General features: G+C 41.3%; 3 protein-coding genes across 7 annotated transcripts; 2 read left to right on the forward strand and 1 right to left on the reverse strand.

Moving 5' to 3' along the window:
- The first annotated feature begins 12865 nt into the window (after positions 1-12865).
- On the forward strand, positions 12866-61011 carry inpp5f (inositol polyphosphate-5-phosphatase F). 2 transcript variants are annotated; one of them, XM_036547093.1, is made up of 20 exons: positions 12866-13243; positions 20558-20638; positions 24424-24560; positions 27290-27418; positions 33742-33914; positions 34864-34928; positions 35855-36040; positions 37706-37885; positions 38504-38571; positions 40102-40226; positions 41318-41395; positions 42179-42299; positions 42644-42772; positions 47144-47261; positions 48610-48808; positions 49839-49910; positions 50161-50234; positions 50775-50903; positions 51406-51493; positions 57619-61009. In XM_036547093.1, exons 1-20 carry the CDS (start codon positions 13147-13149, stop codon positions 58757-58759), a joined length of 3390 nt encoding a protein of 1129 aa, XP_036402986.1. In that variant the 5' UTR covers positions 12866-13146; the 3' UTR covers positions 58760-61009. The 2 variants fall into 2 exon arrangements, with proteins under 2 accessions (XP_036402986.1, XP_036402985.1); XM_036547092.1 differs by lacking the exons at positions 12866-13243; positions 20558-20638; positions 24424-24560; positions 27290-27418 and having other exon boundaries at positions 33841-33909; positions 34858-34915; positions 35851-36040; positions 57619-61011.
- A 1066-nt stretch (positions 61012-62077) lies between these two features.
- tial1 (TIA1 cytotoxic granule-associated RNA binding protein-like 1) lies at positions 62078-83140 on the reverse strand. Of its 4 annotated transcripts, none has more exons than XM_036547100.1 (13): positions 82969-83140; positions 81495-81591; positions 78073-78171; positions 77005-77059; positions 76437-76524; positions 72745-72820; positions 72298-72406; positions 68267-68362; positions 67604-67688; positions 66285-66408; positions 64734-64873; positions 63651-63689; positions 62078-63554 (listed from the first exon to the last, which is right to left on the reverse strand). In XM_036547100.1, exons 1-13 carry the CDS (start codon positions 82995-82997, stop codon positions 63437-63439), a joined length of 1155 nt encoding a protein of 384 aa, XP_036402993.1. In that variant the 5' UTR covers positions 82998-83140; the 3' UTR covers positions 62078-63436. The 4 variants fall into 4 exon arrangements, with proteins under 4 accessions (XP_036402993.1, XP_036402991.1, XP_036402995.1 ...); XM_036547098.1 differs by having other exon boundaries at positions 78073-78222; XM_036547102.1 differs by lacking the exon at positions 63651-63689.
- Positions 83141-115083: 31943 nt separating this feature from the next.
- On the forward strand, positions 115084-130243 carry LOC118789930 (minichromosome maintenance complex binding protein). Its single transcript, XM_036546671.1, has 16 exons — positions 115084-115249; positions 116320-116405; positions 116595-116735; positions 117673-117714; positions 118038-118127; positions 118495-118630; positions 118877-119034; positions 119306-119403; positions 121009-121175; positions 121632-121755; positions 121999-122116; positions 122420-122585; positions 124113-124246; positions 125664-125831; positions 126341-126429; positions 129654-130243. The coding sequence occupies exons 1-16, from the start codon at positions 115192-115194 to the stop codon at positions 129778-129780; spliced, it is 1902 nt and encodes a 633-aa protein (XP_036402564.1). The 5' UTR covers positions 115084-115191; the 3' UTR covers positions 129781-130243.
- Positions 130244-144179: the final 13936 nt, after the last annotated feature.

A 144179-nucleotide genomic window follows, 5' to 3' on the forward strand; every position in this document is an offset into this window, starting at 1 on the left:
ATAAAGTTTATTTTTGTGTCTTATTTGCGGCAAAAAAATAAAAAGTCAGACTGAGGGCATAATGGTTTTGACCGACCCCTAGCTAAGTTTCTCGCCGCAATATTTATTTTGAATGAGCAGAGGCACAATAGAGTTACAGAAAACTTTATTCGCTGTCCAGTATCCTTGTGTAAGTGTACAAACAGAAAAATTACACCCTCTGTTCAAGTCCCAAAGTAGGAACTAGGCGAACGCCGGCTGTCTTGTTTTATTTCCCATCGCCGTCACTGCCGACGGAGCCGCGGTATTTAAAGATGGTCTCACAAAGAGGTGTGTTGAAATAGCACACCTCATTGTAATCCGCATTTCTCTCCGCCCTTCCGTCTCCATAAGTTTCCCCTTGGATCTGTCTTGCATCGCCATACAGCCTATAATAGGCTGTATAAGGGCCCACTACAGGTCCTCGCCCCCTCTGCAATGAGCCATCAGCTCCGCCCCTGCTCTTAGTGCTTCATGTTAGCTAGCTAGCGGAAAAGGTAGCTAGCTATGGTTTTCCATGTGGAAATAACATTAACAAGCCTGACTTCATTTTTAACTGTTCGCTGCTGCTCAACACATATTTAGCCAGCAACATAGTTTGGAGTATGTAAGAGGTAGTATTTAAAATGCGCATATTTATATGCTAAAATATTTTCCAAAATGTTGATTTTGGTCAGCTAATTAAGATTAATTTGGCTAATATTCTTTACTCCAATGTCGCAGTGAAATACAATTGAAAGGAATCACAAGCAGCCTAGGAATTTGTTTTACTGAAGGTAATTTATTCAGGTTATGGCCGTGGTGATCGGTTATCCTTTGCTGTTTTCTGCGGCACATATAGGTTAATGTACATCTGGGCCGAGTAAACATGCACAACATCGGCACTACTGCATTTTGCCGATGCCCTGGTCTTTCAGATGGCAAGCCGCACTAGGCTAGATGACGGTTGACCGATGCCGAGTCTCAACCGAAGGCGCTGAACAGTTCCCGGACTTGGCCCTAGTTCTTGCTAGCTGGGCCCGAGACCCCCCGTATTTCACACCCTGATGATAACATTTCACATAAAAAAAAACATTTAAAGCATTTTATGAAAGTTTTATAAGGACGTGCACCAGTATAATAATTTTTAGAATGTTCACTTAGCATTGTTGTGGCTAACATTTTGACACCCATGTTAAATCTATGGGCATTTCATCGCAGTTTCTTCAGAACTGTAAATGTTAATTCAAAAACTGTAGGCCTACCTTACACGAAAACATGAGTTAGAAAAGGCATGACCTACCCTAAATACATTGTGAGCAAGAAAGGATAGTGTAACTTCTACTTTGGGAAAGGACCAGTCGACAACTTCATGCCCAAAATCAACTTTATCTAGGACTGCCAAAAACCAATCTTACATACAGAGGCTAACGCTGCACCCTGCTGTATAGCGGAGTAGCTCACATACACCCAAGTCCCCGGAAACAACACGGAAATAATACCCCACGACCCTGGACTGAAAACAGCCTCTCTTTACAACCAGCTTCCCCTAACAGGAGTATGGCTATTTTACCCTTATCCTAATTAGTATTACTTATGCCAACAATGCTCACATTACAACAGTAACCCCTATATAGTGCTAGTTTGATCTTTGTGACTGCCTGCTACACAGATGCACCCTCTATTGAAGAATGTAGTTCAGAAGCACTACCATAGGTACACAATGGGCTATGGGGACTCTAGGTATCAAAGGAGGCAGTAAACAGAGAAGCGCACACTTCAGAAAGTTTTTGTTTATAGGTAAAGGTAAATTGAAATCCTCACAAAATACTTACATCAATGCAAAAAACAACAGCAACAGAAAAAACCTCAGACATTGGTTTTACATTACCTCTTTGGATATCAACAAAATAAAAATCAGAATTTCCTTTGGTCAGATGCAATTCTGTTTAACAGGATATCTTTTAGTTCACTAAGTTTGTTTGATTTATTAGATCTAATTTTATTCACAAATTTTATTCACTAATTAAAGGTTTCATTGCGTTAACTCTATTGATCCCTATTTAGTTGGAAAAATACCTGAATGCTATTTTGGAATGATTTTCGTCTAATTGTATTCATTATAAGTTTCAATAATATATTGTTCAATACCTATGTTTCTTGTCTCTACTTTTAGGTGTTAAGTCTACTGCAGTTTTGCTTCCCGGTAAGTACAATGTAAATTTAGAACCAAAATAAAAAACCACAGTTGAATCTTATAACATCTTCAACACATCACAATGTCTAAACAAATTATAAGTCAGTCAGCTGATATTAAGAGTTTGTGCATAACACTCAATCTTTCAGTTTCTTCAAAATCAAGTCCTTCAAATAAAGAAGAAAATTATATGTCCGACCGTGTTAGAATCCTCCATGTTGTGAAGCAGCCCGCCTCACTGTTCATCCTTTCTCTCGGGTAGGCTCGCCATCCGTTTCCTTTGCCACTTCGGTGATATGGTGGTTCCTCCGCAGAAAGTGGGTTAAAATAATACATACAAAAAACTGAACAATTCCCTGTGTAAATCACAGAACCAGTTTGTGTTGATTCAAGTCTGCTAGCTAGCTACCTAGTAGAGCTACAGGTTGTTTATTAATACCAAAAACGCTAAGAATGTAGAGGTCGACCGATTGATCGGCCTGCCGATTAATCAGGCCAATTTTTGGCATTTTTAAAATAATCGGTATCGGCGGATTGTGTTGCATATTAAGCCGATTAATAGGCAGGCGCATCTGCGGGCAGCTAAGCGCTGTTGTTGTGGAACACGTGAGACGCTGCCTCTTGCAACAATCAGATTATCGTTCTACCAGCATACCCCTGTGATGTTCCCCTCTACATGCTAACTTTTTGAAGAGAACTACCTGGTAACTTCCTAAGGAAACGGTAAGACTTAAATTCTTATCTTTCATTCTTAATCTAGCCTTATATATTTTATTGGTTAAATATGACATGTTACTTTTGGAGAGAGAATGCGAATAACATTAGGATACTTTGGAACTGTATTGATAGCGAGCCTTCAACCAGCTGTAGTTTACAGGTAGGCACGGGTACCAAAACCTGGTAACGAGCCCTGCGGCTAAATTATTAAAGTAGCCTGCGTTGTATAGATAAGCTCCGACGTTATCAATTCTGTTTTTGTACCGGAGAATTTCTCTCCCAAGGAGACTGCGTGTGAGGCGGAGAAGCTCTCACACGCTGCAGCAGTGCCTTGTTCAGACACAGAGCTTCTGCTCTTAGTAACGATGGCGGGGAAAACAGACCGCTTCGAAAGCGTGATTACGTTGTAGCCTACTGTATGGAAGCCCGTTTCCGCCACTTAAAAGAAAAAAAAAATCAGATCACAACTCATTATTTAGAGATATCATCTCGTTATTTACAGATAGTATCTCATTATTCAAATGTCGATATCCAAAGCTCACATTTTGGATAAAAAACATCTTAAATTAACATCAAATTAGCATGTCAGGTGTATGTTCTATATCCATATGTTTCAAATTTCAATGTGTCAAGCTCACATAATATATCAAAACATCTTAAATTCACATCAAAGTCATAGAAGACATTACTACGTGTTTATAGCGTGAGATGTCAGACAAATTTGGTGATCACTGGACGCTGTTTTGGAACATTAAGCCACGTTAAGCCTTTTCCTTATAATGGGGGTGAATTGAGAGGAAAATGCTTAATGTAAGATAACGTCCATACTCATAGGATTTCGGTTTTAATTTTTTTGACAGGTGAAGGTGTTTATGACGAGACATGTCCGAGAGAAATTTGGTGTTCATTGATCGCTGTTTTGGAAACATTAAGCAACGTTAAGCCTTTTCACGTTAAGAGTTTTAGAATGTCCCTGTAGTGGCGCTGAATCTTGCACCTTTTACCGACTGAAACGCTGGTACCGTATGAGGCACACACACTTGTCCAACACATTCGTGAGAAAAAAAAAAACTGGCGTTCCCATTTCTCATGGAAATAGTATGCTCACTTTCTTTGTTCATCATAAATCTGGCTATTTTATAAGCGAAACTGGCTTGCTAACACAACCGAACTCCTTGCTTTAGCTCAGTAGCTACCTCAGTAGCTAGCCTACAGCGTAACTGACGTGTTGACAAACTTGACAGTAGCGTAACTTATTTGATTGAGAGCTATTATTTTGTGTTGGAGGGGGGTGGGACATCTGTGTATTTGATTTGATTGAAATCGGAAGAGGTTTCCAGGGTGCATTTATTTGTTGTTGGATTTTTTTGTACATAATCTTTGAACCTTTTGGCGAGCTACTCAGGCAGCGAGCTAGCGGTAGCTTGCAAGCGACGTGTTGGAGACCCCCTGTTCTAGGCTAATTGTTCACTAGTCTCCTCTGCTGTTGACGACTGACCGCCAGAGATCAGAAACATCTCAATTTCGAATTAGCCTACTATCTGTAAATAACGAGATACTATCTGTAAATAATGACATACTATCTCTAAATAACGAGTTGTGGTCTGTTTTTATTTTCTTTTAAGTGGCGGAAACGGGCTTCCACAAGAATTGATGCTGACCATGCTTAACAAGTCATTTGCATGTGAAAGTAGAAACACGTGCAATTTTGTCGAAACTTCTGGCTAAAAAGTGCACCTAACTTTCCTCATTAAATGTGTCTGTGGGTCCTACCTAGCCTCCATGACGTCATCGCTCGTGGCCCGTGTACTCTTAAGTAGATATGAGCAGCAGGCTGTGTAATATGAGTAAACTTTTTTTTTTTTTTTGCTATCACTCTTGCTATAACTGTTGTTTATTTATTTTATTTATGTAAGTTTTTGTGCACTAAAACTTTTTTTCGTCCAAAAGTTTATTTGACAAAGTCTAGATTTTTGATTACCTGTTTTGTGTATTTAATATTTAATGTATATATTATTTTTATTTAAAATATACAAGTGCACTGCAAAGCAGACAGAAAATGCAGATTGGAGAGGCAGACCATGAGTGTTGTTCAATAAATGTTTAATTTAAGCAATTTTCTGTATCACTTCTTATTACTTAACTGTTATATTTTATCAGATGAAGGAAAAAAAAGAAAATCGTCCAAACGTATCGGCCAAAAAAATCGGCATCAGCCCTGATTTCTAAAGATCGGCATCAGCATTGGCCAGAGAAAAACCGATATCGGTCGACCTCTGTAAGAATGTACTTTGTTCTTGAGAAGAACATTCCTGCCAAGCATCCTTGACAAGAACAGTCTTGCAAAATCGCAAGAACGGAGAACGCAGCCTATCAGAGATTGAGATGCTACTTGCATACTTGCTATTGCAGAATACCCTGGGCGCAGCTCATTTAAACAGTGATATGATAACACTGGCATTATCAGCTCAACATTTGATAAACTTTTGTTTTATTGTGTTCTTGTATTACATTTGTGTTTTGCCATATTATAGGCTGCTACCTTTCTTTTCACTTTTCTTATTTCAAGTAAAGGGTACCTGTAAATCAGTGGGTAACGTAACTTGAGGGACGGCTTTTTAACTTTGTAGTTGATCGCACTTTTCAAATGTCATATCAATCATATGAGCCATCCCTCAAGTTTCGTTTTCTGTACCCCATGCTAACTTAGCTAACGTTAACTAGGGTAACCGAAGCCTACTCCCAATGAAAGTCGGAGCAAACTTACAAAGTAGCCGTTTCTTGTATAAATTATGCAAATATTCTGCAACTATACTACCTATTACCAGTCACATTTTTTCAGAGGTTGATTTACAGGTACCGGTTACTTGAAATAAGAAAAGGAAAAACTTACAATTGTGCAGTTTTTTTGCTCGCCTCTCCTGCCATCATTCTTGCAATGATTTTGTGCTGTGTTCCATTTGAACTGGGAAGTTGGAATTTCCGAGTTCCCAGTCGAAAATTTCAACTGGAACATCCCCTGAAGTCAGATTTCCGACTCGGAAAGTTGGAAGGACCTCACCAACCCCGACTTCCAAGATCCAAGATGGCTGCTCCGGGTTTCAATAGTAGTGAAAGCTGTAGTATTATACTGTTTATTAGCACTTGTTTTATTTGTGTCTCATTAAATCACTCGTACACACAGTATTGTCTAACGTCTATCTGTGGACATGTTGCTATGGTGTCTGTATGCGCAAGCTACCGCATAATGCGTTGTTATCAACTGGCATTGTGGCTAACAATGGCGGGTCAGGGGTAGCTAGCTATCTTAACAGTAGTTGTCAAAACAGGTTGCTTGCAGTGTCTGTGGTAAAATTAACTATTTGGTTAGAAGAGATGTGATGAGGCTGTATTAGTTTGATAGCTAACTAGCTATTAGTAATATGACAGTTGAGAAAAGTGTGCGAAAGCCAAATTAGCTAGTTAGTAGGCTACCTAGCTTTCTACATTCATTGTTTTTTTAATTGTAGTTAGCTATGTGTTTGTTTGCAAGGGGATATTTGTATTTGTCAGCAGAATGTGATAGTAGCTAGCTAGTTATGTTCATTGTTTTGTTTGTATTGTAGCTCGCTAGCTAGATTTGTGTTTGTAAGATGGTATTTGTACTTTTCAGCTGAATGTGCACGTAGCTAGCTAATTTGGCTTTCACGCACTTTACTAGCTAGCTATCAAATACAAATTACAGATACAAATTATACAAATACAACTTCATCATGTCTCTTCTAAACAAATGGTTAATTTTAACATTCATATTGACTTCTGATCTTAAGTACAGTTTGCTTACTAGCTTTGCAATTTCATTGTGCTTGCACAATGACAATAAAGTTCTTCTTGATCTTCTTCTTGAGCTAGCAACTTAACGTTAGATAACTAACCAGGCCATACATTCATTAGTGGATATAACTTCTTCTATAATGTTTTTGAGGTGGACCTCATATTTGTTCTGCAGATGTCTATATTCCGAAACAGCAAGCACAACTAAGGTTTTCCTGGAGGCGTCCATTTTGGTTTTCCGACTTGTTGAACGCGGTCAACTCGGGTGTGACATCATTCCCAGCTCAGACGTCCAACTTCCGAGGCAAATGGAATGCAGCATTGGTCACTTCCGTTTTTCGTGTACTTGGGCCATGAAAGATGACGTCAAACGAGTTCACAAGAACACAAGAAAGGACAAAAACACAGACTGATAAACAGCCACACTGTTTATGAATTCTAAGAACGCAAGAACGTACTTGTGTTCTTGAGAAGAATGTTCTTGCCAAGCGTCCTTGCCAAGAACAGTCTTGCAAGATCATGAGGACGGAGAACGCACCTATCAGAGATTGAGATGCTATGTGTACTTGCGTACTTGCTATTGCGCAATACCCTGGGCCCAGCTCATCTAAGCAGTGATATGACAACACTGGCATTATCAGCGCAACATTTGATAAACTTGTTTTATTGTGCTTGTGTATTACATTTGTGTCTTGCAATAGTATAGGCTGCTACTTTGTTCATATAATAAAGTTAAAGACCAACTCAAAATTCATGTTTGTCACTTATGTGGTAGGATGAGTACTAAAATGTTATTTAACATCACAAGTGTTATGATGCTCCTGCCCCAAGCCAAACAGTTGCGTGAATTGCCTTTAAAATGAACAAAGTATCTTGCTAGCTAAGTGGTTGATTGACCAGGGGTGGGTTGGCTGTATAAAGTAAAAGATGAAAAGTAACTTAATGTAAATTGTTTTACTTACGGTTTTGAGGTACACTATATGGACAAAAATATTCGGACACCTGACCATTACATTGTAATGACATTACATTCAAATACGTATACTTTAATACGGAGTTGGTCCCCCTTTTGCAGCTACAACAGCTTCCACTCTTCTTGGAAGGCTTTCCACAAGATTTTGGAGTGTTCTGTGGGAATTTGTGCCCATTCATTCTGTAGAGCATTTATGAGGTCAGGCACTGATGTTGGACGAGAAGGCCTGGCTCGCAAACTCCGATCCAGTTCATCCCAAAGGTGCTCGATGAGGTTGAGGTCAGAGCTCTGTGCCGGCCAGTCAAGTTCTTCCACATTGAACTCATCAAACCATGTCTTTATAGTCCTTGCTTTGTGCACTGGGGCACAGTCATGTTGGAATAGAAAAGGGCCTTCCCCAAACTGTTTTTAGTCAGCCAATCTAAAGAGGAAGCCATCACAGTAACTATAACCAGCCCACAAATCCTTTTAGCTCCGCTTAGAGGTTAATGCATCAAAAATGGAATACCTCTTTGTACTAAATTATGAGAGGACATGATGTTAAGTTTTTATTTTTCTTGTTTCAGGTAAAGGGTAGGCTACCTGTAAATCACCCTCTGAAAAAAAATCTCCTCAGCAGTCCCTGAATAAAATATTTATGTGAAGATGACTGGTAGAAGGCTGTACGGAGACTATAGCCTTATTTACATTCATATGATCGATATGACATTTGAAAAGTGTAAAATAAACTATAAAATGAAATAGTGAAAGTAAACTTTAAAGCTAAAAAAGCCATCCCTCAAGTTATGTTTTCTGTAGCCCATGCTAACTTAGCTAACGTTAACTACCGTCTCCACTGAACTGAATAACGCTAGCTAACCGAAGCATACTCCCCATGAAAGTCTGAGCAAACTTACAAATTAGCCGTTCCTTATATAAAATAACCAAATATTCTGCAACTATACTGCCTATTTCCCGTCACATTTTTTTCAGAGGCTGATTTACAGGTACCGTTTACTTGAAATAAGAAAAGTAAAAACTTACAGGTGAGCGGTTTCTCGTTCGCCTCTCCTACCATCATTCTTGCAATGACTTCTGGGTAGTGATGGGACGTTCGACACCAAGGGTTGGTTGGTGATAGGTTGTCAGAGGGTGCAGTTCCTGTGGTTTGAACAGGTAGCCAATGTAAGGAGATGAAGAGAGGCCTGACTTGACAGTATTTTAGTTGGCTGTAGACCAGTCGAGCAGCTGCATTCTGAATCAGCTGGAGAGGCTTGATGGAGCTTGCAGGAAGACCAGCAAGAAGAAAGCTGCAGTAGTCCAATCTAGAGTACATGAGGGCACTACTGCAGCAGTCCATTATAAAGTACATGATGGCCCGAGTTGTGCTGAGTTGGCAGTAAGAAGAGGACAAATTTTTTGGATGTCATAGAGTGGGAATCTGCAGCTCTGAGACACTGATGCTGTATTGTCTTTGAAGGATAGATTATGATCCAGCACCACACCTGGGTTCCTGGCAGGCCGGGATGCTGACACAGTCACATTGTCCATTATGAAGGATAGGAACTGCAGTGGTAAGGACTTAGCTGGCATATAAAGGGGTTCAGTTTGGAGAAACTGAGTTCTGTTGTTCATCCAATTTGATATTTCATTGAGGCATGCCTTAATGAGAGGGACAACCTCAATGTGAGTGGGTGAAAAGCAGAGATTGTTGTGTATCACAGTGTATAGCAATGGGAGAAGAAACCAATATACAGTATTTTGTATATAGGGGAAGACAGAGGGGACCAAAGACAGATCCCTGGGGTACTCCTGTGGAAAGGCTGTGGACCTTTGAAACAGTGTCATGCTGTATTACCTGGTGCTATAGGAACATTCAGAGAAGCAAGATGAGCCCACTTTTTGACATTGCCAAATATGTCCAATTCAGTTAGGGTCAGTCAGGATTCAGTTAGGAACAGAGGATGTACAGGCAGCTTTAGCACAGTTGAGAGCTTTGGTTATGGAAAGGAGAGGAGTTTCAGTTGAGTGACCAGCTTTGAATCCAGACTGATTAGGATCAAGTAGAACAGGGGTGTCAAACATACGGTCCAAAGATTCAAAACGGCCCGCACATCAACCAGAGGATGTAATACAGGCCCTACTATTTGCGTCAACTCTTTAGCATTACCACAAAACGTAATTCGTCATCCATCCACTAGGTGGCAAAAACCTATTTCAACTGAACAGCTAGTCATCTTTCATGACTAAAGAAAGATCACGAGCTAGCTACTTGCTGGCAAGAAAATGTTGTCAAAGATAAGAAAAGTTGATAAAGAGTGTCTGGCCTTTCAGGAAAAATGGACAAACGCCCACCTCTTTTGGGAGGTTAACAGTAAGTGTATCTGTTTAGTTTGCTCACAGCAAGTAGCTGTTCCAAAGGAGTATAATATTAGATGGCATTACCAGACTACTCACGCTGAGAAGTATGATCGCTACACCGGCCGGTTGCGGGAGGAGAAAGTGAAGGAGTTGGTGGCTACATTACAGAAGCAGCAATCAGTATTCACAAGAGGCCATGAAACAAGTGAGGCTGCTGTAAAGGCCAGCTATCTGATAGCCAATGACATCGCACAGGCATCAAAGCCATATTCTGAGGAAGAGTTTGTAAAAAACTGGTTAAAGTAGCTGAACTCGTGTGTCCAGACAAACGACAGGCTTTCGTCAACATTAGCCTCTCCAGAAACACTGCGGCAGCACGGATTGAGGACATCGCTGGACAGCTGACACAAAAGCTCATTCAAAAAGTTCAGGGATTTGTTGCTTTTTCCGTCGCAATTGACGAAAGTACAGATATAACGGATGTGGCACAGCTGGCGATTTTTATTAGAGGTGTTGACTCCATTTGTAACATCACAGAGGAATTCGTAGAACTGGTACCCATGACTGACACTACTATGGCTAGCGACATCTTCAGTAGTCTCGCTGCATCATTGGATAAATTGGGAGTGGACTGGGCCCGTGCCGTAAGTATGGCGTCAGATTTATGTCAAAAGTCGCGAGCGCAGAAAATATTCTCGCGAGTGCACGAAACATGCTGCGAGCGTATAAAACATTCTTGCGAGCGCAGAAAACATTCTCGCGCACAAAGCAGCCACCACGCGCGAGAGAATTTCTGCTTGGCACTCGCCAAGCGAGCATGTTTCCTGCGCTCGTGACTTTTGACATAAATCTGACGCCATACGTAAGTCTTGCGACTGATGGCGCACCATCAATGATCGGTGTGAAAGCTGGAGTTGTGGCCAGACTTCGAGAGGAAGTGCAGCAGTATGGAGGGGGTGAGTTTTGGAATTTTCATTGTATACTCCACAGAGAGACACTCTGTTGTAAAACACTGAAAATGGACAATGTCATGGCTGTTGTCATCAGAACTGTCAACTTCATTCGAGCCAAAGGGCTCAATCACCGCCAATCTCTAATATTTCTATGTTAAAAGATATGAAACAAAAAAGTTGGAAATGTATTGAAATGGAATCAAATAAAATAAATGGGAAATTAGCCTAGTAATTGTTTTACTGATTCCCAATGAAAAGGTGTTCAAACTGTCTTGAAAAAACGAATCGTACTGCCATGCAGATTTCATGGTTGCCCTTTTTGAATGGATGGTCAACGATTATTTGGCCCTCGATGACCTAGAAATTTAGTGATGTGGCCCTCAGTGAAAAGAAAGCATTAGAAAGAGCCAAGAATAGAAAGAGAGTTAGTGGGTTGGCAGTAAAACCACTTGCAGTGTGACTTGGGGCCTGCACTGACCACTGGGAGCTGTTACAGATGTCTGTTACTTTCGTCTCAAAGTAGGATGTGAAATCGCAAAAACAGTGAAGGTGGAAGGAGGTGGAGGTGGGGAAGGGTTGTGAAAGGGAACAGAGTGTGGAGAATAGCCGAAAAACTATATTGCTCCCTCTCAATGAGAGCTAGAACTACTTTTGCTTTTTCTACACAATTAGTGCAGTCCAACACAAATCAGCTAGAGAGAGACTATTATGATGCAGATTACTAATTAACATAAAACACAGTAAACATTAGCACAGTCCAACACAAACACACTAGATGGAGACTATTACAATGCAAATAACCAATTAACATAAAACACAGTAACTGTAAGTATAATAAATAATTATAGTAATTAATTATAGACAGCAATGAGGATGCTGAGGCAGCTAATATGGAGACACTAAAAGTAAGTAATGCGAGTCAAACTATGATTTTTGTTTTAATTTATTTATGGGTGTTGACTGGGCTAGAGCATTGTAGCTTGTACAGCAACAGCAATTTGTATATTGACATTCAAAAAATTAAGTCACATTATTTAATTTGTTAAAGGACTGTATAAAATACTGAGCGCTTCAGATATGTTTTGTTCCATGTCTGAAGGACATTTCTCAAATTAAAAGAAATACATTGTCTAAAACACAAACTATGTTCCTCTTTTATTTAGTATTCTGCTTTTAAGAAGCACCTGCACTGTACACTAGGTCAGTGTTTCTCAACCCTCTCCTGGAGTACCCCCTGCCCTGCATGTTTTAGATCTCTCCCTGCTCCAACACAGCTGATTCAAATGATCAACTCGTTATGAACTCCTGACGCTGCTTAACAACAAACTGATCATTTGAATCAGCTGTGTTGGAGCAGGGAGAGATCTATAACATGCAGGGCAGGGGGTACTCCAGGAGAGGGTTAAGAAACTGCACTGGGTTATTTCTATTTATTTGAATACCACTACTTTGTGAAAAGGTATGAAATAAAAGTGTAAAATCAACAAAAAAAGAATATTATGCATCCGAATTTATGAAGAGCAATTTAGTTGTTTACTGGAGCCGATGACATTTTTTAACGAGATGAAGGAACAAGGCACTTAATAGATACCCAATGTCAGCAATGTCTTTGCGCCCCCTGTGGATGAATAGTGACAGTGATTGCACTTGTATTAAGCCGCGCAACTAAGCACCATATGCAGCACATATCCGTTTGCTGTTACATCGCCAAGTAAAATTGCTTCTCACATATCCCATACACCCCTCTATCCTTGAGTGTTTCTGGAATCAAATCGGTCAACCCTTGCCTGCGGATAAGCTTGATCCTATGAGTTCACTTTAAGAGACATTTTTCGGATGACGAGTAGAGTCACATGTCATTACGTTGCAGGAAATGGATTCGGTAGATCTATAAGCACGAGCTGACAGGAAGTCAACAGAAAGATGTTTTCAAATGATCGCCCCAGGATTGCCTCTGAAACGGAGTTTTTCTTCGTTTTTTAAAGTCAATGGATGACCACGGTTGTAAATTATAGCCAAAGCAAACAACACCAGCAACCAAAAAAAAAAAAAAAAAAAAAAAACAGCACCTAACACCATACAGCACTATGGACGATTGAGCTGCCTGTCTGGTTCGGAATTTTACTTAGTGTAGCTATTCATCATTAATAGTCGAAATGGAGCTATTTCAAGCCAAAGATCATTACATTCTACAGAGCGGAGAGCACGCACTCTGGTGCAGCAGAAAAGATGGGACAATGGAAGTCAGACCTGGTAAGTTGTCCAGGCAAATAAATAATGCATATTCCGCTTTATTTCTCCTAACATATGTAGCTAGCTTGTTCGCTAACGACATGTTTATTCTGGAGAATCCACCTTCCGGTGGTAATCAAGCACAAGTTCGGCACACAAATAAGGACTGTCCTAAACAAGGTATTTTTGTCATGCGTGGACGGACATTGACGGAAGTTGATAGCCAGCTAGCTATGGAGAGCTTCAGTCGATATATCGCGTTTTCAGTTTGATCCGGCTAAAATTTGCATTCAGTGTCAACGATTTTTCTGTAAATGTATGTCATCAGTCATGCTTACACAATGAAAGTGGCATTGAATGTATGTAAACTGGTCGAACTTTACCGACATTTCCCAATGATGGCTGCTTACGCCATCTAATTCATGCATGCCTCCTGCTGTATCCGTTGTCCTACTTTTCGAGGAAGGTGTGTAGCTAGTTCTCATCAGAGCATGAATACACACGCCGGGCTGTGCCCGAAGAAGCAGTCGGAAAGTGGAAAAACCGAAGGTTTGAGACTGTTGCTGGAGGTGAAGGTGAAATATTGTTTTAATGCTATTTTGAACCCAGAGCGAATTAATGATTGCAGTATTTTCAAACGTTCATAAACCACACGTTTATTTAGTCTAAAAATATCAGCCTATCAAACGCCTTCAAAATATAACGTGAATGTTTGTCTTCCGTTTTATTTAACGTCATCGTTTAAATTACAATTTTAAACAAAGCAGCGATTGATGTGTGGAAAATGAAATAGAATTGTAATGTAACAATACACACGCTGCATTTGAGAGCATTTTTATGATGTAAACATCGAAATCTATTTGAGTATTTGTTTTGGTTATATTTTAATGTAGCAAAGGATGTTGTTTTTATTGCTAGAGAGGCCAAATAAACATTTGCTCCCAGTTTGGCATTTGGTGAAGCTTGCAATGCACTGATGCAAGCTTCTTTAGGGTTTAATTTGTGCTCTAACACGTATAAATGCAACGGGTCAAGCTTATTATCTGAAACTGTGGAGTATCAGTAACCCTATGTGGTCTATGTACACTGTGTCTGTGTATATTCCGTGTAAGAGTTAATAGCTAGAATAAAAAGTAAGGACCCAGGGACAGATTCTAGTGGAACACCATTGTTCACTCTGGAAGCACAGAGGGAGAGTCATTAATCTGAGCACTTGGATAAGTAAGACTTGAACTGTGAGAGTGGCCAGGAGGTCAAGACTCGAGAGTGGTAAATGGTGAAGGTGGTGAAGATGATCTGTGTGAATCTGATTATCAGCACTGTGAAATGCTGAATTTCTAAGAAGTGGCACCAACAGGGAGATGTGTCCATGACTTGAGAAGAATCAGTTTTAAGAATCAAGAATTTTTTTTAGTATGGGTTCCTTAAAGAATCAGTTATATAACCAGGGTTGCCTGAATGATAGTTTGGATCAGTTGCTTAAATAGATTCTGTAGGAACAGGATGTACTGGCAGAATTGAGGATTTGCATGAGATCATGATTATTTATTCATTTGACTTAACAGCTGTAACATAATGTAACAAAAGGTGTAACTGTTGCGATGATCATGATGACCATGGATGAGAAATTGGTGGGTGCACATACTTCATTGTTCATGTGATTCTAATTTTCTTTATGAATAAGACCATACATGTATTGCTAATAACTAGGTGTGGTTGTGATACATTTCTTCAGCCCAGCAACTCTATTAAATGTAATGATGGAGTCATGTATATTTGTATCAATGAAGTAAAGATAAATAGGATATCCTAGCTAAAGAGAGTCTTTTTTGAGGTTGTTGATGGTCTGTCTTTCCAGACATGAAAAACATTTGAAACTTATCTGAGCAAAGAGATGATACTCTTCTTGAGTGAAGTGGGTATCTTTGTTAGCATGTATATTGAACTTAGATTTGGGATACACACCCCCTGTGTCAACTTAGAGCTTAGAGCTGTTCATTATAACCACCAGTTCATTTTAAATTCAATGATTTTCTGAAAATGTGCTTCTTTAAACACCATCAGAGATAACTAGAATTAAATTAATAAGTGAATAATCATAGAGAACTTTTTTATAGGGCTGTCCCTGACCAAAGATTTTCCTAGTTGACTAGCAGTCGTTAGTTCAAGCCATTAGTCGACTAGTCGTCACACGTTTATGATGTTAATTCAATTATTTAAATATATATTTTTGGGGCATCAGAAAATGATTTGAGTTCCAGGGCTGAGGAAGAATGTTATAAGTAACATTGTTACCACTGTGCTACGGTACAGAGAAATACAAAACCGTAATAATGAGCCTTTAAAATATAAATTTTAGAAGCGCATGCTCGAAGTGAGCCGCCTGTTAATGACAATGCTAACGGCAAAAGCGGCAATGATTCTGAATGTGTCGGAACAACCAGCAAGGAGACTGAACATTTTGTTAATTTATTTCAACACAGTATAACATAATACAACTTATGAACATGTAACACCAACACAATAACTTATAAAGGAAATGATAAATAAAAAACAGAACATGAAGTTAAACATGCAGTAAGCGAGGTAATTTAGCTTCCCCAGTCCCCGCGAACACTTGTCATATGCGCTATTAGGCTTATCCAATATATTTATTTAGCTGCATATAGCCTTAACTTTGCAATTCGTTAATGTTAATTAGGCCATTAATTATTTAGCATAATGGAATAACCCTTTCGCGCGTACGGTTACACTGGTGTGATTAGCCATTTAGCGGGTATGCTAAAACGTACGATTAGAACACGAGATTGGAAAAATTCTAGCTAATTTTATCTTTGAGGAAACAGCGATTTAGCATTAAAAAATATAGCAAACGCTAACTGAAAACTATGAGAAGCTTAATAATGCTAATGAAAACATAGTGAACCATGTACAGCACGCTACATTGCATAAAAATAAGTACCCTAAGCGTTAGGGTACTTAGGGGAGAACCGGGATGAAAGTAGCACTTTTCAGATAAACGTCATTTTGTAAGATAACATTACAGACAGAAACTAATTTTTGTTGTGATCAACAACTTGTGTGTGTGTTCTGTCAATACCAGGTGCTATTTTGTACAAATGTGGAATGACTTCGGTATAATAATATAATAAGTATAGTTCTTATTGTAGAGGGATGAAAGAAACAACTGTTACAATCATCCCGACTAGGGCTGCAACTAACGACTATTTTGATAGTCGAATAATCTATCAATTATTGAAACGAATAATCGACTATTCGGATTATAAAGCACGAGATGAAGGAATGTTTTAAATTTAGCTTGAGGTTGGACTAATTCAGTGAGGGCACTTGCTTGCTGGGAAGTACAAGTCTGCTTCCTTTGAAGAAAGCCATCCATGGAGATCCAACAAACCCATAACTCATTCGAATTAAGACCTGATGTCATTGTGTATTTGTGCTTTACAACATAACCTCCACGAAACAATCGGTGGAAAAAATCTCTCTCTCTTCTCTCTCTCTCTGGGATTGAACCAGCAACTGTTTGGTTACAACTCCTGCTCCTTAACCACTATGTTACACTGAATGAATTGGGGCAGGCAGTGAAATTTGGGCGCAGCGATAAAAAGAATGGCTCTCAAGTACGACTCGGATCCCTTCGTTCATACCAAAGAGCCGTTCAAAAGGCTCGGATGGGTCGCGAACGTAACATCACTAATTCGAATGCAACCCACATTGGGCACGCATGCATAGACACGAGTTGTAGAAATCTTTTGCGATTTAGACAGTATCAAATTCTCCGGTGTTCTCTAAACTTGTGCACTCGGCAGCAACACTATCTCCAGCCATAAACGTCACCATGACAATGATGCAACATTTAAACAGAGAATTTCTAAATAGCAGATGGGCTCTGGTTTAACATTGTAAAGTTAGGGCACATTTGGAATGTGAACAGATCGTTGTGAATAAGAGGTTATTATTTGCTACCCTGTATGTTGAACATCATTAATAATTTATTGGTCAAGAAAAAATGTATTTCAAAATAGAAAACATTACAGCTCATAACGTGAAGTAACATGGCTTTTAACATTAACATTGGCTATGCCAACTTAACGAGACGAGTCTTCATCATCCACAGAGCCAATGTGCTCGAGCATAACTGATGTGCTCCTATGCCAGGCAAGGTCAGGTTTGCAAATGTTGCCATTCACAACCTTCTTGGCAGAGTTAACCCTTTCGCGCGTAAGGCTACACCAGTGTGATTAACCGTTTAGCATGTATGCTAAAACCAGTGCGATTAGAAAACTAGATTGGAAAAATTCTAGCTAATTTTAGCTTTGAGGAAACAGCGATTTAACGTTAAAAAATATATCAAATGCTAACTGAAAACTATGAGAAACTTAATAATGCTAATGAAAACATAACAAACTATGTAACATAACGCGCGTGCTACAGAGCATAAAATAAGTTACGTGCGAAAGGGTTAAGAGTGAAATGCTGGCACACTTTTGAGGTCTTTAGTCGTGAAGGTGTTGCCATCTGTATTATTCACTCCAGTAAAAGCAACGCAGCTTAGTCTACATGTCTGAGCATTCAAAGTCAGCAAGAAAAACATGCAATGATGTCACCAACTAACTGACAATTAAATTTGTTGGCAACTAATTTGTTCATCAATTTTAGTCGACTACATAGATTATTTGTTGCACCCCTAGTCCCGACAATGATTCCTGACAGTTAAACCTGACTTGCTTCTAAACTGAGAAACTCTGACATGGCAAACTTCAGGATGTGTTAAAGTACTAATTAATCTGTCAAATGATCATGACTGTGACACATGAAACAATAGGCACAACTAGTCATTCCAAAAAAAATTACCACTTGAGTGAATTTACTTTCTGTGATCAAAAACAGCTTCTCGGGTATAACTCCGCGAAAGTATGATGTATCCACGTGATTTTTCGTGGTTCTGGTGCTGCATGCTGTACATGCTGATGCAGTCAGGCATACTGTATCAGACTTGTATGGGCTCAGAGAAAATCGCCGTGTTACTCCTCTACGTTTCCCCCTACTCTCCCCTACATGTTTCAGATGATAAGTCATGTTTGAGGTGATGGTAATCTTTGCATGCAGAGTTTGCATGTCACCTTCTTGGGGTCATTCTTTACACGCTCGAAATGATCCCATGCTTTGGATGATTTCCTGCCCGACATAGTCTAATAACTTTTTAACAGCGCAGCTCCCAAATGGAGTTTGAGGGGGTTTTTTTCTGCGACTCACCGACCAATGAAAACTTGGTCGACTAATGCTCTTGTCATCAACTAACATTTGGTCAACTATTAGGGGGCAGCCCTACTTTTTTACCAGTGGCATTCTAAACCAGCTAGGTCTTCATATCTGCCCCACAAATTTGGTACAGCTGTACTGGTTAAGTATAATTGTTCAGTTTCTTGTTTGCGGTCCCAATGAGCTGTTAATTACTCTCAATAAAAAAGGAATACTTCTTTATAGTAATAATATGCTTAAAGGATTAATATCAATTTAAATAACTTCCACATATGTCTCATGTGTATACTTCTGTTAGAACAAACACATTTCCAACAACCCACGTTTGTAACAAAGGGCTAAGAGCATATATTTAAGTGAAGATAGAGATTAATACTGATATAACAGCTCAATCAAACTTAATGAATTGAGAGCTGAGCTAGAATGAAAAACAGGCTACACAGTGGGTCTCGAGGACCAGAACTGGGAAGTACTACAGTACACCATTCACAAGAGTAAGCCAATGTGCTGGCAACATGTCAGTGGAAAAACAGGATTCGCCACTTAGCTAGCCTCACCGGTTTTACATGAAACACAGAAGAGTCATTTAACCATTTTAGCAGAGTAATGGTGCACATCCATTGCACTGGAGCAGTGCCATGAACATGAATGCAGAGTATAACCACAATCAGTTAAGCAAACTGTCAAAGTTAGCATTTCTCTTTTTTTGTGTGAATTGTGAATTGTTTTATTCGGGTATTGTACCTCTGTGTCTAGCAGTCAATGTAGGTGGGTAATTTTCAGATGTATTTTATCATAATAGTTTATAACTGGTCTGCAGTGGTGAAGTGGTGGGGTTGCCATGTGTACAGATTCCCCATTTGGTGAAATACATAACCTATTGGACCCTTCAGAAAATACAATTCAAATGATGAATGATCCCTTGAGGACTCTTTCACAATACATGTGTCTTTTTTGAGATGGTGGTATATAGATGTCCATGGGGAGTGCTTCTTGATAAAAGAGGGATGCATTTGACACCTCTTCTGTTCAGGATGAGTCAAGGCTTGAGTCAGACTTAATTTAGCAAGAAAGAAAGAATGAATTTTACAGTTTGATATTGAGTTATGGGATTTACTATATCCATTAGGGCTTCCGGAAGCTTTGATATGTGTTTTATTAGTATGGAGGAGCCCCTTAAGGTGGATTCACACTAAAGATGTCCCAGCTGTGTAAGAATGCTGTTACAGACACATCAGCTGCTCAGCCAATGATTCAGGGACTGAAGCCTACTGTAGGGTTTGTCTCCAAGGCAAAAGGCCCAGAGATTGCAGCATTTTTACATAGATACATTCATATTAGATGCCAGGATAAAGTTAATATTAAAATGTTTGTGTGCTTTTTGTGAAAGTCATTTGCAACTGCATGAATAAGTGTGGTGTTGAACATTATCATTATTGTTTAGTACTACTAAATTTGCTTTGACCTCCGGCTTCTCACTGCTATAGCCTACACCTCTCAGAACTGGTGACTTTTAAAGGCATTTTGGACTCAAAGGAATGAATACCGACCAGACCTGAATGAATTTAGTACTTTGTCAAGACTAGGTAGCAATTCCATACATTTATAATTCGGTTTGGAAAAACTACTACTTAGTGGAAAATTTACCTTTAATTAAATTCCACTTATACCACTTTTTCTGCTGAGAATGCTGGTTTTGAGATAGCCTTTATATTCCACTTTATTAAACCTTTTTTTAATGAAAAAATCTTGGCTACCAGTTTCATTTTGGCTAGACTAAAAAGATTGGTTGCCTTTAGTGTCTCTTTGTGTTGCAGCATTGACTAAGTGAGAGAATATTAGAGAGCGTATAGCAATGAAGGTGTGATATCTCTCTTCTTTGCCGTCTCAAGAGGGTGTTTCCTCTCTTCAGCTGGATGCGGGTCATTCAGTGCATTGCACCACGCCAGCCAAGCTTTATCCTGTGTTAATCCCCAGTGGCTTTTCGGAAATGGAAAATCACCAGATGTTGTCACCTCAAAAGGCAGCAGGACTCTAACTCTGTTTGTGTTTTAGCCACGGACCTGTTGCTGGCATGGAACCCCATCTGCCTAGGACTGGTGGAGGGTATTATAGGGAAGATCCAGCTTCACACTGGTAAGTCCGACACTTGGGTGCTTCCTCATTTACAGCATGATGGAGGGCAGTTGAGTTTACACAGGGATAAATCTGTTTGGTGAAAAGAACAGAGATTAATGTAGCTAATCTCTGTTGTGGGCAGCAGTGTGGCATAGTGATGTGGAGCAGAGCTCATAACTGAAAGATTGCTGGTTCAATTCCCTACTGTGGCACTGCTGTTGTACCCTTGGGCAAAGTACAAAACCCAAAATTGCCTCAGTGAATATCCAGCAGTATAAATGGACAAAATTGTAACTGTAACTTGCTCTAGAAACATGTGCTAAATTGTAATAATGTAATTAGACCATAACCCCTTAGTCTCCCATTCCAAGGCCAATTACAGGGAATTCATACTTTGCTTTGAAAGTCTGTACTAATCAGTACATTAAAGATAAAATGGAGTAATTATTGAACCAGTGATGAAAACTGTGTTCTACAGCCAACTGCCTGTCTTTCATGCATTCACTGATTTGCGGTTCCAGGGCGCAGGTATTTTCAGGTTTCCAGGTACTGTTCCACAGAAGCATTACCTGTTCTCTTCATTTATTTGTATGCAATTTCTATACAAGTTCTTCTACCTAGCAACAGAAAACCATGAGTTGATTGGAGAAACAAGCTGTGTTGGAGTAGGGAGAGATCTAAAACATGCAGGACATGTGGCTCTCCAGGAGAGGGTTGGCCACCCCTGCTCTACAATTTGTCTCTTGATACATACAGAGATATAAATAAAAAGATGTATGGAGAAGTGTGTCCAAAATCGTGGAGATGCCTGGTATACATATTCATATATATGTGCACTGCAGTCACAGCTTTTTAGCTTTAACTTTAATACAGTGCCCAACCACAACCTAGCTACCTAACTAGCTAGCTAGCTAAACTGAACCACAACACTTGCTCACAAATGCAATGTAATTTAGTGCAATTCAAGAGAAACCTAGTTCATGTTCATCAGCTTGGTAGCTAGCTAGCTAGTTGTTCATATTAGGCTAGCAAGAAAACATTCACAATTGCAGAGTTGCTACTGGCAGTCAGCTATGTTTTGTCAGTCATTGTAGCTACCTTACAAACCAGCTTTCCTTGAACTAACTGATGCAAACACTGCTGCTTTGTGTCATTAATAAGTAGGCAACGATACAGGTTGGATTTGTTTTAAGGAACTATGCCCATGTGTTCCTCAAATAAAACAATTTTGGTATACAGTCATGCGGCGCTTAATGTCCACGATACATTCTGTGAAATAGGATGTTATGTGATTTGGACATTGTGCCAACACCATACTATATACTTAGCAAACCTATATGGAATAGGCAGGAGATTGGATGCTGCTGCTTACGAGTCGAAGCATACACTTATACGGTAAACTTTTTAATTGTAAGTATGCAAAGTTCACATTAAAACGATAGAGAGTACAGTACAGTACATAGGCTACATAAGACATTAGCATAGGCGTTTATTATTACTATCAAGACATATGTATTATACAGTATACTATGTACTGTACCATATGCCTGGCAGCGCAATTGCTTTATTTCCATGAGACATGAGATAGACATGTTGGGTGCAGGAAGTGTTGCCTGCGCTCCGTCTGGTTACATCTGCTACGTCTGCTTACGTCCGTTCTGCGATCTGGATTTTTAATCTTTATTATAACCTTATGGGACTACGGACGTATATGCAAACGGTTGTCCGAATGGACGTTAAGATGCGCATGACCATACAAGCCTTCGGCGTTTTCTTTAGTGATTTTCACAATTTCCAGTGACTCTGCATTTGTAAATTTGTGTTCCCTTTAGAGCTTTTTAAACATCTCTCCAAATATGGAAAGCTGCTGTATAGTATTTCATATCTCATTCTTATCGAATCGGATTGAATCGAATCGTTGGCTTGTGAATCGGAATAGAATCAAATCGGGGCATCTGTGCCAATACCCATCCCTAACTTGGACACACATACATTGTCCCTTAGCCAACCAAAATTGTTCCTCTGTTGTGTAAAGTTTCTCTCTGTAGCCTTCTAATTTTGCTAGGTCTGTCTGCCCGAATGGCATAATATGGCATAGTATATTTTATAACATTTTCTACAACTTAATAGAATCTCAGAGTTTGAGCCATATCCCAAGAACCAGATCAGGACATTTTTGGAGCTGGCATATTATCAAGGTTTTATTTGTGGTTTCATAGCACTGTGTGTTACCTTATGATGGACTTCACCAGGAACAAATTAGCTCAGCAACATCTGGCAGACTACAGAAACCTGTATGTCCTATGTGCCAGATTAGTGCTCTCTACTTTATTATACAGACTGATACCTCCAATATGTGCTTGGTAGTACCCTGTGGGCACAAGTGTAGTACCAAAAATGGTAAAAAAAAAGAATGTATAGCAGTCAGAAAAGCTTTGCTATAGGCATCATGACTCATCCTCAGAGAGCACACTCCCCTATAGTGGATATCCTCATCTAAGGAGCCTCATAGCTGGGCCAGGTTTTGAATTTTGTGATGGCAAACTGTGAGCTCTTTCATGAAAAGACTGCTCATTCCACACTTACCTAGCGATTATCAGAAACCAAACTCTGGGCTGATAAATTCTCAGCTGGCTACATGGGAACAGGAAAGCAGCTTCCAGCCTACGAGGAGAGTAGAAACAATGAAAGCCACATTAGAGTGCTTGGCAATGCAGTGCCTGTGGCTGTCCTGCTGTCTGGTCCTAAATGTTCTGTATGAGGGAAACAAACTTTAGGGTGACTTAGGAGCACCTCATTGCTTGAAAGAAGGACCCCCTACCAGAAGGCAAAGAAGCCTTGCCCTCAGTAGTGGTACATTCAGGAAGTGTTCTGAGCAGACGCCAGACTGTTTGGGGCCAGTGAAGTGGGTCCACCCAAGGAAAGCACACGGTGAATAGTTTAAGCACAGGACGTTCAAGTGGTTTGTGTTTCAGTAATGGAGGAGTGAAGAGTGGGATTTTAGGAGAGGTGTGAGTCATTTCTGTTTGAAGGCAGCAGGAAAGCAGGCAGAGAGGAGGGAGGTGTCAGAGATGAAGGAGAACAGATCAATGGAGAAGAGAGAGGATCCAGATGTTCGGGGGTCAGTTTGTGAGGGTTTAGAAAATCACACCTTTCAGACTTTGAGAGAGGAGAAGGAACAGAGGAGCCCAGGTGAGGGGCTGTACAGTGGAGTACAGGATGAGCTGACTGATATACCTCACTGCATGATTCAGTGACAGCAGCTAGAATTGTATTTGTGGTAAGGAAAGGGGCAGAGACAGTGTTAGAAGAATATATTAGGAGAGTGGTTGGGCAGTGAGTGTGGTATATCAGGGTATATTAAGCGAGTGGTGAGGTGGTAAGTGTGGTATGTGAGGATATATTAGGAGAGTGGGGAGAAGTGTTCATGATGTTTAATGCACACTATTAACGGTCTAACCACAGTTTCAGTTCCCTTCTTGCTTCGTCTTGTTCACCTTCCATGTTCTTCAGTAGAGACACCCAGGCTCACCCTCCAGTATCTCACATTAAACTTGAATTCATAGGATTAGAGAAAATGTCCTTTTAATCAGTGTGTGCCAGTTTAATTTTTAGTTCAGCTCAATTTCAGTGTCTCCTGATGCATACGTCTCAGTAAAATATAAACACCATTCAGGCCTTGTTATTAATCATAGATCTGTGTGTGAGTGTTTGCGTCCAGGCAGAAATGCTGGCTATCACACCCCTTTGAATATTTGAAGTAGTGCATCTGTGACATATGCCTGCCTTTCTCTTGTTGACAGATCTTCCTCTAGACCTGATCATGATCAGACAGAAAGCACTGGTTGGCAAGCTGCCAGGCGACCACAGTGTCTACAAGATAACCAAGATAGCAGTCATACCTCTCTCAGAAGATGAACCACAGGAACTGGAGCTGGAGGTAAGTTATGTTAACAAAACCTGCAAGATATCTTGAAACTGTTACTGTCGTTAGAAGTTAGGTGTTTTTAGAGAATGCGTTTTTATGCATTACCCTCCCATTTTTTATTTGAATGTGTATGCAGTTGACATTCTGAAATTAACCAAGGGCAAGTATACAGACATGAAACCCACAAAAACAATTTGGGCAGCCATACCTAGCACAGAGCCCCTGATCTCTTGTGGTCATGGAACCATAAATCAAGTCACAGCACCAATGTTCTGAACAGAAGTCAAGCATAGGATTTTTTGTATATAAATGGAATTCAAAACAGATTATGAGTCTGATCGTGGCATAAGATGTTCTTAAAAGTTGGTGTGTGTATTTGTATGGTACATATTTGCACATTGGCAGCATTTCTGATTCATGAATAGTCATGAATAATTTTTAAGATATGATTGTGTGAGGTAAATATTTCTCATGCATTTTTATACCTACCCAGGCATAGTTTACGATATTGTCATTTTTGATCTACAAGAGATGCAGTCATAATCCTGGTGTCCTATTAAAGCATATGGTGTGCGCTGATATATTTGAGGTTATGATTACTGTAGATTTTTGTAGGATATTCCACAGAATATTGCATGGGCAAATTGATAACAATCCAGTTTAGAATGATTTGCATTTACAATATTAATAAAAATTCCTTGATTAATGGTTTTACAACTGGAAATCACAGTAGTCAGCTGGCCAGCAAAGCTAATAAATTCCAGCATCTTTGGTTCAAGTACATACAGAAGTAGCTTTCTGATAATATAGTAGCTATACAGCTACTAATTTGCAACACAAGCATATTGGATCAGCTACCATATTGCAGCAACATCCTTTCTGTCAAACTATTCTGACTGATGGGACACCTCTCAGTACATTCTAGTTTAGTGACCCTAAATTATCCTGTCTTACCTGAGGATTGTAAATGGCTTCAATGGGGGCAGCCGTACTGTAGCTAGAGACGGGTGAGGCAACAGACAATTCTTTGTTCACTGTTTTGTATTTCCCAGCAACATTTTAATTTTTAGTAATGCATTACTATGAAACTCTTTGGATTTGCTTCAAATGTTAAAATCATTCTAGGTTTGTCCTGTCTTCAGTGTCACTTCCTGCACTACGTGAAATTGATCAGCCATATTAGCTAGCTTGGATCAATGACAGTGCTGCAGCTATAATGTGCTAGGCAGCTATATTCATTGTTTTACTCATAGACACTGTACTAGAACTTTCCACAACAAAATTTGTTGTGCTAGTACATAATAAATCAACAAATACCAAATATTTTAATTTTAAGTTAAGTTCAAGTTTTTCAAAGTTAGTTAGCTACCTAGCCTATGCAGACTTGCTAATGTCTTAGCCATAGACGCAAGCCAGCATTTACCCTGTGTAGATTGTTAACTGTTGACTTTGTCAGGGACTCTTAGTAGCACGTTGATTGTAGATAGAAATTTCTGGGTTATATAGGTTACATGGGAAAATTACACTTTACAAAATTTAGTAAGGATAGAATGGTTCGTGCTTCTATTATAGCAATTTATGAACAATCTTGAGTATATTAGGTGTGGTTTTCTGCTGTTATAAGGTCCAAGAGTCACATTCCTAGCTTTTGCAGTGCAAGGAGAATTACAATATTATAGCTATGTTAGCAATACATTAGTTTGTCAGCTAGGAAGTAACTGTTGTATTATTTTGTATCTTGCAATTCAATTAGCTAGGTATTTAGTTTTAACTGGCTAGGTCAATAGCACATTAAGTATTCTCAGGTATAGTGTAGGTAATTCACAAAAATGCTAGATAGGTAGTTGAATTAAATGGTTAGTTGTGTATCAAAATCACATTTTGCTACATAGCTACATGGTTTAAAAGTTCATTTTCAGCCCAGAGTGGAGTGTTGCAAATGTCCTTTTGATGCAGAAACTCCAAAGCTGCACTTTGGATCTTTACCATCCATGAGATTTAAAATTAGATACATTTTATATCCATTGATGAATTTAAGTTGATCATAAAGAATGTGGTGAATGAGACATGTTGTTGTTTTCCTTAAGAGGCCACTGAGTTTAAATAGCTGTTTTTTGTTGTGGATTTTTGTATATTATGTTGTATATGTCATACTTTATGTTGTATGTGTTATATTTTTAATATGTTGTGAGTTTGTATGGCTGCTATTTTGGCCAGGTTTCTCTTGTAAAATAGATTTTTTTGATCTCAATGGGACTTCCTGGTAAAATAATGGCAAAATAAAATAAAATATTTTAAAAATGAGGCGCTGTTGACTGCTAAATGTGGTAATATTCTATTGCTGCTGTAGGATGGGAATTTTAAGGCCTAAAATGTACCTTGCTAGCTGCTGATATTGATTGTAATTGGTGATTCTGCTTTTGAATTGAAAAATAGAAATTGCATTTTATAAATGTCTTTCCCTGCCCATTCAATGTATATTGCTGTAAAGGCAATATTATTGTATTTTAAGTACTGTGTGTATTTTTTCCAGCTAGCTAGCTAGCCAGCCAGACAACCAAGATGGCCACCTTACAACTTTTAGTGCTTTAATCTGCTAATATCTCAGGAGGTCTTAATGATACTTCAATATCACCCTTTACAATACAAGAGCAAGCCACACCATGTGCATTTTTTATTTTTAAGTAAATGTCACTTTTATGTTCTTCGACTCTGAGCACCTAGACTTGTATCGCTTTCAGCTGTGTAAAAAGCATCACTTTGGGATCAACAAACCCGAGAAGATCTCCCAGTCCCCCGATGAGTCCAAGTTCTTGCTGAAGACTCTCAGCCAGATCAAGTCCAACGTCGCTGTGCCCATGAAGAAAAAGGTAGTTGTTTTCTATTAGGTATTAGCACAATATCTTACACTGCAATCAGATAAAGTCATTTCAAGGTAATAAGTAAATTTCTGTAACTGCTTTGGGATCAGCAGTTAAAGACATATTAGTGTGGTGTCACATTTCAGTGTCTGCGTTGGGATCAGTTATCAAAGTCACTTGGGTCAGGCACCAAATGAAGAAAGTCTCTCTGAAAGAACCTAGGATGCCCCTTGAAGATGTTCCAGTTGTCAGTAAATCGTACATGGTAATTATCTGAAGAGAGGATAAGGCTGAAAACCCCGCAGTCTCTGCTATAAATAGGCAGTAGACAAGATAGCATGTTGCCAGTAACTGTATTACCCTGTAACTCAGCCCTGCCTGATGACTGAAGTGGAGCAAGGCTGGGTGACCCCTTATGAAAACCATGTTGCTGCCTGGAGTGATATTGGAAGGGTGCCCACAAAGAACACACTTGCCTCTGGACCAAGCAGCAAGCCACTGTCCTAGTGCAGTGCTGGGACACTATGCTGTAGGAGATGCTGTAATATAGATGAGACATTAAAAAAGCGATTCCCCTGCTGTCCTAGCCAAATTTTCACTCTGGCTTTATTAGCCTGGCCATAAAATCATTCCTCAGTGTAAGTAACCCCCTCCCCCCACTTTCCACCTGCTGTGCATCACCCAGATGAGTGCTACACTTTGTTAGTGACTGAAATGCCACTGCCCCCCCTACCCCAACACACACACTTGAGATTATTATTGTAATGCTATGGCAATAATGGTCGCAGTGACATTTTAGAGTTTCTGTCAAAAGGAGTGAGAGTGCTGTGTTGTTTTTTCGTATTCGCTGAGTGTTGTGTCATTAATGCATGTGTGGACAATTGTATTTTCAATTGATGGGCGGCATTGAGCACCTTGGCTCCTGTGATATATACTCGGCCTTTGCTGTCAGTAACAGATGGAAGTTTTAAGGGTCGCCAGTTAGCAGTCCCCCGTAAAGCCCTGGCTATGGACAGGCAGTCACAGAGCACCAGAACGTTTCATGAGCCCAGGCTAAGGAGGTGACCCTGCATTGTGGGCGAGGTTACATCCGTCACTTCCACTTACTGACACTCCTTTAGGAGAAGGGAGCAGAGCATGTAATGGAGGGAAGCTCTACTCACAAAATGCAGGCAATTATTAAGTTGTACTCAGCTGTATTGCACATTGTTTGCTTAGCAGACATTCTTATCCAGAGTGACTTACATAGTTTACAGTTTTTTACATGTTATCCGTTTTCCCATCTGGAGACAGTTCTGGTTTAAGCACCCAAGTGTACAACAGCAGTGGCCTACTGAGCCAGCATTTCTGTGTAGTTGGAGATCATGATTCTGGTGGCACTTTAAGGGGCCACCAAAATAAACATGATTCACATGATTCTCACATGATTCACACATTTCATACTTATTATCCATCATACAGCTGTGGTAGAGGTGTGCTATTGGTTCTTTCTTCATTTTTTGAAAAGGAAAGCAGCCCTCAGCAGAGTCCATAACTCTGCATCAGCGCTTTTACAATACTGCAACATTCGGGCATAATCCCCTTGAAAAATTTACAGTGAAAGTCTGGATAAAATTAATCATAAAGTACTTCCTTAAAATTGATACAACATTAATTACAAATATCGCCGCAAGCGGTGATTACGGGGACCAAGCACATCAGCAGAACACTGAATGGGTGATGGCTGCCATTGTTTCTGAGTCATCAACTTGTCCTTGAAGACTTTATCAGGACCTTTGACCAAGATGCAGTATACATTCTAACTTTATCAGGGAATTGGTTTAGGAGATATGGCCATATCTTTGCTGTATTGCCACCCAATCATGGATTTACACCAAACTTGATCACCTTAAGCCTATTGTCCTATAGATATCAGTTCTCATGTAAATGTGACATGTAATGTAAATGTTAAATAGGTCAATATGTTGCCGTTGTGAAATACATGTATTATATGCAAGAATGATTGCTATTAGAAGAAGCCAAATGATTGTTGCCATCTCAGGTCAGTGAAAGTTGACCTGAGTCTAGGTGTCTGGATCAATGAATGTTGATCTGGGTGTAGCCATCTGGAATGTAGTAAAATGTAGTTTCTGACTGGGGGAGTGGTGGAAAGTGAGTTTCCCATGTAATTTTCATACAGATTGCTATTTGACACATCCAAAACAATCATGCAAAGTTTCATGATGATAAGTCATAGTTAAGTGAGTTTATGGGCTCCTGAAATTTGATTTGACGTTTGACATTGACACCCACTCTTACACTCAAACCTATGGGCAATATAGCATGTCCAATTGACATTACCTGAATGTGTTTGGACTGTTGTAGAAAACCAGAATACTCAGAAGAAACCCACATGAACACAGGGACAAGGTACAAACTGAACGCAGACACACCCCAAACTTGAAACCTCCGCATTGTTAGGCAGTAGTGCTACCCATTTGCACCACCGTACTGCCCTCCACTACATAGGGGAGAGCCGGTACAAAAGTAACACGGGACGAAAGTAACACGGCGATTTTCTCCGAGCCCATACAAGTCTGATATGCCTAACTGCGTCAGCATGTACAGCATGCAACACTTACCAGAACCGCAAAAAAATCGTGTGGCTATGTAATACTTTCGCGTAGTTATACCCGAGAAGCTGTTTTCTATCACACAAAGTCAATTCACTCAAGCGGTAAATTTTTTTAAATGACAAGTTGTATCTATTGTTTCATGTGTCATAGTCATGATCATTTGACAGATTAGTTAGTACTTTAACACATCCTGAAGTTTGAAGTCAGAGTTTTTCAGTTTAGAAGCAAGTCAGGTTTAACCTTCAAGAGTCATTGTCGGGACTAGGGCTGCAACGAATAATCTACGTAGTCGACTAAAATTGATGACCAAATTAGTTGCCAACAAATTTAATTGTCGATTAGTTGGTGACATCATCGCGTGTTTTTCTTGCTGACTTGGAATGCTCAGACGTGTAGCCTAAGCTGCGTTGCTTTACTGGAGTGAATAATACAAATGGCAACACCTTCACGACCAAAGACCTCAAAAGTGTGCCAGCATTTCACTCTTAACCCTTTTGCATGTAACTTATTTTATGCTCTGTAGCGTGCATGTTATGTTACATAGTTTGTTATGTTTTCATTAGCGTTATTAAGCTTCTCATAGTTTTCAGCTAGCATTTGCTGTATTTTTTAATGTTAAATCGCTGTTTCCTCAAAGCTGAAATTAGCTAGAATTTTTCCAATCTAGTTTTCTAAAAGCAGATATTGCATCTAATGCAATATCTGCTTTCGTGCCAGAGTAATGAGGTTTTAAATGTTTTCTCGGAACATTGCTGCCAAGTTTCATAATGATAGGACATAGTTAAGTCAGTTTAAGGGCTGCTGAAATTTGATTGGCTGACGGCGGCCATCTTGTTTGAGCTATCAGCTTGTCCTTTTAGACTTTATTAGGACCTTTGACCAAGAGAAAGCATGCAAAATTTCAAGTTTGTCAGACTATTGGTTTTAATGGAGTTATGACCATTTGCTTGCTATAGCGCCACCTATGGACGGATTTACACCAAATTTGGTAGGCTTGAGTCTAATGGCCTGTAGATGATTATACTTAAATTTGGCGATGATTGGACATTGCATTCAGCAGTTATAACTCATTATATCAATAGAGGCCACACCCACAGAATTCATTGGCTTTACTGTGGCCACATCTTTTAATGTAGCAACTTTCTTTATACAATATTTAAAGATCTTGATCTGAAGATGCTGTGTACCAAATTTCATGCAAATCGGACAAACCGTCTAGGAGGAGATTTTAAAGGTTTTACAAAAATTCTAAATGGTGGAAAATCCAATATGACGCATCATTTTGTTCTGTAACACCATGGGTGAGTAATGTTACAGTAGAGAACAAATCAAATCCTAGTATCTTCTGATCTGGCTTGTCTGTGGAGTACGCTGGGCTAGTCACTGGATGAACGCATCTAAAGTAAACACCCACTCTAGGTCCGGTTACGGAGGAATAAGAACTCAATGACAATTTGGTAAGGAAAAACAAAATATTGCCGGCACATTTATTATCAACCACATGCAGCTCAAATGTCCTCACTTTTAAATATTTACAGTTCAATATAAAAAAAAAAAACAAAATATATCTCTCAAGGTAATGGCAAAAGAAACTTTCCAACCAATTTGTTATTCGGTTTGCCTCAAGTATAAAAATAAAATGAGCGCTCTTTTACTCATAAGGTCTTTAACTAAAATCTTACTACTCTGGTACCAGGCTTTAACAATTTTTTAAAAAGAAATTAGGTTGCAACCTTATGGCTTCTAGATATAAAAATAAAGCAAAGCAAAGTCCCGTCTACCGGTAGTTTGATTTGAAAGGAAAAAAAATTAGAGATCTCTTTAAATTTCCTGTTGCTTAGCTGCTCGGTTGATAACCAGTTGCCCCGATCCGTTGGAGGAGTATGGTGGGAGTTTCACAGGACAGGACGATCAACGTGCTCACAGTCCTTCCTCTAGCATAGGCAACGCAGCTCGCTGGACCTTCTCTGGCTCGCCATCTCTGTATCTTGACTCTCGCATATGTGTATACAAAAAAAAAAAAAACTGTAAGAGCTCCATCTCTATCTTTTTTCAGGAAAATAAAGTTCACAGAAAATAAACTGCGTGACATCAACTCTACAGCATTACCAGACACTCACAATGTAATACCTTGAAAACCCGGTTACTTAAATTACAACTGCTAGTACGACTTACTAGCATAGCTGGCTAGTGTAAGTGATAACCGACTAACTTAGTTTTATCATTCACTTCAATACATCAGCTACATATCTAACAGATATGACGCAGAAAAAAAACTATGGAAACCCTTAGACTACCGGGTACAGCGGGCTTAGCATCTCTCATTCACTTCAATACATTACCTACATTGCTAATGGTAGTGACGCAGTTAAAATTGTACAGGGATAAATCTAAAACTCTGAATATTTTCCCCATTTAATACCGGTTAACTGCTTACTCCGATTGGTTTTTAATTCTAGTTTCGCAAGAATAAGTATTCAACACATTTACAAACTTTTTATTAATAACATAAACACTACTAATCATGACGTCTTCAACAGCTACACAGTGCTCGCCATTTTGATATAACTAGCTAGCTAACTAGCAAAGAGAAAACCGCTTACTGGAGTTTAAAAAAAACAGCAGAACTGCACAGGAAAAAAGTCTTCTGGGTTGTGTACTTTTCCAGGGATGTCTCCTGCGTATATGCACTCTAATGGTGACGATTTGGCCTTCAAAGAAGTTATTAAAAGTGAAAGGTTCTCAACTCTCTGTTTATTTTTCTCTGTCTGCATTGATCTTGGTATCCGGGAAAAAAAAAATTTAGAGCGTGCGTGTGCGCCCCCTCTACCGTCTACTACGCATGACCAGGCAGAAATTAACCCTTTCAGTGAGGGTACATTTTATGTGGGTTACAGTTCCAACAGGCTTTTTTGTTCATCTGGAGCCAGGGAATCAGGGGAAAACAGAATTTTGGTTCAAAAGTTATAGCCCAAAAGGCGTTGTGGCTTCCACCATCTGGCCAATCGGGGTATTTTTTTTTACCTGAGTAGTGGGTGACCATAGGAACCTATCTACCAAGTTTGGTAGCTCTAGCATCTATAGTTTTTGCTGTGCAAACACTTTTAGGGCAGAAAAATAAAAATAATAAAAATGGGAACAAACACAATAGGGTTTCGGCACTGCGTGCTTGGACCCCTAATAACTAATAGCAGAAGGCAGTGTTGAAAGAACAGCAATAGGCAGGAGCAACAACAGCCTACAGGAGGAATAGCAGGAGGCAGGAGAAACAGCAGCACAAAAAGTGACATGCAGGAGGAACAGCAGTAGGAACAGTAGCAGGCAGGAAGAAAAGTAGTAGGAACGGCAACAGCAAAGAGGAGCAGCAGCAGGAAATTATTTTTTTGAATTCATTTATTTATTCTAAATTGAGACACTTCTGGCACTGATGGGATGTTGTGTGACTTGCTTGAGTTATAAAAACATGCAACTGTCTTCCTCAGCAGTTTGCTTGTTAATCTGGCCCTTTGTGTATACTGCAGGAAATGTGTGTAAATGTGTTGTACTTTAAATGAACTTATTTCTGCTGGACAACTCAACAAAACGTAAAAGAAGACTGCATGCTTCTTCTACATTATGGCAACTTAAGATTTAGGCAAGGATGTGTGATAGGCAGCTGTTTTTCTGTTATATTTACTGGTTCAGTAGGAGAAAAGTGCACCAGCTCCTGTGTTCTAGGTAAAGGAAAATAAGGAGAAGGAGAGATTGGAGAGGCGACTCCTGGATGAATTGTTCAAGATATTCATGGACTCAGACTCCTTCTACTACAGTATGACGTACGACCTCACGAACACAGTGCAGAGGCAGGGGAACACAGCAAAGACCAACCTGCCACTTTGGCAACGGGTAAGATAGGGAGCAGCTCCAGATCCTACCCTGCTTAATGCATCAGTCATAACACAAGCACACGCCCAACAAACACAATAACATGACCACACACCCAACAAACACAATGACACAAGCACACACCCAACAAACACAATGACACAAGCACACACCCACCAAACACAATAACACAAGCACACGCCCAACAAACACAATAACACGAGCACACGCCCAACAAGCACAATGACACAAGTATACACCAAACAAATGCAACAACACAGCCGCACACCAAACACAATAACACAAGCACACATTTAAACAATAATACAGGGAACTACCTAACAAGCACTACAACAGAAGCATACTCATAACAAACACAGCAATACGAGGACCTGTCTAATAAGGACTATAACAGAAGCACACTCATAACAAACAGAATAATATAAGGACCTACGTAATAAGGACTGTAACAGAAGCATACTTATAGCAAACGCAATAACACAAATACACATTTAACAAGCATTATAACATAAGCACAACCTAAAAACTGCATTACAGGTAAAATGGGAGAGGATTGGACACATCTCACTGGAGTTTGTTGCACTGAATTATAGTACAGAACATTCTAGCATGGCATGGTAATTTTATTATTTATTTCCTTCCTATTATTTAATTGTTCCTCCTGTCATTTTTCCTTACTATACGTGTTTGTGCCCCTTTATTAATAGGTACTGTTTCAAAGAGGATCAAATGTTTGCTTGTTCAAATATGTTGAAATATATATATGAATGAATGGATGTACGGCTGTGTGTGGTAAAAGTGTGTGTTGGGGGGGGGGGGGGGGGGGGGGGGGGGGGGGGGGGGGGGGGCTTCACCATATTGTCTTTGCATTGTTGGTAATATTGGAAATAAAATAACTCATCATAAAAAATGTATTAGCCTCTGAAAATGGGTTTTCTCTCCTACAAGGTGGACGACAAGGTTCTTCTGGAACAAGCACATGATCCAGGAGCTTATTGACCTGCAGGTTGAGCTGTTAGGTTTCATAAGAACTGCAGCCACAAAAACAAGGTGGCTGCGATCTTGAGTGCAGGCTGAGTTCTGTGGCCCTGGTTGAATCCCAGCTGTGTCATCAGCCAGCAACTGACTGGGAATCCACATAGGCATAACAATTTGCTCATTCCATCAGGGGTATGGGTGGGAAGGTCAGCCAGGGCTTCCTTATCCCGCAGTCAGGCACCCTGCAAGTTGTCAGGCACCTATCATTAAACTGGCCTCCACTCCACAGTGGTGCACTGTAGGACATGTAGTGTGAAGAATAGTCATTGGCCGCATATGAGGGTTTTGGAGGCTTGGGTTAGTCTGGCTTCAGAGTTTCTGTGTGACTGTCAAAAGCCTTATGAACATATGAACACCAGACAAGGTCCGGAAAATCGGGTCCGGAACTTCGCCGGAATTGCCCTTTCACACATGTAGCACACAACAGGAGATTGTCCGTGACAGACGCGTTCTCACCTACAGGAAATAATCCGGTTTGGTTTTGGTGAGGGGCGGCGCCTGGGTAGAGCGTGCAGGAGGCAGGACATGACGCAAAAAGTACGCTGCAGAAATCGCAGTGGCTGTATTCGAAACGTATCATTTTGCAGGGGATTTTTCTCTTTCTCTTTAATACTATGTATTATAATATGATCCATGTTCATTATTTTGATATGTCGCTGAGCAAGATGCACATTTTAATTTTTTTTTCTGTGATAAATGGCATATATGGTCAGTAAACATTGTTAATAGAGGAATGATTCTGTCACAGTGCTTTTCATCCACTTGATTCTTCTATGAGTAATTATCATAAGCAGAATATTCAGTGCATTGATTGATTCATTTATTGATTAATGAAATGATTCACTGATTGGTCAATTGATTGATTTGTTGTTTTATTGGTTGGCTGATTGATTGATCCCACAGGCAGACTATTGGGTGATCCCTATCATCCAGGGCTTTGTTCAAGTGGAGGAGTTGGTGGTGAACTATGCTGAAGGCTCGGACGAGGAGAAGAGCAGCCCGGACACGCCCATGCAGGAGCTCACCTGTGTGGATGACATTCACCCTCGCTTCACTGTGGCCCTCATTTCACGGCGGAGCCGGCACCGTGCAGGTAGAGGACAGCCGTCAGGGGTCAGAGGTCAACTGAGGAAGGGTCATTCATACATACAGTATTTCTTTTTAAGCATGACCCATTCTTACTTTACTTTGCATTCATGTAATTATGACTGTCATATTACACTATATTATTTATACTTTGTGAAATATTTGAGTAGTTTAGAGCAGACAAGGATGGAAATATGGAAGCACATCTTTTATTCTGCTTTTTGTACATTTTATTTAGAGTGTGTGATTGTGGAAGACGATAGCTGGCTTGTTTAAAAATAAATAAGGGAATGTTGACAATGAATGTATAAATAAATGTTGACAGTAAATCGTCTACATTTATGTATTTATGTAGTTCTGTGTTCATATATTTATTTATTTATTTATTTTTATATTTATGTATTTCTGTATGTCAGTGTCCAGACACGTTAATGTAGTGGGCCATCCTAACCTGATTCTAAGAAAGCATTGGTTGAGTACGTACGGGTAGGTGTAGCATACAGAAGCAGCCAACATACTGACAAACCCTGCTCCTTGCAGCTTCTATGAATATTCTGAATCTGATGTCCAAAGGTGGTGGCTGACCAACTTGATAACTTGAAGTTACTTTTGTCCTTGTCTCTTAGTTTGGCATAATCACCGGTAATGCTACTAACATCATGCAGCAGCTCTTTAGCTAGATGTGTACTGTATGTGCTTGATGGTGGATGCTTGTGCACAGGTAGTTAGCTAGTTAATCAATATGCGGACAACCCAAATGAGAGTAAGAGCCATTTTTTCCGAAATGTCACAGTAACACAACATTCTAAGAGCTGCTATATATTTTTCACCCAATGAAGAAACCAAGATGCAAGTTGAATACAAAGTCAAATATAAGTTGATTTAAATTTTACGTTAATCACTGATTGTCAGAGTTTGCACAGTTGTGATGAGAAAGGGGATTATTTTAGAATGCCTGTGCATGTTCTGCTTGTAAAATTCCAACAACTCCAGCTAGCCTCCCTCCCATGACCCAGAGAAAGAGGTGCATACTGCTCGTGGTCATTTCAGTGATGCGAAATCAGTAGGCTGTTAGTGTAAAAACAAATTGAATGCCCATGTGCTAATTTACTAGTTGTCTAACTTGCAAGATAGATTATATAGTTGGCAGCCAGTAAGACCAGCTTACCTCATTATATGGAAGACAGAAATACAAAAATAAATAATACAGTACAGATACATACATGTAGCAGCATAGAACTGTAGAAATAAATGAACAACATTTATTCATTCATTCATTCATTCATTCGTCAGCTGTCAGCTGTTGTCCTCCATACATGAATAATATAGTTTAGTAATAGTTTGTTTTGAAAGAAATTCCATTTGTAAATATCATTCAACGTTGTTTCAGAATGCATTTCATTTTTGCACAAGTATGATATGATATTATATATTCTAATTCTGATACAGTGACATCTCCTTAATGAATTTCTAATAGGGTGGTCTAGTGAGCCTGTAGTTATGAGCTCATCCCTGGAGCTTTGTTGGTGTTATACAGGAAGGTCTAGTGCTTGGTTAGCACAGCATCCCTGGAGCCTGGCTGGCATTGTGCAGGAAGGCCTAGCACTCGGTTAGGACAGTGTGCTAGAGGAGGCTGTCTATAGATGCTGACTGGTTGCTTGCTCTGTCAAAGGGATGCGGTACAAGCGCAGAGGGGTGGATAAGAATGGCAACGTGGCAAACTATGTGGAGACAGAGCAGCTGATCCACGTGCACAGCCACACTCTCTCCTTTGTCCAGACACGGGGCTCCATCCCTGTCTTCTGGAGTCAGGCTGGCTACCGCTACAACCCACGCCCCCGCCTTGAGAAAGGTGAGCCCAGGGACCAGAGTAAATCCCACACACTAGCCCATAAGCACTTTGAACTATAAGCACATTGGCCTATAACCCCACTGTCCTGTATGTTCACTGGACTATAGTATACTGTTCAGTGAAAACGCTGTTCAGGAAGCACCCTTAAATAAGCACAAACCATGAGGCACACTTTTGTAAACGTGCTATTCAGGAAGCACACTTAAGTGAATGCTATTCAGGAAACACAGTTAAGTAAACACTTTTCTGGAAGCACTCTGGACTATAAGAACAGGAAATACACGTTCCCATGAATGCTAAAAATGTGCACTGGTTCTGGTTTTTTGTGGACTGGCCAATCATTCTGTGAAACGGGGGTAGAAAATGAGAAGGGTTGAAATGGTTTGGGTTGGAAGGGGGTTGAATGTTACTGATGTTGTAGAATGTAACTGAGGCAACAGTTACATTCTATCTTATTATATGTTTGTAAAGTATCTTTTATACATGCACAGTAAGGCACCACATGCACACGGAAGATCGAAAGGCAAGAGAACCAAACCACTGAACTATTGTTAGATGGTGCTGAGAGATAAAAAAAAAAAATGAAACTGCTGACTAATCTTACCCTTTTGGTCCTAGGGGAGAAAGACACAGTCCCTTATTTTTCTGCGCACTTTGAAGAACAGTTAAAGATATACAAGAAGCAGGTGGGTCACTGGGCTGCTGGAGAAACAAAAGTAAGGGGAGCAGGAAGTTAGTAGTGCAGTAAGTAGGATGAGCAGTAGGTAAGGGGAGCAGTAAGTAAGGAGAGCAGTACTTGTGCCTGCCAGTCCTTTTGGCTTGTGTTCTTAAAAATGTCAGATGGCATCAATCCTCATTAACTCTTTAATGCATTGGGTCAACCATGCACTTTCACTTTGTTTGTTTTTATCTATTTGCCTTTGAAACAGCACCTCTGCTTCAGAAAACTGATTATAAGAAGTCTGCCTCTTTTGCATGGTGCTGGTTACTTCTTTTGGTACACATGTAAGCTCTGTAGAATGAGAAATGACATGATACGACCAGAATCACATGGATCAGAAGTCTTTAAACCAGGGTAATGTTTTTCTAAATGTGGTTTGAGTAAAGGGGGTAACCTACAGGTATATTTTCTGGAGTGTGTGCATAGTTTACTGTGCTGGGACTAATCCCCATTGGAATATGCATAGTTTGCTTTGCTGGGACCAATCCTAATAGAATGTGTACAATGTTTACTGTGTTTGGACTAATCCCAATTAGAGCATGTGTGTGTAGTTTCCTGTGCTGGGGCTAATACCCATTGGGAAGTGTGTATATTTTTTTGTGGCAGCAGATGGAAAGTTGTAGCAACCCAGAAACCCACGAAACACCATTAATTACAAGTGTACTGACAGGCAATCAGGTACATCTGCTCTTCTGGAAGGGATAAATTTATGCTAATATGCCTGTATGTGTCAGAGTAGGAAATGCCTATATCTGCCTTCACTGTTACTTGCATGGAGTTAGGAACACAACAACAGAATATATGGTATGACTTCGATCTGTAAATTTCAACATTTATTAATGGCTGTATTTTTCCATTAGGTAGTGGTAATTTTGTGAGTAATTTTGAGTTATATTTACTGATATAAATTGAATCCTGCCAAGAGTAATTATGCCTAATGAATGAACTTACAATTTACATATTTGTAATTATAACAAAGTTATTTCATAATCATAGCAGTAATTAGTCATATTATCAAGTTTGACCGCAACTTCCTTCCGTAATTCCATCGTGGATATTTACCTGGCTGAATTACTGTAAGGCGTGGCAAACGCAGATGTGCTGAGCGGCAAATTTCATTTTAACCCTTTCGCATGTAACTTATTTGTTATGGTATATAGCGCGCGTATTCGTTATGTTTTCATTTGCGTTAAGTTTCTTATAGATTTCAGTTAGCATTTGCTATATCTTTAGAGTTAAATCGCTGTTTCCTCAAAGCTAAAATTACCTAGCATTTCTCCAATCTAGTGTTCTAATCGCACCAGTTTTAGCATATGCGCTAAACGGCTAATCACACTGGTGTGACCGTACGCTCGAAAGGGTTAAAACGAAATTTGCCGTTTTAGCCCTACAATAATTATAACAGTATCAAAGGCAAGTGTTAAAACCAGTTCTTTTCTGCCTCCTGTATTGATAGGACTTTTCATTTCTGACATTTCCTTTCTGTTATTGACAGGTTATCATTAACTTAGTTGATCAGACTGGGAGAGAGAAGCTGATTGGTGATGCGTATCTCAAACAAGTGCTACTCTTCAACAATCCCAACCTGACCTATGTGTCCTTTGACTTCCATGAGCACTGGTAAGCACACGTATGCATCCACACACCATCAATTCCAACATTTTTGTTAGCATCATAACCCATTTGCAGCGTGTCAAATGACTCGTCTTAATCTAAGAATAACTTCCATAAACTACTGAAGATGAGCTTCATTGTTGTAGGGAGTGAGCATAAGTTACATTGACATGGTAAAGTCATGTGCCAAACTGTGCATGGAGTGCCTATGGCCGAGCAGCGTGGCGAAAAGATCATCCTATTATTCTGTCTTGTATTAATTAAGAAAAAGGGAAAGAAAAAAGAAATCGGCTCTCAGACGGGAGCTCGCTCCCATCGTCCTGTTAGTGTTGGTGTGTAGAAACTGACCCCTGTCAGGAGAAATGTGCCTGCCATCAGGTGAAACCATGCAGTGGAGGCAGTTTTATGAGGTGCTAAAGATTTATAAGGGAGCTATCTACATTGTTAATGGGAGACTGTGTATGTAAAATGTTTTTGTGATTCTTGGATATGATGTGTAGTTAGAGAGGGAGCTAGCTGCTTCCTGCTTCTGATATTGTTAATGAGAGACAGTGTGACAGTGTGGGTAGACACTGGTCAGAGCAAGCAGGGAAAGCTGCTCTATCACTGCACACCTTGCAACAAATTACAGTTATATTGTTAGTACCATCCTAAATCTAGTGTGAGCCTTAAAATGCACACCTTGCTTCAGAGCAGAGTGCACTAACAGTCACACACAGCCCCCCAGAGCACAGTCCTCCCTGGTGAGCTAACCCAGTCATATGCAGCCCCCCAGAGCACAGTAGTCCCAGAGCATACCAGCAACAGGAAAAATCATGTACAGATGTGGACCAATGAAATATATATATCAGTCAGTGATGTAATCAGCAACACAATAATTAAATAATTTCATTGGTCAATCAGTAATTAAATATTTATGCATTCTATTAGTTAATCAATGCATGGGCATTTATTCATTCTATTAGTTGCTCAGTAGTTGTACTTAATGTTTCAGTGCCCATCATAGAATTGATGGAAACAGGTTGTATTGTTACTTTAAGATGATCTTTGTCTTGTGTTTAACGTTGCGTTTCTTCCTGCTGCCCATGTGACCCCAGTCGAGGGATGAAGTTTGAGAATGTACAGACCCTCACTGATGCCATCAGTGACATCATTACAGACATGCGCTGGGGCTGGTGAGTGCAGCTGAGCCTCCTTTCCTCACCTCTCTCTCCGTCTCTGTGATCAAACAGGGCATCACAGGAGCTTTCCTCACATCGCTCTCCGTCTCTGTGATCACACAGGGGATCACAGGAGCTTTTCTATCTCTAATAGATGCAATCAAACAGAATATCAGGTTTTCTAGCCGTCTACTGAAGTGGAGCTGATTTTGGAAGAGCTTTTCTACCAAAATATCAAATTTTTTCTCAGTGCACCGCATGAGCAGATCCCTGGCAACGTAAAGATCTGCTAATCAGTGATCTGCTTGTGAATAGACCTAATCTAATTTCTAATCTCTGAAAATCTACCTCATTACCATTGTTTAGTTTATCATCCTTTAACAAGCGTCAACTATAGACTGATACTTGTTATTTCTGGCTTGCCAGTCTTGCAGTGCAGAATGTGTCAGCATGTGGAGCATTTAGACTGTGCAGAACTAGGGCTTTCTCTGCAGAACAGCAGAGAAAAGCTACAATGTGAAGTCACTACTATCCACTAAAGAATCTTTTAGTGTAGGCACGCTGTAGGCACTGATAGTAACCCAAGCCAATGGAATGGCAGTGTCAATGATTGTAGCCATCTTACAAGATCATTGAAGTTACCAATATAAGATTTAAAAAGTTTTAGGAATAATTTTGTGATGGTCACCATGTGGATATTGCAGTTTTTAGGACTGTAAAAGCTTCACAGGACTAGGCAGGGGTGATCTGCATGGAGGTGTTAATGGTAACATGGTGGTGTGTTTGGTGCCTTTGCAGGGTGGACCAAGCTGGGGTGATCTGCCAACAGGAGGGCATTTTCCGGGTAAACTGCATGGACTGCCTTGACAGAACCAATGTGGTCCAAGCTGCCATCGCCCGTGTTGTCATGGAGCACCAGGTAAGCTGTGCAGAACACCGTGCTAGTGCAGAGTGGCATGTAGACTGTGGTGTTGGTGTAGAGTAGCAGGTAAACTGTAGCAGGTGTAGAGTAGCCACTCATTACCATTATGCCAAGTGTAAAATAACACTGATTTCACACAGACATGGATACATGGATGGATAAACTAGAAAACCGTTGCCCCTACTCTGAGGCAGGTTGGCCAGTCCTGGACTAAACCCTTTGCTAGCTGATCGATAGCAGCTTCATGGCAGTGCTGTAAATATGTCTGTGTGTCTAACAGACAGCAGCTTCAAGGCAACGCTGTAAATGTGTATGTTTTTTCTTCCTGTTTTTGCCCTCAGCTGAAGAAGCTTGGCGTGATGCCACCTGAGCAGCCTCTTCCCCTGAAGTGCTACAGGATATACCAGATCATGTGGGCCAACAACGGAGACACCATCAGCCGCCAGTATGCTGGCACAGCTGCCCTAAAGGTAACCCAGTACCTCCCTGCACCTGATCCTCAGCCACCATGTAACCCAGCCCTGACCCACACCCAAGATGCAGCCAACAGGCCCGCATCCAAATATATGTGTGGTAGATCAATGAATGGAGAAATGTGTTTTTGCGCCTTTGCTCCATCCTTTGATCTTAACATGACTGACACCCCCATTCACAGGACATTTTATGGAGTAGATGTTTAGTACTCTAGATTTACCTGAATTCATCTGATTCGTCCCAAATTCTGGAAGAGAAGTTTTTCAGAACCACTGGTTGTCTTGAGTTACTGCAGGATACCAAGTTGGTAATATTCGGAAACATAGTAACTCATAGTAACATCACTAAGGACTCCGCAGTAACTTGCACACATGTCAAAACAGGGCAAGTTAACCCTTTGATGAACTGGGGAAGTTCTCTGAAAAAAAATAATTCAACAACAAAAACTTTATTTTCTGATTTTGTCAGTCAGGAACACCCCTAATATCTGTCCCCTCTGTACTGTGGCCAATCAGAGATGCAGGGAGTTTGAAACAGAACATTTCTAACGTCAATATTTCAAATGACATTGTCGCATGTAGCTCAGTATTAAACTATTTAAACATCCCCCCTGAGAAAGGTTTATTCTGAGCTTCAGTGCAGCTGTTGTGTGTACTTCCAGACAAGACTGTGGTTAGGGCACCATGCCTTTAGCCTTGCTGGGTAGCCAGTACTCACAGATGGGGAAGTTCTGTTTAATATAGCAGGCTTTGATGAGACCATGTGACATGTGTAGTTGTTCCAACACCTCAGATGTCACCCTGAGAATCTGCTGATAATCTCACCTTTTTTCTCTCCTAATTCATATTTTTCGTATTTCTGATCCTAGGGATCCATTGTGTATGCAGGTTTTTATTGTAGCTGAGCTCTCAGTTAATTTTGTTTGATTGAGCTGTTTTTTTTATTACTTTCAATACTGCTGTAGATTTGATATAACTTAGGCATCAGCTATTAAAACTTTTTTTACAGAACAGTTGTTTGAAAAACTTGTTGTTCAAAACAGAAGGGTATGGGTTTCCGCAAGTCATGTTATTCATCAAAGACTTGCAGTAAAAATCAGTTACACAAATAAATATTCATCTTAATTGATTCCTTGCTCAATGGGGCCTAGAATGAGTACTTGATTGAATAAGTTGTGCTAAAGCCTTCATTGCCGTGTCTTTCATTACTGTCTGATGAGTGGAAACAGGCGTTTTATTATGCAAGCCCTGTTTTTCTAGGGTGCTGCCCACATGTATTTGAAATGTGGTGGATCTGTTGCTACTCATTTGGTCCTTTTAGTGTTTTGCAGTGTTAATGGTCAGTTACATACCTTTTATTGGGGGTCCAAGCACCGAAGGTGCTGGAACCATCTTGTTTTTACTTGGATTATTATTATTATTATTATTATTATTTATTAGTGGTCCAAAGCACCGAAGGTGCCGGAAACCCTCTTGTTTTTTACTTGGATTATTATTATTATTATTATTAGGGGTCCAAGCACCGAAGGTGCTGGAACCCTATTGATTTTACTTGGATTATTATTATTATTAGGGGTCCAAGCACCGAAGGAACTAAATCCCGACTTAAAATTATGAAAAGAAGCTGCTACATCAAAAAACATGGCCGCCACAAGCCAATCAATTTGCCTCATTTCCTAATTAATATGCAAATTAGCCAATATCATTCAACGTTGCATCAATCATTCTGAAATTTCTTCTGCACAATGACAAGGCCTCACTGATAGGACATTCCAAATTTGAAAGCGATCCGTCAAAAAACACAGACTCCACAAGTGCTTGAACACGCCCATTTTTAACCCAATTTTTAATATGTAAAAAATATACTTAAAAATCTTCTTCTCATGAACCGTAAAAAAAAACATGGCCACCACAAGCCAATCAAGTTGCTTAATTTACTAATTGATATGCAAATGAGAATCAAATTCTTCTTAACAGTGACCTGTGAAAATCTTTATCACATACTTTTACTGCATGAAATTCAAGACCCCCAGGCAATTAGCGTATTTGTGCTTGGACCCCGGAATTGCTGCTTGCAGCTATATTTTTAATGGAAGTGTTAATTGACAATTATGTACCTGCACTGAGTTGATTGTCATTATGAGCCAAGGAATAGCACACAGCTGGTGACTATTTAGAGTAGCAAAGAGAACAAATTTTGCACAGAGGAAGGCTTTACAACCAAAATGGTTTTGGTTCTACTGCTCCCATGTTTGATGGAATAAATCAGTTAATGAACTAAAGATTTTTTTCTTTTTTTTAGTGCCACCCAATCATTATTTCTTCAGATCTTTATGGTTATGCGCCAAAAGGTTACAGCACAGTGGTACAAAAACAATCTTAGCATTTGCATGGACAGATATTAATTAAAATATGTTGAACAAATTTTCACATTAGTACAAATTGCTAACAGTCCATTTCTTTACTAATAGTTGACCAGCCCATTTCTTTCACAAACATTTCATGGTTAAAAATATAATGATCAATTAGAACCAGTGTTATGTGAATAGCTCCATTAGACCTCATTATCTGAGATTTCAGCTAGAATGAAACCCAGCATACACAGTGAGAGTCCCAGGTTGACAAACACTGATTTATGGGATACAAAGTTGGCTTCAGCAATAAAAATACATGCCCCGCCCACAAGACCCACCCTCCAAATCTCAAACCTTGCACTTAGTTAGCCCTGGGCTGCATCCCAGCAGTGCTAAATTGTGTCCTACATCCTTGCATCCTCTGTGACCTGCAAGTGGATATCCTTAAGGATGATTCCAGGTCTGTGGGACACATAGGAAGGAAGACACATCTTCTTTTTTCTCCTTCAGGGAGGATGCATCGATGTATCCTGCGATGCAAACTGGCATACACGTGTCATTATACGCATTTTTATATTGTTGTTATAACTTAAACAGTCACTACAGAAATACAGAAAATATGCAACATACAAGCAGCTGGAGTGCAGTGACAAATCACAATATAAATTAAACATACTGACAACAAATGCACCCCTCACAGATTTTTCCACTCAGAATCTAAGTCTACCTTAAAAACTCAGTAAATTGGCATTTTATACAAAATGCTGTTTTATGGATGGAACATTTTGCCAGCAAAATAGTAATTTTAACCATGTAGTAAAAAATGTCAAATAAATAATCTGCCCTGAAGAAGGATTGGATTCCTGCTAAACATCATATGATATTTCAGTTGTGCAAGGGACATTGCATTTGCCTCACTATGTTAGGTATGTCCTTTTTTTTTTTTACTCTCATTTCTTCCTTGTCTCCTCGATGGGTATCACCCAAGGAATCAAGAAAGAGATGTGAAGAAGAGACACAAGGACACAAGTATGGTGATGCAGTCCTGGTCTCTTTTTGGCCCTAAAGTGATGAGTCTTATAATCCAGGTGGTGGCTTTAAGGCCTGTGGCAGGCTGTGATTTCCCATAAGATACTAGCCAGCTAAAGAACATGTAACTAGCTATCTACAAGTGGCACTGAAGTGTACCTACTGTGTACATACTATGTAAACGTGGGCGGCAGTGTAGCATAGTGGTTAAGGAGCAGGACTTGTAACCGAAAGGTTGCCGGTTCAGTCCCCGCTGGGACACTGCTGCTGTACCCTTGGGCAAGGTACTTAACCCACAGTTGCCTCAGTAAATATCCAGCTGTATAAATGGATAACATTGTAAAGAACTGTAACCTATGTAAGTCGCTTTGGATAAAAGCGTCTGCCAAATGAATAAATGTAAATGTTTTCCATGCTATTAGGACTATGACTTGTGCTTGTGTAGTGCTCATCTCCTGCAGTGTAAAACTTAATGCAGTGTCTCACTGCCCTTCCCATTGTAAGGAAAAAAGGACGCAATTCCGATCTTCATGGCAAAGACTTCTTTATTTACAGGAATGGCAGTTGTCAGAAATACATGAAACGCCACTTCTGTGTTCAGCGGAGTCAATTGAACCCAGAGCACTCAGCGAAAGCATTCTTTATACTGATACAGAGCTTTGATCAGGATTGACAATAATTAGCATACAGGTGGTGAAATACAGGAGGTCTGGTAATTAGATTATCTTCCCTAGCAAGAACAGTTCTCAATCACCCATCACCAGTTTCTTTAGAAGTATCAATTGCCGCAATGGCTAGCTGCGGCCAAAGTGACAACTGAAGTCTGTGAGCAGAACTGTAGTTACAATAAGGCCATCTAGACAAATGAATACAGGTATTTGCATACCTTAAGCGAGAGGATCTGTGCTATCTTATGCTGCACTGAGTGAGCTGGTTTAGGGATCTGGACCAAAATCTTACACCGTGTATCTGCTCTATTGTAAAGGGGGATTTCACCAGGACGGGAGAGAGAAAACTAGCGGGTGTGATGAAAGACGGCGTGAACTCAGCCAACCGTTACTATCTGAACCGCTTCCGGGATACATACAGGCAAGCTGTCATTGGTAAGGACAGCTCGCCTTTACACATCAGCAGGGCATACCCGAAATAAAGGACTGCCAGTACTCAGGTGCCCCTTTTCCACCAAGGCAGTTTGAGGGCTGGTTCGGAGCCGGTGCCTAATCTCGAACCAGATCTTCTCGATTCGACAGCCAAAGAACTGGCTCTCGGCCAGGAGAACTGGCTCTCGGCCAGGAGAACTGGCTCGAGAGCGGCACCAACACTTTGCTGGTCTAGAACCAAGAACCGCTTACGTCAGGGGATGGGGGCGGGATTGTTGTGACCAGTAAGACCAACTAAGACTGCGCCATTTTTAAAAAACCGGAGATAGTGTAGCGTCTAGTCTGCCTAAAAAGAAGAAGAAAAACCAGAATGGTTTCAATGTTTTTCAATTCAAATGTTTTGCCTTGTTGCCAGCCAGCTACGTATTTATTACGAACGTAACATTCATGGCTAGCTAGCTAGCTTGCTCGCTAGCTGTTGGTCGGCTAACATTACCCAAGCAAGCATAGCTACTAATTTCATAGCGGAGACATATACAGTGACGTAATGACGTGACTCTATGGTGGCTCTCTAGCCCGTGGAAAAGCAAACCGGTTCTTAGAAGGTTCACAAGTTGAACCAACTCCGCACCGGCACTAGCATGAGCCCAGAAATAGCACCTAGTTCGCGTTGGTGGAAAGGGGGTAAGAGAGTACTAACCCCAAAACCTAAACCAAGCCCGCATACCTGCAGGTGAAGTGGGAAGGTTAGATGTGACTGACTTAGCACTGAGCAGTCCTAAGTGTAATAGTCCTCACTCTTCCTCCACCCACTTAGCAGAGAGACAGGGCTGCCTGCCCTAATACAGGGTTAAGAAGGCCTCAGTCCTCCTTTGGCCCCTGACCTTCAATTTTAACTTTTATGACATTTATGTTTTGCACACTGTATTACAGATAATGGATATGGGTAAAGTTGCTGTGATTAGCTAGCATGTCCCAGGGGTTCATTATTATGTTAGGCTGAATCACCTGATTTTTCTGACTGAAGCTCGCACTCTGAGCCAGGCTAATGTGTAGTCTCCACACTAAAGGCCCTCTCTCTCTCTCTCTCTCTCTCTCTCTCTCTCTCTCTCTCTCTCTCTCTCTCTCTCTCTCTCCACACTAAGGGCCCTCCATCTCTCTGTCCCTCCACACTAAGGACCTTCTTTCCTCTATCTCTCCACACTAAAGGCCCTCTGTCCTCTGTGTCATCACACTGAAGACCCCCTGTCCTCTGTCTCTCGACACTAAAGGCCTTCTGTCCTCTGTCTCTCCACACTAAAGCCCTCTGTCCTCTGTGTTGCCACACTAAAGGCTCTCTGTCTCTGTTCAGATCTGATGATGGGCATCCCAGTGACAGAGGATCTGTACTCCATCTTCAGCAAAGAGAAGGAGCATGAGGAGAAGGAGCGGGAGAGCCAGAGGGGCCAGCAGGAGCAGGTCAACCTCCTCCTGCAGACCTACATGCAGCTGCTGCTGCCCGACGATGAGAAGTTCCACGGGGGCTGGGCCCTCGTCAACTGTGACCCCAGGTGTGGCCGCTGTGACACCACAAGCACTCGCTTGCTTTTCAGATGTTTCACTTATGCTGTCATTTCACACACATTTTTTCCCTGCCCTCTCTCCACTTAATGCTAATGAATTGTACATTTCAATATCAATCATAAATGGGATTACTGAATTATTAGCAATAGTTTATGTGTGCTAACTGTGGACTGCACCAGATAGACCTGCCCATACATAAGCAGTTTTTTTGTTTCTTCAGTGGCTCCATTGCTTGTGTGAGCAAGACTGAAAACCGAAGCTCAGAAGGCTCTAGCCCAGGTTCCTGGCTCTGGGCTTTGGAGTGTGCAGTGCAGGTAGTGATAGGTAGTGGTTAGGGGTCAGATACAGCACTGGACTCTTCCTGATCTAATCTATGTCTGATTTAGACCCCTCAGCCCCACTTCCCCCTTTTTCCAATAGACCTGATCCCTATGTGTGGGTAAGTAGCGGGTCCTAGGGTCAGCTCACTCAGTCCTCATCCTAGCCCCAGTCATTCTGTATGAAACCCCAAAACTGATTCAGGGTCAGCACTCTTAGTTTTTGACATTTGACATGTTAACTTTTAATAGTGTCTGTTACTGTAGATTAATAGGTAGGTCTAGTAGATAGATAGCTACATACAGCTCATAGCTGTTGATGTTCTCTGTAGCAGGGGACTTGGCTTCTTTTGAGAATTTTTTTTTGGAACCTTTTTTGTACCTTTTGTTCTCTTTGTGTTAAGGTCCTCAGGATTATATGTAATATTATGTTCTGCTGTGCACTGACTGTCTGTGTACATCCGTGCTCTCCATTCTGAATTAGTCTGCTTAGTGTGGCTCTCTGTCTGGCTTCTGTCAGGCACATTTTCCCTGAATGTCTGTAAAGACCAGGATGACCAGCCCTCTTCCCTCTGAAATGTGCTCATTGTGAAAGGGTTTGCAGAGGAGTAGGGTCAGTGCCTGAGGCAGCTGAAGACTGCAATGGGGACACATGGAGGGTATACAAGTGTGTGTCTTTAATTTGTCTTTGTGTTTTTAGCCTGATCGATGCCACCCATAAGGACGTGGACGTGCTCCTGCTGCTGTCAAACAGCGCTTATTACGTGGCCTAGTAAGTCTACAGCACACTCTGTTTTATGTCTTACCTCAAGCAGTGTTATATACTTATAAATGAGCGCTCTTATATTTCTCCTCACAGTGCATTAGCTGCTGAAGTCATTTCTTACAGGAATCCTTAGAATGTTTCTGAAATCATAAATCACAGATAAGCAGTTCCTCCCTGTGTAAGCCATTAGATATATCCTGAAATATTCTATCTTAGGATATTTGGAAGAAATATTTCTTTCAATTTTTTTTTCCAGCTATGATGATGAAGCTGATAAAGTCAACCAATATCAGAGACTTGGCCTTGAGGGTTTGGAAAAGATTGAAATAGGTGAGCAGTTCTGAAGCAGAAGAAAGTGCTTATCCATCTGTGTATACATAATGTGGGTCATACATTCATTATCTTCAGTACACGATATACTTTCCATTAAATCCACTGTATGGGGCTGTGGAGATCATAAATTAATAACATTAATATTATTAAGAAATACAGTACATGCATGTTAGTTTGGCATTAGTTGCTTTGATAGACCCACATATTTCAGAGGTTTCCAGGACGCGGAAACATCTTTGCTCTCCCTTCATTTTCTCAGCATACCTGTGTGGTTCTGTGTGATTATTCAAACTCACTAGCAAGCTGTGAGAAAAAGAATCGTTTCATTCCTCACTGCCCCAGCACTGGATGCTCCGGTACTTCCAGCATTTCACACTGAATCATGCTTTCTGGCAAGCATTGCTTTAGATTTGATTCATCAATTAAGGTGTAGTTAATCTACAATTGGGGATACCCCTGGCTCTTGAGTAAGGCTGTGGTTGCACTGGCAGGCTCTGTTTTTGGGTATCCCCACTCATGGCTGTGTTTTGTTCACAGGCCCTGAGCCCACACTTTTTGGCAAGCCCAAGTTCTGCTGTATGCGACTGCACTATAGAAATGGGGAAACGAGTGGCTACTTCCATACCCTGAGAGCAGCCACACGGAACCCAGAGGATGATGGGAAAGGTACTGCTTCACTTAAATTCAAATGCACTGCACAGAAACCAAAAGGCAAAGCTTTATTGGGCTGGATGTGAAGACTAGGGAAAATAATGTATGAGTAGCAATGAATAAAAAGCTTTCTATTTTGTTCTATTTTGTGTATATAGAAATGCCTAATTATAGGCATTTTCCAAGTGCATGAGTTGTGTTGATCCAAATTGATCAGTTGACAGATCTAGGATGATCTGAATAGCCTGTTCTCACCATCACAGCCTCTGATACTCTTATTTATTTAGTTCCTGTTTATTGCTCCCAGAAGTTCAATTAGTGCAGCATTATACTACTCATAAATCATTTACATCAATTTGCAATAATTTACACATCAACTAATGAATGTAATCAACAGCCAACAGTAAAAATATTGCTGCAGCATGTAGCAAGTCATGAAATTTTAAGGATTCATTTTAATATACTTTAAACTCAACATACTGAAATGAGTTTACAGGAGGTTGTCCTTTTCTTTCAGATACTCTGCAGTGTATTGCTGAAATGCTTCGCATTGGAAAGCAGGCCATGGGCCTCGACCTGCCGGTGATAGAGAAGAAGCTAGAGAGGTGAGTCAGCAGCACTGGCTGACCGCGCATCACTTCCTGTCATTGGTTCTTCTTCCTGGTCACTTCCTCCATGTCCTCCCATGATCTCAGCAGCTACCTCCACCTGCCATGCCACTGCCTTTCATCTTATCTGTCATCCCCCTGTGGAGGTTCATCCCCCTGTTTAGGTTGCTTTATATGAAATCTCTCATTGTTCTTTAATGGTTGCCTTGTATGAAAGCTGTTGTGGTTGTTTGTAAGTTTCTTTGTGTGAAAGTTCTCATGGTTGTTTGTTGAAAGATTTCTAAGAATGTGCCCACATATGGGGGCCAAACACTGATGTAACGAGCCAGCCTAGTTAGTTAGTTTTATTAGTTTGTTTTTCTCCAATCTGCTCTAAGTATCAAGCCAATTACCAGGATTGGTCACATGGTGTCAGCACCATATTGGATTTTGTGCCAGTTTTGGCCACTTTACAGAGCTTGATGTGCAGTGACTCGTGGAGTACCATGTGGAAGCTTTGTATATAAAACCATCTTAATTCACTTTGGGACCTTTGTGAGCATATTTACTGTTTGGAGGTTTCAGTTGGCATATTGCTGAAACAACATCTGTTCATTAAACCTTGGACATAAAATGACATCAGTTATGGCACAGGTGTTCCTGGTCAAAAGACAGAAAGTGTATGGGTTAGATGAACAAATAATACAGTAGTAGTGAAAATAATAATAATAAAAAATCCTTAAATAAAATAAATGTCCAAGGGTTATTTGGTTACAGTCTCACAGTCAGGCTACTACTTAGAAGTCAGGTGAGCCATAAAGTAATCCCAACTTCCTAGTATGTCAGGCTTTTTGCCCATTATCCTAGCCAGCATAACCTCATATGATGCTGTCTCAGTCATTAGAACTTTCCACTCTTGCAGTGTTGGGTGTGTAGATGACTTCCAATGTCTCAATATGACTCTGGCAGCTGAGGTTATCCCAACCATCAAACCTGAATATGTACTTTTTGTCAGATTTGGTGATTCTGTTTTATCTGCCAAAAGGCATAAACATGGAGATACTGGCAAGGCTATTCCTGCCCATGTCTCTAAGAATTCTAGTACCTTCCAATGCCAAAATGGTTTGACCATGAGGCCATGGAGATTTCCAAAAATCTCCTTTCTCTTGCAGTTTGTACTTTTGGACTAAGTCAGTAAATGACATATGTACCATCTTTATTAAGATCACTTATTGTATGTATTCTGTTGTCTAGCCACCGTTTCCAATACACTTTCTGCTTCCCTGTGTATACTTCTGGATTGAACCAAAGTGAGGCATAAGGCTGTTTGTAATGTGAGATCTTGTGAATTTTATGAACCTTTGCCCATACCTCACAAGAATGCTTAATAATTGAATTTATGCCTTTCGCTTTATTGTTCAGATTTTGGGATAACACATTTATAGGATGAAATGGTGTAGCAAGAGTCTTTTCTAAGGTGGCCCACCCTAAGCCAGACACTGTTCCCCTCCAATGGTTGGCTATTTTAGCCATTTCAAATGACAGACTATACAATCTAACATCAGGCAGGTCAAACCCTCCTTTACCTCTGGGTGCACACATTTTGCCCAGAGAAAGTCTCTAATGAGATTCTCATATTGTTTAAAAATAAGATCCGGCGTAGTAAGTGGCAACATCATAGATATGTAGTTAAATTGTGAGGCTATTACCATTTTAATAACATTTACTTTACCCAACAGGCTCAGATTTAACTTCTCCCATTTTCCTTTGTTTTAATGTTTTGAAGGAGTGGGTCAAAATTCAGTGTTGTTATCTCGCTGATGTCTGGACTTAACTTAATACCCAAATATATCATGCCCTTTGGGATCCATCTAAAATTATACTGTGTTATAATTTGTGGGTGACAGTGTTTGGCATTGCTTCAGACTTGATCCAATTGATTTGGTAACCTGACAGCTTGAAGTAGTTACTGATGGTATTCATTAGTGAAGGTAAAGAGTTTTTGGGATCACTTGTAAGAAACAGAATATCATCAGCATAAAGCATTAGCTTATGCTCACTCCCACCACCATTCACTCCTTTAATGGCAGAGTTTGCTCTTATGGCCACTGCCAGAGGTTCCAAAGCATTTATGAATAAGAGTGGCGAGAGGGGGCATCCCTGTCGTGTTCCTCTAGAAAGATCAAAGAATGGTGAAATGAGACCATTTGTCATGACTGCACCTTTGGGATTGCTGTACATTACTTTTATCCATTTATCAAAACCCGGACCAAAACCAAACCTTGACAGGGCTGAATGTAAAAAAATCCCACTCAACCTTGTCAAAGGCCTTCTCAGCGTCCAACGAAATGGCAGCCACTGGCGCTGTACTGGAAGAGTTTAACCCCATTAAATGTATAAACCTTCGTAGGTTATCAGTAGCAAACCTACCCTTTATGAAGCCTACTTAGTCCGTATGTATAATACATGGTAAAACTGTTTCAAGCCTTAGGGCCAATACTTTGGCCAATATTTTACTATCCACATTAATGAGGCTTACTGGTCTGAAATTAGCAGGATCTGTATAATCTCTACCCTTCTTAGGAATCAGTGAAATAAGTGCTTCATTAAAAGATGGTGGAAGTGAACCAGTCTGAAAAGCTTCCTGAAATACATTTGTCAGTACTGGGGTTACAATATCTATATATTCTTTATAATATTCCACACGGAACCCATCAGTTCCATGTGACTTCCCTGTTTTCATAGCTCGGATGGCATTTTTCACCTCTTCCTGGGTTACAGGTTCATCAAGCAAAGCTGCCTGCTCCAGAGATAGGTTTGGAAGGTTTATTTTTATGAAAGAATCCTGCAATGGTAATTTATTTGGAGTATCAGATGATCTATACAGATTCTTGCAGAAGTCTTTAAAAACATTGTTAATTCCCTTAGAGGATGTGACAAGAGAGCCCCGTGCTCTAATTGCTGGAATTATGTGGGCTTATGTAGAGCTTTGTTCTTTTAGCTGTCTGGCCAAGAGTCTGCCAGTTTTCTCCCCTGACGTGTAAAATGTTGTCTTAAGTCTAAATAAAGCATACTCTGCCTTTTTATTAAAAAATTCATGAATTTGAAATTTACATTTGCAAATGTTTCTAAACAAGCTTTCAGAGTAATGTTTAGCCAACTCTTTTTCCATTTAATTCTGCTTTCAATTTCTTAATGTAATCAATATGTTCTTTTTTCATTCTAGAAGTTTGTACAATAATTTTGCCTCTAATGTAGGCTTTAGATGCCTCCCAGACCATTGCCACGCTATCTGTTCTACCCATGTTGATCTCAAAAAATGACGATAGGTCCTCTGCAAGACCTTGAGCAAATACTTCATCCTGCAGTAGAGATTCTCCATCTGCCTCGTCTAAGTCTGTCTGAGTGTACATTTACACAAGGTTCAACAGGTGCGTGATCTGACAGGGAAATGGCATTAATGTTGCTATAAATGACAGCATTAGTAAGGCTCTGGGAGATCAAAATAATATCAATTCTTGAGTAGGCTTTGTTGCAGTGGGAGTAAAATGTATATTCTTGTTTCTTCAGATTAACCAATCGTCATACATCAATCAGACCATTGTCTTCGATCAGCATGTGAATGGCAGCTCTATGCTTTGGTGTTGAAGTTCCAAAATATCTACTTTTGTCAAGTACCCCATCTAAAACCTGATTGAAATCTCCTGCTAAAATTATTTGTCCTTGTGCATTTCCCAATATGTTATTAACCCCAAAGAAAGATGGATCGTCTTTGTTGGGGGCATAAATGTTACACAGGATTAGTTTCATACCATTTATAGTGGCTTCAACGCAAATAATTCTACCATTAGTCTCCTTGTATTCCTTCAACACTGAAAAATTTAACTTCTTGTGTACCAGCATAAGAACTCCATTCTGCTTGCTGGAAAAGGAGCTATAATAAACTTGCCCAACCCAGTCTCTTTTAAATTTTTTAGCCTCATCATCCTTTAAATATGTTTGTTGAATGAATACTATGTCAGCTTGTTTATGTTTGAGATATAAAAGTACCCTTTTTTCCTTTTTACAGGATTCCTGCAACCATTAATATTCCAGGATACTACTTTAACATAAGCATTATTTGCCATTTGTACCATAAGAAAATAAAAATAGTACTAGTAAAAATACTCCCATTATAATCCCATGTCCCTTATGTCTGACCTTCCTGAGCCAATAGCATTCAAAAGTTTTTGTACCATAGCTGAGCATAATCAAAATGCCTGTAATTTTAAAGTGAACAAAAATGACCAAACTGGTCAACATAAATCTTCCCTGTTCAACGGAAGGGAAAACATTAACACAAAAAAGCTTCCAACAGCTAACTGATGATTTGTTTCCCATTAAATCAGTCCAAACTCAAAAGAAAAAAAAATCTGTCTAGGTCTGTGCAATGTCCAATTCGTCTACTAATCCCGATAGCTACACAGACACTATCCAGCCCCACCATACCTCTTTCAAACTCTCCATTTGGAATATTTGTACATTTTTGCACCGACCCTTTATTGTCCATCAGTCTTTTGTTGCTCAATGAACTTGACAGCCTCCGATGCATTTTCAAACTTTCTGTTCTTCCCCTTCCACATGAAACGAAGTGTTGCTGGGAAGGCTAGCCTGAACTTCACGTTCTTGTCACGCAGTAGTTGTTTTGCCGTTGCGAAGGTTTTCCTCCTCTCAGCAAGTTCCTTAGTCATGTCTGGGGAAAAAGGAAAGGTTACATCCATTTCACACAGCTCCCCCTTTCTCCCTCGCAGCTTTAAGGACTTTGTCTCTCAGAATCAGAATCAGAATAGACTTTATTGTCATTGCACGGTGGGGGTGCAACGAAATTGTGGCTGAAGTAGAGAGCCTTGAGCCGCTGCGTCCGTACACGCCGCCATCTTAGCCATGTCTCTCGCAGATGAGCGCAGAAATCTTATCATTATCAGTCTCAGAGACTGACCCTCATCCGGACGAGATCCGGGAGAACGGTGTGCTCTTTTAATTTCGAACTCGTTATCGATGTTAATACCTAAACCTTCCGACAAGAGCTTTTCTATACATGCTGTCATGTTGGCCCCCTCAATGCCCTCTTTCAAACCCAGCAGTCTGACATTATTACGGCGGCTTCTATTTTCCAAATCCTCCACACAGTTCCACAAAGTCTCTGTGCGCCTCTGTCAGCCGCTCTTGTATAGTGTTCACTGCATTTTTCAATTCCGCTGTGGTCTTCTTAAAGGTTGACACATCCGATGCAATTGTATGTAGCATCCCGCTCATTTTGCTCACTTCCAGGTTTTCCAAACTAGCATTTGGCGCCGGTTGTTGTAGTGGGCTAGCATTATCGGAGTCGGCAGGTGCATTCTTAGCTCGGGTGTTCTTGAAATATTTTGAGGATGTAGACATTTTTTTTTTCTTTTTTTTTCCTTTTCATTTTTATTTGTATAGCGCTTTTCACAACACAAGTTGTCACAAAGCAGCTTTACATTGTTCCCAGGCCTGAGACCCCCTGAGAGCAAGCCTAAGGCAACAGTGGCAAGGGAAAAATCCCTATCAGGAAGAAACCTTGAGCAGAACCCAGCTCAGAGGGGGAGCCCATCAGCTTCTGGCTGGCACTGGGCAGATAAAGTACATTGTATAACTTGTCTTTAACTCTAAGACATTTAAGATTGATAGACAGTAGTAATTAACAGCAGAGTGATTATAAGAATGTCTCCTAGGATGTCCGGTTCTTGGAATGCAGTTGGCTTTGATGGGCAGGGCAACGAGGTAGCAGATAATTAATCTGCAATAATAATAATAATAATAATAATCTCACACACTTGAAGGGTCGATAACAAAGTATTTAGATTAGGAAAAATGTGGAAAACTTATCAGATGAGTTAAATTTAATTAGTGGGGTTTAGGACAACTTCTACTGAGCGGCCATCTTGCTCGACGCTCCCACGTGACTCCAACCCACCCCCTTTTTAAGCTCAGTTTGTAATGTTAAATAGGATGATAGTGCTATATTACAAGCAATATTTTTAAAGATAGTTTGTATCATTTGGGCCGATGCATGTGCTTTGCCACCTGTACAATTGCTTTTGGTAGCTGGTGTGGGTTTACTCACCTTCATTGTCTTTTAGGAGGCACAGCAAACCTCATGAGGACATTTTAGGCATTCGATCTAAGAACCAGGACCAGGTGCTGGGCAGCTCAGGCCTTGCTCAAGGCCGAAACTTCCTCATGAACAAATTTTCATCCCTCAACCAAAAGGTGAAGCAAACCAAATCCTCCGTCAACATCGGCAACTTCAAGCCACTGGGCAAGCTTGGGAACTTCTCCAAGCCAGACATGACAGTAAACTTCCTGAAGCCAAACATGAAGGTCACATTGTGGAAGTCTGACAGCAGCCTGGAGACCACCGATGCCAACCCGGGCTCAGGGGCCCTGAAGGACCTGTCAGACCCGTCGGACCTAGAGATCTCCTCAGACTCTGACTCATGCCACTCGGACGAGCAGCCGCACTCAGCCTCCCTGGAGAATGTGGACTACGTGCTCCCCAGCTGCGGCATTGTGGCCTCGGCACCGCGCCTCGGCAGCCGATCACAGTCCATCAGCAGTGTGGAGCTGGTCATCCCCTCTGTCATCCGCGTCACTGCCTGCGACAGCAAGCAGGAGGCCCTGGCGCAAGCTGCCCTCGACGACCAGTCCCCAGAGCTTGCTGCGGAGGCTGAGGAGGGCCTCTTGGCAAACTTCGGAACTCCCATCGATGCCTACTGCCAGCAGTTTGTCCAGGATGCCCAGACCAAGTGCGGTGTGCCGGTGGAGGAGGTCGTTGTCGTGGCTAAGCTGAACCCCCTGGCATCCGCTGCTGTTGGCACGGCCACCCTCAGTGCTGAGGCATGGCAGGAGCCAGCAGAGTCGCAGCTCCCCAGACCATCCCAGCTGGACGTGCAAGCACCCAGCACTGGCACCAACCTCCTCACCATCCAGGGCCCGACCTCCGCCGCCTCCTGCTCCTCACAGAAGAGCCTGGCCTCTCAGGGGGAAGCAAGCGGGGACCCCTCCCCAGCTGACGGGAGCCGCACGGTCTCGCCTTTCGCCAAGATCAGAAGTTCCATGGTGCAGGTGGCCAGCATGACACAGGCTGGACTGACTCAAGGGATCAACTTTGCGGTGGCAAAGGTACAAAAGAGCCCTGACCCAGAGACAGTCAATGAAATGCAACAGAATGAACTAAAAGCCATGTTTACACAGTGCCAGACCAGGATCATCCAGATCTAGTGAACCCAGCTGGCTCGTTGAGGATTCCTCATTGTATTCTATTAGGCAACAGTAGAAATAAGCTTGCACAAGAGACATACAGGCACAACCTGTAGCTAAAAATCCAGCTCGAAAATTCCCAGTATGTTGACCAATGTTTACAGCCAGTGTTGTGTGGTTGACCCAGTTCAAAGTGACTGTGCTCAGTACCCCACTGAAATTCCATCTGTTGATTTGTGATATATTCCATTGGTGTTGCATTGGTGTAGAAACAGAGGCAGATCAAAGCAGGCCAGTTCAACTGCATGCTTATGAACAGTGGGGTTTGGCTTTGAATTTGTCCTGTGACTTTGATGTCTCCTCAAATATTTGTAGAACCATTACAAAATGAGAAGTGGGGAACACCAACCAGAATCTTTCCTGCTTTCCTTTAGTGTCTCAGTAGTGTACTTTACCTAATTTGCTCTGTTCTAAGACAAAAAGGACAAACTTAAAACATAACTTAAAATAGAAAAATTAAATGTTGATGCCATGCATATTATTACAACAAAAGAGTGGGTCATTCCAAGTGAAATAAAATGGCAATTATCCTCTACTTTAATTTAAAATAAATTACTTATTAACTTCATGAGAGATGGTACAATTGGAACAATTTGTACACTACATAGAAGATAATTTGTTTATAGAAGTCATGACCTAGCTTTGACAGAGAACAGCTGCCGCCTGCACTGCATTGATCGAATCCAACTTGATGGACTTAGCATATGAAACTTAAATACGTTTTCCCGTCTGGGTCATCCAAACGATTTGAACTTTAGGTTGAATTCTTAAGAATGTTTTAGTGCTTTGTAGCTTAATTTTAATAGGATCTTAATCAAGTGTCTCCCAAAGTTTCATTCATAGTAGGAAATAGACCATATGCAAGTGCACTGGCTTGTGGAAATAAACTATATGATGTTCTAAATGCACTCTGAAATCTTCATTCTAAGCCTTAACATAAGATAATTTGATATCATACGTAGTCATATTTCAAGGGTATTATCTAAGATGGTGTCTAAGGTGGTAGCCCCAGAGGAAATATGTACAGGTACCATGTAAAGTGATTTATTCTGTAAGCTTCAATGACAGAGTGGGTGAGGCGGATGCCTGTGGCAGATGGCATGGGCAGGGAGCTGTCTTGTACAGCGTTGTAGAGATCTCAGCCTCTTAGTGTTTCTGTAGCAATGTACTGACTCTTAATATCAAGTGCTAAACCACCTGATGTTAACATCCTCATATCATGCTGACATTTTCAGGTGTCACCAGCGAGGTATTCGGAAGGCTTTTCAATGTCCCTAGCTGTTTTTTTTTTAAATTATTCTTTAGTAGAGGCAGGATTCTAAGCTGTATTTGGGTGCACACTGAACAGTTACTCTTTTCAGTCTTGAAGGATTTAAACCATTCCCAGCTGAATAAGGTACATACTGACAGTGCAAGGAAAAGCAGTGCTTTCAAGTGCATATTCTGTTTCATGGAATGTATGGGTTTTATCTTTTGAGTCTTTGTTTTATTTGTTACTTTTCAGTCCCATGTTAGATTTCTGTTTTTATTCGGTTTCTTTCAGTGTGCTGGGAGAAAGGCTATTCGTGCCAAGCATCATCCTTAATCCTTAAGTGATTTGCTGGCAGATGCTGCTTGAATGGGTATATAGGTGCAACTAAAATTCACAACAGGGGCAAATTCTTTCCACCGAGCAAGACAATATTTAATATGTATATTATATATAGTAATGTGTGTCCCCCCTTTTCCGTAATAAACTGCTCTGGATACAAATACCTTACATTAGAAAATAGTGAGGCCTCACAGTGTAATAGTTGCAGTTTATATGCACATTCTCTGTCCTTCCTGTTTGTGTGGTTGTTGGTCATGTCTCTCATGGCAAAACACTGACAAATAATGTTTGCCTCTTGTACTAAAACTACTATTGCTTATTAAAATATCTTATTTATTCTCATTTTATCGCTGTGTTGTTTCATCTTGGAGTGTCCAATGATTGTGGCAACTAAGTAGGAGTAACAGTAATGTACTGTAAATGAATATATGTGATGTTTATGGGATATTTTATGTATTGCTGGTTATTCCACTGAACAGTCAAAGCTGCCCTAACAACTCTCTCTCTGAACACTGAAAACACAGTATCATCACATTATCATCCTGACCTTCTGCTGACAACAAAAACTCAGGAAATGGATTTGGGATAACTTTATAAAAGCTGAAGACAAACTTTATGTATTGCATTAATGAAATACATTTACATGATATACGAAGAGGCATTAAAAACTCCAAACTGAACCTGTATGTTTTCACAACTTATCTATAAAAATGATTTCATTCCCTTATTTTTCCTAACAGTCAATGAACCCAATGTGAATGAGTTCTTAGTTGTGTAACACACTATTTTCAGTGCGGTTTACAGACATGCAGATGTATATGTGCCTGTGCTGATTCTTATGTGTTTCTGCACCTGAGAAAGTGGTGCACACCAATTACAATTAAAACAAACCTTGGCTGAGGAAGGTTAAAGGCCAGAGCCCACTGGGATACAGGAATAATAACACTGTCCAGGACCAGGAGGCCTACCTCAAGCTGCCACACAGCTCCAGGACAGGGCAGAAGCATAGCACAGATTTAGGTTTAGTAAATCTGCTGTCAGAGAAACAGGAAGGGAGTTTAAGGTACAGGCAGCATCCCTGCTGTGCTGAGCAGAGGGACTGGTGTGGAGGTATGATGGTATTTGCTGAAATGGATGCTGAAAAGCTTAAAATTTCATTTAGTATCAAAAGTAATTCCATACATATAATTTCATATTTGTAAATTAAAGTGTGTGCTGGTATATCAAATCAGATCATTAATATATGCATATCATGAGACCTATCTATGAAATGCAATGGCATTCTTTACAGTGTCAGAGTTCATCTGTGTCCTTTTGAACAGACCAGCAACACTTAAATTTATGTACAGCTGTGATTCTTCTTTATATTGAACCCTATCTGGGTCAGTAGTGCTCATTTCTTTTTACTTAACCTCATCTAAGGCTGTAGTTCTTACTTACATTTACATTTATTCATTTGGCAGACACTCTTATCCAAAGCAACTTACAAGTGAAGTAGAATACAAGCAAAAACTATAAGGAGTCAACATTAGAAGCACTGCATGACCAGGTTTCAATGGTTGGCCAGGCAAGGTACAAACTAGCTGGTAAAACGAGCAAGTGTGTTAAACCATTAGATTACTTTTTAAATTTTATTTTATAGTTTAGTAGGAGTTTACATTAGTTTTGAGACATAAGAGGTTCCTTCAGGGGGCACTTAACATTTCCCAAGAACATGATGGTTCCTGGATTAAGAAGATATCATTTAAAAAAAAAAACAAAAAACTGAACACAATCTGGATTCAGTACCAAGTTTCCTCACACTGCGAAAATGGTGAACACACCAACAATTTGATTCCAACTGTCATTTTATTGAGACTTATTTTAAACGGAAGAATTAAAAGGTGCTTAACTTCATTCATCATTCAAACATTGTTTCTTCCATTTACTCAATGCTCAATCAACCCAGAGTAAGCATTTTAAAGACATGCAAAACACCCTCAAAATTATATAACCATATTACCTAGCAGTTACACCCTGTTAACTTAAATGGCACACTTTATTGTGATAAAATTTCAGTAGAAAAAAAATATGGGCTCTAAATCTGAAGATAGAGGGAGAGAAAAGGTAAAGCTCTACGAAGGCGTCCAATCGTCAGATGAAAAGTGGTACAATAATGTTATTAAAATTAAGGCTTCTTAAATTGAACGGATTCAATTTTAGTCACCCCCCCAACCCAAACTCTTATTTGTACTGCATTTTTTGTGAAACTCACATCAATTATGCCACTATACAAGAACTCATGCTTTAAAAACTCTTGCTGGTACCAAAAGGTTATTTACATGTGTAGTTTCTGGGATACCCCTCCCTTTGTTAACTACATTTACATGTGTATACAAATACCAGCATAAATACTTACAGGACAGTTTCATGTTTTAACAAACCAGGATGGGATCTACATCAGGTAGGCTACAGAACCCATGTTCTGAATGCACATATTCGTAAAGATGTTTACACATTGAAGTTTACTTCAGTTTCAGATTAACAGTTCATCACATGTAATGAACAAGCAAAACCAGAGTGTGAATGAGGGACTAAATGGCCCACAGGATAAAAAAAGCATTTACAGTTAATTTACACCGCTTGTTTTCCTGTTGACAGTCTCTGGGGGCAAAACACGTCTCCCTTTATCTCTGCTCTAGGAAAAAAAAAAATCCAGATGCATTTTATATTCTACTATATCAAAGCGTGAAAATTCAGACAAAATTTTCAAAAAGTTTATTTTTTTTTGCATGACAATTTTGCTAAATAAAAGCAAAATCTCGGCACCACCACCCCCACTCCCCCACCCTCCTTCTCACCCACCTTTGAAGATAAGAAAAAAAAGACATTCACTTCCTGCACCAAAAGTAAAGCTCGCTGTTGTTTCAGATCTGTTGAATTCAAAATAAATACTCTTTCCAGATATAGACATGCAGGCGTAGTTGTAGAAGGCCATGGGCCGCCTGGCATTCTGGGACTGAAAGCGGACTGTGTGTTCTGACGCTGGTGTGTGTTCGCCCATGCTGTCACTGCGTTTGGTATCCAGCCATGCCGTAGCCCGCCTGGCTGGGCAGCACTGGGGCCGGCTGGGTCTGCGCTGGCTGTGCAGGGAAGCCCCCCATCCAGGCAGGGGACTGGGACTGCCTGTAACAGAGGCACACACATACACACGGGTCAGGCTTTGCTGGCTGGCTGCAGTGGTGGAAGGCTGAGGGCTTACTGACACTGCGTGTTCATCACCTTGACATGTTCTGTGCTGCTGCAGCCAGGACGGAGTCCCTGCAAATCAGATTTTACAGCTCAGTGCCAGTCACGGAGAAGCATTGTTACATCATCACCAAGGGCCAGCTGCTGAGGCAGACCACCATGCACAGGCTCTCAGTGAGGGCCTGCACCATCTTCAGCAAATCTCCCTTCCCTGCTATACCTTAGCTTGTGTCTTACATACACATGCTCATAAATCAGGGCCTAAGTCAATGCATGAATTTGGCATACATACTCATATTTGCGTATACAACATAATTAAAATATAGAAAGCAATTTTGCTATATGAATTATATTGAGTTCATCTGCAGATTTAGAAGTCATGTAGGCTGATATCATTCTCTGACTATGCTCCCATAAAGACTAAACTGCAACTATACACTGAATACCAACAGAAACACTGCTGTTTAGGCACGTATATTTTTGGAAAACAGAGGATACAGATTAAGTACTTGTTGCATAAGCACCACAACACCTCATTAATTGTTACAACCGTTACAATCGTTATAGCACCTCTCCAAGATCAACATCATCATCATCATTTTCACACGGTCAGTTCCTTTGGCATGGTGTAGTGACATCCTTCCAGATGTTGGCCTACCGCTGCTGGAAGGGCTTTATGTGCCACAACTTGCCAGGTTAGAACACCCCCAATGATTAGCGATAGTCTGCTACCTCATGCAACACAGAAGCAGGGCTTTCTGCAGACGAGTGAGTTTCATTTCTCTTTTGAATCTTCCATTTTTCCCTCTTGATTTGGACAAGGCTTGATTTTCAGCAGGTTAACTCATATCCTCACCTAAGGCCTGATCACTTCTCTGACCAATGAGGTAGCACTTATGCAACAGTCACTTAAGCATTTCATTATCATTCATGAGCATGGTGTTTCTAGGCAATATATAAAACAATGGCAATGAAGTGAAGATACATGAAAGTACAATTATGGAATTATGGGATATATGGAATTGTTTGAATACATGTGGAAGATATATGTATATACACACTTGTGTGTATATCCGCACCTTTGTTGAATATAAATGAGGAAAGCATGTGACTTACTCCACACCGAATCCTTGCTGGTTCCATGCCTGTCCATACATCCCGTAAGATGGTACCTGCCAGCCATTGGTCATATACTGTCCATACTGCTGTGGGTTACCATACATTTGGCCCCACTGGCCCCACTGACTGTACTCCACCTAAGCAAAACACCACAGAATATTACTTTCTTACGCTTCTCACTAAATACTGCATGACTCTGTATAAACACTATATTACTCTCTGTATAAATATTGTATGGCTGAAATATATAAACACTACATGTATAAACACCATAATATTCACTAGATACTGTATATTATGTTGTGGAAGAAATTCCTGTAGACCCATTAATTATTTTTAATCTGATACAGGCAAGCCTTCTGTTGTTTTAGGCATACGTGACTAATGTGGCTTCTGCTCACTCCCCTTAAACAGTTAAATATTAATCAAATTTCCTTTCAAGTATGACACCGTGTGCGCTATCTTTCTAGCTTATTTATGGGGCATTGTTATCTTATTCTTGTGATATTGGGTATCCAGTTTTTCTTCTTTTGTTAGGATGTTCCCAACATATGTATCCTGTCACGATTACTTTACTCAGTCTTTTTTCATTTTTTAAACTCCAGGATAGAATATATATTCGACCTTGTCTATGCTTGAGATAGAGAATTGCAACGCTCTGTACTTCTCTCAATTTACAATTTGCAATTTGGTATTTCGCAGACGCTTTTCACCCAAAGCGACTTACAATTAGTGCAGTTCTCTCCATGACATCATGCAATAAAGCTTGATCCCGACTGAAGTCTCCAATTGTCTGAGAATTATTCAACATATGTAAACACTACGTTTCTCACTAAAACTATGTTTTTTTATCTAAACACTGTATCACTGTCTATACTGTATGAGTCTCTATGTATAAACTCTACATTTCTCACAGAATACTGTCCAACTCTGTATGAACACTATATTACTCTGTATAAATATGGTATGACTATCATTTTCTGTATATAAATACAGTATTACTATACATAAATACTACATCACTCTCTGCATAATACTAATAATACATTCCTCATTGTATGGAATTGTCTGAGACAGAAATGGCATTCAGAGAAAACATAGTAGTAGCTGGTTCAAGCCACAAACAGGCTAAATCACTACAGGCCTTATACATGCCTCAAATGGTTGCTAAGAGTTGACTGTGAGTCCTTTGGATAGTTGGCCTCTGCACACTGAAATGGAATATGCTGCAGACTGTGCAGTGTGTTCAGGGGCCTTTAGATCACGTGCCAAGAGAACGTGGAGGCCTGACAGTATCCTACACACACACGGAGAGTACATTAATTGCACCTCCACAAATGATCTGAATGATAGTCTTTCAATGAAGGAGCTACTCATTAATTCATGGATTGTCCCAGTGAGAACCCATGTTTCTTAACATTTCTTCATCAGCTGTCAATAATTTTTCTCTAATGTCTTCTGGACAGGGCAGTATTGACTAGCAGAAGAAGTGAAACACTCTGAGGCCTTGACTGAGTGAGATTAAGAGTTCAGAGTGCAGCTCTCCACCTGCTGGAAGCTCTTTGCCATGTCGGGAGACTCCTTTCCCCAGTAGCATTTGACAACGTGGCCTTCGATAGTGGTTCCGTTCACTGAGACAATGGCATGGGCGGCACTTTCATGGGAGGAAAACCTACCGAGAGAGAGCATCTGTGAACAGCAGAGTAATGATGTCAGAGCATTAAACACTATGAGCACCACAGAGAGGTTGGTGCATTGTAAACATGCTAACCAGTGGTTGTGACTCAAGGACTTTGGCCTGGCTTTTTGGGAACCCATTATCCAAACATAAGCCTAAACAAGGAAATTAACTCCTAGAGACATGACACTTGGGCTACCTGCCAATGATAGGCACCGCCAAGGCTGGCCAAGGAAATCTGGGGGAGTAAATCTTGCTACAGGTCTCTGCCAAAATCCTTTCCATGCCAGCTCTATTTTTTGTTTTGGTTTCATTCTAGCCCTTTGTCACATATATATGTGCACCTTTTATGTTAGGGCAGGGAAGTCATTTAGATATAGTCTATTCACTATAGGAACAGACACACTCCTCTCTTCCCGTAACATCATAACATATCTGCAGCCTCTCTCCCCTAACACACCTGCAGCCCATAACAGAGCTGCAGCCTTTCCCTCCCAACACATCTGAAGCCTCTCTCCCCCAACACATGTGCAGCCACTCTGCCCCTAACACACCTGCAGCCCGTAACACAGCTGTAGCCTTTACCCCCAACACACCTGCAGCCTCTCTCCTTAACACACCGGCTGTCAGAGCAGCCATCTCCACCCCCAAGCCTGAGGACACCTTCACATGAGCAGAGCTGTGACCTTGTACCGCCAGGTTCCTCCTTCAGACACCTACACCTGGATTTCTACAGAATCATGTTAACTTATTCCTCATCTCCCTGTCACTTTGCTGCATATGTAGGCCTATATCCTGCAACTCCTCACCTAAATCTCTCCTGTATATTCAACAGTGCTCTTCCTGACTGGCATATCCACTCGAGCTGCCCAACACCATATTCACAGAGTGCATAGAGCAGCTCAATTTAACCTACGGAGTTTATGCCAATTACACAAAGGCTCGGACCAGAGCTGATGCCTACAGCAAGAGAAAGGAATGAGAGGAACCATTTGGAAAGTTAGCCATCTTGGTTACACAGCATCATCTCCCTTCCCTACTACTTTTAATATTTAGCACACAACTGTAATACGGAGATGATTTAAGAGAGAAAACAGAGCTACATCAGCAGAGGGAACTGAAACCAAATTGGTAAAAACAAAAAAAAAAAAACAGTCCTTTTACAACTGAGCATGTGAGGGCGCTGTACCTGATGAATGAATATCCCTTCTCTGGAAAAACTCTGATTTCCATTATTTGCCCAAAAGGTGAAAAGGTCTGTCGCATGAGTTGCTCTGCAGAATAGGGAGGTAATTAAAATACAATCAATATTTTTACATTTAAAAATGAACACAATTTTAAAATGCAATTAAATATCATTTGTTACTGGTATACAGTCTATTGTTTGTTTTTCATTTTAACTGTTCAGAGAGGTACTAATAATAATTAGCAGATTTTCATTTCCATCCCCACTGGAAATTGTTTTCAGCATTGATATATTGATGATGTTGCCACACTAGGGCCAATTAAAAAATTAAATTAAATAATAATAAAGTGTACATTCTTGCCATTTACCCAAAATACTTCATTTATGGTTTTAAATGTTCAGCCTGTCCAGATGTACCCCTATAAAATGCTAATCCATGCCAGTGAGTTAGAATGAGTTAGTGCAGGACTGTGTCAGGTCTGAATGCTTTCATAGGCAGAAACCATACCAGTATGTGAATGTTTACGTTGGAAGTCATTAAATGCAATTTCCATAGCGCGGCTACAGACTGCATCATATCATGACCCTTTGTCAAGATTTTACTCCCTGGCACTCCAGTGTTAAACTGGCAGTACCAACAGATGAAAATATGAAAAGGGAACTTGCCTGATAGTCCTGACTGAATACCCCCACAGTAGACAGTGCAATTCTGTGGACTTGACTGGTTCACCACATCCTCAAATCTCAGCTGTTTGGAGCTGCCTGGAACCATCAAAGAAATAAGCACGAATTACACCTTTATCCATGCCAGACATTCAGTGGGTGAAACCACCTAATTTCCAGAACCCATTAAACCCTCTGTCTAAGAATGTCTAACAAAGTAGGCAATATAGTACTCGGGCAGCAGCCAGTCCCTTAGGTACACCAGTCAGTCTCTAACATCTGATTGATCAAACTGACACCAAGAACAAAATTTGATTTAAAAAATGTGAACAGGTGGAATTCTCTTGATAATCAGTATATACCTATAATAAATAGTATGTTTTCACATGAAAATATGCAAATCTAACATCTTCAAACTTTCCACAAACTAATAATTAGCCCACTCACTGAGTGAAAAGGCAACCAGTCATTTACTGCATTTTTCTTTATTCAGTGGCCAAACATCAGTGTAGATATTTACACAAATAAACTGAAGCTTGGTTAGCAAGCCAATAATTCAAAGCACTAAAAATGAGTTCTTTATTTAGTAGTAATTTATACTGCCTAAACCTAATACATAATGAACTACTCACTAACATATCATAAGCAACCTTTCACTTTCATTTTAAGCACTCCACACCTAACTGTTATTAACTGCCAATTATGCATTTAAGCAGCACCAACCACTGAACCCATGAAGGGCAAAATGCATGCCTACCACCACTATGTTTCACAGTACAGCTGCCACAGTACACCACGGCTCAAATGCCTTCAGAGGATAGCTGTACCAAACTAACACTATCCCAGTATCTCAGGTCCCACGCAAGTCCCCAGGTTCGAGAGCAGAGTGGCAAGGGGACCAGGCCAACTAGCTCATAGATGCATTCTGGGATAAGTACTTTGCACTTGGATTTGGAGCGTTAAGATTGGATGGCTAGGAAAGGTAAGCCAAAGGCTGAATTGAACTATGTATTAAAGGATGGAACACTATTCCCAAACTGGATGAGACACTTGAATGGGCATGAATTATCCAGTAATGAAACTGTTACGGTGTGGACATGATAGTAATGACGACTTTCTGGAGTGGACATTATGGTAATGAAGACTTTACTGAGTGGACATTATTACAGTGAAGAGGCCTTTCTAGTATTGATGCTTTGGTAATCAAAGGCTGCAGGAAACTCACATGTATACCTATAATATACCACTGCATATGACAACATATACCACAGTACATGAGAACAACATCCTGCAGAATGGAACCTTCAGAGAGTCCTCTGGCAGGACTGGAAAAGCAACCAAGCAATGGGGGTGCAGCATGGTATTTGTGCATGCATTTCTGACCGTGATGTGTAGAGATGTGTGTTGAATATTTCATGCTTAGGATTTATTCTTTTGATTGACTGTGGTTCCTTGAAGGTACATTTTAAAAAATAATCATTCACAGTAGTGATACACAAAGTCCACATGTATAAAACTGACAGTTTGCTGGTTTAATGTTGTGACAGCAGCTGCTCAGTAAACAGTCTTTAATCCAGAATTTTGCAAAGGTTTCTAAAACATATGAGTTTTTAACATTAGGAGCAGTGTCACAGGTGGCTGGCATTATCTTTGACTCCTCTCACCTTCAACACCAAAGCAGGATATTATGCAGAGCCACACCAGAGCAGCTTACCACACAGATCTGCAGCCAAACTACTGTCAAAAGAGCCTTTTACAACATGAGATACCTGCGCTCCTATCACATTTAAGCATTTCATTTATACAACACAGCAGAGAGAAAAAACTTTTTTCTCTGCCAGGGCACGCCACAATGCAGATGAGGTGACGCTGGGTGAACTGTGGCTTCACTTCTCATGTTAGGGAGATTTCATTCTCAGAGGCTGATGGCACCAGTGCACTAGTTCTCAGTCAACTACCAGGGACATCCTTTCTTCACGCTGCTGCTGCTGTTTTTTCTGATCTGGACTTCCATGTTCTTTTAAGTCTGTGCCTTTTCATAGCCACAGCCTCTTGTCCACCTCTCTCATCAGCAGCTGCAGTATATACTTCCCCCTGGTATTCTGCCCATTTTTATTCTTTCTATGTTCAATTCATTCTGGTGTTAGTAACTGCCTTCTTATGCCAATATCGGTGGTGGCTGGTGCATCACTGGCTTCATTTTCACTGGGTTCACCCACCGTTGACTGCTGCACCTGGATTGGACATCAAAATGAGGGTCATTGAAAAGGTTTATATATTAAAAAAAAAACAACACATTGTTATGGAACATTCTGATGTGATAAACCTTGTATTGGATGGTCTCTTGATGTTCATGAAAAAGTATAATGTAAAAAATACTGAATGAACATTATCTATTAAGTAATCTTATAAGGATTCTATACAGCAATCGTGTTGAGCCTGATGAGCAGTTACTGAAGCATGGTGTTGTGGTGCAGCGTGTACAAGGACACACACAGAGGCATGTGGAAAACAGTCACAAATTATTTTGCTAAATTCAGACCAGTTGCACCTTTTAAGTTGGATGGCTATCACAGTGAGCTCACTAAACTTTCAGCTAATTAAAGGACACATTGCGTTGAAAGAGAAATGTTTACAGTAAAATATATGATCAGTGATGCAATTGCTAGCAAGCAAGTTAATTAGCTAGTTACTGAGGTAACATGGTACCTAGCTATTAGCAACATACAGCTAACTGAAATGTGTTATCTAGTTAGATACTGATAGCTAGTAATGGTACAACACATTCATAAGGACAAGCTATACAAAATTAGACTGTACAGTTACTTACCTTGGTTGCTGACGTGTGTCTTGGGGAATAGCACCAGCATCTCCACATTAATGCAAGCTAGATCCAGGTCAGGGGATCTCCCTGTACATCGAAGGAGTGGAGGAAATCGTCTGGTGCCACACAAGGGTCTGTCCCCCAAAATTGCATCCAACTTGTCAAAATACGAGCACTATATCTGATTTGATTTTTATGTCTCTAAGCATCTCTGGCCCTCTAATCCTGTTGACACATTTTCTTAACCCTGAACGTGAGCATTTGGGCAAGACACTCTGATGCTCTTCTCAATTGTATGAAGTTCATCTCTGATGTCAGCAAAGGTTTGGTTAGAATTTCTTCATCAGACAAGCATGTAACTGCACCTCCTGCTTCCCAATTAACCCTGCAACATGTGTTGACATCTCTCCACCAGTACCTCCCGTTCTCCCTGTGTTAATGTCAAATCTGGGCTTTGTTTCCTTGTTGGAAACGAGATAAAAATGTCCTCACATTTACACGTATCATTTCCCAAAAGAACCAACCATTTCCCAAACTATACCAAGCTAATGAATCAGATGTGCTGAGTCAAGGTTGCAAATGTTTTTTGTTCCTTTAAATACAGCCAATAAATTTAAGCCCTTCATGAGAAGATGCTTTTGCAAAATGAAGGAAACATGGTGGAACCATCTTATACATACACACAGACATACATATAAATCTAAAAAATGTCTGCTACGGCATGTGAAACAGGCATTCATTTTAACAGGGTGCCTACATTTTTAGGGTACTCCTAACATGCTTACAAACATTAGCTTAGCCCCATTTATTAAGGCCACAACAAAGCCCATATGCTGTCCTTGTGCTGTAGGCACTTTTGGCTGTAATAATGAAAGTTAGTTGAAAACCAGTACACACTCTTAACCATACTGTTGCTGGCACATAGCTGCTGCTGTTCACCTGAGCAGGTTTGTCATCTGTACTATTTCCCAGTATCAAGCAACATGAATAGCCTGAATTGTAACTGTGTGGATGTAGTGTATGTGTGCATGATAACAAAACTCCAAACCAGCACTACTGACATCCTACACAGCTTCAGACAATATCTAAGATTCCGCAGTGTGCTCTGCCATGCAGGACAGGACTGAGGAATGTTCCAGAGGGAAGGAAAAGGAGGCAGCGGAGACTCAGACACAGGTGCTTGCGAGATGGCAGGTGGCCCAGCACTCACTCTCTTGTATGTTCTTGGGGGCCGGGGGCTTGCGAGTTGCCCAGTTGGTCCTGATCTGCCTGCCTCCCAGCCACTGTCCCCCCATGTGCACAATGGCGTTCTCTGCATCCTGCCAACACAACAGGAGAGGATTCAGACCGCGGGAGCTGAAACACTGCTTACCGGGAGACATCTGTATGAAATGGTGTCACCAGCAGGCAGGAGACTAAGGCAGAAAAGCCATTCAGCTATGAAATCTCCCACACATTTCCAACACACCCACTTTTCCTGCTTTTCTGTATTTACGCAGTTTGTTTTAATGAAACTTTAACCTAACAAAGTACTAAGAAATAAAAAAATCACTGAACTGGTATGTCACCGTTTTTCTGTCTTGTCCTTGACCTTTTAATCACTAAGCAATAAAAAAAAAAATCACCTTTATTTTATGTTCCTGAACCGGAGGCTTACCAGTTTGTTATAGAAGGACACAAATCCATACCCCTTAGATTTTCCCGTGGTCATGTCCTTCACAACACGAGCATCTCTGAAAGAGATTATAATCTTTATCAGACCGTTCACTTCCTGCAAGAGAAAAATAAAAAAGGAACCACACACACTGTACTGAACATCATCTTAACCAAGATCAGATTAAAATATCTGCCTACAGCTAGTTCAATTTATGAGAATTTTTTTAAACTGATAAGCAAAACTGAAGTTGAAAACAAATTAAACATGCAACCTACACTACTATAAAATTCAAGGCTTTTTGTTAAGGGAAGATGTTCCTTTATCACTTAACAGTCTACTATACCAAATACAATGTAATAGACACTGAGGTTAAGGTTTATAAATCAGAACATCAATACTTCTTACTTCGTTTGCCATGCATTCATAAGTTCAGCAAATGGTGCTCATCCTACCAATAAAAATATACAGAAATATATCAAAGAGAAAAAAGGAATTAAAAGGCATACATGGCCTGTTAACAGATTTCTTTATTTTTCCTGGTCAATTCTTTACCACCAATATGGAGTTTGGGAAGCTGCAAATTTTGGAAAAGTGACATTTTCAGAATTTTAGGAGAGGAGAATGAAACTATTAACAATCCTAGGCAAACCATTATGAAACATCAATTTTACACAATGAGAAATAGTGGAAATATTGCTAAAATCTGAACTACATTATGTAAAAATGAAATATTGCAATACAGTTGAAGAGTATTTGAAGAGAAATAAAAAGAAAGGTCTACGACTGAGTTTCATGTGTGCACAGTGCCTCGCTGTCTTCAAGATCCTGTCCATTCCTAAAAGCAATTCTGTAAAATAACCAGAATGCTATTACTCAATACAGACTCCAAAAAACTTAGCTGCTGAGGTTTACACAGACAATTAGACTACCTTCACATGCACATTTTGCATTCAAATCTACTTACCACATTGAAATTAACCAACAACCATGAGAAAAGGAAGAGAACTGATTGAGTGCATGTATTTCATGAGAGAGCAGTTACACTATGCAGTGCAGTATGGTAAGAACCCTCTGCCTCATGGCAGACAATTAGGGATGACAGTGACCTAAGAAGATTTTAACTTGGGAAACCATGTCCATTAGACTGGTTCTGAAATGTTCTATGTGTGGCTACTGTTGAAGATTAACTTGAACTAGGCGATATAGCCGTCGCAATATATCGAATAGCATTTCACATGGCTTTGGAAAACTGGAGGTGTGTTCCCACATCAGGTATGAGTAAAAGGAAAACAATACGGGAAGAAACCTAATGCCACATACTGGGGATAGCTGTTATTGCGTTAAAAATAGCTATTACACTATTACAGTTTGGCATTTAGCAGATGCTCTTATCCAGAGCGACTAACATTGGTTACAGTTTTTTTACAATTTTATCCTTTACATACAGCTGGATATTTACTGAGGCAATTCTGGGTTCAGTACCTTGCCCAAGAGTACAGCAGCAGTGGCCCAGTGGGGAATCGAACCGGCAACCTCGCGATGGCTATATCACCCAGCCCTAACTTGAACCATGCTACCTTTGTACCTTCGTAAATGTATTCATTACCTGCATTTCACAGAAGTACTAAAGCAACGACTAAGATTCAAATTCACTGTTGACTTCCTCGTGTATTAACAAAAAGTTAACTTCAGTTAACATGTAATGGCTGAATATGAGTGACTTTTGTCAATATGATTTTCTTGGTTTGTGTTATCTATACAATTTTTTTGTCAACATACCAAAACTCACATGTGGAAAACATATACTGTCAGTACATTAACATTTGCAAAAACTAGGTCTACTATTTGGATCAGTGATATCAAAATAAAGGTACAAAAACAACCTGGATTCCATCAATTCACATAAACAAACTCATTTATTGAAGCGAAGCTACCCTATGTTTCCTACACTCCTTCATGTAAGGGCCTCATCATTTCCCATGTTAACAGTGTGCACATGGTGTGCTCTTTCAAGCTTTGTGTCCTGTAGTCCAGCTGACTTACACAGTACATGTCCTGCACTTATAACTTGATTGTTTTATATGCTGAAAATGTTTACTGCTAAGATGTTATTTCTTTCTGCACAATACAATATGGGTTCAAATGGTAGGCTTATGAATTTATGAAGAGCAACCCAACCAATCTGAAGCAGGCACACATCTGAATGCACACACACACACAAGCGCGCACATGCACACTCACACGAGTGCTATAACTAACATACAAAGTAAGGTCACGTGACATGAACTTTGATATTGTAGATGCAAATGACAATGGAGAAATGTTTGCAATTGGCCGCTGTGCATTTTAATTTGAGTTACATGTGTATAAGCTCTACCCAGCAGAGCAAAGCAACTGCCAAAATGAAAGTGGTGAAGAGAGATCAGTGACAGTTTGTAGGTAGGTAGCTGTCAGGGTGCTGCCGAGCTGCAAGTGAAGGTGGACGTGCCTATGGCTTTCACGGCATCTATCTTTAACTGCTTACACAGAGGTTGTTTTGAACTTTTAGTGAGCTACTGTTACTGGGCCTGCATCTGAACAGCAAGAAAGTCATACAATATTCTTCCCTTTACGTATCCAAGGTAATGTTGCATGTTAGCCAGATGGTCAAAAATTATTAACCAGCTTGGGAACATTATAGGTAAGTTCACTATCATTGTTCATGAAGTAGGCAGCTGGATTTATCTTCTGTCAACAAAAGATTTCAGATGGTCTTTCACTCAACCCTGTAGCAATGTAGCAACATACTCTGCTGATGGCAAAACCAGGAGCTACGCTTTAAATAAATATGAGCCACCTGAAAGAGGCAAACTCAAGGTTACAGACTCTCAGGAAGGCAGCATCCACTTGGTCCTTGGTTCAGGAGAAGCCAGTTATAAGTTGTATCTGGTTGATAGGGCCGAGATCATAACCAAGGACTGAATGTTATCAGACCCATGACAAAATTATGCACTCCACTATGCTAATGATGATTACCCTGTACATTCCAGCAGCCTATAATTTGATGGGTTAGCTAGCAAGCTACATTTTGCTAGTTAGTTGTCTAAGCAATTAGCTAAAACAACTAACTTCAAAGAATGTGTCACATGTGCACCACTGCACGTGTATGGAGCATGGAAAATTAATGATAACCAAGGACTGACTACGGCTGTCAAACAAGCAAGCAACAGCACAAGAAAAAAATGCTCCAGTGCTTAAAACTAATAACTAATGCTGCATGGTTACATTCAGTGACTGAGATAGCTACAGAGGCACACTCTCAAGACAGAAGAGCTGACAAAGATACGTCTTCTCCAACTTCACCTGCAGTTGGTGCCAAATTAACTTGGCTTTTGCTGTAATCATGAATTACAATGCCATTCGATGAACTAAGTATCTGCTTCATAAATAAAATCATAATGTGACAGTATAAACACACATTAGTACTGTATATACAGAAATTCCTTTTAATTAGGATGCTGAATAACCTGTGAGAGCAAACTAAATGTTTTAACATATCTTTTTTGATTCAATGATTTGTGAGAAACAAAAAGCTTTAAATGATAAAGAAAATAAATGATCATGAAAGAGAATTTTCCATAATGCATTAGATTTTCATAATACAGAAACATTATGGCACCTAAAATAACCTTAATATTAAACTTTACACTTACGAGATTTTACCAAAAGGGGCAAAAGCAGCTTTGATATCCTCTGTCGTTATCTCAGGACTTAAGTCTCCAACAAAGACATGGAAGTGATCTGAAACAACCAAACCAACAGTCAGAGAAAACAAAAAGACAATGAAACACTTAAACTGCATCAGTCCTCTTAATCTTCTGTCACTACCGGACCACCATATTTGAATATAAAAAAAATGGCACCACACAAGCATTAACACAAGCATTAACGTATATATGCCCCTTTACTTACATGACAGCAAGGCCCTTCCTCCCTATATCATTCACTGTAAGTAACTTTGCTTCAGTGATACCTTGTTTTTACCAGTTTCTGGCAGTTGTGAATGTGAATGGAGACAAGCTGTGACCTGCCCTTGGCAGGCTCATTCCATGCAGAGGAGCATATTGCAGTCTGACGCCCGAATGAGCACATGCGCACCCAGATGCAGTCCTGTCTACAAATGTCCGAAAGAAGACAAAGCCTCCGCCCACTTTATCCCTTCGAGTATTTCTGAATAGCTGCTGTGAGACTCAGAGTGTGTGGGTGTGGGGGCAGACTTACTGGATGTGTCTTTCTTCTGGCTGCTTGGAGTGGTGGCCCAATTAACCTTCACCTCCTGAAAACAGAACATTGTCAGAGAACTGACGTTTCCACAGAGACCAATGCACTCCCCACAGTTCTAAGTGACGTTGTGATGTTTCAGAAAACATCACAACAAATAGAGGTCACTCATGGTATTATTCAAATAGATGGTTTTATGTTTTTTTGGGCTCTTTATATTTCTCCAACTTTGAATTCCTTCACCTCAAACAGCACATTCTGATCTTTTTTAATTGCTTTTAGATACTGAAAGTAGAGGAGGTGGTCACACTCTTGCAAAATGATTCCCACAAGGCATTGGGAGGGTGCAGGGCACTCAAACTGCAGAAAAAGTCTAATATTGCCTTTTAGGGCTTTTAACTTTGATTTCTATCACAAGTCAATTTACCTCCTAAACATCATTTTTAAGCTTACTGTCAGTTTATTCTTTAAGATTTAAGAGTGATTATATAATGAACACCATCTTTTTCATAACGGTTTAAATGAATACACTAGAAATAATGGGAAGCAAAAAGTATGCCTTTCATGATTAAAACAATTACTGAAAGTAACATTGTAATTTTTGCCAATTGAAAGTCTGACCATTCCTATCTTTCCCAGTAGCAGGCAGCGCCTTCATCTAATTACAATGGTGTTCCAATGTGCTCTCACACTGTTACAACGTAACTCAAGAATCTTGTGAGAAATGTTTCAGAAAAGTTCATCTCACTGTGCCAGCACAGAGATATTAGGAGCCCTGCACTGCATTTGTGTGGAAATACCACATAAAATAGTGTGAACTATGTATCTGAAAGAAGCATGTCTGATCACACACACTCAATACATGATTCAGTAAATATGTTTGCCATGAAATAAATGTTCTGGTCATCTCCACCTGTACAACACATTTACCTCTATAGTCACATAGCTTGTACACTGCTTCTTCCCTTTGAAATGTGCAGTAAATGCAATTACATAATGGGCAACAAAGGCCTAAAGAGTAAAGACAGAGCCACATGTACAGAGAGGGACTACATGGTAGATATTTACCTTGCCCAGTATCTTCCTCCCATTCATTGCTGCCAGTGCAGCAGCAGCGTCCCTGTGTTCATAGAACTCCACAAAGCAATAAGGGTCATTGCTCGTGTGCTGCAAAACAGAAAATCCAACAGAAGAGTTGACCCCTCTGCTATCGGGTGGCTGAGAAAAAAAAGCCAGGAAAGGATATTATACGACAAGACAGAGCTCAGCATGGAACATCTCTTCAAAATGTGAAAGCACAGAAAATGGTGAACTTTGGGTTTGTTTCTGAAGAGGCAAAGACAGAATGTTTTAGAATGTTTAATTTGTTCACAATGCTCTTTTTTGTTCCACCCGAGCTCTTCAACAGAAAGCAATTAAAACAAACATCACCAAAAGCTATTTAAAGTCACAGTGTTCAATTTGTTTTGTTTTCAGTATACTCTTTCAAGATGAGCTGTCCTACTTCGTAGCTATTTCTGTCATGCTGAAACTATTCTGATGTGACTTTTGTACACGCTGTGCATATTCCAAATGTTTCAGAACTCCTAATGCAACAGAAGAATGAAACATTTACCATTTTCAAACACTGTATCTCTTGAACATAGAGCCATGCAACAAGACTTCTGCAACTATTTGTCAACACCACTCCCCGCGCTCCTTGCAGCACAAAGCCAAATCCTGCAAGGTGAGCAAGTGAAACCTGTTTCAGTGATGGAGCACTGCTGTAAAGCCTGGTCTTCAACAATACAAAGGGTCTGTTCACATGCATAGAATAGCTTGCACGGTCCTGGCAACCTATTCACTGCATTAATAACTATGTAAAAAAAATATCTTAAAGCATTAGTGTCAAATGTACCTTTACCAAATATCCAATGACACCATGTTTTTGCACAAAAAAAATCTCAGCATTAAATAGTTTCTGTAGTCAAATTTATCGATCCCTTTTATAAATGTAAACACCTTAATGAAATCCCCCAGTTGTTGTTCTACTGAAACTACACAAGTCTGTCTTCATAATATGTTTTGTATTTAGGACGAGTCTTGTTGCTCTTCTCTTTAATTTTGTGAAATCCCCAGAACTTACATGTTACTCTAAAACCCCATTCAGACCAGCCTCAACTCCAGAAAAAGACAGCTGTAAAATTACTTTTTGAGTGAAGAGAGAACACAGCAGGAAAAATCCACACATATCACCCTGACATGGCAACCATACACATTCTTTATAACAAGGTATTTTCTGACATAAAACAACTAATTGCAATCAGCCTCAACACCTCAAGAATGCTAAATGTATGTGGGTAAAGCAGTATCAAACAGCAGTTTCCATATTAATTACAATAACCATACATTGTGTAATTTAGAGAGAATCAGTATTTTGTTCACAGAAATACTGAATTTTGCTAATAAATTTTAATTCAGCCCTGATTTGAAGTTGAATAAAAAAAGAAAAAACTGCAGTCAAAGGGGAACAAGGATCATTGTGTGTGAAAATGGGAGAAATTTTCATGACACTTTCATGACACACATGATACATTTTCCTGAAATTCAGTACACTGAAAGGTCCTCTGGAGGAAGGATTTTTCATCTACACTTGACTTCCATACATAAAAGCATCAAAGTTTTCATGACATTTTGGCCCTTGCCTGGTTCATGACCAGACACTAACGTTTGATCTACACATGCCATAAACACAATTTTGCTGTCATCTGAAACCTTACTATGTGATTAAAGAAATGGATGACATGTTCATTTTGCAAAAAAAAAAAAAAAATCATCACACTTCTAGCATTCAAAGGCACCTCAAAGTATTACCAGTACTGTATTTTTGCTGACTGTCTAAAAACTCATAACTGCATTAAAGGACAGCCAATTGGACATTGCGTCAGGAATCTTTCCTGGCACTACTAGCCAATACAGTCACAGATATCATGCAGGACATGTCAATTCAGAAGTGCAATGATTCTACAACTCACATTGCACTGACTACATATCATCATTGCATAAGTAAATAACTTCCCCTTAAGCATTTTAGTGTAATGCCTTACAGACACATGCCAAGGCTATAGTACATACTGCAGTGAGATGGCTCTGAAAAATCAGAAGCAGAACAAGGGAAGCAAAAGCAAACCCTCTGGCAAAAAGCAAATACATGGTCCAGGGCCTTGAAACCAGAAGACATACAGACAATATTAGCTTTCCGGCTACGGAGATTTGTACCTAAAAACAGATCTTGCAGTACACTCTAATGCCGTGTTTCCCAACCCTGCTCCTGGAGGCACACTGTCCTGCATATCTTCTATGTATCCTTGCTGCTTGACAAAATCAGGTGTGCTCAGCTAATCAAAAGTGCCACTGATGAGTCATTTGTCAGTCAGGTAGGTAGAGCAGGGATAGATAGAAGATATGCAGGACGGTGTGCCCTCAGGAGCAGGGTTGGGAAACGCTGCTCTAATGGAAGCTTCTCTAGAGGACAGAAAACCTCTGAGAAAACCAGCCATTCCCTAGATGGCAGATGGCTGAATTACTAATTTGTTAAATTAACAAAACTACTGATAAATTAGATTTATCAGTTCAAGAAAAAGCAGACACGTGAAATACAGCTCCAGCATGAATGTAAGCAGAAGATGCTCTGTAGCTAATCCCATTGTTTCACCTAAAAGAACAGAAATACAACTTACATGGCTTACTTACATAGCTTGTTAGCTACAATGGCCAAACAAAACTAGCTAGTTTGTGAAGGCACCAAGACATATACCAAAGTGAGAGTAAATGAGGGGGGAGCCAACAGACCAGTCACATTCCCCAACAGGGGGTGACGATAGTCTGCAACAGGTAGGCCTGCTACAGCCATGAGGATTACACTCTGCTACCTGATGGCGAAAACACCCTGAGCCAGGAGGATAGCCCTGAGGTACCCTGCTAGCTGATGGTGAATACAGCCTGAGCCAGGAAGATATCCCTGAGGTACTCTGCTGGTTAAGAGGATTACAGACTGGGTCAGGACGACAACCCTGAGGAAGTGCTCTGAGGAGTAAGTATGCAAACACCTCGTCTGTGAAACCAGAGGATGCGACATCTGACAACACACTTCATAGTGAAACACATTTAACAGAACAACTCACTGAATGTGTGTGAGAGACAAAAGTGGAAGATGTGTGCAGTGTTTTATAAGACACATAGCAGGTAACTTAAAGGAATTTCTCATCTTACAGCAGCAACAATTACATAGCCTAGTGGCTGCCTTACTACAAACAAACTTCAAGAATATGAACTAGAGAGAGATGTCTTTCAACAAAACACTGCAATACAAAAAAGGATAATGTAAATTATGCAATCTCTCTTATGCTCATAGATACATATATTCTCTTACACGCAAATATTACTTCATACTATGTAATAGCAGTTATAACATGGAAAAATATTCCCCATGAATGCAAATGAGCACTTACCTCCATAATCATTTTACAACTTTTACAAGGTCCAATCTGGGTGAATAACTGAAGAATTAAAACTTCTGTTACATCTCTTGACAAGTTACCCACATAACTGGAAAACAGAGAAACAACATCATATACCAAACAGCACAACACCAAACAGCAGGGAACAAACAGAACTTTTCTCTCTGGCTCATAACAAAACCACTCATTTTATTCCTGTCTTCCAACAATCTACCTGTGAGTGCTGTTCAACTCTGGAATGAGTGCCCTCGTGGATGAGGTAATTTGTTTAAAGCAATAACTGTTATATATTATGCCTGCTGATTGGAGTGTGTGCATTCTAGACAATGGCTAGGTCTGAGTTGAGTTGATTTTCATTATGAAAGTGCCTAAACGGGTGGTTCTCTGGGCTAACCAAGGGAGTCTCAGACCAGCTCAGCAGTGACACAGAGGAAGAAATGGCAATTTCATCAGAGTCAGACAGTCAAGAGCTCAACTGCACTTGCAACAGGGGCTCTATGAAGCTCCATCTTACTTAATTGTAAATTTTTTTTACCCTTATATGACACCACCTGCTTTACCAAAGCGAATCCAGCTATCGCATGGCAGGAATTAACATCTTGTCAGATAGCTGTAGCTAGCAAGCTAGCTTCCATTCCAAGCATCTTGCACGCTAAATGTAACTTATTTAACTAGCTAGCGAACACAAGTGACAAGATATAACCTGCTCACATGTAACCTATTAAATAACTAATTACACCTTGAAACAGTTTGTGGTCTGAACCAAGGTTAAATACACATTAGTAAGCCGAGTATGAGATATTGTGGTTCCGGCTATCTAGGTAGGCTAACAGTAGTCAGTTGGATAACTAGTGAAGCGACTGAGACCCAAAGCGTTAAAGTCCAGCCCAGTGAGTGGCGTTACGCAGCTAGGTAATTCTTCTCGTATCTTTTATATAGCTAGCTAAGGTTACCTAGTCTAACCAACCACCGTGCACGAACGGTGCCGTGACTCTGTGTGTCACTAGCTAATGAAACAGCTGTGCCTAGCTAGCTAGACCGCTAATTAACTAGCTAGCTTCCTCCTAAAGATGCAAGTAGTAACAACTACTAGTCCAGTGCGTTACAAAATAGCGTGTTTCCAAGCGTAACGCAGTTTAAATCAAGGAAACTAGCTAGCTGCCATTAGCGACCTATACTTAGACTATAGTTATCTACGGTCACTCTGGATAGAATAACTACAATGTAGCTAGCTAGCAAATACATCGCTGTCAAACAGTAGTCATATAACAGATAGCTAACTATCTTATCTAATTTGCTCGCATATGCACAATCTGGATGGCCCGGTCAAAATGAAAGCAGCCACAAACTAGCTATAGCAAACCGCTAAGACTAGCTAGTAGTAGTGCTAGCTGGCATGCTAACTCGCTAGTTAGCTAGCAAGCTATCTTAAGGAACAGGCGTTCATCTCCTGTCTGTTACTTACAGCGTTTTGTGGTGGCTGTCGTCCTCCATGTTCGAATATGATAAATGGTATTATTGTGCACTCCCTGGTTATTTTGTTGATGTAACGTTATAAATGGACACTGATGAGTTTCTTTCCCCGATAAAAAGGTAGAAAATGGCGGAACCCGGCGAGTAAAGAAAGCGAGGACCTGTAATGCGCATGCCTGGCCGGAAGGCCAGAAACGATGACACTTGAACTATCTAGCTAGCTATTATCTAAGTATTTCTAAATTTACAATGTCTGAAAAACCAAGGGAAAACAGAAGGTTTCACAGCCTTCAACCGTCCTATAAGTTCAATAGGAACTGCTCAGTGTTTTGTTATTTGTATGCGAACGGATAAAAGGCTGCATTGGGAGATGTAGTGTGGCTGGAACGTGTATTCTTGATTGACATCGTGACAGGAGGAATAAAAAATACAACCAGATTGTTAATGTTCTGAAATACGGAGCCCCCCTGGTGACATTGGTGGGGAAAATATTATTGCGTGTCCACGAGTTAGTAAGGGGTGGGAATGAGATAGTAATGCATGGCTACAAGATCAATAACTCGTGGCCACGAGTTAATAAGGCGTGGGAACGTGATAACTAAATTGTGGCCACAAGATACGGAATCTGTTGTTTACTCACAACACGGGGCGAGGAATCATGTAGCTAGCTATGGTAGCTAGGTATGTAGGGTAACTGAACATAATAAGTTTCTAGTTACCTACCCTGGTAGAAATTTTGACCAGGATCCTGTAAGATCATTACATGTCTCTTTACGATCTCATTCAGGAACAAGATCCCTAGCAATATCCTGGCGAGTAGTGAAATACTTTATGTTCAGGTTCAGGATTCCTGTATATTCCTGCAAAGAAATGGGATCCTGGTACAGATTCTGTTCAGGAAGTGAATACTGTGAAGGAGCTTAAATACAGCAGGTATTTGTTCACGAACTTAATCTTAACCAAGATTTTTTTTAATCGTTAAAAGGATTTAGTATTTAGTAATCAAATATGATTACCATCATTTATTTCAGTTTATAACAGTAAAACTTTCATAAATATGCACCAACTATATCATAATGTATAGTATTATTTATTAGCATATAATGGAAAAGCTACTTTACAATGTACTGTAGCAAATATTCTATTCTTGTTACAGCATTATTTCATAACATTACAATCATGTGACTGTGCATGATTTGCTTTGTGATTGTCTTGATGAAGGCTTTATGATGTCTGGCAAAATAAAGAAAAGAATTCCTGTACAAAGTACATATATGTGGAGACTGGGAAATAAAGAGAGGGTTTAGTCTGGCAAAAGTTCTTTCTAGAAAGAAGTCTTGAAGGCCAAAACTTTTCTTTCTCACAGGTTTCTTATTTTCTACAGTATTTACCATATACACTCAACGACCACTTTATTAGGTTAACCTGTACACCTGCTTGTTGATGCAAATATTTAATCAGCCAATCATCTGGCAGCAAGTGAACACATAAAATCACGAAGACATAGTCAAGAGGTTCAGTTGCTATTCAGACCAAACATCAGAATAGGTAGGAAATCTGATTAAAGTGACTTTGACCGTGGGATGATTGCTGGTGCCATACAGGGTGGTTTGAGTATGTAAGAAACTGCTGATCTCCTGGGATTTTCACACACAACAGTCTCTAGAATATATAGAGAATGGTGCAAAAATCAAAAAACATCCAGCGAGCGGCAGTTCTGTGGGCAAAAACAGCTTGTTAATGACAGAGGTCAGAGGAGAATGGCCAGACTGGTCCAAGCTCACAGGAAGGCGACAGTAACCCAAATCACCTCGTAAAAATAGTGCTATGCAGAAAAGCATTTCTGAACATACCACACGTCAAACATTGAGGTGGATGGGCTACAGCAGCAGAAGACTCCTCCACGTACCACTCCTGTCAGCTAAGAACAGGAAACTGGGGCTACAGTGGGCACAGGCTCACCAAAACTAGAAGGTAGACAATTGGAAAAACATCTCCTGGTCTGACGAATCTCGATTTCTGCCGCGACATGCAGATGGTAAGGTCAGAATTTGGTGTAAACAACATGAATCCATGGTTCCATCCTGCCTTGTGTCAACGGTTCAGGCGGGAGATGGTGGTGTAATGGTGTGATGAACATTTTCTTGGCACACATTAAGCACCTTAATACCAATTGAGCATCATAAATGCCACAGCCTACCCGAGTATTGTTGCTGATCATGTGTATCCCTTTATGACAACGGTCTACCCATATTCTAATGGCTACTTCCAGCAGGATAACATGCCATGCCACAAAGCACACGTCATCTCAAACTGGTTCCAGGAACATGACAATGAGTTTAGTGTACTCCACTGGCCTCCACAATCATCAGATCTCAATCCAATAGAGCACCTTTGGGATGTGGTGGAACGGGACATTCGCAGCACGAATGTGCTGCCAACAAATCTGCAGCAACTGCGTGATCCTATCACGTCAGCATGGAGTAGAATCTCTACGGAATGATTCCAGCACCTTGTTGAATCAATGCCACAAAGAATTCAGGCCGTTCTGGGGGCAAAGGGGGGGTCCTACTACGGCTGGGCAGTATGGCCTAAAATTTATATCATGATATACTTTGAAGCACGGTAACGGTATGTATCCTGGTATATTTGTTTTTATTAAAATTTCAATATAAATGCTTCTGAAGGGGTAAAGCATTGGTATGGCAACTGCATGGCAGCTATTAATGTACTCTCAACTGTATTACTAGGACATATTTCACATAGTACAGAGGATTTTTAATAACATTTATTGTGCAAAACTGCAAAAATAAATAGACAATAATACAAAACCTTTTCTCAAGTAACTTCCATCTCTGAAAAACACTTTTTCATGAAATACAATAAAATCAAGCAGCACAAAATGAAAGTAAAAACTGACTCAGGGATTAAAGTTCTCTGGCGCTGTATGAGATCATAAAGTATTCGGACGCCTGACCATTACATTGTAATGACATTGTATTCAAATACAAAGCTGGTCCCCCTTTTGCAGCTATAACAGCTTCCACTCCACGGAGTGTTTCTGTGGGAATTTGTAGAGCATTTATGAGGTCAGGCACTGATGTTGGATGAGAAGGCCTGGCTTGCAATCTCCGTTCCAGTTCATCCCAAAGGTGCTCGATGGGGTTGAGGTCAGGGCTCTGTGCGGGCCAGTCAAGTTCATCCACACCGAACTCATCAAACCATGTCTTTATAGTCCTTGCTTTGTGCACTGGGGCACAGTCATGTTGGAATAGAAAAGGGCCTTCCCCAAACTGTTGCCACAAAGTTAGAAGCATCACATTGTCCAAAATGTCTTGGTATGCTGAAGAACTAAGATTGCCCTTCACTGGAGATAAGGAGCCTAGCCCAAACCCTGAAAAACAGGTGTGGCCAAATACTTTTGTCCATATAGTATATATATATATATATATATATATATATATATATATATACTGGGGTCCAAAATTAATGGGACACTCACTTTTTTGCTGAAAACCCACAATATTTTTGTTGCATATTCCATCAGACATTGGGAAAGTCATATTTATGTCAATGTCAATTTCAGCTTCATCTTCTGTGACCATGTTCCAACCTTGTTAGGTTTATATAGGCTTCAGTATGAGTGTTCAGTTAGGGGGCAGGGCAACGTTTAATCAGGCCTAATTGAAGTGATGGTCATTTTTGTTCACTTGTCTGCACTCAATAAGTATGTAGGTACCTTTTAAAATTAAGTTAATGTCATGGAATTGTCAGTTTGTTTGGCAGAATTAATGTCATACATATTATTAAAATGTTGGAAATAAGGGTAGTCATATATATATATATAAATTTCATGAATGATTTCTCTGTTAAGCCATGTTGCACAGCACATTCGTATGTAAATTACATAATGTAATCCTTTACTTTGACACTGAAAAAGTCACGTCACGATTAGTTCAAACAGAGCTTAGTTGTGCTTACCAACAACGCGATCATCTATCCTAAGTAAAATATTGCATTGTCACCGCTGTTTTTTTAATTAACGCTAAATAAAACGAGACGTTTTCAATGTTAGCTTTGTGTCGTTATCAAGGCAAGCAAGCTAGCTAGCGGGTTAAAGGGGACTTTAGGACCGCTGATGTCCAAGGTGTACCTAGCTAGCTAGCTAGCCGCATAGCGCCATGATATAAAGCTTGCTACGTAACATATAGTCAGAAGAATATAATCGTTTGTAAAGTCCATGCCCATTAACTAATTAAGAGGTAGTCTCAGCTGTAGACAGAACTTGAGAATCGTAGCCAAATATACTTTAATATATTTTAATTAAAGTAGCCTATCGTGTCGATGAAGTTACACCCAGATCTGTGAGGGCTCTACCGGTCAGCACGGTATAGTCAAAACCCATACCGCAGGGCAAATTCATACTGGTGTACTTTCTATACCGTTTACACCGTCCACCCCTAGGTCCTACCAGAGGCGCAAAAAGGGGGTGTGCAATATTTGCAGCGCATAGGGGCGATACGCGAAGGGGGGCACCAAAACAATGGTGAAAAATATACACATACAAGATGTATGAAAATGTGTCTTTGCTGTCAATTGTCTTTGTTTTGTCATTTAAAATAGGTACATGCTGTATTATAGACATATTTTTGAAGTTACAGCCAGGTCTAGACCGATCACACGGACAAGACAGACTACTTATTCGTTACGGCTGCGGTCCAGTGACTGTATCAATGATGAGAGTTAAAATGTCATAAAAGATTCTAGAGCGCGAGGCTTTGCGGCACCCTGTGATCTAAGTTGTCAACTTGTCATGTATGGCGTCAGATATTCACACACCTTGGCTGCCTTTTGACGGCCAAACGAGGTGGCTCAAGCATTTGATGTTAGATGTTGATCTATAGGCTACCGCGGTGCATAAGGAATGGGTGTACAATGAGTGTACAATGCCTTGAGAAAGCATTAAGCCCCCAACCCTTTTTTCCACACAAATTATTTCCACAACCTGAGATTTTGACTAATTAGACTGAGATTTTTAAAAAAGTGTTGTAAAAAAAATGTAAAAAACTCAACTCTGCAAGAGTGCAGCCCAAAAAAGAACTAAAGCATTCAAGAAATTAAACTAAATCAAGAACTGAAATGTCAACAATTAAGTATTCGTCCTACTTCTTTAGTACTTGGTTGAACCACCTTTCACGGCTATTACAGCCATCAGTCTTTTTGGACGAGTCTATTAATTTTGTACAATGTTGATGAATCAATATTAGTCCATTCCTCCTTACAAATTTCCTCAAGCTGTACCACGTTATTTGGGGAGTGGCGGTGAACAGTAGTTTTGAGGTCTTTCCACAGATGGGGTTAAAGTCAGGACTCTGACTGGGCCACTCAAGGACGTCAGTTTTCTTTATTTTAAGCCAATCCAGTGTTGTTGCTGCAGTGTGCTTCAGGTTATTGCCCTGCTGAAACACAAACTTCTGTAGCGGAGGAGGGGAGGGGAGGGGTGGGATGGGCAGAGGGTGCGGTTGCCTCGGGCCCACGGTTCTTTCAGTTACAAAAGTTGAATATTTTGAATAAAGTGTATTTGTGTGTCTTGATTGCGGCAAAAAATAAAAAGTAGGGCGTAATGGTTTCGACCGACCCCTAGCTAAGTTCCTCGCCGCGATATTTATTTTCAATGAGCAGAGGCACAATAGAGTTACAGAAAACTTTATCCGCTGTCCAGTATCCTTGTGTAAGTGTACAAACAGAAAAACTACGCCCTCTGTTCGAGTCCTGTCTTGTTTTACTCCCATCGCCGTCACTGCAGACGGAGCCGCGGTATTTAAAAATGGTCTCACGCAATGAGGTGTGTTGAAATAAAACACACCTTGTAATCCGCGTTTCTCTCCGTTCCGCCCTTCCGTCTCCGTAAATTTCCCCTTGCATCTGTCTTGCATCGCCATACAGCCTATAATAGGCTGTATAAGGGCCCACTACAGGTCCTAGCCCCCCCTGCAATTAGCCATCGGCTCCGCCGCTGTTCCTAGTTTACCAACCTGGTCTCATGGGATATACGTACCTCTGACCACTTTTTTGCAGAGCCACAGATACGTACTCTCGGGTACATTTTATCGCAGTTTTGAGAAATAAATGTCCACTGGGGGGTGTTAAAGAGAAGCTCTGTGAAATAGACGTCACTTGTTTTTTTTTTTTAATTTTACGTTAGCGAGATGTAACGGAATCTCATGGAAGCGCTCAACATGCCTAACTGCTCATGATTACAGGGTAAAGCAGCTGATGTGCCACCTTCGTTAAGGTGACATCAGGTAGCTATTTATTATTGATTATTTATTTAAATGTTTTCATCTGGCTTGCTAAATAAAAAAAAATACATAAAATAAAAAATAAATAATACCATTTGGCTCATGGTACCGCGAAAGATCAGTAGGCTATGTTAGTTTTATGTTTTGGCTGTGCTTTAATTTACTTTTAACAAAGTATCTACATAGGCCTATTTTATCTCGGATAGTAAAATTTGTCATGTTAATATAATAATCCAAAGTAAAAGTTAGGCGTGTGCATCTCTCCCTTATAAGACGATCAGATACATAGGCTATCTAGATACATGGGCTATGATACGATTCAGGGGCGATACATTTTAATGCGATATGATGCAATTTGATACAGTTCTTAACATTTGTTTAATGTAGACATTCATTTTACATTATAAATTAAAATAAACCAATTCTATAAAAGTGGTATTGCTTACCTTCACATAGATATATTTCATAAAAGACCAGGGAATCCCAAGTATTTTGTTACTTTATGGCACGGGAAAAAATGGAAGACAAATGTATCATTTCAGAATTACATGTCATTGTGTTTATTACTTTTCCAATAGACACAGACAAAAAAGACTTACTGTATGAACAAACATTTTGACATTATTAATATAAACTGAAGTCTGTCTCACACACCCATGCCCAGGCGCCTCACTTTGGCAGTTAGTTAGGGGGAGAAATATGAAAAAAAAAATTATTAAAAAACAACAACACAAAAGTCTTAACCCTTCTGTAAATTGCTTACCGCTGTAGCCTACTTAATCGCTGTTCTACAGACCTTACAAATGGCCAGACTTTTGTCCAGTTTTCCTACCTTCTTATAACATCCGAATGTCTTCCAAACTTTAGATTTTAGATTTGACGGTGCACTGTAAACCGTGTCGGCGTTGTCGGACACGTTCTTGTTTTTACCTCGTAAGCAACACTAACGTTACTCTCGTAAAAGGTAAAAGGTCAACGCCAGACACTGTGCAGATTTATTAGCGAATGAGAGGCGGTCATTATTATTTTGAAAGTAACATGACTAGTAACGTTAAATCGCAGCAGCTTAGTTTATACTAAAGTAGAATTAGCAACAAAGCTTCAGTCAACCGATTCATAACGTTATAATCGGGCCATCGGGTTCATGGTACATTTAGATCGATCCAGGTGTCCGCGTATAGATGTATGTAGCATCTTTAACGTTAAAACCGGTTTCCAATTCGTATCGGTGAATTGTTACACCCCTAGAAAAAATACATAGAAAGCAATGCAATATATTTCATATATATATATATATATATATATATATATATATATATATATATATATATATATATATATATATATATGTTTGCACATGTGGATGCGCTCATAATTGGTGATTTGTTAAATGTGTTTTTGCGAATATATAACATTAGCTAGTTTTCATATATATATATATATATATATATATATATATATATATATGTTTGCACATATGGATGCGCTCATAATTGGTGATTTGTTAAATGTGTTTTTGCGAATATATAACATTAGCTAGTTTTCTAGCCAGCTATCACTAGTAGGCCTATATTAGCTCAGCTTACACATCTGGCTGTGATGGCAGCAAATTCACACCGATCAGATACGACAACTTGAGCTTTGTAGCCAGCACATCGTGCCAACCAACAGAAACACACCGACTGCTTTATTTATCTAGCTAGCTAGCAAGCGAACTAAGAGAAGGCATATCGTTCTTGCGATACACAGCTATACTACTTGGTACGTAAATTAAAGTACACCAAAAACACAAATCGAGCTAACTAACACAGACGCTGACAGCTCACTAGCCACCTAGCTACATAACGTCCCTGAAGCTACGTACCAGCTCAGCTGACACCTCGGTTATGTTACGATGTCAGACCCGCCAGCGATCGCAGACTTTTATTTTGTTGGATATCAAGCGAACTGAAAGAACTGGTGGTTTAGCTATATGTACTACAGGACACCTAATTGAGGGTAGCTAGCTTGCTAAATCACCCAGTGGAATGAATCAGTAGGCTGTTACTCCCGTTCCCCGATATGTCGAGCAAAAAGGTTATGGGAACCTCTGCTTGGTAGCCACCAAGTACACAATCTGCTTTATCCACCAAACTAGAGAATAGCCACAACCACGGGCGCCTGCAGCTGTATGGCTGTACGCACAGTGCGTACCATGAGATTTCCGGTTTGTGAGCGCTCAACGACAGACAGAGATGTGTACCTGTGTGTATATTTGTCATGCCAATAAAGCTCTTTGGAATTGAAATTTGAAATTGAAAATTGAGGGAGAGAGGTGTGTCAGAGACATTAAAAAGGAGAAGACAGACCACGCCTTGAAATATGAATGGCATTGGCCGTAACGCTCCGTGTAGCGGTTGCATTAACGGAATTCCCGCTTTTACACCAAACGGTCAATCGCTTTGTTGGTAAAGGCGTAACCTAGGAAAAGGCAGGCCTATCGTATTCTTAAGGCGAAAAATGAACGCCCACAGCCCACTCTACTGTCACAGTTATAGCTACGCAGCACACGAACGGGGCAAATCTACCCAACGAGTAGGCTACTTAATATTAGTTACCAAGCTAACGTCCTATATAATGTATCTGATGGAGATCGGCACATTATTGCGCCAGCTTTTCCGCCAAATATAATATTATATACATATAATATTTTATATTATATGTAAAAGACGACACAATTGTGTCTGACAGGATTAAAGTATAGACCATTTTGGATTGTATGATTGTAATAATCAGTAGAAATTAGCTTGCTAGGTGTACCTAGGTAGATACTAGATAGGTGTATCAACTAGCTAGCTATCTTGCTAGCTAAAGTTAGCTTGCAGTACACTGAAAAAGTAGGCTAGCTATAAAACAAACAACAAACTGTGATACACCGATTTTATTAAGTACCGGGCATAAAAATGGCTTAACGTAAGATAACGACCATATTCCTTGGATTTCGTTTTTGATTTTTTGATATGTGAAAGTGTTTATGACAAAAGATGTGAGAGAAATTTGGTCTTTGATCGATGTTTATAGGTACATTAAGCCACGTTAAGCTTGTTTCTTATAATGGCAGAAAAGCCTTAATGTTCTTTATTGCAACAGTAGGCCTACACATTGCTGATCACCACCCCAGTGTAGGCTGTAGCTCAAGTGATGTCCTAACAGGTTAAACATGAAAATTTGCGTTAAGCTATTCCCAACAGGCCAACTGTAGGCCAGCCGCAAGCAGTGTCTCTATAATGGGTTCCTATGGGGAAAACTTCAGTATTTATATTAAACCCATGGGGTCGTCGTATTGGTTCTTGAACGTGGTCATGATCAGAAACATGTTAGAGAAGTGTAGTCCTGATACGTCGCTGTTTTGGTCCATAATGCTATGTTAAGCCTTTTCCTTATAATAGGAGTCAATTGAGAAGAAACAGATTAACGCAAGATAGTTACCCGTTTCATTGGGTTTCAGTTTTGCTTTTTTGATAGGAGATAGTGTTTATGACATGTGAGATGTCAGACAAATTTGGTGATCATTGATCGCCATTTTGAGACATTAAGCTTTTTCCTTATTATGGGCGTTAATGGAGAGGAAAACGCTTAACGCGAGATAACGACCATACTCCTAGAATATCGGCGTTGATTTTTTTGACAGGAGGAAGTGTTTCTGACAAGAGATGTCCGAAAGAAATTTGGTGATCTTTGATCGCAGTTTTGGAACATTAAGCCACATTAAGCGTTTAGAATGTCCCAAAATATTTTAGGTTATGTGATCAAATGTCTGTGAGGAAGTGCTCAAACAATTTGATGCGACCGGGAGAAGGAGAGTAAACTTCAAATAGGTAGGCCAGATTTAATTATTCATTAATCAGTCAGTGGCGTTTTTCTCTCTCAGCTCTCTCTCGATGTGTGTGCGTGCGTGGTCAAGTTTCTGTGCGTACCCTAAGATGAAATCCTGCAGGCGCCCCTGGCCACAACTATACGTGATGCTATGTTAGAGGTGGCATTAGCTGCTTTGCACACTTAGGAACCAACAGGCATCATGAGCACTCCCAAATGATTCTGCATTTATCATTAAAATAACACTGACAATTGACAGCTTCAGGACAATGTAGCTTTTTAAAAAAACATCATAAAGTCAACTACAGTCCATTTCAATGGCAAAATGGACCTCTGCTCTTCTCGTTATACATGTTGCCTCTTGGCGATATCATCCGTAAACATGACATTAATTTCCACTGTTACGCGGATGACACTCAGTTATACATATCAGTCAAACCCGATGTCCCTCTGAATATTTCAAACATGGAGGCCTGCCTAACAGATGTAAAGAATTGGATGGCCCGAAACTTTCTCCTCCTCAACCCGGACAAAACCGAAATATTGGTCATAGGCCAAAATTCAATCAGGAGCAAACTCACTCATTTTACACTGGACCTTGATGGTGTCTCCCTTGCCCCGAGTGCAGCCATCAAAGACCTTGGTGTTGTTATTGATCCCGAGCTCTCCTTTGAAACTCACATAACTAACACCTCTAGGACTGCCTTCTTCCATCTGAGAAATATTGCTAAAATCAGGAAAATCGTATCAATTAACGACGCTGAAAAACTAATCCATGCCTTTGTAACATCCAGATTAGACTACTGCAATGCCCTCTTGTCAGGATGTGCAAACGTCTCATTAAAACCCCTTCAGCTGGTGCAAAATGCAGCTGCTCGAATCTTAACTAAAACTAAACGCTTTGAGCACATCACCCCAGTTCTGGCCTCTCTCCATTGGCTACCTATTAAATACCGGATCATTTTTAAAATACTCTTACTCACATTTAAGGCTTTAAATGGGCTTGCCCCCCCCTATCTTAAGGACCTTCTTCATCCATATCTTCCGCAGAGAGCCCTTCGCTCCCAAAATGCCGGGCTTCTCACCATTCCAAGAGTGGGCAAAACTACTGTAGGCGGTAGAGCCTTTTCCTATCAAGCCCCTCTCCTGTGGAACAGTTTACCCTCTGAGATTCGGGGAACAGACTCTCTCTCCACCTTTAAGTCTAGGCTCAAAACATATCTATATAGTAAATCCTTCAGCTGAGGGACATGGCCTGGTGCTGGCGTGGATCATAGAGTCTCTGGTGGACTAAGTGGTCATTGCTTTCATGGACCCTGTGCCGTGATCTGGTGTTGACTGTCTTAGGGTCGCCCTCATGACTATGCCGGTCCCTTGCCTCCCGTCCCCTAGGTATGCTGCCATAATGTTAGCCTGCCGGGGTCTTTCCTTGTTGCACACCTTTTTCTCTGCCCCTCCTCTCCTGCCTCTCTGTTCTACATCCCTGCCATTCTTATCATCCACTAACCACTGTTTTCTGTTTGCTTCCTATTCCCTGCTCCGGGCTCCTGTCCGGAGCTGTAGCCCAAGCGTCTCATCTCGTTTTCCAGTCCTGCTACCTCGCTGCCCTGCCCATCAAAGCCAACTGCATTCCAAGACCCGGACATCCTAGGAGACATTCTTATAATCACTCTACTGTTAACTGCTATTGTTTGTCAATAACAAATGTACATTGCATAATTTTGTGTCTAACTCTATCTGCCCAGTGCTGGCCAGAAGCAGATAGGCCCCCCCATGAGCCCGGTTCTGCTCAAGGTTTCTTCCTGATAGGGAGTTTTTCCTTGCCACTGTTGCCTTAGGCTTGCTCTCAGGGGGTCTCAGGCCTGGGAACAATGTAAAGCTGCTTTGTGACAACTTGTGTTGTAAAAAGCGCTATACAAATAAAAATGAATTGAATTGAATTGAAAATGATCGTAATGTTACATTAAAGTCTGAGCTTCTCTTTAGCACCCCCAGTGGACATTTGTTTTTCAAAACTGCGACAGAGTGTACCTGAGAGTACTTATTTGTGGCTCTGCAAAAAAGTGGTCAGAGGTACGTATATCCCTTGAGACCAGGTTGTAGTTTACATGTTCTGGCAGAGGGGGGCAGGTTTTTTATCCAGAATCTCCATGTATTGTACAGCATCTTCCCATCAATCTTGACCAGATTGCCAGTCCCTGCTGCTGAAAAATACCTCCATAACATGATGCTACCACCAGCGTATTTCACTGTGGGGATGGTGTTTCCTGGCTGATGTGCAGTGTTAGCTTTACGCCACACAATAGCTTGGAGACTTTTGACCCATGGACATCATTTTCAGATGCAGTCACTGACTTCTGTAGCTCAGTTAGAGTGACAGTTGACATCACAGTACTCTAACTGACAAGTGCCGGTCTTGTTCAGCGACTATGTTTAGGGGGGCAGCCTGCCCTAGGCTTATTAGCAGGTGTCGACAACTGGTGCATACAGAGTTTGACTCTACCTTGGGTGGTGAGCTAGACTCAGAGTGGAGGGAAGCATTCCAGCAGATACACCAGTGTGACATTGTGGACAAGTTGTGTGTTGCATGGGTAGCGGGTAAAGGCAGTATTCATGTACCTGCATTATCTGTGGCCACAGTCTTCGCAAAAGGGTTGCGCAGTCGGTCGGGTGACGGCCCCAGGATGCTGCTAGAACCAGTTAACACCCCGTTGCCAGGTGGGTTGGTGGTGGTTCCTACACTGGTGGAGCCAGATAGTCATGTGTTCCCAGTTCAAGTCATAAATTTCTCACCAGAGAGTGTGTGGCTTAGCCCTAGGACCAGACTTGGCATATTGTCTGAGGGAGACTCAGAGGGCAGCAACCATTGTGAGGTGTGATTTCAGCGTATCTCTACAGACTTGGAAGAGGTGACTGTCGAACAGAAAAACCAGTTAACTGATGGGGACATCTAGTTAGTGATGGACAGACTGCATATTGGAGGCACCGCAGAGCAGCAGGCACAGGTTGGTGCACTCTTAGTTAGTTTTCCAGAAGTATTCTGCCTCCATGATGATGATCTGGGTTACACTGACAGGGTCAAACATGAGATCCACTTAGTGGATGACATTCCAGTGTCACAAGCCTATCGGCGTATTCCGCCGACACAGTACAGAGAGGTTAAGGAACACATCACTAAGCTGTTGAGAAAGGGGGTAATCCAAGAGAGCACTAGCTCGTACGCATCTCCTGTGGTCTTATTGCGTAAGTCAGACGGAAGTTTGCGGTTATGTGTCGATTACCGGCATCTCAATTCCAAGACTAAGCGTGATGCTTTTCCATTACCACGGATAGATGAGAGTTTTGATGCTCTCAGTGGCGCAAAGTTCTTTTCGACAATTGACCTTGTCAGTGGTTACCATCAGGTTGCTGTACATGAGCGGGACCGGCATAAGACGGCGTTTACGACTCCTTTTAGCCTATATGAATATCTTCGGATGCCTTTTGGTGTCTGTAATGGGCCGGCTACGTTCCAAAGGCTTATGCAGGCCACTATGCATGACCTAGTTTTTCAGATTCTGCTGGTGTATCTCGATGATATACTGGTGTTCTCCCCTACGTTCAGTGGGCACCTAGAGCGGCTCAAAATAGTACTGCAGAGACTAAAGGAGACTGGTTTAAAAGTCAAACTTGAAAAGTGCCATTTCTTGCAGCCGGAAGTGCGTTTCCTTGGGCATCAGATCTCCGCTGATGGAATTGCAACAGACCCGGAGAAAATCGCTGCGGTTAGGCAGTGGAAAGTGCCCCGCACTGTAAAAGAGCTGCGGTCGTTTCTTGGGTTCTGTAGTTACTACAGGAGGTTTATTGAGGGTTTTTCAAAGCTGGCTGGCCCTCTCCATGACACTGTAAATGCCTGCCTGAAAGCTGGGAGCCTACCAAACATGAGCAGGTTGTTTGATAGTCTGTGGACTGCTGAGTGTCAAATGGCTTTCGAGACATTGAAAGAAAAGCTTACAACGGCGCCTGTACTCGGTTATGCCGATTTCTCTCTGCCGTTTATCCTTGAGACAGATGCTAGCAGTTCTGGGTTGGGGGCGGTTCTTTACCAACAGCAGGGTAACGTGAAGAGGGTTATAGCATATGCTAGTAGGAGGCTACGTGATGCAGAAAAGAATGATCGTAACTATAGCAGTATGAAGTTGGAACTACTTGCACTTAAGTGGGCAGTCGCTGAAAAATTTCGGGGCTATCTGCTGGGGTCTAGACCTGTAGTAATCACTGACAACAACCCTTTGTGTCACCTGTTCACGGCCAAGCTTGGGGCCATTGAGCAGAGGTGGATTGCTCAGTTATCCGTGTTCGACTTTGAAGTAAAGTACCGTCCGGGGCGTTGCAATGCAGCTGCTGATGCCCTCTCTAGGCAGCCGTTAGCAGGGGAGCCTGAAACTAGCTATGATGACTTGGAATATGATAATTGTGTGGCTATCTGCAATATGTTACGGTAGGGAACACAGCTTGAAACTGAGTTAGCTGTTGCAGCAGTCAAGAGCTGCAAGGTGAGACAAATCCGTACCATAGAGGCTGGGGAGGTTAGCGACCCAGATGGCGCACAGGGTAATACTCCCACGTTTCCAGGTTACAGTAGGGATGAGTTGTGTAATTTCCAACACGGTGATCCTACACTCAGTGTGTTCCGAACATTCTGGGACAGAAAGAGAAAGCCTAGTCACCGGGAAAGGGTAGTCTTAGCTAAACCAGTACTCTCCTTGCTGAAGCAATGGTCTCTTATCAAAGAGGAAGATGGGTTGTTGTATCGAGTAGTGGAAGATGTACATGTTGGTGAATGCGTCCAACTCCTGTTGCCTACCTGTCTGAAAGAACAGGTATTGGAGAGTGTACATGATCGCATGGGACACCAAGGCATAGAACGTACCCAAAGCCTTCTGAGGCAGAGATGCTTTTGGGTGGGGATGTTTGATGATGTGGAACAATGGGTTAAGAAATGCCAGAGGTGCATCTTAACTAAGATGCCACATCCCAAGATACGGGCACCCATGAAGCCCTTCTTAGCCTCCCGTCCTTTAGAGGTAGTTGCTGTGGATTTTACCATTCTCGAACCGGCATGGACGATGGACGTGAAAATGTGTTGGTGGTCACAGACGTCTCTACAAAGTTTTCTCAAGCATTCCCGACTCGAGACCAGAAGGCAGATACTACTGCTAAAGTGCTGCTCTGGGAGTGGTTTATGAAGTACAGGGTACCCGAGAGATTGCATTCCGATCAGGGCAGGAACTTTGAGAGCGAAGTTATTGCTGAGCTGTGCAAACTCTATGGTGTAAAGAAGACACGCACAACACCCCATCACCCGCAAGGTAATGCTCAGTGTGAACGGTTCAATAGAACCCTCCACAACCTTCTGCGTTCACTGCCCCCAGAAAAGAAAAGGCGTTGGCCTGAGTATTTGCCTGAATTAGTCTATGCGTATAATGTTACACCACATGCCACCACGGGCTACGCGCCATACTATTTGCTGTTTGGGGTCGAGCCACATCTTCCTGTTGATGCCATTCTGGGCAGAGAGCAAGTGTCTGACAGAAAACATGACTGGTTAGTTGTCCACCAGGAACGGTTAAATGAAGCCCATGCAAAGGCAAGAGAGTATGCTGAACATAAGGCTGCAGAAAGGGTTGCTTTTAATCAAGACAAGGTATACTGTCCACCTGTTGAGATAGGGAGTCTGGTTTACCTGCGGCACAGACCGTTAGGCAGAAACAAAATACAGGATTCTTGGGGTCCCACTGTGTATAGGGTGGGAGAGGTGCAGGGTACCACACACGCTGTTGAACCGGTAGATGGGGGACCTATAAAAAGGGTGCATAGGGCAAATTTAAGGCCTTGTGGGAGTCCTGTTGCAGCATCAAGGCAGAGCAAGGGGAAGTCCACCACTGTTGCCGAGGTTATTCCCCCTGCAGAGCTTCAAAGTCAGGCTGAGCCAGAGGACTCAGAGGTTGTGTTGGTGGAGGAGGTGTCTTTTCCCCAGGTCAGCCCAGCCAGGGTAGAGAGCACTGACCCAGTGGGAGTGCCACATAGTGAACCTCCAAGGCCGTCAGAGCCTGAGACAGGCTTGGAATCTGTAGACTCAGAGGTGTCTGTTACTGAACAGGGAAGGAGTACGCCCATTCCTGCTCCTCGTAGAAGCAGTCGAGCAAACGCTGGAGTACATTCTAACCCTTATCATGAGCCGAAATCTGTTTGTCATGCAGTATCCCTTAGTCCTGAAGTGCTGTCCCAGCTATTGACTAGTCTTGGCACTGTATTTTTCAGGGAAGCTGTCAAAGAGTTTAAGAGCTCTTAAGTCACCGAGGACGGTGACTTGTAGCAGGGGAGAATGTAGCCAAGTGGAGAAATACCACTTTAAAAAGAAAAAACTGCGTGGCCCCTTTAAGGGATTATTGTTGATTATAGTTCCGTATTTCTTCCTCTTCTGTATGATGGACTGCACTGAGCTCTGAGGTATGTTCAGTACCTTTGAAATATTCAGGGTTGGGAGGGTTACTTTAATACAATTACTAATTACCTGTTAAAAATGTAGTCAGTAACCTAATCCAAGTATCACAATATTAAAGTAATTGTAGCCAAGTGGAGAAATACCTCTTTAAAAAGAAAAAAACTGCGTGGCTCCTTTAAGGGATTATTGTAAAGTGACATCAGCTGGAAAACCGAGCTCAGAAGCCATGTTACGCTGCGTCTTAGTACAGGTCCTGGGGAAGAGGGCAGACAACTTGTCTGGGTAAATATACATTTAAGTTGTCTGTGTGTAATTAATATTGCTCAGAAAATGTTGTTGGATATGTCGCATTTAAGAAAGATGCCAAAGATACAACACTAGATACTGATAAGCTATGGTGGGCTAGCTGCCGATCCATGTGGGTTTACATTGTCCTTTTTTGGTAAAACTGTGAATACAACGTTTAGTTTGGTCAACCTAAGAAGCATAAATTCATTCTTATTCTGCTTATTTAGGTGGAAGACGCGTTTCCCTGTCTCTGTGTGCTAGTAGCCTTAACGGCGAATGTAAGTACTGTTCAAAAGGGTAAAATGGGAACACGTGCATGGTTGCCGTGTTTTCCATGTAAGTGGTTGTTAATGGATCCTCTCTGTGTACGTTACAGAGGCCAGTACCGTGTTTTATTTCACTGTTTTATTTCATGGTTGTTTTATTCTTGTTGCTTAGTCTAATGTGAAACCAAGCAGGGTTAGTTGTTGAGGAGATTTGTTTATCCAAAACTCCGTTTATTTTACCAAGTGCCATTTGTGAAAACTAGCTTACGGTGAAGCTAAAGTTCTAGAAACCTACATGAGGGGTGACGTCACCACGCTGTGAGGAAAAGCGCGCGAGACGAGTTGATTAGTTTCTTTTAAATTTGAGTGAATGGTGTCCTACATACACTAGCTTTTGTGCTAGGAGTGAAAATACCTTTTATTTTTTTTCTAATTGAACAAAGCACTTGATGTAAGCTCCTCCTCAGGTAGTAGCTGTTTCTTTTATTTTTTTATTTTTAAAACAAATCTCTGAACCTCTCTAAATTGGCCGCTGTCCCTAAAAATAGGGCAGTTTCAGAATAAAGAACCCTAAAGATATTTATTGTGTCCTGTGATTGAATCTACCGGGTTACATAATGTAACTTGATTACTTTCCGCTACTTTTGGATTGCTCACAGTACTAAAGTTGCCAGAACACGTTGCTTGCAGAGTCTGTGGTAAAATTAACTATTTGGTCAGAAGAGACGTGATGAGACTATATTAGTTTGACAGCTAGCTAGATAGCTGTCTAGCTAATTTGGCTTTCATGCACTTTACTCAACCGTCATTTTTGTAGCTAGCTATGTGTTTGTTTGCAAGGTGTTATTTGTATTTGTCAGCGGAATATGATAGTAGCTAGCTAGCTACGTTTATTGTTTTGTTTGTATTGTAGCTAGCTAGCTAGATTTTTGTAAGGTGGTATTTGTACTTTTCATTTGAATGTGCAAGTAGCTAGTAGCAAGTACTTTACTACACACTTTACTAGCTATCAAATCAATACAGCTTCATCATGTCTCTTCTGAAATATAGTTAATTTTAACATTCGTAATGCAAGCCAAGATATTGACTTCTGATCTCAAGTACCGTTTGCTTACTAGCTAGCAAGCAACTTAACGTTAGTTAAGCTTATTCCGGTCTTCTTATTCCGGATTTCTGTGTAGCTATCGGTTGGTCTACCTGTAAATGTTTCTTGAAATTAGATATCAAGTCCTTGGATGATGACACCATTTTCACAGCTGGAAGGCATGACTTGCACTGTGCTGTCATGTTGTTCCCCCTTTCTGCTTTAAAGACAAAATAATGGTGAAATTTCCACCCAGTGAGAGCATTTTTTGCACTAGAGGCCATGATAATCAATTGGCAACTGTAAGATTGGCTAAGGTTTCACTCAAGACCAGAGTGGTGTTGTGGGACTCGTTAAGTATTGTAATGTGTGCGCATGTGCATGGTAGTATATTGTTCTTTATTTTAAAATGTATTTTAAAATTGTAATCCTGCTAGAAATCCCCATTTTTACTAAATGTATCGGTAATATGACTACGTCTTTTTTTCCTGTAACTTTAACGGAACACAGTTACCTTTTTTGTATCCAAATTACGTAACGCCGTTCCATGTATTCCGTTACTCCCCAAGCCTGGAAATGTTCTTGTATCCTCCCCCAGATGTTTTTGTAAGGGCTCAGGCAAGGACTCAGTCGCAGACCAAGAGAGCTTCAGGTTCCAGGCGGGTTTATTTATGACGTCAGGCAAGTTGCGAAGCAATAGCAGGCAGGGTCGAAAACCGGAAGGCAGTCCGTGGGCAAAAGCAGGGTCGGTAACAGAAGCAGGCAGGGTCAGGAACTGGGCAGGCAAACGATCAGGCAATGGGACAAAACGGCAGGCAGAAAACAAAGACGAAGGGCAGGCAGAGTCAAACACGGAGAAATCAAACATCCAAAAAACTGTGGGAACGAAACAGGTACGACAACGCTGAGACGAACTGGCAAACAAGACAGGAACAAGCAGGGTAGAAATAGGGCTGGGCTGATGAGGAGATGGGATGCAGGTGAGCAGGCAGGCAGGTGAAGGTAATGGGGCAATCAGGTGGGCGGGGACCAGGCGGGGAGCGGGGCGGGGCTGGAACACAAGGAAAAACAAAAAGCACATGGACAGGGAAAAACAAAAACACCACCGCTAGGAGGACGGAGCCCTGACAGTACCCCCCCCCCCCTACGGACGCCCCCAGGCGTCACAGCGGGTTCGCCAGGGTGCCGGCGGTGGAAGTCCCGGATGAGGTCGGGGTCCAAGATGTCCCTGGCAGGGACCCAGCACCTCTCTTCAGGACCGTAGCCCTCCCAATCAACCAGGTACTGGAGTCCGCGCCCCCGTCGCCGAACTTTAAGCAGGCGGCGCACGGTGTACGCCTCCGATCTGTCGATCAGGCGGGGTGGCGGGGGCGCCCGGGGTGCAGGATAGAGCGGGCTGCGGAAGACGGGCTTGATCCTCGAGACGTGGAAGGTGGGATGTATGCGGCGGAGCGAGAGCGGCAGCTTCAACCGGACCGCTGTGGGACTGATCACCTTAGCAATGGGGAACGGCCCGATGAAGCGGGGGGCGAGCTTGCGGGAGTCTGTTCTGAGGGGTAGGTCTCTGGTGGAGAGCCACACTCGCTGACCCTGGCGATAACGAGGGGCTTTGGAGCGGTGGCGGTCGGCGAAGCGCTTAGCCTGGGCTGAGGCTCGCAGCAGGGTGAGCCGTGCACGCCTCCAGGTGCGGCGACATCGCCGGATGAATGCAGCTGCCGAGGGGACGCCGACTTCCTCCTCCTGGGCAGGAAACAGAGGGGGCTGGTAGCCCAGGCAACAATGGAAAGGGGACAGCCCCGACGAAGAAGATGGCAGGGAATTTACGGCGTACTCCACCCAGGGCAGGTGCTGGCTCCACGCCGACGGCTCCTGGGACGTCAGACATCGCAGCACCGTCTCCAGTTGTTGGTTCGCCCGCTCGGTCTGGCCGTTGGACTGGGGGTGGAACCCCGACGACTGATGCGCCCAGCAATCTGCAAAATGCCCTCCAGAAGTGGGAGGTGAACTGGGGACCCCGATCAGACACCACGTCAGAGGGCAGGCCGTGCAGCCGGAAAACGTGAAGAATAAGCAGCTGCGCTGTTTCTTTGGCGGAGGGAAGTTTAGGTAACGGAATGAAGTGGACAGACTTGGAAAAACGGTCGACGACGGTGAGAATGGTGGTGTTACCATCTGACGAGGGCAAGCCAGTGACGAAGTCCAATGCGATGTGGGACCAGGGTCGTCGGGGAACTGGCAGGGGTTGCAGCAGACCGGCAGGTGGCTGGTTGGACGTCTTATTCCGGGCGCAGACCGAGCAGGCGGAAACGAAGCGGGGAATGTCCTCCCTCATGGTGGGCCACCAGAACCGCTGACCGATGAATGCCGCAGTACGTCGGGCGCCAGGGTGGCAGGCAAGTCTAGACGAGTGCCCCCATTGCAGGACCTGGGATCGGACAGACTGAGGGACAAAGAGGCGGTTAAGGGGGCAGGAGCTAGGACCCGGCTCGGTCCGGAGGGCGGCGCGGATGGTGGTCTCGATGTCCCACTGCGCTGCCGCAACCACGCACCGGGTAGGCAGGATGGTGCTGAGTTCTGGGGTCTCGCCTGCTGACGCGAACTGGCGAGAGAGAGCGTCAGGTTTCCCGTTCTTGGTACCCGGTCGGTAGGACAGGGCGAAGTCGAACCGGGAAAAGAACAGGGACCAGCGGGCCTGTCGGGGGTTCAGACGTTTAGCCGACCTGATATATTCCAGATTTTTATGGTCGGTCCACACCAGGAACGGCGTCTTTGCCCCCTCCAGCCAATGCCTCCACTCCTCCAGTGCAAGCTTCACGGTCGCCGATGTCGTAATTGCGCTCGGTGGGCGTGAGGCGGTGGGAGAAGAACGCACAGGGATGGAGTTTGTTGTCTGCAGCCAAACGCTGAGACAGGACGGCCCCCACTCCTATGTCCGAAGCGTCCACTTCCACAATGAACTGACGGGCAGGATCAGGCTGTGTCAGGATGGGCGCAGAGGTGAAGCGGCCTTTCAGGTTGCGAAATGCTGCTTTGGCTGCCGGGGTCCAGGAAAATGCCCTGCTGGTAGATGTCAGAGCCGTGAGGGGAGCTGCTACAGTGCTGTAGTCACGGATGAAGCGGCGGTAAAAATTGGCAAAACCAAGGAAGCACTGCAGCTCCCGACGAGAGGTGGGGCGGGGCCACTCCTCCACCGCACGGACCTTCCGCCGGTCCATTTGTATGCTGCCTGCTGAGATAATAAAACCCAGGAAGGAGATGGTGTCACGGTGGAACTCGCTCTTCTCAGCCTTGACATAGAGGTGGTTCTCCAGCAGGCGCTGGAGAACGCAACGGACATGCTGGACGTGTTCGGGCAGGGAGCGAGAAAAAATGAGGATGTCGTCTAGGTAGACGAAAACAAACCGGTTCAGCATATCCCGTAGGACATCGTTCACCAGTGACTGAAACACAGCAGGAGCATTAGTTAATCCGAATGGCATAACCAAATATTCGTAGTGACCGGTGGAGGTGTTGAAGGCTGTCTTCCACTCATCCCCCTCCCGGATACGGACCAGGTGGTAGGCGTTGCGGAGGTCGAGTTTTGTGAAGATGGTGGCCCCCTGCAGCGACTCAAAAGCAGAGGACAGGAGCGGGAGGGGGTAGCGGTTCTTCACGGTAATGGCATTGAGACCCCGGTAATCAATGCAGGGACGGAGAGAGCCGTCCTTCTTTCCAACGAAGAAGAAGCCGGCCCCGGCAGGTGAGGAGGATGGGCGAATAATTCCAGCTGCTAGGGACTCCTGGATGTAGCGATTCATGGCCTCAGTCTCCGGCAGGGATAGGGAGTACAGACGCCCCCTAGGTGGTGAGGAGCCGGGCAGGAGGTCGATCGCACAGTCATACGGACGATGCGGGGGAAGCGAGGCTGCACGGGACTTGCTGAACACGGGCTTCATGTCCAGATACTCCGGTGGCACTGCCGAAAGATCCGGAAACTCCTCTGGTGCGTGAACGACAGGTGACACAGGAGCTAGGGCCTCATGCAGGCAGTGGGAGTGGCAGAACGGACTCCAGCCCAGGATCTTGTTGCCCTGCCAGTCGATGTGGGGGTTATGCCGCGCTAGCCAGGGATGACCCAGGACTATGGAAGCTTGCGGGGTATCAATGACGTGCAGTACTATCTCCTCGCGATGGTTGCCGGAGATGAGGAAGCTCACGGGCGGAGTGGCGTGGGTGATGCGGACCAGCGGGGCCCCGGTGATGGCATGGGCCTCCAGAGGCGAGTGCAGCGGGACCCGGGGCAGTTGCAGCTGGGCCGCCAGGTTGGCATCGATGAAGCTCCCATCGGCCCCTGAGTCAATCAGGATGGAAACCGGGTGAGGCTGATCCTCGACGAGCAACGTGGCAGAAAACAGAGGACGGACCTCAGAGGACTGGCTTAAGGGGGTGACGCTCACCTGTAGTCCCCTTGCTACAGGTGAGCGCTGGCTTTTAGCTGGGCAGGTTGCCACGAAATGCCCAGGTTGACCACAGTACAGGCACGCCCCGGCGCTGATCCTCCTCTGACGCTCAGCCGGGGACAGGCGAGTCAGGCGAGTGTGGTCGACCTGCATCAGCTCCGGGAAAACAGGCGACGGTGTAGCAGGGCTGTGCGTTGCTTGTGTGGGTAGGGGCTCACGGGAGGGGCTCCGCAGTTCACTGGCTCCTCTCTCCCGGTGCCGCTGTGACAGGCGCTGGTCAACGCGGATAGCCAGATCCACCAAGGCGTCAAAACTGACCGGCAACTCCCGAGTGGTCAGCTCGTCCTTGATGGTCTCCGAAAGGCCGTGGAGAAAGGTGTCATACTGCGCCTCCTTGTTCCACCCACTGGAGGCAGCGAGGGTGCGGAAATCGATCGCGTAGTCAGACACCGACTGGCGCCCCTAGCGGATCAGGAGCATCTCGACCGTGTTTGGAGCGGTCGAAGACCTTCCTCATCTCCTCGGCGAAGGTGGCGAAGGAGTGGCAGAAAGGGGCGTCGGCATCCCAGACCGCAGTGCCCCACTCCCTGGCACGTCCCGTCAACAGGGTAATAACGTAGGTGATCCTCGCCCGGTCCGTGGGAAACGTGGAGGGTTGGAGTTCGAAAACCAGGGAGCACTGGGAGAGGAACGACCGACAGGTTCCGGGATTCCCCGCGTAACATTCGGGAGGTGGCAATCGGGGTTCCCGGCTCGGGAGAGCTGGCGGGGCAGATGGGGGAGCTGCCGCAAGCGGTGCGGGGCGGTTCTCCTGGCTCAGCTGCTGCAGTTGCAGCAACTGGGACGTGATGCCGGCAAGGTTGGTGGCGAAACTCTCCAAGGACCGGCCTATGGTTTCCAGCTGGCTTTGATGGTCCCCCAGTAATGCGCCTTGCAGCTCCAGCGCAGTCTTCAGCTGGGGTAGGTCTGCTGAGTCCATCGTGGCCAGTTCGTACTGTAAGGGCTCAGGCAAGGACTCAGTTGCAGACCAAGAGAGCTTCAGGTTCCAGGCGGGTTTATTTATGACGTCAGGCAAGTTGCGAAGCAATAGCAGGCAGGGTCGAAAACCGGAAGGCAGTCCGTGGGCAAAAGCAGGGTCGGTAACAGAAGCAGGCAGGGTCAGGAACCGGGCAGGCAAACAATCAGGCAACGGGACAAAACGGCAGGCAGAAAACAAAGACGAAGGGCAGGCAGAGTCAAACACGGAGAAATCAAACATCCAAAAAACTGCGGGAACGAAACAGGTACGACAACGCTGAGACGAACTGGCAAACAAGACAGGAACAAGCAGGGTAGAAATAGGGCTGGGCTGATGAGGAGATGGGATGCAGGTGAGCAGGCAGGCAGGTGAAGGTAATGGGGCAATCAGGTGGGCGGGGACCAGGCGGGGAGCGGGGCGGGGCTGGAACACAAGGAAAAACAAAAAGCACATGGACAGGGAAAAACAAAAACACCACCGCTAGGAGGGCGGAGCCCTGACAGTTTTGCTTCTCCACAACTATATCCCTCACTTATTTTGAATGCTCTTTTCTCTTAATTTTGGTTTGTTCAAAGGAAAATCCAACCATACTGGTTGACCTTATAGAGAGGGAAGGTATTTATGCTTATGAAGTAATTCAAAACAAATTTCCTACACAGGTGGAGACCATCAACAAATTGGATGATTTTATAAGATAATATCTTGCACCTGAGCAAGGTTAGCCTTATAATTACAAAGGATATGAATACGTTCTAAATCCCAATTTTTTTTTGTAACTGGGATTATACATACTATGATACACTAAAGTATTTATTATTTAGCACTGTTGACAGTACATATTAGATTCCTAGCCTCAAGTCTAAGTGAATGTTTTGTCAGCTGGCTGATGATCAGGTCTTTCACCACTGCTTCCAGGGGAGACTTAGCTGTGTCACTGATACACCAGCTCAGACATTATGACAGCCCTACCCCATGAGTCAATGAAACAGATACAGTATTAGTGGTTCTAATTGTGTTAAGTGCCTTCAGAGAAAAATCTTCAGAGCCATCAAAATATTCATCATCAAAATACAATAGATCTCTATCGATCCATACAGTTGATTGCACTGCATGGAATTGGTTTCTTAGGTACCCGGTGCAAGAAAAACATAGGGTCATTGGGTTCTGCCAAACATCTCTGGCAATTGAAGCGACAGTACTCCTCAGTGACTGGTAAACTGTATCTTTGATGTTCGTTTTGTGGCATTCCGTCCACGAAAGCAAAACACTGATGTCTACGAAAGTTCAAGCAGCCTTTGCTTTCGTGGATGGAATGCCTTCTGTAATTGCGGAGTCACGGAATATATTGTGCTAAATCCCTTTCGTGCACTTCATACTTTCAGTAATATAGCAAAATGGGTAAGTGGACAAAATGAACAGTCGATGGCATGGAATGATGATAGTATATCGCATTCTGCATTTCTTGCTACAATAGCATAAATGCTGCCTAGGACATCTATTACGTGGACAGAATTACTTTTGTCCACAAAATGAAAAGCACAACGGTCAATTCAGTGCACGACAGGCATCAACCGTTTTGTTTTCTGTGCATGAAAGTAGTGTACACAATACAGTAGTGGACACAATGCTAACGCGTTTGTGTTTTTCGTGGACAAAACGCATTACAGTGTTACATGGTTTCGTAATGAATGTATGCGTTTCATAGCACAGAAGGCATTGTGTCTACGAAAAAAGGTCTGTTACACTTGGCGCCCCTATACGCTTCTGCTGTTTCCATGGTTTCGAGTAATTTTTTTGGAGTAGTTTTCGTTTCGCCAGGAGCCACTGCGCCGGAATGATGACAGTGGAGTGTCTCAGATGCGGTTCCAAATGACACCCTTCTACTTCCTCCTCAGGTATGCTCTTGTGTCACGTCATGTGAAGCATACACTCCTTCGTTCACTTGCGGACTGGGACGCAGTCAAGCTGCTAGCTTGCTTCCTTACTAGTAAGTTACTTATAGTCAGTAGGCGATATGAGGAAGGATGCTTACCCCCTTTTTAGCAAAATGACCGAAATGCATCCCCCTTGTTAACCTGCCATCCGCCCTCTCCATCCCCTAGTTAGTAGCAGAGAGTAGTACTGCGTGTGCATCTGCCACCCCCCTTGTTAAAAACAAATCACAAATCACATCATTAACATATCACTTACTGCTTATAGTAGCTCATTTGAGGTGAAGACAACGCAAGTTAACTCCTAAAATACTAACGCAAAACAACTGACAAGCCAATTTTCACTGAATGTAATTTGAAAGTTCAAATAAGATGGGCAGCTGGCAATGTATTTTTGTTCACTTAATAGCAAGGTGTAGGACAGTGAGTTGGGAGAATATCAGTGGAACGGCGTGTCACTTAAGTGTGTAGGCCTACGTGATTCAAGAACAGGGCAGAGGCAGGGGAGCAGTTATGTACTCCAATCACGGTGTTTATGTGTTGATGAGCAGTAGTGGCATGCAATTAGGTTGGAACTATAAACCTAATGGATTAACCAGTTTTCTGTGACCCTAGAAATAGGTCTACTCTGTTTATTTCTATGAGTCTAGATTTCTTCAAAAACAATGCCTGTGTCAGTGGATGAATTAAGAGTTATGAAGAGTATGCAAGAGTATGATGAGTATGTGTATTTGCAGCATTACCCTTAGGGTAGGTTCACCTCAGGAGTGGAGTTGAGGGGAAAAAGTTGGTATGGGCAAAAAGAGTTGGCTAATAGTCGTAGTCTAAAAGTTGTAAGGATATTCCTATTTTCCAACCAGATGGCGCATCCCTAAAAGCTACCATAATAAAGAAATAAATTAAGTGGCGTACTGTGAACTTATTTTTTCAGTAATATAATTTTTCATCATGTTTGAGAATCGTTCCCCTTTTTTCTGCTGCTAGGTGAATCCTGGTAAGGATCTCTCTGACTCTACTATCCCTTCAGCGCAAGTATCCTCTCATCATCTTTGGTCAATGCATGGACGCAGGTCAATACATTAAAAATCAAGGTAGATATTACAAACATTCATCTTTGTCAGTCAATTTACATGTTTGTGATTGTATGTCAACTTAAAGAGCCATGACACCCAGCATCTGTGGGAAATTAAGCTAATTGATTGCACCCAAACTGGACATTTTAATTTGGTAGAATTTTCATATAATACTCATTAAATTCAATGCCCAACATCTGATTTGAACCATGCTTATTTTAATAACAATTAAGGCAGGAGGAATCAATAAATAGCCAAAATACACACAAAGAGCCCCAAAACCTCTCCACAACAAACAGTGTATAACATCAGTTCTCTATGTTTGACATGTAGTATGACGCTGCAGCTTGAGGAGTGTTGCATCTTCATACAATGTAATATATTCTTAGTGAATATCGATGGTTATTTTCTCCTCTACAGACTGAGTCATTGAAGTTGTTGTGTTATGTGATAGTGATAGTACTAGTTTCTGACCAGCAGATGGAGGTGTTCCTGATATTTGGTGGTAAAAGTGTGAAGAAAAAATACATTACATTACATGCATTTATCAGACGCTCTTCTCCAGAGCGACTTCCATCACAATAGAACACAAGTGTGTCCATTCAATTTAAACAAGCAACAGTGTCAGACCAGGCTAACAACATTCCCAGACCAGTGAGTGTGAGCTTAACACTATTCAAGCCCTAGCACAAGTTAACTTGTGCAATCTAACAGAAGCCAAGTATACTACTATACAACTGTCCCTAGAACACAGAATCAAAATACATCACAATATTATACAAAATAAACATCAAATACTAGAGGTAGCAGGTGTGAGGTGGCAGGGACTGATGTGGGACCGAGATGCAGCCTGAAGAGGAAAGTCTTCAGTCTGTGTCAGAAGATGGCCAGTGATTCCGCTTTCCTAACCTCTGTTGGGAGTTCATTCCACCAATGAGGGACCAATACAGATAGGGGTCGTATCTGAAAATAGCAACCGGAAAAGGGCTTTCAGCCTGGCCTGGAGTATGCTGTGTTTCCCCACTCTGACTTTCAATTCACAGAGGCTTCACAAAGAGACAGGACTCAGAACTCACATATCTGCTGCCTACATTTACCCATCTTCCCTTCCCACTTCCCACCTTTCAGGATTTCAGGACTCGCTAAATCCTCAGCCCCAAATAAAAGAGAGACTGTAATTAAGTCCCAAAATCACCATTCTCACTCCAAACATTCCATTCCCCAGCACCCTCCTGAGGTCTTTGCACCCTAATGGTGGGTGTAATAGTAATAATACTCTAACAGATGCTGTGCTGAGTCTGAAAATTATAGCACTGGTTTGAGTCACCTATCACTGACCACACCATGTCCCCAAAGCCAGTTTCATTTCAAATGTTAATAATGTAAAACATTTACTGGGTATTAATAAAAAGGATATCATGGATATTATAACTCTTTATATTAAGGTTCTATGAATAAATACAGCATTAAAACATTATTATCAGAAGGTTGGGCGCCTCCTAAACTATGTAAACTATGTTACAATTGTTGCATTGTCAATTACTGAAAACACAGTCCATTTCTCCAAAGACAATGTGATCATAGTGGGACAGCCTGTGCGGGTTTATCATCTCATGTACCTCCAGAAGGTGCAAGTTTAGCTCTTAGCCTGTCCCAGAATGCCGCATGCTGATCTGGGTCCTGTGGCCAATCTAGGTTGGTCCAGGTCCAGCCTATGGTGGGCTGACAAAGGGGGAATTTTCTCTAGGAAGACGAGGATCAAAATGTCCTTGCCTTCCGCCAGTAGGTGAGCAGTGGCCAGCCTCAGCTCCATGGAACACTAGTTGCTGTTGAGGTAGTGTCAGCCGACCAGGCAGAGTGTCCTGCAGCTGCTGTAGAGGCTGTCTATGATATTGCCAAAGATGTCCTTCCCCAGCTGGAAGTCTTGATTGTGCAGGCAGAGGCGTAGGAAAGGGGGACCTCGTTCCTCTAGGTTGGGAAGCAGCTCTTCAAACACCCTTCCTTCACACAGTATGAGACAAAAGTGTTGAAGTGATAGTATATCCCAGCTCTACAGTGGAGAGCCTCATCCAGCCAGCCATGCACAATATGAAACAAAAAAACAAGGTAGGAGCTAGCCAGGCTGTGGACCAGGAAGACTAGGACAAAACAGAACAACCCAAGTGCTGTCAACACAAACAGCACAAACCCCACTTCTGTCAAGCAGTTGTCCTAAGCGTATCTAACAAAGTTCAAATCATTCCAAGGAATTGAGTTGGCAGTTATACAAGTGCAGAATTTCTAACTTACTCAAGCTGTGGAGCTTCACACCAAGGTTGGATTAACGTCTGTGTTGATGTGGTCAAGTATAAATTTCCTTAAGTGGACAAGGTAATTCAGTTCAGTTCATTCTAGAAAATTAGCAGTAAAACCTGACATATATTCAAGTATTTGTCAAAAAAATGAGGTCCACAAAGTAATTGACCAGTCTGAGCATAAACTTTGGTGATGGATTCAAAAAATGGTCTTTTGTGTGAAGGTGGAGGTGTGATTTTAGTTTGCAATCACTGCCAATAACTATATGGATTGACCAAATTCCACAATTTATGGTTAAATTCGTCAATCCACTCAGAATGAAGTTGAACAGATATGGTACGTTGTGAAGTGACAGGGAATTCATGACTTATTCAACCGAGAAGCAGGAGTGTGAAAATGGGTGAAGAAATTAGTAAAGATATTACTTTGCAGAAGTTTGATTTGTCTTCATAATGTGATTACTTCGTGCGTATGTACAAATATATTACTAGCATCATTAAAGCTCTGGTTCTGCTCTTTCTTGTGATATGTGTTCTATATTTATGCAATGTGAGTTCATGGGTTATTCAAACAAGAATAATGGGTGTGGAGATGGACGCAGAGTTGTATGCAGATTGTAACTTTAATTAAATTTGATGTATTGATGTTCAAAATTATTTTTCTTGCCAACACTTCGTTGCATAGACAAGCAACTAGCATTGTTAGTGATGAATACTTCATGATCAATTCAACTGAGAAGAAGGGATGTGAATTTGGACGCAGGCTGTGTCTATCAGGCTGTAAGGGTTGACATTTTTAGTGACAACTGCAAGTGACAAAGATTTTTTTAAGATTTTTCCAGAGACCCCCCAAAAGTTTGCTGTTGAGGCTTTCAGGGGGGTCTCAAGTGTCAATCAAGGGGTCTCGGACCCCCCGCAACCACCCGTATTTCACACCCTGGTGTGTGGTTTGCGGACAATCTAATCTTATTGATCAAGTCTTTTCAGTGTAGTGTAGGACTGGTTCACTGTTCTATAAGATTACAACCCGTCAAGCAACCCAAAAATGCCTTGAATGACAACTAGGTCAGCTTGTAGAAAACTACATAGGTGAAAATGACAGTGGATAAAGGAAAGAGTTACAAGTGGGGCAGGCTGTAGTCCAGGGTATTGTATCTTGCCCATGGGTACAGCAGCACCGACCCAGCAGGGAATCAAACCAGCAACGTTGTAAATGTTCATTTACAAGCCCTGCTCTCTATGGAGGACAAAAAATGACATAAGCATAAATAAATAAATGCAGAAATAAATAAATGAAAAATAACTACATTTTCATAATAAAAAACACTATTTCTGTATTTTTACAGTATTTATTTATGTATGCATTTTTACATTTATTTATGTATTTCTGCATTTATTCATTTATGCATTTCTACATTTGTTTATATATTTCTGTATTTCTACATTTATTTATTTGTGTATTTCTGTAGCTGAACTGAGTTGTCAACAGTTAGTTTTAATGTAGCCCTGTGTTATTGATGGAAAGTTTTGTACGAGCCATTGCCAATGATTTAAGATCATTAGCGAACAATTTTGAGAACAATGCACCCAATGACTACCTTCAGTTTCGTCTGGGAAGATTAATGGAGGATTTAGTTCAGCTCAACGCTGATATGGATGTAGAAGCTGATGTAGCAGCGCTAGACAGTCTTCAAGAAATCGCCCGCCAACTTCACATCCTCTTGGAAACAGAGGAAGCGACAATTGGATGTCCAGCGTACCTTTTACCTCCTGAAGCTCACCTCCTTTTGGGGCACACAGCTGTAACCAATCTGGCTTTAGACTGAGGTAGGACCACCCACTCAATTAACATACAGACACAGAAATACAGAAATAAATAAATGTAGAAATGTAGAAATACAGAAATAAATAAATGTAGACATGTAGAAAAACAGAAATAAATAAACGTATAAATGCATACATAAATAAATGTAAAAATACAGAAATAGCCTTTTTCATTACCAAAATTCATTTATTTTTCATTTATTTATGTGTTTATTTATTTATGCTTATGTCATTTTTTGTCCTCCATACTGCTCCTCACCACTGCCGCTCGTATAATACAAAAAATACATGAGCTCTGATAAGGCTGTACACTTTACTATCTAACATACCATATGTCCTTACTTATGTATGTGAAATAAAATCACATTATTAATAGTAATATTACAGACCTTATTGTCAGTGCAACAATTCTACATTAATTCAATTTCATATTAACTCATGGCCCTCTTTCATCATACCTTCATAACTAGGTAGAGCATAAGGCATGTCACATTTGACATGGCAGTGACAGGGACCATGGATAATATTTAACTAAAAGGTATATTATTTACATGCTTCCTGTTTATCTGCTTACATTATGTTGGTTATGCAGGAATAAATCAGACAATTAGCCTGAAACCAGACTTGTGCTGATTGTAGTCATTATACAGACATTATGCATTTAAAGAGTTTCCATGGTGTTATTTGGTATCCTACCACAAAAACTGACAGTAAGATAATTCTGTAAGATCTGGTGACACTAATTTGTTTAGTTGTTTAGTTTCCATGTCTTTTCAAGGTAAAACAGCCCCAAAGCACCAATCATTGCCAGCCATTACTCTCACCATGCCTTCACTCTCAGGAGGGTGATGGACAGATATAATCTCATTAGAAAGAAATACACTTCGTGCACTAATAGAGAAATACTCACCTGCACCCAAGAAGAAATGACCGACAGCAAAATGCAACACAGTGAGATGCTCAAAGCATGGATGGAAAATCAAATGGCCAAAAAAGACTCTTTTGTGCAATGTATTACTCTTCACTATTGTACTGCATTTAATTTCGTCATTTTTCAGAAGAGTGTAAATTTATGCCAGTATTTCAGTGGCATTTGTAAACGGAATGAATACATTTGAGCCGTGAACGTGATCCACCTGGTGGATATAACGTGTTAAGGCAGAGGGGATGGAGCAGCTCAGTGATTGGCGCCTCTCTCCATCAGTAGCAGCTGGGTTCAGAGGTGAAACAAAGATGACGCAATTTTCCCGCCTTTGCAAATCGTGTTCATTGAGTTCCTGATTCGGCGAAATACGGAAAGAGTGTTTAATTTTGAATTTGAGAAATATTGTGTTTACCTTGAAGAAGCGAAATAATGCCGTCTGTTCATGACTGGATAGATACCCCCCTGAACATTGTGGAAGATATATTTGGTAAGAAAACGCTGGCTATAAAAATTAAGTTGTTTGTAATGTTAGTTATCTAGCCAGTCACCCAGCTATTTAGCTGGCTAGCAATAATAGCTCAATGCAATGCCTGGCGGCTGAGACACGTGGGTGACCGGTAGGATTAATGATCAGAGTTTTCTGGGCATCAAATCACTGCTGCTGTCTACTGGACCGGATTGCTAACTCACTACAAAGCCTGACCGCGCGTAATGTTTTTGTAAATGCAAATGTTTATTAGCTCATCACGTACAACTAATCAGATTGCTGGTACAGTCACACATTTGTCCACTCCCTTGGCATTTTTTATTCAGATAGCAATAGGGTGTTTGTATTTTTTTTAATCCACCAAACGTTAGCCAACTACCTAGTTTGCGGCCACATTTAGGGTAGAAGATGGCCATAGCAAAATACGGACTCTGTCTCGGCTGTCTGCTTTGCTAGCCCGTGCAAACTTTACTTCAGGAACTTGCTCCTCAGCCTGGAGAGGGAATGGGGAGCGAACAACTCAGTGGAACTCCATTTAAAGACATCTTTAGTTGTCATACGTAACTGTAACTGTACCGTTACTTTACCGTAACTGTGTTGTAAATAATCTGTAAACAATTATAATAATTAACAGTAAGTACAGTGTTTTATACACAACGAAAATTTGAACATTTCATCGCAGTGAAAACATTTTCATCAAATGGGAGAGATGAGTATTGAAAAAGATTTGAACAACATTCATGTCAAAGGCTGTCATATTCCACCGTACACCGTGTTAGCAGGAGATGCTTTGTTGAGTAAAAAAACTTGAACCGAAATAAAACGATAACTACTTACAGTACAGTAATAATAGTATTGGGGCTTTATTAAGGTTAGATCGACCTTAATCATGAATGTCAAAGGTATTATTCACCTTTCTAATTACACTTATTCTCTACATATCTGTCCTGTAGGTGTGTATGTGTTTGACGACACGATGTGCGCATTTAAAGGAATGTAAATGGGTTTGGCTTAATCTGGCTGTTTTACATGAAATTGGTGGGATGGTTGTGGTTTGGGTTGTCGTGCAGCTCAGAGCAATGCCAGTCCGCAGTGGGAAGCCAAAGTCCTGGAGTATTTCAGAGAGAAGCTGATGGATGGCGATGCTTGGAACTGGGTAAGATTTTCTAAAGTGAGTTCATGATTATATGGCTGTGGGTTTTCTCATCCTCTAGGCTGATGGGTAGAAATACATGCTTTCATTTAAAATGGGAGCCTCTGAGCAGTACGCATAGCTTTGTGAGCTGTTAATACTTTCTGCATAATTAACATGAGTGTTTTTACTAATGTGTTGATTTTTCCCCAGGTGCCCTCGTTAAATGATCTCCCTTTGCACAACCTGAAGGCCAACAGCCTGGTGAAATTTCGTTGCTTTGTCCAGGACATGTTCGATCCAGAATTCTACATAGGAATATATGAGAAAATCGACATCACCTCCAAGTCAAAAGTCAGTACTGGGGTTTCGTACTGTCTTTCATGTGCTCAAAGACTCACTCCTTTCTACCAAACATGGCATTTTAGTTCACTACAGATGTAAATATGCCTACAAATACAAGAAAATAAATAACCAATCAGAAAGTAAATAAAAACAAAAGGTTGCTGTTTAATGTTCACAGAAAAAATGTAGCTAGCAGTGTAAACAAATGTTTATATTCTTGTAGTCGACATTGTCCCAAAATGTATGAAAATAACATGAAAAAGTTTGAAAGTCAGTTGAATGGTACTTATCAGTTACCACAGTACAGTACCAAGACTGTGGTTGAGTTATGAAGGGGTTAATGTGGTATTTTTCTGATTGGCTTAAAAATTTACCTGGTGCGAAGTTAACTTTTTAAAAGTCAAAATGGCTGAAGTTTTCTTTTTCATGCTTCTTATCTTAGCATATGGTAAATGGGCTCAGATTTGCGCTGCATGCAGTAATTGCATTAGTGTAAACCTGAGCTGCAGTGGTTTGCCCTCTCTGATGTAATCAGTATTAAAGACATGACCACCTGTCAAACAGTTCCAAGCCAGTAATAAAATGAGTCATGTATTTGTAGCAGCTAGCTGTTACTGGCTGAATTGAGAACCTTCCCTTGAGATGGTGATGTTTGGGCTCTTCATATAATAACTTGGTATGACCTACAAAATCTCCAGTAAAACCTGAGGTAGCTGTTAGTACATTGCCATTGCCAATACAATTGTTTTTAATTGTATTGTTTTTAAATTGTATTACGGCAAGGTATTTTACCCAAAATTGTCTCAGTGAATCTCCAGCTGTATAAATGGGTAATATGTAAAACTGTAACATATGTAAGTTGTTCTGGGTAAGAGTGTCTGCTAAGTGAACATAATGTAATGTAAGTTTTCACACTGTTCAAGCAACTAATCATGAAATGTTGCAGGTATTGACATTTGGAAAGTACAAGGATGTTGCAGAATGTGGGGTAAGTAAATATGTTTCCCCTCCGTGGTGTATGACCTGCTATAGACCTTTCCCTGTTATTAGTATGATCCACAAATTCCCAGCTGCTTTTACTGCCCTGGAATCAGCCAGTACCAGAATGAGAGATTTGGAAATGTTCATTTCATGTACTGCTAGCCAGCTACCAGCACATAGTGGTAGGTGCGTAGGTAAGAATTTCCCTGCCAATAGAAGCAGCTATTAAAGACTTGATTGTAATGTGTTGATTTTAGGCTATGGTTCAGTATAGCCTTTAAGGGAAATATAATTGATTGCTTTATTGGAGTGTTATCTTTTTCCCTGCAGGTGGACCTGAACTCCAACAACACTGTGACATCAGAACGACAGACCTTTTACTGTGTACCTATCCCTGGAGAGTCTTCCTGGGTGAAAGAAATATCCTTTCAGAGCACAATTTCAGTCATTCATGTATCCAGAAATTACTTTACAATAACTACAGCTCTACCCAATACATCGGCACAGCAGAGAGGCAGACTACAATGAATATTTTAATGAATAAACTCATTAAGTCATTGGGTCAGTGATGTTTTGCCTCTAAGGCTGGCTCAGATAGAATGGGCCTGACAAAATCCAGGGTAGGATCACTCCTCAGGCAAGCTGCTGATTGGCAAACATGTCCATCTAACTAGGGTAAATTAAGGGTGGAAGAACTTTTAGAAGTTTTTTTAATCTCAGATTTTGTCGGTGGTTTAGGTGAGATGAGGTGTACCTTGCACTGTCTTTCTTAACTGTCCTGCCGAACAGCTACGCCAGCTCCAGCCAGGCCTGCGCACTTCCCTCCACGTCCTACACACCATGCCGGAACAAGCGCAGCTACGAGGAGGATGAGGACATGGACCCACAGCCTTATAAGCAGAGGGACCCCGCAGTAGGTACAGGTACGGGCCCAGTGTAGCGCTCAGAACGGGGATGAGTTCCTCTCCATTCAGCTGTGATGGAAGAAAGACCTGCGCAAACAGGCTGAGGGGTACTAATAATGGTCACAGTTCCTGAGCTGTCTACAACCTCCAAGGACATGAGGGCGATTGTGGCAACTGCTGTCAGCAGGTAAATGTAGGTGATTATGGCAACTTCTGTCAGCAGGTAAATGTAGGTGATTATATTCAGCTCTGCCTACTCTACAGGACCTCAGTGTATGATGGACAGCCACAGCAGTGGGGACTCCAAGCGCATGGAGATAGAGCCCCCCCCAGCCCAGATGAGTCCCTCCTCAGGCTGCTCCTCCCCATTGGACCTCAACTTCCCCCTACCTGGGGAGAAGGGCCCCGCTTGCCTCATAAAGGTGAGCTCCAACTATGTTTGTCTTTGTGTCTGTATTGTCAAACTGTTTGGTTCAGTTTAGCCTCACACATGCTCAGAAGGAGCGCCTTTATGGACTGCAATCCTTGGGTTTGTGAGTTTGAGGCTGTGTTGTCATTAATTAGCAGACACTGTCACTCAGTGTAACAGTGCTCTGTGTGTGAGTGGTATGTCATCCCTCCTGGTTTTCAGTTACTTCAGTTGAGGGATGTGTGTAACTGAATTGGCCTGCAGTCACAAGCCCTGTCCTTTAGGTTTATGAAGACTGGGAGACGTTTAAAGTCAACGACATGCTGGAAGTGTTCGGAATTCTGTCTGTGGACCCTGTGTTGAGTGTGCTGTCAGAGGACAAGTAAGCTGATTCTTGAAGTCTTATGTGTTCAAGTGAATCTTTTTGGGGTATGTACTGGAGACACAAAACTGTGGAAGGGTTTTCACACCAATTTTCCATGAGCAAAGCAAACATGGGACAAAGCATTTATTTTTTCACAGGATGGCAAAAGGAGGTTCATGAATAGTCAGTGGCTTACTCTGATACGATTTTTCCAAAATGAACAAATCCAAGGTCGATGTCATATTTCATACTGAGAATTTTAAGCAGTTATCAAACACAACATTTCTGAACATTACAGAGTGAAAGGTTGGGTATTTGTGAAAAGGGTTAATTCAGGTGGTTTTCACAGAATGTGTTGGGATATTATATATTATTATGACCAGAAGGTATATTATGAACAGTTTGTACTTCTTAGTTTGTACAGTTCATACCATTTGTATTAGGGCTGTCACCTTAAATTCGAATATCGAAATTAAATTCGAATTTGTCAATTAACATGTGTTTCGAAAATGAACGGAGAAATTCGATATTAACATTATTATCATGCATATAAATTTTATTTGCCAATTTTAAAAATAGAGATAAAAATAGATCATGAACATGGAAGAATGCTAAAATTGTTGAAAGAATTGCGAGCACTCAAATAACCCAATGTGGTCAGGAAGCGGAAATAGAGTCTAAATCATGGGCCTAGTTGGTAGAGTTTTGTAAAATGGAGGACAACGACAACAAAGCCAATCGATTACAGGAACAACAAAATATCCCCACCTCGCACAGCTGGCAGCGAGGTATCTTAGGGTTCCCAGGACGTCAGTGTGTTCAGAGCCAGAGCGCGTCTTCTCCACTGCTGGGAATATAGTTAATAAAACGTTCTGGTCTGGAATGCGATCATGTTGATCAGCTTGTGTTCTTGGCAAATAATTTGCAGTAGACTTATTTGAACATATTTAATGTACCAGTTAGCCTCAGTTGTTCTCAGATAGGCTAAGTTGAGTTTGAGTTTTTTTTTTTTTTTTTTGGACAATCGCTGGTAATCTGTTAGAGTTGTATTAAAATCGTAAATGTGGCTATGTTAGCCTACAAGGATGCAAAGTTTAATGTTTGTGCTTGTTATTATTACCCTAATGTAATGGCAGCCCAGTCTCTGCTAACTGATTTTGATTGATACAGTAGGCTAGGCCTGCAGTGTTTTTGTGCATGGCACTTTTCGGTAATAAATCCTCATATGGATTGTTGTCTTTTTACTTTGCTCTCACGCCCTCTTCTGCATACACGTTCCAATTACTACTTAGTTGCCACTGGATTGGCCTATATTTAGCCTTGGAATTTAAAACATTTTAACATGGAAATTCGAATATTAAGTCGAACTGGTCTTCATTTCTGTTTAAAATATCGAACAGGATTTTTTATTAAAGTGACAGCCCTAGTTTGTACTTTTGTCTTCAGTCATCTGTTCAGGATATAATGTTGCACAATACTTAGTGCTCTGTGCGATGTTCAGAGTGTGAAGCTGAGTGTAATGTTGAGTAATGCTCAGAATCAAACTATCTGGTGGCTATATGGTGTTTAGAGTGCGGTGCTGAGTGTGTAGTTGAGTGATGCTGAGTGGCCTGTGGCATGCAGGGACGCGCTGCTGTTGGACCCCATGGATTGTGTGGAGAGTGCAGAGGAGCGCAGAGTGCACAGCCCCCCGGCCTCTCTGGTGCCCCGCCTCCACATGCTCCACGCCCGCAGACTGCAGCACAACAACCCACTACTGCCCCCTGCTGACTCGGAGGAGAACTCCTCCAGTAAGAGTGTCCCTATTTTATGCTACTAATTCCCACATTGTTTTAGAATACGATAGTTTGCTTTCTAGAAGATAGCATGTTCATCCTCTGATTGTGAGCTTTGGTAATAAAAAGCTTTCGCTTCAAGCCGAGATGATGTCTGGAAACATTTCACTCCACCTACAGGAATCTCAGCCATGCAGGATAACTTGATTCTTGGTTAAATCTTAAAAGTGGAACTAAAAATGAAAGCAATTGCCCCTTTTTGAGTATTGTTTTACATTTTATGAATGGGTGCAGTATGATTATTACAAGCAGTTTGATTCTGTCAGACACAGTATGTAAACAGGGTGGTAATCTGTCCAAGTGTTTTTGATCACAGTTGCTTCTTATAAGTGCAGTGAAGTTTATTTTTGGTCAAGCAATAATAAACACACATGAGTTCACTGTGGCCCTTATCCCTGGCTGCTGTCTCAGTCATGTCAGTGTTCCTGAGTGAGCTGACATCAGTCAGGGCTGACCTGTTGGACTACCTGACCCATGTGCTGCTGGGAGATGTGCTGGCAGCTGAGTACCTGATGCTGCACCTCATCTCCAGCGTGTGAGTCCACGCTCCCGGAATCCTCTCTGGCGGGAAGCTGACCTTTATCTACGAAAAGTATAAGATACTGTTAACTTGGCCACTTGCAGATATACCTTTCCAAACCATTTTGTATAAATGCATTTTCACAGTGCTATCATTGAGAAAGTTTGAGTAATGTTTAGTTTTTCATGTGGCTCAGTGCTGGAGGGGGATGGTGGAGTGGTTTTTTCTGTGTGAGTGACCACTAGGGGTCTGTTGCAGGTATGCCAGGCGAGACATTTTACCTCTGGGTAAATTCACTCTGAATCTGAGTGGGTGTCCTCACAGCTCCACCTTCACAGAGCAGCTTTACTCCATCATTCAACAGCTGGTGCCCACGGTGAGTCAAACATGGAGCTTCACCTGCTTTACCTGATTCACCTGCTATACCAGCTTTACCTGCTTCATCTGCTTCACCTGCTGCCTGTCCTTTTCTGCAGATCTGCAAGTGATACAGTAATACTGGGTGTAGACTGTTTGACCAGGACCTGGCAGATTTTGCGTTTTGTATTTTTGTAGATGAAGGGGTGTCAGTTTTTAGAGGCAGTCCTTAATTCCTCCAGAACGGGGGACAGGCCCCTGGGCTTCCTGTGGAAGGGACGTCTCTGATGTTAATGTGCTACTTGCCCTGTGTCCCCGCCAGTCGTTCCACTTGGGAATGAGTCTCCACAACATGAACAGCTTGAGGTTTGTGCCTCAAAAGGATTACACAGCAAACCGCCTGCTGAGTGGCCTTCTGCAGCTATCCCAGAATACCTCTCTCTTCCTGGATGAAACACAGTTGGACGAGGGGCAACTCGACGCAGCAGGTGGAGAACTAGAGAAAAACATATGTGTTCTTTCCCTTCTGGTCTTAATTTTTTGTGGGCTACCAGTCATTAGTGCAGAAGACACTAAAGGTTCTACACACCAAGCTCCCTGTGGTCTACACAACACTTCAGTTTAAGCAATTAAATAATTCATTAATTCTAAAACTAAGATTTAAAGCCATCATAGCCATGGTGTTAGGTGTAGAAGAAAGGCATATTGTTCTGCGGCTGTGCTGCACATTCATCATGAATAAATTATTATTATGAATACATTTCCATCCTCCCATTTATGAATTAAAAATCCGTAGAGTCCGCTGTCCTCCCTAGTCTACAGAGGTGGGCACCCTAACTTCTGAAATTAGGAAATAATATTGTTTAATATTGTAGTAGTAGTAGTAGTAGTAATTTATTTCGGTCCTTATCAACAATTTTACAAAATGAATGCACATAGAAATAAATAAATAATAAGGCATTAAAAGAAAACAAAGAATATTGACCGAAAAGGTGTAGGCTGAAGCTTTAGCTTATTATACCTATCCTTTTTACATAACATGTTCTCATAGGCAACCCTTTCTCTACTAGGTTTAGGCTATACAAAGACAAAATAAAACGGAAGCAAAAACAAAAGTTCCAAACATTTCATATATAATACTGATTATACCTCAGTTATATATTTGTTTACCACCTTATTTTTAAATATTTTTTTAAATTCGCAAGGTGAGCTACATTTTCTTATCTCCTTGTCACAACTATTCCACAAGTTTACCCCTTTGACTGATATACATCTATTTTTTAAATTTGCTCTTACCTTTGTTTTTTTAAATATACATATTCCCCTAACTTCATATTGGCTTTCTCTAATTTCAAACAACCTCTGAATACAGTTAAGAAGTAAATTATTTTGTGCTTTGTACATTATCTGTGCAGTTTTAAGATCAACTAGATCACAAAATTTTAAAGTATGTAAGTTAGTAAATTGTGCATTGGTTGGTTCGTAATAATTTGATCGATTTACAATTCTTATGGCTCTCTTCTGTAGCATGAAAATTGGATTAGTGTTAGTTTTGTATGTTTCCCCATACCTCCACACAGTAGGTAATGTATTCAACTGTGAGAGAACAATACAGTATATATAGTCATTTCTGATTCAAGGTATCTTTAGTTTTAATATTTAATATTGCAATGGTTTTAGACATTTTTGTTTTTACATTATTTATATGTGGTTTCCAACATAATTTATGATCAATTATTACACCCAGAAATTTATTTTCATACACTCTTTCTATTTCAACATCATTGATCATAATTTTAGCTTGATTATTGATTTGCTGATTACCAAATATTATAAACTTTGTTTTACTTAAATTCAATGATAACTTGTTAATGCTGCACGCTAGTAGCCAGTAGAATTTCCTGCAAAATATTGAAGTAGGCTGTCTGTTCTTCCCCTTGTGAATATGAGGGGTTTTGTCCAGTCTTGGGGCTTGCTTTCTGAAAGTCTCGTTCTCCCTGCGCCTCCTGCTGTAGGTGTGCGGAACATCACGGCCCTGGGGAGCCTGATATCCTGGCAGAAGGTGGATTATGACTTTGGTTTCCACCAGATGGAGTTCCCCTGCAATATTAACGTGCTGATCACATCAGAGGGGAAGTCACTGCTGCCGGTAGGGTCTGTGTCTGTGGGATTAATACAGCTGGTGTCCCTCTCTTGAAACCCAGGAACAAAAGCATGTAATTGGCTAGCTGCAGCCAGTCTGTGTCTAAAGCACCAATGTGCGTAAACAGTCTTATAAAACATTAGTACAGTGGAAACCGCTTATAGTGATCATGTCTGTCCGGGTGAAATTGATCACTATAAGCGGATCATCATTATAACCGATTTTTGTTTCTTTTCTTTATTATGCATGCAGATTACCATCTAATTGACATTTGTATATTTATTACATGAATACAAAGTAAGGAAATGGACAGCGTCTCTATTTACTGAATTTTATTGACTCTTTCAAAATACAGTACAGCTGTTTCAAACGCTTTTGAAATTACAGTACTGTAAAAATTAAATTCAAATCAAATCAAAAACACTATAATACAGTACAGTACTGTATATAAATTATAGCTTATTGTAGGTCAAATTATAATTAGGCTAAAGCCTAAAACGTAAAAGTATTGTGTGGTTTACAAAATACAGTAACGTCAGTAGTGCAAATACAGGCTAAAGCACGGCTTGGCCAGGGTTTCAGTGCATTTCTCAGCTTTTAACAGAACTGAAAATAAACTGTAGGCTATGAATGACGAAGTGGTAGCAGAGTTTGAAATCAAACTTATTTGTAAAATATTCATCCACTTGACAACCACAAGTGCTTTCAACCACAGGTGCTTTGCCCATACGCATTCATTTTCTGCCTCCATCATTAGCAGCCAGGACTGTTTCTCGTTGTTTGAGTAGACTACACAAAGTAGCCTGAGGAACACCAAGTTTCGCAGCTGCATCTCATTGGCTCATTTTGGCAGTTTGTCATAAGCTTCGATGAGTGTATGTTTGTCATTGAGAGAAAGTGACTTACTTTCTTCTTGTCATGATTTCTGTGCACGCAGCATTAGCCTCAGGTAGCTAGCCAGAAGCAGACGGGTTACCGTGAGGCAAAGTAGGTCTATCAAAGTAAAGTTTAAAAAAAAAAAATTACCGTAGTTTTCTTTTTTTTCCATATGTTGTCATGTATAAAAAGACCCAAAGTGAACACTGTAGGTGAACTACTTGAATACTATAAGGGAATTATTTAAACAGTATTTGTATAGGAATGATTCTGTCCCAAGCATTTCGATCCATATAAGCGGATGATCACTATAACCGTGATCACTATAAGCAGTTTCCGCTGTATTTTCTGCAGTGTTCCAGAGTATATTGTTCTGTATTTCTGATATGATGAGGCATGTAGATGATGTTTCATGATGAAACAGGTTTAGGCATACGAGTAATGGTGTATATATCAGAGCTGCATGGTTTTTTGGGGCACACCGAAATGCCAGCAGATATGAGGATGTGTAGGGTACCTGCTGACCCCAGCCTCCATCCTCCTCCAGTCTGACTGCCAGGTACACCTGCAGCCCAAGCGGTTCCCACCCAGCATGATGGAGGATCAGCTGAACAGCCTCCACGTCCCCCTAACCCCCTCTAGCATCAACAGCTTCCGCATCTACCTGAGCCTGCTCCGCACCCTGGAGTACAGCATCTCCCAGGAAGTCACCAAGGTCAGGTTGCACCCTTCACACACTCACGCCAGTGCTAAAGAGAAGGAGGAGACCTCTGCGTAGCACAGGAACCATTGGGAATATTTCACTGATACAGGCCCCTGGCACTCATTAATGGAACTAGGCTGAAAATGATCAAAATGATGAACCAAACCACTTTTGGTTTTGCCATGAGTGGTTAGGTACCTATCCATACACACCACAAAAACCACATTTGTTTATTAATAGCATGAAGGAAACATGAATCTGTGATAACCAGTTTTATCACAGATAAATCTTGCTTTTATTCTTGCTGTTTATAAATGAGACTATGTTCAGTTCTCTCTTAGATTGTGTTGCTTTTCTTTGTCACTGTGTAGCCCAATTTGAGTTAGATTTTATAATGGCTAACTTGAAAGCCCCAGAAAGTTTATAAATGAAGAAATTCCAAAACTGACTTTTCTAAATGGGAGAGAGGAATGTGCATGTGTGAAAAATCCAGAATGTGGCATGTGTATGTGTCCTTGCAGGCAGTGGAGGATGACTTTGTGGAAATGCGCAAGTATGACCCCCAGAGTATTTCTGCAGAGGACCTCCACAGGATGCTGGTTGTTGCTAGGTGAGCTAATTATCCTGTACAGGCTGTCAGTAGTTATCCTGCATAAGCATATCTGTCTGCCAGTGGATATCCTGCACAGACATATTTTTCAGAAGCTGTAAAATGCAGGCATACTTGTCTGTCTTGTGTGTGAGGCAAGCGTGCACATATAACCTCACAATACTGTAACTCCCTTTTTGCTTGTCTTCCTGCCTGTGCCATCCAACCCCTGCAACTAATCCAAAATGCAGCTACGCAACTTGTCTGCAATCTTCCTAAACATAGTCAAGTTACACCCCTCCTCACCTCACTTCATTGGCTTTCTGTTATCACTCGCATCACGTTCAAAACCTTGGTGCTGGCATACAGGACAGTGAATGGCACAGCCGTAGGCCGGGTGGGGTGACTGCTCTCGCCCTTCGCTACATCGATTAAACTGTTTTTTAAGATCTGTAAAATTTATGAATTGATCTTTTAGGCTAATATGCATTTTTTCTGGTTTTCTAGGTTCATTTCCGAAATGGTTAATCATAGCCAGAGAATTAAATAGATGGGCTCTGTCATAGCCTAACTTGTATTAAAGGCAATTACTAGTCCCCCCCATTAGATGTCACTCTCTCGTTTAACTTTTAACGTTTAACGACCTGTGAACGCATAGAGGAAAACCTGTTACATCATTTATTTTTACTGTGATGCGACCTCTCAGTGTTCACTAGGGCTAACCCTACGGTCACACAGACGACACAGGAGAGAGACAAAGCGACCAGCTGCTATTCATTTTCAATGAGAGTTCGTGATTTACAGCGACAAGCGACAAGTGGCCGTTGCAAAGCCAACTAGGTGAGGCTAAAATAGACTAGACTCGAGGTCTGTTTTATGCAAATACTGAGCAATGCGACACAGTGAAAGCAGCATGACACACGTTGCTGAAACAAATGATCCAACATTTTGGTTCCAGTCAAACATGGAGGAGAAGCTTATCGTGGCAGTGCCGGGTTTCCCCATACTCTACAATTTGTCTCTTGATACGTACAGAAATATAAATTTTAAAAAATGATGCGTGGAGAAGGGTGTCCAAAATCATGGAGATGCCTGGTATACATATTCATATATATGTGTACTGCAGTCACAGCTTTATAGCTTTAACTTTCATACAGTGCCTGACCACTACCTAGCTACCTAACTAGCTAGCTAGCTAAACTGAACAGCAACGCTTGCTCACAAATGCAATGTAATTTAGCGCAATTCAAGAGAACATAGTTGATCATGTTTGTTAGCTAGGTAGCCAGCTAGCTAGTTGTTTATATTAGGCTAGCAAGAAAACGTTCACAATTGCAGTCAGCTACGTCAGCTATGTTTTGTCAGTCATTGTAGCTACCTTACAAACCAGTTTTCCCTGAGCTAACTAATGCAAGCACATTGTTGCTTCATGTCATTAATAAGTAGGCAATGATACAGGTTGGTTTTGTTTTTAAGGAACTATACCCATGTGTTCCTCAAATAAAAAGATTTTGTTATACAGCCATGCGTTAACGTCCACGATGCTTTCTGTGAAATAGGACGTTATGTGATTTGATCGTTGTGCGAACACCATACTATATACTTAGCAAACCTACTGTATATAGAATAGGCACGAGATTGGATGCTGCTGCTTACGTGGCAAAGCATAGGATACACTGTTATACGGTTAAACTTTTTAATTGTAAGTATGCAAAGTTAACATTAAAATACAGTACAGTACGTACATAAAACATTAGCATAGGCTTTTATCATGACTATCAAGATGTATTATATGCTATACTATGTACTGTACCATTATACGCCTGGCAACGCAATCGCTTTATTTCCAAGAGACATGAGATACAAGTGTTGCATGCGGGAAGCATTGCCTTCACTACGTCCGGTTACGTCCTCTACGTCCCGTTCTGCGATCGGGATTTTTAAACTTTGTTATAACCTTATAGGACTATGGATGTATGTGCAAACGGACATTGTCAGAATGGACATTAAGCAGCGCATGACTATACAAGCCTTTGGCCTTTTCTTTAGTGATTTTCACAATTTGTTTCCAGTGACTCTGCATTTGTAAATTTGTGTTCCCTTTAGAGCTTTTTAAACATCTCTCCAAATATGGAAAGCTGGTATAGTATTTCATATCTCATTCCTATCGAATCGATATGGAATTGGAGTCGAATCAGATTGAATCATCTTAGCTTATGAATAGCTTAGCTTGTGAATCAGAATCAGAATCAAGTATAAATGTATTGAGTATAAATCTAAAGAGGTTATATTGAAATTATACAATGCCTTAGTCAGACCACACCTGGAATACTGTGTGCAGTTCTGGGCACCGCACTATAAAAAAGATACCGAAGCTCTAGAAAAGGTTCAAAGAAGGGCAACTAAATTAGTTCCTGGCATGAAATATAAAAGCTATGAGGAAAGACTCAAGTTACTTAACCTATTTAGACTAAGTGAGAGGAGGCTTAGGGGTGATTTAATTGTGGTTTTTAAATTTATAAAAGGAATCAATAAGGTCAACTATAATAGATTCTTTAGGGTGAGTTCAGTCTGTAAAACAAGAGGACATAAATGGAAACTAGTTAAGAGTAAGTTCCGCACTGATATAAGGAAATATTATTTTACACAAAGAGTTATCAATACATGGAATAGGTTGCCAGGTCATGTAGTTGAGGCAGAGACCCCTGCTGTGTTCAAGTCTAGACTTGATGCAGTTTTGGATACTCTTCAATTAAGAGATGGCGAGCTTAGTTGGGCCGAATGGCCTGTTCTCGTCATCATATGTTCTTATGTTCTTATGTTAAGTGTTTTGCTCAAACTCACTGGTCTGGAAGTGTTGTTAGCCTGGTCTGACACTGTTGCACATCCAACTTGAAAGGATACGCTTGTGTTGTTTTGTGCTGGAAGTCGCTCTATACAGGAGCATCTGCTAAATGAATATAATGTAGTGTTAATGATATAGCAGATAGCAAAGTCATATTGTTAACAAGTTGTTACTTGCATTATTACTCTTTTAAGTGATCCAAATTTAATGTATTTGCATTATTGTATAAGTATTATTCTGGATCCAGAGCAAACATGTTTGCATTGGTAATGTTAGCTCTTGATCTAGAGTGAATATGATAGCATTCTTAGCATTAGCTCTCCAAGTGATGCAGAGCAAATGTGTTAGGATTATTAGCATTAGTTCTCCCACTGACCTGGAGCTGATGTCTTTACCCTAGGCTGCTGTCCCTCAGTGCTGGAGAGACTACTTTATCCCTGGACCAGTGGATGAAAGCCAAGCACCTGGAGATACTGCGAGTGAACAGGTTGGAGCCACAGAGGAGAGTGAATGGCAATGAGCCTTAGACCCCACACCTCAATGTTAAGTTTGTGCTTCTTGTAATGTTTGAATATATGTGTTTTGCCATTTAATACTTCTGTGATGCTTCTCCTGGATGTTCTGTCTACTGTGTGATGTACCTTTTTGATTTAACAGTTGTGTAAGAAATGACAATAAACTGTAAAGAGTGATGGATAGTTATGAATACTAAATGTAAAATGTATAAATTTGTATGTACTCCACGGAAATGCCTTGCCGTAAGTCCCGGCCTTTGACCAGGAAGCTTATCTGTGGAAAGCTCTCACCCAGGGCCTTAGGACATTAATTGTTCAATTAAACAGTATACTTTTCCTTTGGCAATGTTTGTTGGCTGTTATGGATGCCAAGAATGCAAAATGCGAAGCTGCTTTTTGCATTAGGTGCATACTAGCCTGTCACATTCAGACTAGTAAAATTTGATTGACTGGAAAAAATCAGTTGATAATTGTTTTCCACACAACTGTTGTTTACTGTTATTATTGTATTAATAAACTAAGTACATTTCCTTGGTTTCTTATGGAACTTGTTGACCTTAATTACCATGTTGGTGTAATCTCTGCAGTATTCATTTTATCTTCTAATTAAATCTGTGTGGATGGTCTCTCTGCAGAGGATGCTGCTAATATAACTTGAATATGGTAACATTCATTATTCAGGAAAAATAACCTGAGTAGCACATTCCATTTTATAATTATTCTCCATGCATGGAGATCTACCAGTGTGTCAAACATTTAAAGCATGGTGCTGGTGGGTTTTGGAACATGGTTACTCTGCATTGCAGTGTACCGTATTGCAGGTTTTCTCAACTCAAGATGGGCAGTTTGGCTTTTTTGAGAACAGAAGCATGCAGAGTTACCGGAGATGAGGCAAGGGAGGGCTGCAGGTCTCTAGATGTTATATTTGGGCTAGTTTTTACCGGATGTATATTTTTCTTGTGGCTCTTGGGGATATTTTGGAAGGGCATCCACTTCTATGCCCAGTTGCCATCATTTCCATTTGTAAATGATTTGCCTCACAGTGGATCAGTGGAGCTCAAATCTTTTTTAGATGATTTTATAGCCTTGCCCAGACTCATGTGTTCTCACTACCCTCTTCCTGATATCCTGTGAGATCTCCTTTCCTCTTGGCATGGTGTGTTTGCATGCATGTGTTTTTACCCATATCTATGGATTAAAAAATATATATAATGGTAAAGGTAATATTAACGCTTGTTTGTAGGCAATTGTTAATCTAATTATTCATAATTAATCAATATAACTAATTAACCATTACTTATTCAGGGAAGGTTAGATTTACCCAAAAAAAAACATTCAACACAGGTAATCATGTCAATCTTTTTAATCATCCAAATGATCAAAAAATAAAGGTGGTGCAGAAGGACCCTCTTCACTCCGCACATTTAACTGAAACACATATGGAACTCCTCAAATGTGGATTTCAGGATTTTTCACCCAAATACTCAACAGTCCTAATGCCATTAACAGCTGGAACTGGATCACAAAACATTTCCACCAATATGTGGATAAGCCATTGCTGTAGCAGACAGGAGAGAAAGAGGCAAGGAAAAAAAAAAGTCAACTTCAAATGTGGAAGTTTCTTGAAGAACATGTGCAACATTATGTACAAGATCACACATTTCAGAACTCCATTACAGTTTCAAAAGTGCAAGTTTCTGTGCCAGAACATCCTTGCAAACAGTTCATTCCATTAGCTTATTTTTGAGGCTGTGGACCTTCTTGAGCAGCTTTGCTCCATCAAGTTTCTGGAATACTTCGAAAGTGTTCTTGAGCATCTTGGGATACTCAAGGTTGAGGGCATCAATCCCATCAGCAGTGTACATGCCTTGGTTCGGTTTCCACACCTGCTCAGCACTTGGTTGCCGTCGACCACAGCGGACACTTCTGCTGGATCCTCCTCAGCTGTGACATTATGGATCACTATCACCTTCATGTTTGGTCCGTGTAGTCCTCATTCGTCCTCAATGTTAAAAAGAAAAACAAAAAGCATATGCATTTTAATTTAAGCATAACAAGATGCTGCTCCAATACATTTCAGTTTTCCTGGTCAAAGCATTCATTTCAACACAAGCAGGTTTTTTGTATTCATCAGCAAATCAATAAAAGTACCTTGACAAAATAGGCCCACCGCCTTAACTAGCCTTGCACCGTCTACCACCTGTCCCGTCTCCGTTAATTGGGCCTGATAGTTAAATGAGAGCAACATTGTTGGCGTTTTCTCTCGTTATCACGCAAAATGGCAATTAGACTTCTTCCTGCCAAGAAGCAGGCCGTCTCCCTCAGCCCCTCCACAGCCTCCTCCACCCCGAATCGCCTGAAACATCACAACACCGATGGAGTCCGGAGTGGGCTACGGGCAAAACACGGTAGCTGGGGCGCTCCGATAGCTCATTCAGCGCATATCATATACGGGCTACGTCTCAATACAGCGGGCGCGAGTTTCCCGCTCTCTCCCCCCGCTGCCGCCGCCGGTTATTAGTAAAACTGTCGGCGATTCAAACTCCCAAGTTCAATTATGCATGGTAAAACCAGCGAATAGTCGGCATTACTGTGGGGTTAACTAATTTAGCAGCCGAATTAGAGCACAGCAGATATACACGTGCATGCTCACTTCGTCTTGTAGAATGCACAATGTAAGGGATAATGGACGACACGGTGTTCGTGTAGCGTAATGCATGTTCGAAGTGTTAATGCGGCCAAGACGCGAAGCGGAGTTAGTAGTTAGTAAGCCCAACTTACTGGCAGTTCAACTTTTTTTTTACATTGAAATTCCTACGATTGTTTTTCTCCGAGCGATTTCTGTCTGTTGCCAATTCAAACTTTCACTTCAAGAGTACATGGCACATTACACAGAAGCACGCCGACTACAACTTTTGTGGAATATCTAACTATTTAATAAATTATTGTTCGCATTCCCGATATACACAGCAACACCTTAAACAAGAATCGTATTGTAATAAACCCAGACAACTGGGTGGCAGTGTGGCATAGTGGTTAAGGAGCAGGACTCGTAACCGAAAGGTTGCCGGTTCGATCCCCACTGGGAGACTGCTGCTGTACCCTTGGGCAAGGTACTTAACCCACAATTGCCTCAATAAAAATATCCAGCTGTATAAATGGATAACATTGTAAAGAACTTTGGATAAAAGCGTCTACTAAATTAATAAATGTAAATGTAGACAAGAAGTTAGAGAACTGCAGGCTAGAAAAGGGTGCACCACCAAATACCACCATACATACAGGCTGCATAACAAAAGTAGAAGAATACAAATTTATTAATACAAATTCGTGAAGTGGCCAGCTGAGTCAGAATAGTTCAATTAAAGAGTCATGTTACACTTCACAAACATCCCCATTAACAGACGATAATTGTTATATGAATCCTCACCCATATACATCACACCACATAGCACACTATCCCACACCACCTTAGGACACTGCATTCAGAACACTGCACGGCAACAGTTTCCCACTCCACCCCTCAAAGCGCCTACAGGCGATATTATGCGAAGGCACAGTCCCCTTAAATCATCCCACCCCTAGACCCCAAGCGGCTGCACAGTTCAATTAAAATCCCCACACACAAATCACACACACGCACACCAAGATGATAAAATTACACGCTGATTACACACAATTACGAATTACATACAGGACCAGAGCTTCCAAAACTTCCACTAATGACGAGCGTGGAGAGCCTCTAGCTGGGAAGTGGTATGGTACTCGCACTCCTATTCCCCGGCCCTAGCTGACATCACCCTACCTCACTCAGGAACCTTGCCCTCAGTCTCCCCTACCCATCTTCACCGTCGGCAGCCCTAAACGGCATGCGAACGGCACCCACCCTCCGTTAAGCAAGTGCTTTGCTCGGCGTTGTCCAAACTGCTACGCGCCGCTTCCCAGAACGTCCATGTTCTCTCTCCTCCCCCCTTTTATCAGTCTCGCTACTGATCGATGTCCATGTGCTTCCACTTAACCCCTAACAGTTCAACCATTTCCTCCCACCAAACAAATCAATCCATTAGCTTCTATCCAGCAGCTCCACAACCGACAGCGGGAAGCAGACTAACCGTCACTCCAGACAAATCCCGCTGACTCAATCGCACGGTGTAACGCATGCGCACATTGCAATATAGTATTGATGGTGTTTGGGTACATTTTATGACACTTTTCTGTGTAGCACTTTTTACTGTTAACAAATAGGTAGTGTATGTATGATTTACCCATTATTTTACGTTTCACTTGCTGACTAATATAATAAAGGATTTTTTAAACGATTTGCATGGATTGTGTTTACCACCCTCCAAAATATTTTTTTTTGTGTAGGCCTATGTCTGCACGTATATTACTTAAAAGTATTCAATGTAATTATACTAAACCTCATAATTTCCAGAAAACCATTATGTTACGTTACGTTTGGTATGAAAACATTAATGTAAAAATATCAAACACTATTACACATGTGTATTGAGCGTTTTATTTATATTGAACGTTGTAAATTAGCGTTTTGCTACAAACACTAAATCTGGTCCTCGTGCATAAATGTATGTTACAATTCTAACATTCAGTCAGTGCATGGAGTGCCTGTGGCCGAGCAGTGTGGCGAAAAGAGCATCCTATTATATTATAGTCTTGTATTAATTAACCAGAAAAAAAGAAAAGAAAAGAAATCGGCTCTCAGACTGGAGCCGGCTCATAGAGGCTCACGAGTACGTAATATTGCGACAGCTTTGACCGCGACGTAAATTCCGAGCGCTTGTTCTGCTATTGCTCAGCTGTGTCCGAAATCGCTCCCTATTCACTATATAGTGCATATATATACATTTTACACTTGATCGTTGGACTTAACTGCCAGATAGCTAGCTAACGTTAGTTTCAACTAATTTGAACAGATGAAGCTGGGTGCTAGTTATTTCATTAAGTTAGCTAGTGATAGCTAGATATGTAGCATTATCTAGCTAGCAGGTTAATGTCAGTTGCAACTAGCTAGTCACTTAGCAAGCTAGCTGGCACAGTTAGACACAAAGATGTTCATACAAATGTTCGAATAAACTTGCAAACATAAAACTACACTATATGGACAAATGTATTCGGACGCCTAACCATTACACCAACAGGGACTGTAATGACATTGTATTCAAATACATACACTTTAATATGGAGTTGGTCCCCCTTTTGTAGCTATAACAGCTTCCACTCTTCTTGGAAGGCTTTCCACAAGATTTTGGAATGTTTCTGTGGGAATTTGTGCCCATTTATTCTGTAGAGCATTTATGAGGTCAGGCACTGATGTTGGACGAGAAGGCCTGGCTCGCAATCTCCGTTCCAGTTCATCCCAAAGGTGCTCGATGGGGTTGAGGTCAGGGCTCTGTGCGGGCCAGTCAAGTTCTTCCACACCGAACTCATCAAACCATGTCTTTATAGTCCTTGCTTTGTGCTCTGGGGCACAGTCATGTTGGAATAGAAAAGGGCCTTCCCCAAACTGTTGCCACAAAGTTGGAAGCATAGCATTGTCCAAAATGTCTTGGTATGCTGAAGCATTAAGATTGCCTTTCACTGGAGATAAGGGGCCTAGGCCAAACCCTGAAAAACATGTGTGGCCAAATACTTTTGTCCATGTAGTGTATTTTGGGACTGTAGGTGGTGACGCTGGTGACGGGATGATATGTGTGTAAAATCACAAGCCCCAGACTGGAAAAAGCTTAACGTTAAGTTGCTAGTTATTTAGCTAGCAAACGGTACTTAAGATCAGAAGTCAATATCTTGGTTTGCAGTACGAATGTTAAAATGAATTATTTGTCCAGAAGAGACATGATGAATTGGTATTGGTTTGATAGTAAAGTGCGTGAAAGCCAAATTAGCTAGCTAGCTACTTGCACACCTCAATTGAAAAGTACACATACCACCTTACAAAGACAAATCTAGCTAGCTAGCTACAATACACACAAAACAATAAACGTAACTAGCTAGATACTATCACATTCCACTGACAAATACAAATATCACCTTGCAAACAAACACTTAGCTAGCTATAATAAAAAACAACGCAGAAAGCTATAGCTAGCTAATTTGGCTTTCACGCACTTTCCTCAACTGCAATATTACTAATAGCTGTCTAGCTAGCTGCCAAACTAACACTGTGTGTGTAGATTGTGTTTCATAGACGATCTGGGAACGTGGGTAACGTCAGACAAACATACAAAACTTATGGATCCGTGTAGGACGATTAGGCCTATTCATAATAAAGTTTGCAATGGAAATTACGGGAGTTTCCCGGGAGAAACAACAAAACGGGAGTGCGCTGGGAGATGGCTTTTGACTCATTGCAATGAAAAGCAAATACATCATTCTGTGTTTATTTTTCGTACAAAGTGGGATGTAATGTCAGCCCTATGTTGGAGACAATGCAGAAATTTGCTGTAATTTCAAAACCGGATTACTCGACAACGCGTTTGTCGCACACAGAAACAACTATCATCGAAAAGGGTAAGTTCTGCTGTTTATTTTGATATGCGGTACGTTCGTGACTTATTCAACCGAGAAGCAGGAGTGTGAAAATGGGTGAAGAAATTAGTAAAGATATTACTTTGCATGTGGTGCCTATCCTCCTGGTTTGGGCCAGAGGGACCAAGGGCCTTCCTCCACACTTCGGTGCCTTCTGGAAATAAATAAGAGTTCTTACAGAGTCTGATGTAATTAAGCTTTTGGTTTATTGCATATGGTGATCAGTCATATACAGCAAACCGGGTTGGTCCGCGGAGCAACAGGTTACAATGCATTCGCAAGCATATCCCCAAGCATTCTGCTCTCCCCTCATCCTGCATCCATCCTTTATGCCTTTTCTCACTCCTCCTATCTCAGACCCCAACTTCCGACTCCTCCCAGGCTCCCCCTTCAAGATCACCCCATTTTCCATTTGATACACCATTATTTACTTTTTAAACTGTTACATTTACCCCGCCTAGAAAATCCCATAAACACCATAGTCATCAATTGTATATTATTCTTAAACATAACACTTCTGAAATTTCCCATTAATTCCACTCCACACCTATATGATTTTTAAACATAATTAAATAATACAGAGTTCATTTTATTTTTAAGCATATATGCCTGGAATATCACCATCATATCATTTGTATTTATTTAAGGGTCAAATAACTCAGTTAGCCAGACAGCGGTGCTGCAGACTGTAAGAAGGCACACAGATATCTATGTGCCATAAGCTACAAGGTTAGGCCTTAAAGCAAAGGGTTAATGTAAGAACTAGGCCCCGTCTGGACACGGCCCAGGAGATGGGCCAGAAGAACTAAACCCTGCAAAGGGGGGCCATTAGCTCAGCACTACTATGATGGGCAACTATGACAAATTGCAGTAAATCCACATACAGTTTGCAAGCATTTTGTCAGTAGATGTCAGCTAGGCCAATGCAGGCAATCAGCTGTTATTTTCTAGCTGTATAACTCATAAAAGAAAATATAAAACTAAAATGGGATGCATATGTTAAAAGGGGCAAAAACAGGCTGACATGCTGTAGGGGCATGTCAAGGGGAGGAGATACAATAAGGGAAGGTGGCATGACTATGAGTCAGAGGAAAAAGATACAATAAGCGTAGACCGTAAACCAATAGGAGAAGAGAAGGGAGAGAAGATACAATAAGCGTAGACTATGAACCAATAGACGTGAAGGGAGAGAAGATACAATAAGCGTAGACTATGAACCAATAGGAGAAGAGAAGGGAGAGAAGATACAATAAGCGTAGACTAGGAACCAATAGAAGTGAAGGGAGAGAAGATACAATAAGCGTAGACTATGAACCAATAGGAGAAGAGAAGGGAGAGAAGATACAATAAGCGTAGACTAGGAACCAATAGAAGTGAAGGGAGAGAAGATACAATAAGCGTAGACTAGGAACCAATAGGAGAGGATGGTATGACTATGAAACAACAACATAGCGCACAAAGGTTCTGGGGTGACGTCCAAGGAGGGGCAATGCTGAAGGCAGTGTTCCTTCTTCAAGGTTGCATACCCTGGCATCAACTGTCCTGCAATAGCTTTCAAATACTTATAACCTAGAATAACCTCTGGCCTTACCCAAACCCATAATCATACAGAATCACAGCATATTAATAACAGTACTTAATGCTTTTCCAATAGCGGCACTTTAATCAATACTATCATTAAATGCTTATTAATTGTAGTGCTTATGTAGTAAATCAACAATATCATGTAATGCTTATTATTGTAGTACTTAATATAATGCCTTTCATTAATAACAGTGCTTTAGTGCATACTAGTGCTTTAGGCCTCACATAAGGCCTCACATTCTCCACCACATGCATAAGTTTTATCTGTCTTCATAACGTGATTACTTCGGTATGTACAAATATGTGACTAGCATCATTACAAAGCTCCGGTTCCGCTCTGTTCCATATCTATGCAATGAAGAGTTAATTCAAACAAGAGAAATTGGTGTGGAGATGGACGCAGAGCTGTATTCAGATTATAACTTTGATTAAATTTTATGTAAATTCAAAATTATTTTTCTTGCCAACACTACGTCGCATAGACAAGCAACCAGTGGCGTTACTAGCATGTCATCCTGGGGTGGGCAACTATATCCAATATGAAAAGAGCCACAATTCAAAAACCTGTCTTTCTGCCTGTATGACGCAGGTTACTTTTCATTCAAAAAATACTCCGATAAAAGCTGTAGGCCCACATATACAACAGTAAATGCAACTACAGTTGTGCTATTCCCACATGACAAAAAATATTACAATTGCTGATTATTTCCATTTACACTGCAATTGCAGTTATTAATGTAGTTTGATAGACATGAAATTTACAGAAATGAAGGATCACAGTGCAGTACTAGCAAACTTAATGCAGAATTACAGGCTGCCATGTTCAAGCCTATGTAACAGAGTTAAAAATAACCTACATACACAGGGTGAATTCTTCCAAAATTATAGTATTGACATGCTATTCATTTTATGCATTTGAAAGGTTCACTACGAGTTGTAAAAGTTCTCAGAGTAACGTACCCATTCACCCTAGATAAAACATGGGCCCAGCAAACAAGCCCCTGCGGGCCCACTGTGGGTTTACTGTGGGCAGTGTGGGCACCCAGCAAACAAGCCCTTTTTGGGCCTGTTTGGGGCCACTGTTGGCTGGGGCCCATATCCGCTGTGAAATGGTGGCCAAAGGTTGGGCTTGGAGTGGGCTGTACCCCAAGGGGCCCGTTGCATATGTGGTATGGGCCCGCTGAGGGCCCACTAAAGGCCCACAGCTTATGGGGACCACAGAAAACAAACCCTTTTGGGCCTGTGTAGGGCTACTTTGGGCTGAAAATTGGGCCCCTTATCGGGGGGGGGGGGGGGGGGCACTACAACCTCTAACCTAGCCAGTATAATTACCTGTATAATTGTTATTTGTATAATTACATATTTAATTTATTTACTTATATATTATATATAATACTACATTTATTCTGTTAAACTCATTGTCTGCTCAGTGCTGATGAAGCAGATAGGTTTCCTCTCTGAGCTCAGTTCTGCTCAAGGTTTCTTCCTGTTAGTCAGGGAGTTTTTCCTTGCCACTGTTGCCCTAGGCTTGCTCTGAGTGGGTCTTAGGCCTGGGATCTTTATAAAGCTGCTTTGTGACAATTTGTGTTGTAAAACGTTCTATACAAATAAAACTCAGTTGAATCCACAGATGCCTACTGCATCCAAAAAGGACTTGCCAGGTTGTTTTTTCTCCCCCTGCACTTAGGAATCTGAATAAGACAATGGCAGACTCACTTATTTCAAATAAAAACAAATTTAATTCAAATAACAAAGTAACAAAAAAGAAATTTATCAACTAAAATAATCAACCATCATACATTAATAATTATCGTATTTTAACACATTTAATGAACAAAAGTGACTATGTATATGTTAATGTTTTTGTATCTGTTCCTTCTTCCACCATCTCGGTCCCTTATGTTGCCCAGCCATCTTTTTATTGCCGCCTCAATGTCTGTTTGTGTTGTCCGGCTGCTTTTTGAGACAGCATCTATGTAAGAAGAAAAATGTTATCTACCTTGAGTTTATGGTGGAGTAGATGCCAGCTCACAAACATGTCTTATATTACTCAGTTCACAAGTCATATCTCAAATAATAATTTAACAACCATTTTTGCCATGTTGAAAATATACAATGCAATAACTATTCAGATGTGTTGTGTTGGTAATTTAATCAAGAAATAAAGCTCCCTACCATAGGTATTGGATTTTCAGAAAAATTAATCTGATAATGCGAAATTACCCAGATAACTCCATAATCTCGCTTCGTGGTATACCCTCCTGCTGGTTTTGTTATGTAACTAGATATGTTGTCTTAGCTAGGATAATATGCAGTACTATTTAGAGACTGTCTGGCTGCGTTTGTATTACCTCAGGTGGATACAACTTCTCTAATGTTACCAGCCAAGCTGTGTTTTATATAACTTTATCAAAGTTATGACAGCTGTATTGCTAAAAAATGAAAATGGATTGAGATCACTTTATTCGCATGTGATCTTGTTGGCTAAATTCATTTGAAAATGTGGCAGGAGTTTACAGCAATCTGTTAATTCTAGCAGATTATGTTTGTTTGCTAGCAATCTTTTCAGATTGTCCAGCTCTAGTAAGATATTGTCACGCCCCCAAATAGATCAATATTTACCCTAAACATTTTGTCCTTTTAGTTTTAGCAAAAAGATATTTATAAAATATACTAGGCTGTTTGTTAATCATTTCCCTACCTAAGGTTAATAGTTGTTAGTCCTATTTCTAATTAAGGGTGCTTAGTGATTATACAAAGTAAAGGTGAACAGGTGTGTCGGGTCATAGCTGTTACTATATCGTTTACTTTAGCACGGCTGGAATGCTGTATGAGCCAATCCAGGACCAGAACGATCAGTTTTATAAAGTGCAGTATGCATGCGATTGTGTCCCAGTTTTTTTTCCTCTACACAAACCAGATCAAGTCTGGATAGAAAATCAACCACTATGTAACTGACCAAACCTAGACTGAATTATCATGTGGGCTGTAGAGCCATGTTTCAGGTTTGTGAAACCTTGCGTGAAAACAAACAGAAACTAAGATTTCTGTACTTTTTTCCTACTAAGAACACATAAGAACATAATTCCATACCTATGACGGCTCTGCAGAGTTGCATTTCAGCAAAAGCTGCCTTCTTGCCAGAGCCCTGGCAGCACAGTTGTTGTGCCAATGGTGTTGTCAGGATGCGGGACAGACATGGGCGTAAATTACGGGGTGTAACCCCCCCAATAATCAAAACCAGCCAATACAACCCCCCCAAATAATCATATTCATGGAGACCTCAACCACCCCCTCCAATGTTCAACCAAAAGGGGTTGGGGACATTGGGCTCTTGGGGACAGAACACGGCGGGTATTGGTGCATGGGTCGGTGCCACCAATAGTAGACAAGTATTTAGTCTAAATACAAGAGGACAAAAAGGATTAAAACAATCTGAGAACACAGTAAAAACTGACATGAAAAAAACTTTATGATTTTAGAATAATTTGATGTTTGAGGAAACCAAATGTATAGTACCATTCCACTGAAGCAGGCCAGGTCCTTTATTTTGTCCCCAGTTCAGCCAAGCTGCTCAGAGGCAAATTAATGCCTGCTGGCAGAGTGGCAACTATATTGGATTGCTGGGTCAGATGGAGGAACATCTGCTTTATCACTGCCATCTCCTCCTTGAGGTGTTCCAGCATGGTCACAATGTGCCGGTCTTTTGCTGTTAACATAGTAAGTGAAATTTAAAGAAATTTATGAATGACGTGTTACACTGTTCAAGTGTGACATTATTATTATTAATAATAATAGTACTTATGATTTGTGCCACAGTTAAACACGCTTAACCACCAACATTCCAAGTGTGCATATGTACTAAAATCTGCCAGAACGCCCATCCATAACCATCCATCACGAGTTCTATCTACTTTTAACAAGTGCAACTACTGCTAGGATATCAAGTTACTTTCTAACTAAATGACATGGCTTAGCATTAAAACCTGAAACCATCACTGGCATTGAGCTGGCTGGTTGGCTTGGTGTGGCCCATGAACTTGGTGGGGCCGGTGGGCTTGGTGGGAGGGGTAAAGCATGCCGTGGCCTTTTAAATGGTAAATGGACTGCATTTATGTAGCGCTTTTCTACTCATTTGAGTACTCAAAGCACTTTACAGTTATATGCCTCACATCTACCTATCAGTGGCAGAGGCTGCTATACAGGCTTACCAACTGGCCAGCTGTTGGGGGTTCAGTGTCTTGCTCAAGGACACTTCGACACTCTGCCAGGATGAGCCAGATTCGAACCAGGGACCTTCCAATCCCCAGTCGACTGCTCTATCTCCTGAGCCACTGTCGCCCCTGTTTTACATGCTCATCCTCATCAGAGGTGTCATTGTATCTTGAATTTGGTCTGGTGGTGTAAATAAATGAATAAATGAGTATGATCTATGTCCATTATTGGCTAATTACTCAACCATTGTTTGCAGCAGAAACTATATTTAACTTCCTAAATCATCTGTATAGATTGCTTATCAACTGTATTTATGTTTTTGGTTTTGAGTATTTAAATACATGTAATAATGAGCCATATTCACTTGCCTTTATTACATAGGTGGTTCTCAAGTTCAATAATAAAAGCCAAAACCACTGAGTTCCTAAGGACTCTAACAAACTCACTGTCTTATACGATGTGACTTCCCCATTCGGCTGTCGGAGTCAGAGTGTAGATGAGCACTCTTCTCAGCCATCTTTGCCTTCTTTCTGGCTTTCTCATAATCCGCTGTGGAAGAAGCAAAATATATGTAATAGGCCAGTTTTGACTTAGCTGACCATTTGTCAAGTTTTAGAATTGTATAATATATATAGACATTTTTTTTTATTTACTTACATGTTCGATATAGTGAGCGCACTTTGTATGTTGCCCATTCCGGTCCTGGTTGTTCATGTTGTAGTTGGGCTCTTTTTATACGATTTTGAAATGTATAGGGAGGCCAAAAGCAGACGTCATCTCCTTTCAACCAGACACTGCTGATGACCTCAACTTCTCCCCGTCCCAAGTTTTCAAGTATGGCCCTCTTGTACTGTGGATGAAGCTAGTTCTGGCACTGTTGGTCCACTGGAGTGCATTCCACCAAGTTTAACTTGATCCAGGTGGTATTTTTGTTTATTTGTTTTGAATCCATACTGCCTTTCAACAACATTTGTTATTTGCTGAAGAATGTGTTGTGGCTTTCTGACCTTTCTCTTAAACTGGGACATGAAATTTTCAAAAGGAAATGCAGACACATGATCCAGTGAACCAAACCTTCTCACATCATCTGCCAGATGGCACAGACTGTGGACGTTGTACACCATCTCCACAGCCCCATACAATCTTTTGAATTGTTCCCCAAATTCTCCCATGTTACTCCCCTGCTTAAATCCCTCCACTGGCTTCCTGTCGCTGCCAGGATCAGATTCAAGACCCTGACCCTCGCCTTCTCTGCAATCAACAGGACAGCCCCTGCCTACCTCCAAGAACTCATCCAACCCTACACACCAGCCCGACCCCTGCGCTCAGCAGCAACTGGACGTCTTGCTCCTTGCATGGTCAAGGCAGGAGGTGCTCGTTCTGCCAAACATCGGCGTTTCACCTACATCGCTGAAGTTTGCTGTTTGAAGGTGTATCGTGTTAGTTGCCCCATACGCTGTAGTTGTACAAATCTGATAGTACTGTGTCCTCAAACAGACTTTGCTCTCAGCTGAGAACTGTCTCATTGTGGAACTGTACACATCCTGTCCCCGTAGTGTCGCTATACTTACTGTATGCACTTTTGTAAGTCACTCTGGATAAAAGCGTCTGCTAAATAAATAAATGTAAAATGTAAATTGTTCAAGGAAGTACCCTATCAGATCATCTGCATAATCACAGTAGTGGACACACAGGGCAGGACACAGCATCAAATATATACTAATAGAAAGTTAAAGGAAGTTTGCATAAAGATCAGTTGGTAGTACTCCTTTCAATGCCACAGGACCAGTATACAAAACAAATTGCCTAAATTCTGTTGCTTTCCAGCGGTCTAAATGTGAGAGAGCTCTTGGTTTTCGTGCAAACTCACACGGTATGTACTGTGACATCCCCAAAAGTTTCTTTGAGATAGCACTGATCTTATGGAGGCTTAATCTGTATGTCAGGTCCCCTTTTACCCAGACATTGAGCAGCTTCCTTGTTACACCAAGACAAACTAGGTGCATGTAGTCCAGCACAAATTGTGTGACCATGCCCAAACTCAATGTGCTGAGTTTTGAATGACC

Source organism: Megalops cyprinoides, chromosome 15 (assembly GCF_013368585.1).
Source record: "Megalops cyprinoides isolate fMegCyp1 chromosome 15, fMegCyp1.pri, whole genome shotgun sequence".
In the NCBI taxonomy this organism is placed as follows: domain Eukaryota; kingdom Metazoa; phylum Chordata; class Actinopteri; order Elopiformes; family Megalopidae; genus Megalops; species Megalops cyprinoides.

Excerpts from the sequence above, each read along its gene's own strand:
- inpp5f (XM_036547093.1), top strand. The coding sequence starts at position 13,147 with ATGGAGCTATTTCAAGCCAAAGATCATTACATTCTACAGAGCGGAGAG. Across the intron at positions 13,244-20,557 it reads GACAATGGAAGTCAGACCTG|CCACGGACCTGTTGCTGGCA; the intron begins GTAAGTTGTCCA and ends TTTGTGTTTTAG. Across the intron at positions 41,396-42,178 it reads ACAGACATGCGCTGGGGCTG|GGTGGACCAAGCTGGGGTGA; the intron begins GTGAGTGCAGCT and ends GTGCCTTTGCAG.
- tial1 (XM_036547098.1), bottom strand. The coding sequence starts at position 82,997 with ATGGAGGACGACAGCCACCACAAAACGCT. Across the intron at positions 63,690-64,733 it reads CAGCAAGGATTCGGTGTGGA|GGACTCCGTCCTGGCTGCAG; the intron begins GTAAGTCACATG and ends TCTGATTTGCAG. Across the intron at positions 63,555-63,650 it reads GCAGCACAGAACATGTCAAG|GCAGTCCCAGTCCCCTGCCT; the intron begins GTGATGAACACG and ends CCTCTGTTACAG.
- LOC118789930 (XM_036546671.1), top strand. The coding sequence starts at position 115,192 with ATGCCGTCTGTTCATGACTGGATAGATACCCCCCTGAACATTGTGGAA. Across the intron at positions 115,250-116,319 it reads CATTGTGGAAGATATATTTG|CTCAGAGCAATGCCAGTCCG; the intron begins GTAAGAAAACGC and ends GTTGTCGTGCAG. Across the intron at positions 126,430-129,653 it reads AGGATGCTGGTTGTTGCTAG|GCTGCTGTCCCTCAGTGCTG; the intron begins GTGAGCTAATTA and ends TCTTTACCCTAG.